Here is a 144179-nt window from a genome sequence, read left to right as displayed (position 1 = left end):
CACAAGTGGTTTCTGACTTTTTTAAAGATCAATTCTCTCTCAGTTTATTTTCACCTTTACAAACATATACTGCTTTCCTTTCTTGAGGCATCACACATCATGGTCCGGGAAGCCTCAGGTTAAAAACATCAGAGAAAAGTCCTCATCTCCAAGTGAACTCTGGAAGTCTCTTGGTTGTCCGTGTACAGCAATAATTGAGTGCTGTATCCAGGGCCTGGTACATCTGCCAACCTCTTGGAGAGGAGCAGCTGCATCTTGACAGAGATGCTGGGGAGGGCTCATTGTGCATACCGAAACAACTAGCAAGCGAGCTGGCGAGCAAAGCCCTGGCAATACACTGTCCATACAGAATGAGAGGTGAGAAAGGGCATCTCTCGTACTCAGGAGGGGACTGGGCTCAGGCTGGACCTTGGTGTTCTCCTGGTCATCGTTAAGAATTCTGCAGAGCATTGGCGTGAAACAAGACCATTCTGTGAACATGAGGACAGAGGGAGAAGTCAATTCTTTCATGCAGATGGTGGTTGACTTTGAGCAGAGGTGTGACTTAATTGGGGCTCTTCCCGAGTGATCAATACACAGTGGCAGGCAGTATGGCTTGTGGTGGGAGACGTTGTTAGGAAATACGTTGAAAGCCAAGGTCTGCAAAAGCTCAGACGAAAATCTGTGAGCGACGGAGCTAAGGGGTTGGTGTGGAAATTGAAAAAAAAAAAAAAAAAAGATAAGTGCAGAAGGCAATTCAGAGATAAATTGGGTACATAGCGTTTTCAATACTGCATGTAATATTGGGCTAGCTACTTATTCTTTGCTTTGACGAATGCCTGTGTATAAAACTTCTGGCCAGTACAATTAGCTCTTTTATTGAAAGAATTTGTGGAGTGGAAAATTATTTGAACTGGAAAGGAATCAAGAACATTCTGACCGATCCTTAAATTTCAGAAAGAAAAACTTCATATCAACACAGAGCAGAGAATGCATTAGATTACCCAATGCAGAAAGTAAACTGATTTAGTAATTGATCAGAGTCGAGGGCTTGTACTAGGACAGAATGTAACATTCATCACGAGGCCAGAGCCAGTGGCAATGGCCAATCATCTAGCTCTTCTCATAGATGCATGGGATGTCCTTAAGTTTAATCTAAGGTCTTTGCAGTCTCATTGTGCAGTACTTAAATGGAACAACTACTGAAATATTACCAGTCTTCCTGCATGTTACTGTTACATTATTCAACAATTGTCTTTATTAATTAACTATTGATGAGATGATGGTAACTCACATTTGAAGGTAGTATTAACTCATAAATTTACCTTTCACTTACTAAAGAAATTACTTTTGTAGAAGGGATGTTAAAGTATTGTGGTAGAGTAAATATCTCTCTTATATGTTTAAAAATAATTGAACCTTATACCTATAATGAGAAAAAAAGCAATGCCAAGTATGTAAAAACGCTAATACGGTTATTCTTCATTCCTTTTAATCTTTGGTTTGGCTTTTATCTTAACATTGTGGGCTGGTTATTATTTGCTACTCTCAACCAGTATTTAATTTAAGTGACTTTATCATCTCTGCCTACATTTTAATCAGCTCCCATTCCGTGTTGGTATACATTTCAATTCTATTAAATAATTCACTCTGCTATTAAATTCACCTTTCAGTGGTGTTGTTTGTTAAATACAATGTTTTGGAGAAAAATCCAAATCACTGAACATTCACTGGTGGTGTGAATTATCTCCCAGAGAAGGTGTGATTCAATGCTATAAGTTATTTGCAGCTCTTCTGGTAACTTTGTTCTTCTCTGAGACATCACATAGCTCATAGCTGTCAGCCAAGAGGGCAAGTGAACATCTCTAGTTCCTCTATGCCTTCTTGCCTTGGTCCCCTTTTCTTTCCTTCCTAGGAGACAAAAACGATGACAGAGTGGTCCCTACTGAAGTGTCCCCTTCAAGCCCATGCCTTACATTTAGAAGTGTCAAGTGTCATGGTTCTAAGGATTATGTTGCCAGAAAGAAGCAGAAAGATTCTCATCCCCAATACATGCATCTCCAGGCTTTCTACAGCAAATGTTTATGTGAGGCTATCATTCTTCCCTTGGAACAAAAGGCTTATTTGCAACTTGAGAGGGTTAGTTAAAAGCAGTCCAAACATGTGTCATGGTATTAAACCCTCCCAGATAGAAATAGCAGGTGGAAAGATGGGAGAAGAGGCATGTCTGGGACAGAACCATTGAAGTTCTGTTTCATTTAAAGAAATGCCAGAAGATGCCAGTCTTATTCATCCAGGACTTTATGAATTTTGTACTACCCCATGAGTCCTCTTTGCTTTCAACATGATCATAGCTCATGAAGAAATCCAGAAATTAGATTTCGTTGCTATAGAAACTGAGCAGCTGATTTTCATTTTTCTTTCTTTTTAAAGAAACCGTTTCAAAATTCAGAGAAAAATAACAATGATTTATAGAGTAATACTTGGTAAGGCAAACAAAAAGTAATATCTTTTTCCTTATGGTATCATCATGAAATTTGGGAGTTTTTAATAAATGATTTTGGTCAGTTTTCTACATGCTTTGCTCCTTCTCTCCCCTGCCTGTCCCTTCCTCTCTCTTTGTAGCCCTGGCTAGAGAAGCTTTGGTTTGACTCCTATTTCTACCTTACTGTGACTACAGGTGTGTACCACCACTCCTGAAAATGAAACTAAGACCTAGTGATGTGAGAACAATACATTATCCAGAAATTTAAGTAATTGTTTTCCTTACAAGAAATCGATGAGGATTTAGAATAAAGTGCGTTATTTTGTTCTCTTCAAAAAACTCACACAGTTTCCTTAAAAAGAAAGAAAGTGAATTTAGTTGCTATCAATATACAAAATATAATAATTAATTTGTTTATTCGAGTTACACTCTGATGGCAGCTCACCACTCCTCCCAGCCCAGCCCTTCCTCACCCCCTACCTCCTCCCCTCTTCCCTTTCTGCTCTGATAACCCACCCTGGCACATGGTGCATCAAATTCTTTCCCAGTGAGGGCAGACAAGGCAACCCAGTTAGGAGAACAGGACCCACAGGCAGGCAAGAGACTCAGGAACAGCTCTTGCTCTAGTTGTTTGGGATGCTGCATGGACCAGGTCTCAGTGTGTATCTCAGGCCGACCTAACATTTATTATGTCGTGGAGTCTAATCAGTATCCAGTGTTCAGAGATTCTAACACTAAATGGTCTCCATTTTTGACCAGACCAATTAATAGCTTCTTAGAGCTGAGCTGACATTGTAGCTCAGTTGGTAAAGTGTTTGCCAAGCTTAGAACAAGTTGTAGGTTTGAACCCTAAAACTAATAAACAGGGGCTGGTGGCATATGTCTGTCATACGCCCTTGTTATACCTGGGAGGCACAAGAAAGAAGATCAGAAGTTTAGGACCATAAGTTTAAGGCCACCCTCAACTACACAGCAAGTAGGAGGCCAGCCTAGGGCACATAAATATTAGAAATAAGGCCAAATTAAAACAAACAAACAAAACAAAACAAAAAAAATGACTCTCATTTTAAATAGCAGGTCATTCAAGCTTTTCCTTTGTGATCAGAAGTTTAAGGAGCTCTTTTTGATTTTAGGAGAGTGACTTTCTTCTCTACCTGGAGGTAAATATTGTTTGGCTAGGAAAAGGGACAATTCATGAGTAAGAAATGCTCTGCAGGGTAATAAGGAGGGACTGGTTGGAATCCAGCTGTAGAATTAGCAGACTCTGCTTGGTTCCCACCCTACCCCCACATAACCATCTACTTATTATACATCTTCTCTCCATGCATGGCTTAGACACCTGCTGAAACTCCTGTGTTCTTCTAGGGCTGCCCCTCTATATTTCCTCCCTCCAGAACTTAGGTACACATTTAAGACAGGGTCTTTCATTCCTATTCATTCTTGGCTGGCCTGAAACTGGTTGTGTAGACCAGGCTGCCCATGAACTTACAGAGAACTGCTGCTTGTCTCTGCCTCCTGAGCAACAGGCTTAAGGGGACAATACTCATGTCCCTACTGCATGTCACATCTACTGCTCATCTAGACGGTGACCAGCTATCACAGAACACAAGTGTTAGGCTTCTCTGAAACTTATATAGTTATTCCTTGAACTTGAGGTGTTTAAAGTCATGTCTGCCACACCTGGGTGGCCAGACTTTGCATTTTGGTTTGAAAGACTATATGCTGCTGCTTTAGTGCACATATCTTCCTTCTTTGGACACATCACATTGATGGAGGAGGTAAATTATTAAGGACTACTTTCAGGATTCCCTACAACCTGCCCCTCTTCCTACATAAAAACGTTGTTAAACGCTCAACAGAGCCCCGTTTCCTCTCAGTTGTTGCATGCCTACGTCGTTCTTCTCACGAATGAGGTTCTTTTGCCCCGGTTACTTGAGAGGAATCACGCACTTCCAGCAGCTCTTGTCCGCCCTTTGCTTTCTCTGCTGCTATGGCATACACCAGTGTGACAGTTCTTTGTGTGCGTGTATGTGTGTGTGTGTGCAGATTTATGTTAAGGCAATACATGATAGACAGGGAGAGGAGGTGGGAAAAAGGAGAGGAAACGGAAGAGGAGGAGCCAGGGAGGAAAGCGGAAGATTAGGGGTCAGAGGAGAAGGAGAGAGGACGGATCGGAAAGAAGAGCAAGTGAGAGGAATTTCTTAGGAGGGGAATAGGGAGTATAGTGGTAAATCTGCCCAAAATAGACCACAGTTTGTTTTCCTAATTTGTTTTCATTGAATGGGTTTATTTGGGTTGAAGAGGAAAATGCAACAAATTGGCGATTGGGATGAAAAGGATGTTGCCACAAAAGGCAACCAACGTTTGGTTTATAATCCAACTAGCCTGAGTCTAAAGTTCACTGCTCCCCGACCCCAGCCCCTAAAATAGGGATCTGGGCTGGAGCAGTGTTGGATTGAAAGCTGACTGGGTCTGAGGGGCTGACAGAGAACTGCAGAGAGGCTCCCTCCCCCAAATCCTAGACAGAGAGCTACAGCCAGGGGAGTATCAGGAAACACAGAGAGGAACAGAAGTCTCTGGGGGCACAACTGCCTGTGAGGTAGCCTGAGACCAGCATACAAGCAAGCGCTGCCAGCTACAACCCAACCGCAGTGTTCTGAATTGAACAGCAGAAAAAAGCTACTAAGGGCTCCAGATCAGGTATTTTGATACTTAAAGATGAGAAACACAATAAATATATTTCGGGCTTTATGGGATGATATTTTGGATGGTCTGACAGGGTTGGATTTTAAGGAAATAGACACGTTATCATTTACCATTATTGTGATAATTATTCTCTTGATTTATTATGCCCTCTCAAAAGACAGGGCCTTAGATAAAAAATTCCTTGCCTTAGAAAATAAATTACAGGTAACATTAGAACTAAAGGTTCAGGATTTCATAGGTCAAAATAAGCAACAGAAAGAGGAGGATGAAGGCTGGAGACAAAAGCTAGAGGAGACTCTAGACAAAAGAATTCAACAATTCACAGATCAGATGGAATGGCAAGGAGAAAGATAAAATTTGGAAGCAAAGTCTAGAGGATAATCTACTGAAGCTAGCAAATCAAAATAAGGCAGATGCTGCAATATCAGAATTGCAACATAAAGAGAAGCTAAGATTATGGAAGCAGGGCTTAGAACAGAAAATACAGGAGATTATAGAGCAGCATGAACAACAGAAAGAGAAATTTGAGACTTGGCAGCACAGCTTAGAAGAAACATTAGAAATGAAGACACAGGAAATTATAGATCAGAATAAGAGACAGAAGATGAAAATGAAGGTGGGAGACAGGAGCTGGAAAAAAGGTTAGAACAAAATATACAGCAGTTCACAGATCAGACTGAGCAGCAAAGAGAAAATAAAGAGGTTTGGAAGCAAGATTGGAGAATAACTTTTTCAAATTAATCAATCAAAAATTAATGGACAATATACTATCAAAGTTGTGATACAAAGAAAACCTCAAAATGTGGAGTCAGAACCTTGAACAGAAAGGCCAACATTTGACTAGGGAATGTAAATCAATAGCAGACAAATGGGGCAACACCCTGCCAAAAAACTCCCAGGGGGGCTCTCACAGGCCCCAATGCCAGGCAGGGAGAATTCTCTTCCTCAGAAAAATTAGATGCCACTGCTTCAAAAACAGATGTTCTGAGACCAGACAAGGCTGAGGCAAGTTCTGTAGACAATTCCAAAAGCCTTAAAGTGAGCCAAAAATGAATATTTTGGCAAACTTCTATAGAGGATCAAAGGCCAAAACTAAAAATACTAGTAAACAATATTGAAATTGAAGGAATGGTTGACACTAGAGCAGATGTCACCATCATCTCTCCAAAATCTTGGCCTGCTAGTTGGCAACTTCAAGATCTCAATTTGGGCCTGTCACTGAACCTCCTTTTCCTCAGGCTCTTCTTCATTTTTGCCCCTGCAGTTCTTTCAGACAGGAACACTTATGGGTCAGTTTTTGACTATGGGATGGCAATCCTGTCCCTCCCTTGGTGCCCTGTCTTTCTGCTGGAGGTGGACTCTACAAGTTCCATTTCCCCATTGTTAGGGCATTTTATCTAAAGTTCCTCCCTTTGATTCCTAAGAGTCTCTCACCTCCAAGGTCTCTGGGACATTCTGGACGGTCATCCCCCTCCTACCTCAAGAGGTTACCTGGTTCCATTGTTTCTGCTGGCCCTCAGGGCTTCTTGACATCCTTTGTAGAATAACCTCTTAAATCCATGATGACATAGTCCAATTGAGCTGTTTGCCTGGAGTCTTTCCCCTGGGGACTGATCGTCAGAGGTCATTTGGAATACAGGGTCCCAAACTGTGCTTGATTGAAACAGCCATAGCAGTTTTAAAGAATTTGCTTGTCCTGCTGAAAAATTGGGGGTGAGTCCTGAGTTTTAGCAAATGGTTTTTGGTGAATCCAATAATCGTATATGTGAGAAGCACTGACTAAAGTCAGAGTCCATAATCCTTGAACGTTTAAGGATTGTCAGAAAGTCTGCTTTTGTTTTTTTTTCTTGTCCCTTATATTTTTCAAATTTGAACTTGTTGCTTGTGAAAGACAAAAATGCTTTCTTTTCTCTATTCTGGCCATTTTGTTAATAGTATTGACATAAAGTTAAGTATGCAGTGAAAGAATGTATGTAACCAAACAAGGTTTGGTTATTCACATAACCAAAGTTTTATGTGAAACTGTAAATATGAGGAGTAATATTAATAATTGACTTGATAGGATATAGAATCACCTAGAAGACAAACTCAGCACATGCTTGTGATGGCTTTTGATATTTGGGTTATTGAGATTGGGGGATATCTCCAAGTGGGCAGTACTATTCCCTGGGCTTGAATTTTACATTGATTAAGAAGGAGAAAAATCTCTGAGCTCCAAAAACCCTTGTTTTCTGGTCCCTGACTGTAGACATAGTTGCCTTCCTTTAGGAACATTTCCATAGTGGAAAATTTAATGTATGTAAGCTTTTCCATACTTTCTAATTGTATAATTATATATTCTGCTAAATGGCATTTCAATTTGAAGTATTTTTAAAAATCAGTTTCAAAATGCCTGACTATAACAAATGCTGATCATTTCTTGAAGAAAATTAAATCATCGTTAACATTTCTCACAGTTTAAAGCAACTTTAACGCATTAATAGATGCAGGTTTGAGATAAAAGGAACCACAGCCAATTCCGAGGTGAAAATATCATCAAATCCATGGAATGTAGCTAACACAGTATGACTTTATTCTGTTTTTTTCCTTTGGTATTTTAGAATGAGATCCTGAACACTTGCACATCTTGGATAGGTTTTTGAGAAAAGCCTATACCCTCTTGAAAAATGAAGGTCCTTGATTAGGAGAATACACAAAATCAAGAGAGCAAAAATTGAAAGGAAGAAAATTTTTTTTCATCATTTACAATCCCCAGTGATTTACAGAAATGATGTTTTGATTAACAGTATTGTGATTGAATTAGACTGACCTTCCCTCTTCCTTGGTTATGAAAGCTTACAGCTCTAGCTTTGCTGTACCTCTTCTACCAACCAGACACCTGGATGATTCTGTGGGATTCTCCATCCTGGATCTGGGGTGCTCCCTGTGTTCTTAAGTTAAAGTGGGTGATACAAAGAGTAGCTGCACAAAATCAGACGGATTATTATTTTACCAACTTTTCTGAAACGTAGCAGATTCTCTTCTATCTTTGTTGCTTCGCCAGAGGCACAGAAAAAAATAAAGCTCTTTTCTCCCCTGCTCGTTTATAGTACGGATTATACAAATGAATCCAGGCAATACGTTTATAACAGCCTTTGACACATCGTGTTTGATATTATTTGTATTCAGATCAGTGACATTTATTAAATTGCCTCCCCAGGTATTTAGTGGATTGTACTGCCAGGGCTTTCTGTATGCCTGTGGTATAGAAGGGCATTTTTGAAATGGCACACACCCAGGGGAAGCAATGTTGTCACATTAACTCTGGTGTGAATTCTCAGGTGTGGATTAGAGTAGAAATTAAATTAATGGTTCCAGAAACCCATGAACATTTAGAATTGACTTGAGCCAATGCTATGGCATGTCAAAGAGGTAGAGATTCTTGACATACAGCATCGTACTTAACTATATGGGTTAAGAGTTATTGTCTTGCAGTGATGAATGTGAGGCTTAGAGGATGTGGTGATTTGTTTCAGATTGATCATGTAGAAAACAGAACTTCTGATGTCATGGCTGTGGTTGTCCCAGGGTTGTTGTCTTGCCCCAGGAGGATGCCATTATGAAAGCTACTTCATATCTCAGATTGGTTGTATGTCTGTCGTTCTAGAATAGTGATTTCTATAATAGCCTTACAACCATTGAATATTAGAACATGGGCTTAGGATGGCACTTATAGAAATATGTCACTGGAGGTAAGTGGCTATTATACACACTTAGTGTCACTAATTCAAGTCTGAAGTTGGAAATGCTCCAAAGTCTGACGGATGCTTTGTCTTAGGGTTTTACTGCTGTGAGCAGACACCATGACCAAGTCTTATAAGGACAACATTTACTTGTGGCTGACTTACAGGTTCAGAGGTTCAGTCCATTATCATTAAGGCAGGATCAGGGCAGCATCCAGACAGGCATGGTGCAGGAGGAGCTGAAAGTTCTCTGTCTTTATCTGAAGGCTGCTAGCAGAATACTGGCTTCCAGGCAGCTAGGACAAGTGTTTTATAGCCCACACTGACAGTGATACACCTACTCCAACATGGCCACATCTCCCAACAGTGCCATTCCCTAGCCCAAGCATGTATAAACCATCACATGCTACAAACAGAAAGTTCTGGACCCTGATCTCTTAGGGAGTTAGGTGTATAAGGAACAAAGTCAATGATGTACTTAGATTCTATTCCCTCAATATAACTATTATGTGTATCCAAATATTCCAAAATTAAAAAATACAAAAATTTATATGTGTTTGGGCCTAAGGGATATGAACACTTAACCTATAGGTATAAACAACAAGGCCAAAGCAACTTCAGAGAGGAATATTTTACTTATATAAATCATCTTCAGGAATTAAAAGGTCATTCTTTTGTGTTTTAACTAGTACTTAGATGCTTGACAATGCTTATTTTTCTTTTTTTTTTTCCCTTGAAAAACATCTTTATTCTTCTGGTGTAGAGGCACACACATTTAATCCTTGCTGGGTGGCAAGGCAGATAGATCTTTATGTTTGGGGCCAGGCTGGTCTCCAGATCAAGTTGTAGGTCAACTAGGGCTACATAGAAACACCCCCTCCCCCCTCTCTCTCAACTTTATTTTTTAAAAAAGGGGGATACATATACAGATTTTAAAAGGCATTTTGGCATAACACTATATGAATATTTTTTGTCAGTACTTAATTCTTTTAGAGGTTTGATAGCATGCATTGAAATCCCACTAGTTACCATAAGCATAAAGTACATGTAGGACAGAACGTAACATGGAAACAGTTTTTATGGTGAGTATAGATTAAGCCTAATGATCTTTGAATACCAAAAAATTGCCACAAGGCTATTTTCTTAGTTCTAGGGTTATTAATGATTTGTGGTCCAGGTGTACCACATTGAGAGGGTGCTATACATTTAATTTTTCCTAAGAAGGACCGAGGCTTTCATTTTTTGGCCTTTGTTTTTCTTGAGCTTCATATGGCCGGTGAGTTGTTTCTGGACTGATACAGTGGACAATTTGAAGTCTAGGGAATTTACAATAAGCCACTCAAGGTTTTTAGAGCCACCATGTGGTGGAGCTGTGCTTTTGAACCTCTGGAAGACTGGGCTTAAAGCCCAAATTCTTGTTTATTTATCTCTAAGTATTTTTCCTTTTATTTAGAACAGATGATCTTTATTTCATGTAATATATCCGGATTATGTTCCCCCTTCCTGTTCCATTGAGATCCATTCCCTTTCTGTTTTTCATTAAAAAACAAATAAGCTCCTATGGAGGAATAATAATAAATAATATAAAATAAAGGAATTGACAGCAAACAAACAAAAACTAAGAGAAGACAAAAAGCCCGAGAGAAGGCACAAGAAACGGAGGTCATTCATTTGCATACTCAGGAATCCCATAATAACCACTAAACCGTAAGTCATAGTAAATACACAAAAGACCTGGTGTAGACACTAGCAGGTTCTGTGCATGCTACCTCAGTCTCTGTGAATCCATATGTGATGTGATCATTTTAACTTAGCCTTGTCTTCTTGACTTCTTCCATCCCTCTTGTCTTTTAGACTCTTTCTACATCCTCTTCTCCAGGATTCCTTCAGCCTGAAGGGAAGAATTTGATGGACCATCCCAATGGATGTGTTGCTTGTGTGTAGGTGACAGTGAGGAGGAGAATGTGTGTGATCCACTGGAGATGGCAGTGGTGGGGTGGATTCAGGAGGTGGTCTTCTATAAAGCTGGACTTATGGCTGGGCATGGAGGAGCTAAGGGAGAGGTGTAGTTAGCCTGTGTGCTTACCTGTGGGGAGTACAGAGGCAGCATTATTATCTCTGCAGAAGACTGCAAGAAATATAAACCCATCTTTTGTTTAAGAAAACTACGGTTGGAAATATTTTGAAAAGCAAGGGTACTATGTATGATGAATTCCACGAGACTGTCAAACTCTACTTGAAACTAGAGTAATTAAATGTGGAACTTGGAATCTTTAATTGTAAAAAAGGAGTGCTGGTCTGCCAGCTGTGAGAGCGATGGAGGGAGAGCTACGTTCTCCATGTTGGTGTCTTGATGAGTTCCTTCATTTTTTAAGGACTTCACCTTAGAGAACAATAGATCCTTGACTTTGACACAGAAAACCATTTCAGAATATCCAGCATAAATTGGAGTTTCTAAAAGACATTTCTCACCATGAAGATTTTATGGAAGAGGATTAGGAAAAGGAGGCTTCTAGGGGAGGAGGTATGGTGTAGCTGAGAGCGTGGGCATTCTCTTCTCACAAATGACTCTCATCTTTACAATAGCCAAATGGGATTTTGGTGGAGTTGTAGCCGTTATCTTCCAAACATAGTTATTGATCTTAAATAAAATCACAGGGTGGTTCAGGATGGGTTACAAATAATTCCAGATCATAGGTATGCAGGACATTAGGTATCTTCATAGCCAGAATTCATTCCCCTTAAAACAAAATTCCTAAATTTCTGATGTCATCATTCACTTTGCCTGGTTATCTATTGATGAGACGGCCACTCTTGCCTGGCACTGGTGGCAATTTTGGGATGAAGGGACTTCCAGGGGGAATATGAACTATGTGATGCAGCCATTTCTGTCCCTGTACAGTGTGACTGTTGTTAAAAGATGATGTCCCGGGTTTTTGCACCGGTGTTAGGAAAAATAAAGATGAAGAGAGTGGGTGGGTGGATATGGCCCATGGAGGTGCAGTGAGGCCTGGGGGCAAGGGGGATGCCTGTGGGGGGGTCCATGTTGGGAATCCCTTCCCCCTGAGGGACCAGCCACATGATGTTATAGTACAGAATAGAGTTTATTCAGGTCATGGTGGGGGGGGGGGAGTTAAGAAGGTAGTAAAGGCATAGAGAAAGGGGAGGGATAGAGGGGAGCACATGGAGAGAGTGGGGGGAAGGGAATGGGGAGAGGAGTAGCAAGGGGTTGAGAGCAAGAGAGCAAGAGCAAGAGGAGGAGGCAAGCAGCCCCTTTTAAAGGGGCAAAGCATACCTGGCTGTTGCCAGGTACCTGAGGTGTGGGGTTTATAGAATCCCAACAGTCATAGCCACTCTTTCCCCCCTTCTGGTAGTCTCTTCAACCACTGGCATGGAAGAGAAGCTGTCTGTTACTGTGTGGGCCAATAAATACAGCCTCGTTTGATGAAAGATGAGACTCCTTTTCTTTTTTTTTTTCTTTATTTTTTCTTTTTCTGCTACCTGTCCCTTTAAACCATTTCAGAAACTTTAAATTCACTACAAACAATATTTATGGTCTTACCAGAGCGCTCTTGAGAAAATACCTGGGAGGAGAGTTCAGCTCTGCTCAAGGTCACACACATTCCTGCGTAAGGTCTGGTTACTGTTGGATTTTCGTGTTTCCCCATTGTGCTTCAGACCAATGTAATAGATAATTATAATAGGATGAGACATTATGATACATGCTAGCTGGATTGTGATCATTCCATGTATAATATCTCAGAATACTGGTGAGATAGCTTTAAAAATCCACTACATTAAATCATAGAACGTTGATATAAGGACACATAGAAAGTGGAAAAAAATTAGCAAAAAATGTAAGTGATTATTAATCAACTTTGTGAATGAAGACAAAGTATATAAATGTAAAAATAACCCAATCTACTAAAAAGAGCCCTTGGCATCAGCAATATTGTCTGGGTTTGGTGGCTGTATATGGGCTGGATCTCCAGGTGGGCCACTCTCTGGATGGTTTTTGCTTCAGTCTCTGCTTCAAACTTTGTCTCCGTATTTCCTCCTGTGAATATTTATGTTCCTCCTTCTAAGAAGGACTGAAACATCTGCACTTTGGTCTTCCTTCTTTTTGAGCTTCATGTCATCTGTGAATTGTATCTTGGGTAATCCAAGCTTTGGGCTAATATCCACTTGTCAGTACATACCATGTGTGTTCTTTTGTGACTGGGTTACCTCACTCAGGATATTTTCTAGTTCCATCCATTTGCCTAAGAATTTCATGAAGTCATTGTTTTTAATAGCTGTGTAAATGTACCACATTTTCTGTATCCATTCCTCTGTTGAAGGACTTCTTGGTATAAACTTCTAATAAGTCAATAAAGCAAACAAAACAAAAAAGCAATAGCAGTAGTAGCAACAGCAGCATCAGAAGCAGCAGTAACAATGAAAACAACACACATGAAAAATATGCAAATTAGAAGTGAAAATGTAATTCAAACACAATGTAATAGGCTGTTGAAATTCTTAATTTGTGAAAGCATAAAACTTCTTTCCAGAGAAGAAAAAGTTAACCTCAGATAATTAGACAATACAGACAGACTATTCATAGAACACAAAAGGCAAATGGTTAATTTACATTTGAGTTTATTCTTAGCTAATCAGTAGGTAAATTAAATATACCATTTCCACTAATTACCAGAGATACCATATATGAAGCTAATGTATTGTCAGGGAAAATACACACTGAAGGACAGGATTTATTTTCTTTCAAAAGTTGTTACTATGATCTAGAGCCCAACACACACATATTGGCCCAGAGATTCTATTTCTAGATATATTTCCTAAGGGATACTCCTAGGACCAAACAAACTTTTGGTAGAGAATATTTTTACTGTTCATGCAATAAAAATCACATATTTGCTAAATGTGTTAAAAATTAGTTGGCTGTAGAGGGGATCCTCTTAAAAAATACCAGAGACCTGGGAAATGAGAGACTCTTAGGACTCAAAGTGAGGGACCTTAGATGAAATGCCCAACAGTGGGGAGAGGAAGCGTGTAGAATCCGCCTGCACTAGAAAGACGGCATCGAGTAGAAGGGTGGGGTTGCCATCCCACAGTCAAAATCTCTGATCCAGAATTGTTCCTATCCTAAAAGAACTGCAGGGACAAATGTGGAGAAGAGGCCGAGGGAAAGATGGTCCAGTGACTGGCCCAACTTGGGATCCAGCTCAAGGGGAAGCTCCAAAGGTCTGAGACTATGATTGATGATATGGTGTGCTCACAGACAGGAGCCTAGTATGACTGTCCTCTGAGAGGCCCAGCAAGCATCTGCCTGAGACCGAAGCAAATACTTATGCCCAACCAGTGGACTGAAGTCAGGGATCACTGTGGTTGAATTAGGGAAATGCTGGAAGAAGCTACAGAGGAGGACGACCCTGTAGGAAGACCAGAAACCTCCCTGAAATCTCTCAGACACTGAGCCACCAACCAGGCAGCTGACACGTGGCCCCTGACACATATGCAGCAGAGGACTGCCTGGTCTTGCCATGGTGAGAGGAGACACACCTAGCCCTTCAGAGACTTGAGACTCCCGCTAGTAGGGAGGTCTGGTGGTTGGGTGTGAGTGAATGGGTACATCCTCTCGGAGACAGGAAAAAAGAAGTGGATGAGGAGCAGTTGGAAGGCAGATAGGGAGAGCGATAAAGGCTGGAATGTAAAAAAAAAAAAATTAAAAACATGTACCCCACTATGCCTATCTTCAAAAATAAATAAAAAAATGAATAAATAAATAAATAAATAAATTGATAAAGTAATAAAATATTTAGCTGTCTATAGGTGTATGGGATTTTATTTGTTTTTTGAAAAATTTCTCCTTGAACACTACGCCCATTTGTGTCCTTACATGATGCACTTTTACTCCTCCAGCCTTGTAGGGTAAGTTGAAAACAGATGATGACGAACAGCAATGTGTTTGTTCATTGATAATGATTTTTTTTTTCCTATATGAGGTCTTCTAGGTTTGCACATAATTTTTAAGATTTTATTTCAGTTTCTGTGAGGAATTTCACAGGGATTTTGATGGAAACTCCATTAAATCTCTCCTTTCCTTTTAACAGAATAATGATTTTCATATTAGTCCTACTGATCCACTGGCTTCATAAGTCTTTCCATCTTCTTGTGTTTCTTTCTTTAGTGTCTTAAAACTTTCATGCAGGTCTTTCAGCTGCTTGGTTAAAGTTATTGCACAGTTTCTTTGAGGCTGTTGTTTACCTGTTGTCTTTCTCTGTATGTTTGTCATTTGATACAGAAAGATTAATGATTGATTTTGTGTGTTAATTTTGTATCAATATATTGATGAATGTACTTATCAGTCGTAGACACTTTGTGATGGAGGATTTAGTGTCTTTTATGTGCATAATTATATCATCTGCGTTAAGAATATTTTGCCTTTTTTTCTATTTGTATTTCCTGTATGTCTTTCCCCTGTCTCATTACTTTAGCTAAGGCATTCAGCACTGTATTGAACAATAGTGGGGAATCTGGACATCCTTGTTTTGTTCCCAATTTTTTCGAAAATGCTTTGAAGATTTCTCTCCACTTAGCATGATATTGTCTATGAGATTGTTGCATATTGCCTTCACTACGTTAAGGTATGTTCCCTGTCTTCCTAGATGGTCCAGGACTTCTATTGTGAAGAGACGCTAGAGTTTGTTAAAGTTCTTTTCCGCCCTCTGAGATGATCATGCAGTTTCTGTCCTATAATCTGTTCTCACTGTGCATTCCAGTAACTGATATGCATATGTTGAACTATCCTGGTACCACTGGGTTGAAGCAGACCTGATCATGGTGAATGATCCTCCTTATAAGTTCTTAAATTCTATTTGCCAACACCTAAGGGTTCACTGGAATGAATAAACAATTATAGAATTTAATTAAAAAGATATCTAAAAATATACCACAAGATAACAAAATGGCAGAAAAATAGTATACAGTGTTCAAGAATGACTCTTAATATTATTGTTCTCAAATTCCTAATAAGTCGACAATACTATAAGATTGGATTATAAAACGGGATCTGTTTTATGCCTACAAGAAACAAACCTCAGCATCAACAATAGGATCTGTTGGATAAAAGGATGAAACTAAGAACAAATGATTGTAACTATTCTAATATCTAACAAAATAAACTTTGAACCAAAACAAATCAGAAGAGAAAAAAGGCTCACTTTATCCTTATTGAAACAATAATCCAATCAAATTCCAGATATAATATGTCCAGAAAACACAGATCACTCAATTTTCTAAAAGGAAACACTAAACCTAAAATTACAGACTAACTTCAACACAGTGAAACAGGGGTAACTTTGATAACCACTCACAGTAATATACAGGCCATCTGAAAAAAATTAAATAGAAATTTCAGAGTTAAATGATATCATAAATCAAAATAAAAGTAACAGGCATCTACAGAATATTTATACTATGTAAGCCATGATGATTGTACATTCTTCTTATCAACCCATGAAACTTCCTCCAAAATCAGCAGTGTATTTGGAGAAATAGCAAACATGGGAAATATAAAAAAATATAGCAAAATTGAAACCCTGTGTTGCATTTCCTATAACCACAATGAAATAGAACTGGATATGGACAGCAATAGAAAGTACAAAGTCTAAAATGTCAGGTGAACAAAATAACACATCACTGAATGACAACTGGGTGAGAAAGAAATCCAAAGGGAAACTTGAAATGTCGTACAACTGAATGAAAATAAAAAAATACAACATACTTAAATCTACAGGTCTTGATGAAGACAATCCTAAGAGAAAACTTTACAACTCTGCTGACTACATGAAAATGTGTGGCGAGTTCTCAAATTAATAACTAATGATTCACCCAAAAGCCTTGGCAAAATAAAGTCAAATTATACTGGAAGTATACACCTCAGATTGGCTAGGTGTTGCTCTAGGACATTGGGGAGCACATAGGCTTAAAGTCTGCAAGCTCACTCTGAAGTTTGCCTGGCATTGTGCATATTAAGGACACAGAAAACGGTCACAAGTTCATAGATCTTCTTTTGGAGCCTGTTCTCTCATGTTGGACTTTGACACGAACGTTTTCCGCTCTGTCTGGTCTCTCTTTTTTCCTGTGTGAAGGTTTACAAGCAAAAGGACACAGTAATGATACAAATGGGAAGATCCATTAGTGACGAGAAATGCTGTGTTTTTGACAACACTGTATGTGCTGTCATAGTCGGACTTAGAAGTGTTGTATGTTATGACTTTGAAGGTTTATTTTCATCTCTTCTGTAGTTACAGAAATCAGAACTGGCCTTTAAAAAAAATCAATTCAGCTTCCTTGCGTTGATGACATTCATGGTTTGTAATAATGAAAACATTTCTAAATTGTCTGAGGAAAAGATAAAAGACACGTATTTGCAGATAATCTTGATTTTGCCTTTAATAAAATAATTTTTTTAATTAAGGCAATATGATTTTTTCCTAACATTTTAAAAAGTGCTGCAGATTTTCATTTTGATGCTACCTAAATATAGCCAAGATCCAAGGCTTTAATGAGCTGTAAAAATGTCTTTTTTTTATGTCTTGAGTCACAAACATATTTACTTTTCTTTTTCTTTTCAGAAGGCAATTTAAAAAGCAGAATCAACACAGTATAAATATTTTGTCTTCATATCAATTTCAAAAACAAAGGGAGTAGTTTAATAGTCTATGAGAATCAGCACACGCTTTTAAAATTATTATCAGTGTGGAAGCTTTGAGTACCTTCCCTTACAATAAATAAACACATAAATAAGTAAAAAAAAATAAGCAATACAAGAAAAAAGACTCAATTTTCCCCTTTAATAAAAACACATTTTTGCACATTAACTCACCCCCCCCCCAGGGGCTATAAAAGTGAATGGGAAGACTCACATCTCTTCAGAACTAAACAAAAGCATCAGGAAGTAATAATTTATTAAACTTGGTGGTTGTGCCTGTAAAACTAGTTTTCCGCATCGAGACACAGATCTAAAAACTTCCATACAGAGTTTCTTTTGCACTCTTTATTCGTCTCAGTTTGATAAGTTTATGACTTGCCACCCAGGTTGCTATTAATCAGAGAGGGAGAGAGAGAGAGAGATTATGACCTGTCTCATGAGCAAAACACCTCTTACAAACAGGAGTGCTATGGCTGAGAGTTATCATGAAATGAGTTACATGGAACCCAGATTATTCTTAAGATCAATTGAAATAACCAAATACTTATGTGATCCTGTTTTATTCATGGCCTACACATGTCTCTGGCTGCAGAATTCGTTACGTCAAAACAGCCATCAGAGGTAGGCAGTGAGTAATATTGTCTGACCAGAAGTGATAAGGAAACTTGTAAAAATTCTCTTTCTCAACAGCACACCTAAATCATCTTATAGATCACAAGGTGAATTGTTTTTGAAATCTTAATTGAAAAAAATCTTGAAGGTGAGATTTTAATTGAGAAGAATACTTTAAAATTACTTCACACGTAGAAAAATCTTAGTGGGCTCCTAAGCAGCGTTTAAAATGTAAAGAAAGACCATCCTCTAGAGTGAAATTTTTAATGCTCTAAACTTCATGAAGTCTTGTCATTTTTTTTTTCTTTTCATAAAGATTACATGTTGAGTCAAGAGGATTGTCATGAGCCAGCAGTTCTAGGTGACAGTGAAGAATAAACTTTGTCTCAAAAACAAAAGCAATCAAATAATTTTCTCCCTTTAATGATAGATAAGTAAGAGCATCTTCCCCTCTTGTCCTAGGCTCCCTATTTCTTCCTCCCTCCTGCCTCCCTCCCTCCCTTACTTCCACTCTCTCTGTTTCTGTCTTTCTTTTCTTTTCTCTCTATATCTCTTTCTTTTCTCTCTCTTTCTCTTTTCTCTCTTTGTCTCTTTCTGTTTCTTATAATTCAGATTTAAGCTTGAATCATTGTGAGTTAATTTTTAGTAAGACAAGAGGTGAGACCTTTTCTCTTTTTCCTAGAGGCATCTAATTGTTCTTGCTCTATTCTTCAATGGGTTTTCCTTTCATTACTCAATTGCTTTTGCATCTTTGCCAAACACCAGTTGAAGGGTCTTTTATAAGCTACTTTCTGTGTCTGCTATTCTGTTGAATTAATCCATGTGTCCATACGTCTAATAGTTTCACAAACTCTTGATTGTATGGCAATATATCAAGTAGGCCAGTAATTACCTAAGAGTTACTCCACCAGAGGAAGGTCTTGTGCTGTGTATTCAGATGCTAATTTCTGTGCCCTGAGATCTACTTACAGTCTGGGGGTCTTAGGCATTGTCATGAATATGGAAAAATTCCCTGTATCATTGTGGTGTGAAAAATGCTCCCCAGTTATCTCTGATTGGTTGGTTAATAAGAGGCTGAAGAGCTAAGGACTTGGCAGAGAAGATAGGATGGCTGGACTTCGATCTCAGCCAGGGGTCCTAAGGAGAAGATCCAAGGGAAGAAGTTGGTCCATAAGAAGAAGAGCCAAAGGCTGGTGGAGGAAGAAGGTCCACATGAGGTCAGGCAGGAAGAGGAATCAGCAACGGAAGTCTCCATGAAGACAGACAGCCACAGCAGAGTGAGCTAAGGAGAGACAGAGTATAAACAGTACTGGGAGGATGGCCGAAAGTAGCTCCATAGCGTAGAGGGAAAGAAATACCTGGTGAGTCACTGTGCTCAAAGCTTGCTGGGTGAATCAGTAGGTCTCTGACTCAGTTATTTGGAAGCCGGGCAGGTTAGAACATAACTGCCACTTTAAATTTTTTCCCACATTACTGTTCTTTATCACTACTGGTTTTAACTGCCTGAAGGCCTGAGAATTTTAGTGTACATTTCAAAACACGCTCACACAATGGGCTAAGGTCATGCAAATAAATATTTCTAGCGTAATCTTTGGTAGCCTGGATGTCTGGCTGGTTTGTGTCAACCTGACAGAAGCTGGGGTTATCACAGAGAAAGGAGCCTCAGTTGAAGAAATGCCTTCATGAGATCCAGCTGTAAGGCATTTTCTCAACTAGTGATCAAGGGGGGAGGGCCCAGCCCATTGTGGGTAGAGCCATCCCTGGCCCAGCCCATGTGGGTGGAGACATCCCCGACCCAGCCCATTGTGGGTGGAGCCATCCCTGGCCCAGCCCATGTGGGTGGAGACATCCCTGACCCAGCCCATTGTGGGTGGAGCCATCCCTGGCCCAGCCCATGTGGGTGGAGACATCCCTGACCCAGCCCATTGTGGGTGGAGCCATCCCTGGCCCAGCCCGTGTGGGTGGTGCCATCCCTGGGCTGGTAGACCTGGGTTCCATAAGAAAGCAGGCTGAGCAAGCCAGGGGGAGCAAGCCAGTAAGTAACATCCCTCCATGGCCTCTGCATCAGCTCCTGCTTCCTGACCTGCTTGGATTCCAGTCCTGACTTCCTTTGGTGATGAACAGCAATATGGAAGTGTAATCTGAATAAACCCTTTCCTCCCCAACTTGCTGCTTGTTCATGGTGTTTGTGCAGGAACAGAAACACTGACTCAGACACTGGATTAATATTAGAAGCTGTTTTCAATCATAGTATCTTCAAAAGACAACTTCTAAACATAGGAAAATTACCACGTTTTTTTAAAAATGCAAATCACAAATTAAAGAGGATATTTAGAAGTGAGGTGATTTCACACACACACACACACACACACACACACACACACACACACACACATTTATGTGGCATTTCCTTATTCAAATCAATTCCATCAGTACTGTAACACAGTCTGGAGATCGCTGCTGGATATTCTCAGTGTTGTAGAAATCTCTCCAAACATGTATTATGTATCGGTTCAGTGCTTGTGTCAGATTCACACCCATATCCTTTCCCTGTCCACTCTGATCTCACTATGTGGAGACCACATCCCTGACCCTCTGTTTATTAGAGTGAGACAGCCTCTCTCCGTTGCCTACCATGGCCGGCTTATCTCCTATCCCACAAGCCGGAAGTATTTGGCTTGTTTTTCACTGCTGTCCTTTTAAAGCTCATCATACCTCCATCGTGTTGTGACATTTCCCAAGCACTCCTCCCTTTCCAGAACACCTCGTGAAAAAAAAATCATCATACTGGTCTCATGAAGTTACCGCGCCCACATTTCCATCTAGTTCAGATATTAGTCATCTCTCAAATTATGTTCGACTTTTCCGTGATAGCATGATGGTGTTGCGTTTAATAATTCTACTGTGCCTATCCCTCAGTCGTTGTTGGCCTGTCGTAGGTTCTGCGGCCATCTAAGGAAGTGTGTAACAGTATCTGGGCCCTTCAGAAACCACCATAATTTTATGTATATTATATGTGCATATATACTATTTGGCAGAGAGAAATGAAATCATGTTTAAGGATGGTGTCAGAACAAGATATGCATTGCCTGCTGTGCTTGGTACAGCTGTTCCTGGCTAAGGGGATCCTGGAAGCCCACAGCTAACTTGCTGTCCACTTGCCAAACCATCTGCTCTGGCTGCATCTGCTGCGGAAGGAAGAATTGTTTTCTAGTCCTCACCGAGTTGTAATGAGAGTAGGTGGCTTTCCAGGTGGTAGCTAAGACGTGACCTAGTATCTAATTTTCATCCACTTCTTACATTCTTCAGTTCTGATGAGGCAGACGGCTCTGACGACTCTGGGTTAAAAACACTTTTATGTGGAACTCGGTGGAACATAAACTGAGACTTAAAAGAATTGATAGGTTATTTCAGATGATTGACTAGAAAAAATGTGAAGAAAGTCATTACAGAAATTAATTCTTTGGTTTTTTTCTACTCAGTGCTCTCAGTAGCTGAGATAATTCTCCATATATACATATACTTGTATACATACATGTATATGTTTATGTAGATGTATGTGTGTATGTAGATGTATATACGTATGCATGTGTGTATGTGTATATAATGTTTATATATGTATATGTTTTATGAATATATTTGATCATGTTTTCTCTTTTCCCAACTCCTCTCATTCCCTCCCACTTCTCAACTTCTACTACTATGCTCCTTCTCTGTCTCAAAAAAAAAAAATCTCTACCAAACTTAAAACAAACAAGCAAAAGACCAACAAAACAAAAGAAAAAGCAAACCAAAAAATACATATTTACACACAGAGATAGAGCTCAGGTTACATATAGAGATAGGGACAGATGGATAAGTAGAAAGGTAGATGGACTTAGGAATTAGTTTTGTGCTGTCCATCTACACTTAGACATGTGTCCTGGCCTGGAGCCTAGTAAACACATGAGGAATTAGCAGCTGTGAGCATCCATATACTCATGCGGCGACTTTCATTATTTTCTCAATAACTAAGTCCCCATATACCCACAACAATGTATTCCATTTTGAGCATCATGAGTATCATCAAGATGCCACAACAGAAGATTTTAGATGCTCCAACCGTCCACAAACTGTCTCATCAGCAAGCCTCCATAGATAAAACCACCTGGTGAATTCTCCAAGCAGCCAACACGGTCAGCCTAACAGAATATAAGTTTCATAAGGACTACGCTAAGGGAGAAGGGAACTGTACCCCTCTGTGTGCTTTCCTCTTCAGGTTGGCACAGTCCTCCACAGAAAGGTCCCAGGGGATCAGAGTTTTTATGGACTGAGACCTCGGGTCAATCAGCTACTTACCTCACACTCTAGATGCTTCCCAGGAAGCGCACTCCTGTCTAACCTCAAGGGAAAAACAGGGTTGTAGCTCACCCTGGGGTCAGAGAGAAACAAAGAAAACATATCAAAGCCCTCAGCAAAAAGCAGAGTTCTTGGGATAGCTCAGTCTACATTATGGTAGTAGCTGAAAAGAGGTGGAAACAAACACCCTAGCCTATCCATGAAGCACTCATAAGAGGTTTTCTATAATCTGGAGCTCTAGGTAACTGCTTTGCAAGAGCAACCTCCAATGACACTCCTCCATCTCACCCAAAGAGGAATGTGGTCACTATTGCAAATTTGACACAGAGCACAGGCTTATTCAGCCATCCATGCCTGGGACTTTATCAATGCTCAGACTCAATCCCTATCCACAGGCCCCACATAAACAGATGCAAATGCATTGTGTATTTCCACAGAACAGAGAAGCTGTACTAATCTACTAAGCTATACTCCATCTAGCCTCAGGCTCCCTTCTCCAACGCTGTTCAATTGTTAAAGTCACTAGTGATGCCAACTGGTCAGAGAGTACATCCTGGGGCTCCATTGATGCTAATCAGAGTTCACTGTTGTGCTGCCTAGAAGCTCAGCTTGATTGCATAGCTAGTTCATCATGAGGTCTCTCCTTGTAACAGCACCTAGCCAGCCATCTCACCCAAACTCAGCAAAATGATTTACATTCATTTGGAAACATTAATAAGAGGTCAGGATTATGATAATTCTTAAAATATAAATACTCAGACAACCCATTGTTATCTTTCTAATTACCCCCTTTTTTGTGTTCACGTGTTTGTTTAGTAGAAGTCATATTCATTATACTATTTATTATTTTGTTGCTAGTGTTAATTGGTAAATAAGAAATAATATGAAGAAGAGTGGTTTGGGAGGATGATGAATTTCCTTTGTTGGCATTAAATTGGGGGAGGAGTTGAGGTTGGTCTGTAGATCATGAATTTTCTCAAGAGGTCTCAATAACAGAAAAAAAGTAATAATAAAATCAATTGAATTCTGTGTTCTTTCATGCATGGAATACAGAGAGGAAATATTAAAAATATTTTAACAACTGTGCATCTCTGGATGCTATACTCAGGAAGAAACAGTAAGACCAGGTTACTTAATAATGATGAAGGAAATAAATATAGTAACTCGACATCTTTCTGGAAAGATGATGATGGAAAATAACTATGATAGAAATCTATTTAAAGTAGACAGAAATTGAACGATTGGCCATTAGGGAACAGCCAGCAAACTGGAAATAAAACACGGAGACTGAAAAAGGAGTTTAGGTTAACAGATCAAACAGAAAGCACTGTGATTTACCATGTCCCCCACAGAGAACACACCAGGAAGGCAAAGCTCCTGCTCTCAACAGAGCCCAGGAGCCAGCAAAGGCATAAGCCAAGTAAATCATCAACTGTAGCTCAGAGCTAAAATCTAGGGCTCTGGCTGAGGCACACAATTATAAGATCCTTGAGCAAGGCAGAAAATGAGACATCAGAGCCAGTGGGGAAATCAGAATGGATTTGATAGAGGGAGGGTAAAGTAAGCTTTGAAGGATGAATCATACTTGACTATGTGTAGAGCAAAAGAAAGAAAACTCAACCAAATCTCAACCGGGAAATCTGAGAAATGGCTGGGGATAACACACTGCAGGATGCTCAGGAGGCAGGATGCTCAGGAGGGAACAAGCAAAGAGGGTAAGATGAACTAATAGGAAAAAGACAAGAGTGGATAGTTAAAAAAGGAAAGTCATTTAGCTAGCCTTGTGGTACAGCAGTGTAAACTCATCTACTCAGAGGGCCAGGGCATCATGAGTTCAGGACCCAGCCAGGCTGCACAATAAATTTAAAATGGGCCTGAGCACCTAATTATGGCCTCAACCAAAATAGGTAGATAGATAGATGATTGATGATAGATAAGTAGACAGACAGACAGAAAAAAGAAAAGACAGATGGTGCTCATATTTTAGCTTAGTGATTGAACTTTTGAAATTTATGGAGTATGAAGCCTTATGTTTGAAATTCAATAGAGAACCGGTGAGGAAAAGCTAATGAAAATTTTGAATCAGTGTATAGATCTTTTTAAATGTTTTTCTTTTTCTTCTGTGTTCAATAAATAAATATATGTCAGTACTATAACAATAATAAATATGGCAGTATAGCATTTTCTATTCAAGCATAGTGGACTAATTACAAATGATTATGAGCATATTACTTGTCTATTTTAGCAACACTTCTAAAGACTAATAGCATTTTATTCTACAGTGTTTTTACAAATATAAATTCTTTCCCAGGACAGGAATAGTTTGAGAAGCCGCAGTGTTCCTTAGCTCTTCACTGGAAATGGTAATTAACACATCAGTAAATTACCTGTAGAATTTTATTTTTCTGGATTGGAAAATAAGATCATCCACTCAGGGTAGGAGGCCAAGGTTAATGATTTTCAGGGGAAAAAAGGAAGCCTCATGCTGTTCCCAACAAGGTGCAAATGTAAGCCAAAGGCATCCAGCCTTGGTCCAGCAACTCTTTGTTATGAGGCAGAAAGCCACACCCCCAGAGTATTCTAAAGACATTCTCAGTACAGCATGAGATCCTGACTAGATCCCACCCATTCCTGATCTCTGGGATAAGCAGATACCACCAAAAGTTTTGAAAAGGCACAAGGAAGTGATGGAGATTTGGTCACATGTATGAATGGCACTGGCTACTGAGCTGGGCCCTGTACCCTTGAACCTTCCCATTTCTTCTCTGTGCTGAATTCAGTGTCTTCAAATACTTTCAGTGCAAGCCTTTTCAAATGCATCCATGGTAAATCACTAGGGTGTCATAAGCTAGCTTTGCTAATTAAATTACATATAGAAAACCAATCAAAAGAATGATAAAATTATTTGTTGTTACATACTTTTAAAATGCACAGTATTGTTGCATTATTTTAAATGTCAGTCGTTTGATTGACTTTTACTTTTATTATTCATTTACTTAATATTTACTCTGTGAGTGTGTGTGTGTGTGTGTGTGTGTGAGTGTGTGTGTGTGTGTGTGTGTGAGAGAGAGAGAGAGAGAGAGAGAGAGAGAGAGAGAGAGAGAGAGAGAGAGAGAGAGAGGAGAGGGAGGGAGGTAGGGAGAGAGAATGTGTGTGTGGGTGTGAGTGAGTGAGAGAGAGAGAGAGAGAGGGGGGGGGAGGGAGGGAGGTAGGGAGAGAGAATGTGTGTGTGGGTGTGAGTGAGTGAGAGAGAGAGAGAGAGAGAGAGAGAGAGAGAGAGAGAGAGAGAGAGGAGAGGGAGGGAGAGAGTGTGTGTGTATGTTCTTGCACATGCGTATGCTATGAGCACAAGTTGGGAGTCAGAAGATAATTTGAAGGTGTCTGTTTTCTCCTCCTAACATGTGGAGCTGTGGAACTGAACCCAGGTAGTTAAGCTTAGGAGAAATAGATTTTTTATCTCTTGAACCATTATGATGGCCCTTAAAAATAAAATATTTTTACTGGCAAAAAGATAACTAAAATGAAAAAATTAGATATGCCATATGGAAACCTACTACTCTCTCCCTCTCTCCCCATCCCTATTCCTCTCCCTCCCTTCTCCCCCCCCCACACACACATACACACACAAACACCATGAGAATATGACTCTGTGCCAAAGACAAAAACATAAATAAATAAATTCAGATGCCATATCTGTACCTCTTTAATTAGATTATCACTAATGTCTTTGAAATACAAAATTATCACCCCAGTTTCTGAGTAATCACTCTTTGAAATAATCTGGTTCTAATAGTTGTTTGTCTTCAAATAATATCTATCAATCAGAAAAAAGAGAAAGGAGGGAGGAAATTCTACACATGAACTAACAACTTTAAAAGCGATTAAAAGAAATATATGTACTGGCTGGTTTTGTGTCAACTTGACACAACTGGAGTTATCACAGAGAAAGGAGCCTCAGTTGAGGAAATGCCTCCATGAGATTCAGCTGTAAGGCATTTTCTCAACTAGTGATCAAGGAGGGAGGGCCCAGCCCATTGTGGGTGGAGCCATCTCTGAGCTGGTAGACCTGGGTTCTATAAGAAAGCAGGCTGAGCAATCCAGGGGAAGCAAGCCAGTAAGTAACATCCCTCCATGGCCTCTGCATCAGCTCCTGCTTCCTGACCTGCTTGAGTTCCAGTCCTGACTTCCTTTGGTGATGAACAGCAATGTGGAAGTGTAAGCTGAATAAACCCTTTCCTCCCCAACTTGCTTCTTGAACATGATGTTTTGTGCAGGAATAGAAATCTCTACTAAGTCAGTATATAACATATGATGATAAATATCTATACATATAAAGTTCTACAAAAACTTAATACCCTTTTCTTTCTAGTTTTAGGAAGTTTACTCAAGAAATCACCACTCTTAACAAGACAAATCAGAAGTAACTGCCATCATAAGTCGGAATGAATGTCTTGAAGAAAACCAATTCTTCTTATCCTTAATGTGTTTTCAATATTACACCAAGAACCATGAATGAAGACAGAGACAAACGGACATCAATTCTGTCCATGTAAAGTTTACAGTCTGCTGAGGTAGGTCTACTACTTTATATTTGAATAAAAAAATGATGCTTAGCATTTTTGTCAATTTACACAATTTAGAGAAGAAACAGCATAATTATAACAAGAAAAAGGAAACTAAAGTCACTTGTATCTTGGCTGTGACAAGGTGTCTAAACAGATATGTTGATGTGGGTTTGCAGATGGTTCAGTTACAGACTACCGTTTTTCCAATTATTATCACTTTCTTTATGTATGTGACAAGTACTTGAAAAGTCTAATTAAGATATCTACAGTGTCATTTGTAAACAAAAAACTGTGTTTTATGATATCAATTCATTTCAGTAATTAATATCTGGCACTCATAAATGTCTTGGAGAATTTCATGTTATTTAAAAAATATTATAAAATGTAATATTACTGTTTATTATAAACTGAAACTAGCAAATTATACTCAGCACTTAAAGTTCACCAATTACAACAATCATCTCTTTAAAATAGTTGCTATGTGCCTACTATACTTTTCTAATTAGTTACTGTATAGTTTATTCCAGGTATATGCATCTAAAGATTCTCTATGAGTGAATGCTCAATGCTAGAGCTCTCTACAGGGTATGATAACCTGAGAAGAGATCTCTGTCACTGGAAATAAGAGGGGACTTTCTTGCAATTAAACCAGGAAGGTGTACATAGTGGCTAGCTAATAAAGGAAGAGGTAAGAGACTACAAAGGTTATTAATGATCTTCCAAGCGGAAGCAGTGTGCACACCCAGGAAGCTAAGGCTGTCGGGACACCTTCCCAAGTCAGACAGACTTTCTTGACACTGTTCTAAATAGTTCCTGATGTCTCAAAGAAAACAAAATAACCTCTTATTAGAACAAAGATGTTAATTGCAAAGATGCTTGAGAAGAATACTTCATGGGGTGGGGGGAGTCTAGCATGGAATCCAGAGAATTGGGTCCACATGTAGGGGGTAGACTGGACTTGCCATGTGAAAGATTTTTCTCGTAAATGGGGTGAATGGGGGTGCCTTTTACACTGAGCAATGTAGTCTACATTCAGATACAACTGTCCTGCTATGACAGCTACCCTGCCAGGGAGCCTGTCCTTACTTCATTGTCAACCAACAGGGAACTTATTGTTACCAACATGTGGATCTGTCAAGATAGCCATGTTGATGCTCTACAAAGCTATTTCAACTGAACTGGTCAACCTGAGCCAAAAAACAATGTTGAGTATTCGCTAGAAAAATATTGCCCATATATTTGAAAAGTATATTGTAACTAATTGGCAATACATGATAAACTACTTTTCCATAGAATTCAATAGCTCAGTACAGAAATACAAACCTTTGGAAACAATGTGTAAGTGCCTAAGATATGACTTTGTTTGTTTGATTGGCTTTTTAAGCCATCCTATGTTGTTTGAGAAGAAATCCCATCATTGAAATTGAACCACAAAGTACAAAAATGCCAAGCCGAGCACACTTGTCAGCCAAATGTGTCACAGGGGTTTCTTTGCACACGTTCTGTTGCTTTGTGCTGTTTGGTTTGAGCTGAGAGTAATATGCTTAGGCATGTCAACGTTAGATTGTCTTTGCAGCTGATACAGCTTCTCCTTTCCAGTGAGCAGTGCCGACATTCTGTGTAGCTATAAGCACAGCTTCTGTATCCTAATCATAGACCTTGGCATCGACATTCTGTCACTGTTGTTTTCTAGTCCTAATCTCTCATTGATAGTCACGTGTTTCTATGCATTTGCTCTACAAAGCACCTTGCAGTTTCTCCATTAAAATGTCATCAATAGCATTTCCTTATCTCCAGAGAACATTCTGTGCTAAGTGAATCATTTGGTACTTTTAAATTTGTCTTACTTTATGTATGTATGTATGAATGCATGCATGAATGTGTGTATGTACATATGTATTTGTGTGTGTACATACATGTGTGCATGTGCATATGTGTGTTTGTGTGGTTTGACTTGTCTGTCAAAAAATTCATCAGGATCATGCCCATCATGTTTTTCTCATTAAACCATTAACATATCCTTTATAGACTCAAAAGCATAGGGCTAATATTGCTTATGATTTTTCTTCTTGTATTAACTAGCCCAAGTTCTGTTGCAACATGAAACACATTAAGTTGAATGCACTATACACTGGATTATTTAACTAAGGCTCTGAAGGTTAAATAATGAGGCACTGGCAGTGGCTCATCTCCTATGAGGATCTCACAGCAGTGCATCATGGTAGGAACACACGCAAGAGGGAGCTATTAAGTGGCAGAACAGAATGTCAGAGACAGGCAGGGGCTAAGCTCTCTCTATTGAAGAGCCCTGTGGAATCTCCTAGTAACTATTTAATTCCTACACCTCTCTACATATCTGCTTTCCAGCAGACCTTACCTCCCAAATTTTACACACCGCTGCCCTCTCTGGTACTTTCACGTTGAGAGACCAATTTCTAATACATGACCTCTGGAGGGACACTTTCAAAGCACATTCAAAATACAACAATCGTTGTCTGAACTTTAAGTTACGAAAGGGTAATGAAGCACTGCATTTTTAAAATCTCTGTGCCCCAAGGTCTGGGAAATAGGAAATGCTCAGTGAGTGTTTATGATTCTCGGTGGCACAAGGGGGCTAAAGCTATATTCCTTTCAATGTTCAGGGAAATGTTTTGTTTACTGTGAAGACTGTACTTTAAAGCCAAGATCTAGGGAAAAAAACAACTCAACTGACATCAGGATGAAAACATATGGGTAAGTAAAGTGGTACTTAAGAGGTGACTGTGTCAGTCATACCGGAGAAGACAATGGTCTGAACAGGTAGAACACACAGACTCATCAAAGACTTAAAGACACACACCCTCTGGTTCATGCACTCCATTTAAATTGTTCAACAAATGAGAACTTTGGTGTGGGGATTTTGTAGGTGGAATTGACACCTCTTTCAGATCATTTTTAGCTATCTTAGTAAGTCTGACTTAATCATATTTGCCCATAAAGGGAAATAAGCTCTTCCTATAAAATGAGATTTAGTATTTGAAAGGCTTTAAATGTTAAGATTTATTTTTTTACTTTAAAAAGTTTTGAGATTATAATTACAATATTTATTCCTTTCTCTTTGTCCTTTCGAACCTTCTTATTTACTTCTCCTTGTTCTCTCTCAAGTATTTGGCCTCTTTTTCATGAATTGTTATTGCATTATATACTCATATGCATATACACATGCATCACTAAGTATAATCTCTAAGTATAATAGTCTATATAATGCTAGCTGTATGTATGTTTTCATGGTTGATCATTTGGTATTGATTAACCAGTGGGTGTGTGCTTTCCTGGGGAAAACTATTTCTCCTACACCCAGCCTTCACTAGTTGTCTATAGTTCTTTGTGTTGGGTTGAAGCTTCTTGCGCTTTTTCATATCCACTTTGTGATGTCTATTGGTGTTATCTGTTTATCTCAGTTCATGCAGTCACATGGATGAGAATTTATGGGTGTATCTTCTGACATTACTATGAGATGCAATCTCCCAGCAAATACTTGATCTTCTGGCTCTTACACTTTTTTCTGCCCTCTCTTCTGCAATGTTCCCTTAGGTGTAGAAGTGTTTTGTAGATGTAGCTTGTGGGACTGGGGTATTTTGTATTAGTGTAAACACATCCTACGTGAACCTAGATGTCAGCCATGTGAAGAGGAAAGTCTAGAAGCACTATATCTATACTTAATACTTTAGGAATATAAGCTTGCAATTAGGTATTGTTTTAAGCACTCAAATTAAAATTAAGGTATAGCAGACTTAAGTTATTGTGTATTAAATTTATGACAATACCCTATTCAACTACAGAGAATTATACAACAAATTATGTACTCTAATACATGCTAGGTACATTTAGACAGAATTTTTGCAATAGCCAAGGGTGGAGACTAGCTTCTAGCTTTCAGATCTTTACCATTTCTGTCTGGACCACATATAGAAGGAGGACTGGACTGACTTTAGAAAATCTCCCAAAGACTAAATCCTTTCTTTGGAACCCAGTATTAAATTCCACAATCTTACAGTCTTTTAGCATTTACTTTTTATTTTGAATTTTATGAATGTGGATGTTTTGACGAGGGTTTTCGTGCGGGTGGAGAGTACCCACAAGTGAATGCAGATGCTCAAGGAACCCAGAAGGGGGCAGTGGGTCCCCTTGAGCTGGAGTTACAGCCAGTCATAAGCTTCCCAGTGTGGGTGTTGGGAAATGAATTTAGGGTTTTCTTCAAGACAAGTTTGTATGCTTAAATTCTGAGTCATCTCTCCAGCCCCCAGAATCTGGCCTTCTACTGTAGGAGATAATACCATAGCTCCTGCCATCTGTAAGTAAGTTGGAAAGCACCTAATTTGCTTCGGTCTACCTTTCTGTTGCTGAAGGATATTTAGACTCACTAAGCTCCGATATTTTTGACTATAAACTGGGGATGCAGGCAACTCTTTCATGAGTTGTTTTGAGGATGAAATGAGATGAAGCATTAAGCGTTCAGTGCTCTTTCTAGAATGTGACCAACACTCGTAAGTATTAGCTAGTATTAATCCATTTTCCCAGAGAATTTCCTTTCCTTTCAAGATATTCTTCCTTGGCTTAAAAACCCAGAAACCTGCCGTATAAGAGCCAAGAATAAATCTTTCTGTGTTTAGCACATAATATACCAAGCTTCAGAAATAATGTCAATCTATAAATGTTAGCATATAAATGAAAATAGGCAGTCATCTGACCACATCAGGTGATTTGCATAAGCAGAGCTAAATGCCTGGGATGGCGTCCATCTCACCAATACGATTTATCACATGCCATTGACATTTTAATTGAAGCACCTGCTCATGAGTTTAGAACAGAAAGACTTTGCTTCTTTGTGCTTTCATTAGGTGAGCGAAGGAACATTTCCACATTGCTGCCCTCATGTATCCTACAGTTTTGCGATGTTCCTACAACATTGTTTTCATTTTAAGTCTAATGCTGCACCCCAACCCCACCCCACCCCAAGTCAGCTGAAAACTTCAGTCGAGCACCCTACTAGCATGGTGAACTAGCATGGTTGGTAAATGTGAACTATTGAAATGAAAGTAATTGTGCTGCCCTGAAATTCAGAACAGTGATGGAGAGAGAGACTAATTTTAAAGTTATCGTAATAATTACTAGAATAATGATTACTGAAGACGAGAACTAAGTAAAGTAAAAGGAAACACTGATAGAAACTTCAGATCAATCAAGACCCTTGAACACTGAGCAGAGATGCAGAGTGAGGAAGAGAGGGGACTAAAAACCCCTCCCTTCTCTCTCTTATTCATGACCCATGACACAGGAAATCCAATCTTCTAGCCTCAGGATTTTGAGATCAGGTGTGAAATAAAAGGAGCAAAAATATTTTTTAACTTTTTTTCAAATTTATTGGAAATTCTCTGTATTTACACTTTAAATGTTATACCCTTTCCCACCCACTCCCCCTTCCCCCCCTCAACTTGCTTCCTTGAAGGTGCTCCCTCTCGAAATCACCTTCTCCACCTCAGTGCCTTGGCTGTTGATGATGCTGTTCTTCCCATGAGGATGCAAACCCTTCAGCTTCTTCAGCCCTTTCTCTAGCTCCTTCATTAATATGAGTCTCGGTTCTGTTATGTGTGACATGAGCGTGAGGAAGCCCTAATTCCTTGTGGATGGCAGAGTGGTAGTTGTTTGTTTATGAGCGATGTCCACTCATTTGATGCTGAGGTGGAAGTGTGTAAAGTCCCTTTTGCTTACTTATGAAGACCCTGTGACTGAATGTAGGCATTATTAAAGACAAAAAAAAAAAAAAAAAGAAAAAAAAAGCAGACCCCCAAGAGGCCTCAGTTAGGTAGTTCAGGGGACAGCACGGACACATGGGTGGAAACTTAAAAACAAAAGCTATTTAGAAATGTCCAAAAGGGCATCCAGCTCAAGGGGAGGCCCCCAAGGACTGACGCCATTACTGAGGCTGTGGAGCGCTCACAGAAAGGGATCTACCACGATTGACCCAAAAGACCCAACAAGCAGCTGAAAGAGTCACGTGCAGATATCTATACCCAATCAATTAATAGAAGCTTCTGCCACCTGTGGTTGAATTAGGGAAAAGCTGGAGGAAGCTGAGGAGGAGGGTGACCCTGTAAGAGGACCAGCAGTCTCAATTAACCTGAACCTGAGATCTCTCAGACAGGGCGTTCAGAGGTCTGGTGGGGTGGGTGGGGTGAGGGTATCTTCCTGTTGACAGTGGACGAAGGGAGGAGGTATGGAATGTGGAACAATGGGAGGCTAGTCCTGGAAGGAAATAAAATCTTGTGTGTAAGAATGAAATAAAAAAAATTAAAAAGATAAAAATCAATGGAAGCAAACAAAGGTCAAAGACAACTTTGTCTACAGGCAAACATGTGTTGAAAAGTCCGTGGCAACCAGTGCGCACAGGGAGGGTATAGATTTGTTAATAGGCAATACTTGGAAAATCAGTTCCCATTCTGAGAATGAGTCTCTACATAACACCGAATGCTAGAATTTCAGGGAGTGATAGCACCGTCTGTGACACACAGGAGAGAAAACATAAAGTCTGTTTATGACCAAGGGGAGAGAGGGGCTTTAGACTAAACCAAGAGCATGAAAGCAACTGATGCAAAATCACTGGTCAACAACTCGTGGGCCATAGGACCTAAGTGAGATTCTTAGCATCAGGGATATAAGAAACCTTTGAATATGCAGAGCTTCAGGTACAGTACTCTGGAAAGTGGAAAAAATTAATGACACAATAAAGGCTTTTCTGTTCTGTCCTTCCAACCAGAAAACTGCTAATAAAGATGGAAACTTGGCTCAATAAAATTAAAGCAATAACAATACGGGTGATATAATAGTAGATGGGTAATGAGAATGAATGAATGCTGTCTCATTTGGTCAGAAAGGAAAACGCATTCTGGGATCCACAAAGAAAACAAAAAAGACATATGATGATGATTGTACAGAAAAATGTCTGTTATAAAAAATAAACTTTATACAACTAGCAGCAGAGAAAACATTGCTAGGGAAGACATATAGTATCTCTCTAGATGGGAATATATGCTACTTGAAGAAATAATATACAGACAGAAGACTTAATTTTAATTTAGCTTTTAAGCTAAATTTAATAAATAAAATTTAAGACATATAACTTACCACAGAATATCTAACCAGCCTGATATTGCTTTAATGAAGTGCCAGAAAGTGGATGAAAATGAAACAGGAAACAATATTATTGAAGAAACACTACCCCCAGTTTAGTGTATTTGTGGAAAGCTAAAAGAGTCCAGACACAACAAATGCAGGCATATTTATACAAGTTTGAACTCTGTAGCTTTCTCACTGAGATCGGTCACACAGGACAGTGTCCCTCCTTCTACTCCTCCTGTGAACACTGTCTGAGATGTCCTGGACAGTGCAATAAAGCAAGAAAGGGAAATAACCTGGATGGAGGAAATCAAACAGCTCTTGCTCATCCATGAATATGAGTCAGGTTAGAAAATCTTGGATAATGAAAGAAGCCAGCAAGCAAAATGCTTCTTGTAAATAATAACGGATCGCAGCATAATTTCAAGACTTAAAATTAGTGCCCAGGTATCAATTCTTTTCACATGCACTGTCACCAATAAGTGTGTTTTAAATTCCCAACAGGAGGACATGTGCACTGAGTCCCTCAAGTGAAACACATAGATGCACATCTATGAAAGCATATACGGTATCTAGTTGTAGAAAGTGGTAAACATCTAGTTAGTGAAATCATAAAATTAAATAAGTGGAAACAACTTTCCATATTTGTCGATAGGAAGAAAGACTTGATGTACACATAATACAGCAGAGGACTCTTGGTTCTGGGTTCAGTCAGAGAAGATGCAGCTGACCCTGAAGAGACTGGAGGCTCCAGGGAATGTAGAGGTCTGGTGGGAAAGAGACATCTGGTGCAGATATAGTCAGTAGGGAGGAGGCATGGGAAGTGGAACAGTGGATAAATGTTCTGTAAGTCTTGACTGTAAAGTTGAAAAAAATAAATAAAAAGAAATAAAAGAAGTGCCTCAAGGCTATAATCAAGGCTAAAGAAACTTTCCAAAGAGCAAGATGAAATGAAACAAACTGATTTAAAATTGGTGCACTGTGGACAGGGAGAGAGGTGAGAATAGATAAGATGATTAAAGAAGTTTAACGACATTTGCCTTAGGTGGAAATTAGAATAAGATAAACAGATTATTCTATTACTCTTCTTATTTTTTGTTCCATTCATTCGCTTCTTCGGTAAGCTACTGTAAAATGTAGAATTAAACTTTTTCTAGACAAACAGAACCAGGCCACAACTTTATCTTTTAAGAAGCCTGAATCTTAAAGGCAGGTTTAACACTTGAAATTTTTAAATTCAATAATAGCCATGTATAGAGAAATTTCTTCAGGGTAAGTCTAGTCATCAGGAAGGTTTGATAGTTTAGTTGATGGCTAGAAAACAGGATATAAAGGCATGTTCCTTGGTTTCTGAAATACATGTACACACACACAAGGCACACACAGCACACACACACACACACACACACACACACACACACACACTCACACACACCAACACATACAGTGTGGGGGAGGAGGAGGGAAGTAGAGGAGAAAGAGGAGAGAGAGAGAGAGAGAGAGAGAGAGAGAGAGAGAGAGAGAGAGAGAGAGAGAGAGAGAGAGAGAGACTAGAGACTCAGAGTATAGTGAAGGAAAGAAAACTAGAGAGAGCAGGTGGGAAAGGAGTTGGTTCTCAAGGAATTTTACTTCATGTTTTTTAGAGATGATGATCAATCATTAATAAACAGAGGACAGAGCAATGGTCAGGACATAATCCATTCCACCCAAATGGACTGTGGTAGGTACTTCCTAGCATGAAAGAGACATACCAGATGATCAAAATTATTTTGACAAGTAATGTAATATTTTGGGACAGAGAAGATTCTCATATGAGGCAGCTGAAGAAAAAAAAAAAAAAGGCAACATAGTTCCTCCCATCAAGGAGGATAGTGGGTTTTCTAGCCCTTGAGTCTGGAATTGCCTTGTGTCCTTTTCCTTGGTCAACAGAAGGAGGAGACAATTTCCACTGTAAGCCAGGCCTGATATCCAATTGTCTGCATACTTCCACTGTGTACTGCACTGCCATTTCTTGCTGAGCAGGTGTGAGCCAGTGCTAAGGGAAGAGACAGGTGGGACAGACATGTACTAAACCTGGTTGTAGCAACAGTTTCCTGCTGACCTGGCAGCTGTCCATAGCCAAGCGAATGAACCCAAACAAAACCAGCCTGTCCTACTTTACTCAGGGCGAATAGCTAATCTGGGACCATGGACAAAATAGACATTTAAAATTTTCCAATACATTTTGGAATGTTTTGTATCCTGGTTTTGTCTTTTAACCTGCCTCTGGATAGTCAGAGGCTGGCGTCATCTTTCTTAATATGACAATGTCAGCGGTGTGTAGGGTCTTTGAGAGGACTAGGTGTAGTAGAAAGTGATTTTCTCATGACATTCCTCATGAAGGCATTAATGTTGTTCTCTATGTGTGTGTGGGTGGGGGGGGGTAGGTTTCACAGAGCAAATTAGCTTACGTGAGAAAATATTATTATTCATAACAGAAAAATGATGACTGCTCTCTATACTTTCTAACTTCCTCCTTCACTGTGTAACCACGCTAAATTTGCCTCTGTTCTTATGAAAGGAAGTGTCTACATGCTGTGACATAGTCAAGGAGTCCCTTACCAGATGCTTAAGAGATGGGGTTATCCAAGATTGACGTCTGAAAATCTGAAGATGTGCTGTCTAAAACCCCTTCTCTATAAAACATCTGCCATCATATATTCTGTTGTCACAAACCAAACCGATCAAAACATACTACCGATAATTGTGACAGCCTCTGTTTTACATGTCAACAAAATATTCTACAAGAATACACTCATTGATTTGTCTTTCCACTTAGTGATTAAATTAGTCATGTTCCATTAGCTATCCATATATACCATTGCATAAAGTAATCATTAGATTCCAGTCATTCGAAATCTGTGGCTTCTTTATATAGGTCACTCAATAAATATTTTGATGTTGTCAATAAAAAATATAAATAGGACTCAGGTAGATGACTCTATGCTACTTATTAAATTGAATGATATTTACGTACATAGAAATGTTACCAACATGCAAATAACAGAACAGTCATGACTAAGGCAAGTCATTCTTACCCCTTCCCCAGCTCCCCAACTTAGAATTTTACAGTTAATGCTAATTAATGGTTGGCCACAACTATGGTTTTGCTTCTATAGATTAAAGTATTTGTCACCCTTTTTATTGGATATTTTATGGATTTACATTTCAAATCTTGTCCCCTTTCCCAGTTCCCCCCACTCCCATCCCTCCTCCCCCTGCTTCTGTGTTGATTTTTCCCCTCCCACCCACTCCCTCTTACCACACTACCCTGGCATTTCCCTACACTGGGGAAAAGGAGGCTTCACAAGACCAAGGGCTTCTCCTCCTATTGATGCCAGACACTGCCATCCTCTGCTACATATGCAGCTGGAGCCATGGGTTCCTCCATGTGTGTTCTTTGTTTGGTGGTTTAGTCCCTGGGAGGTCAGGTTGGTTAATATTGTTGTTCTTCCTATGGGGTTGCAAACCCCTTCAACTCCTTCGGTCCTTTCTCTAAGTCCTCCATTAGGGTCCCTGTGCTCAGTCTGATGGTTAGCTGGAAGCATCTTAATCTGTATCAGCGAGACAGCTCAATCAGGCTCCTGTCAGCAATCACTTCTTGGCATTAGCAATAGTGATTGGGTTTGGTGGCTCCATATGGGATAGATCCGCAGATGTGGCAGTCTTTGGATGACCTTTCCTTTAGTCTCTGCTCCTATTTTTGTCCCTGTATTTCCTGTAGTGAATATTTTGTTCCCCCTTCTAAGAAGGACTGAGGCATCTACATTTTGGTTTTTCTTCTTTTTGAGCTTCATATGGTCTGTGAATTGTATATGGGTATTATGAGCTTTGGGTTAATATTCACTTATCAGTGAGTGCATACCATATATGTTCTTTTGTGATTGGATTACCTCAGTCAGGATAATATTCTCTAATTCCATCCATTTGCCTAAGAATTTCTGAAGTCATTGTTTTTAATAGCTGAGTAGTAATCCATTGTGTAAATGTACCACGATTTCTGTATCTATTCCTCTGTTGAAGAACAGCTGGGTTCTTTCCAGCTTCTGGCTGTTATAAATAAGGCTGCTGTGAACATAGTGGAGCATGTGTCCTTGTTGTATGTTGGAGAATCTTTTGGGTACATGCCCAGAAGTGGAATAACTGGGTCTTTAGATAGTACTATGTCCATTTTTCTGAGTAACCACCAGACTGATTTCCAGAGTGGTTGTACCTGCTTGTAATCCCACCAACAATGGAGGAGTGTTGCTCTTTCTCCACATTCTCACAAACATCAGCTGTCACCTGAGTCTTTGATCTTAGCCATTCTGAATTTTATCTAGAAACAATTTACACATTCTAAATGCTTATATCTACTTGAAATTGCATATTACCTAACTCCATCCCACCCAAGGTGTGAAATATCCAAAATGCATGTGCTATCCAATCATTATAAATTGGTGACCACCATTGTTATTACTTTGTCGGTTACAGTATGGTTATGACTGTCAAGCTACCTTTATCTCATAAAAAACATCCCAAATGAGAGGTAGTGATGTAATCTGTGCAGGCATGCCCAAATTATCTGAACCTCGTTTCTTTTAAGCAAATCAGGAAAATTGCCAAGCATCATAAAAATAAGTAAACAAAGAAGTAAAAACATACCAAGGAAGTTCATACACCGAAGCTACAACTTTTGTTGATGCCAAGCAACAAAACAAGCAAGAACTTAGGTTCTTCCACCATTGTCTCATGAAGTTGGTTTCATTCTCAGTAGGAGTCCTTAGCATCTTTGTTACCATTTGCTTTTACATTTGGGCTTTTTATCATTAGTATGCTGCAGGTGGCAACACATTTCTTCTCTTTATTGCTAAATATTACAAATGAATTAACATCTAGCAGGTTGTTTGTGCATTTTATTGATCAGAGCATGGCTCTTTCCAGTTCTGTGCAATGCAGAAAAAAAAAAAGGCTGAGGGGATGTGATTGTAAAAGTCTTTCTGTTCTCATACCAATAGCTGTAAAATTTCGAGTTACAGGATGAATGTGCTTATTTTTTCTCAGAATCTATCAATATTTTCTCAGAGCACGGCTGAATTTTACATTTCTACATGAAAGTTTGGTTACTTTGCCTCCTCACCAAGATTTTACATTATTATATTTTTAATTTTAGTTACTTCAATGGCTGTTTAATGGTTATGCATTAAAATTTAATTAGTCATTTCTGATTGCTAATGATACCAAAGCATGTTATACATGCTGGGAGAGTACTCATATAGTGTTTTTACTTGTGCATTATTTAGCATACTTTCCCATATTTAATAAGAGCATGTAGCATTTTATTATCAAGTTGCAGAACTTTATTGTGTACCCTGGGCCCTATCTTCTTGCTATCAACTTTTGAAAATACAGTCTTTTAGGTGGAACTTGCCTATTTATTTCTCTTAGTAACAGTATATTTTAATTCCCATTTTATGGTGCACAGAGCTGGATACTGGCATATGAGGATGTGGCTGTGTATCAAAATATGCTACAAGAACATGTATTATGAAGAGGTTAGATCAATATTTGTCACTTGTGAGCTGACTTGAAAATTAAATAAAGAACAATTAATTAATTTACTTAACAGAAACATAAAACATGGTTAAGTCTTGTTTTAAAGCATGATTTTAGTATGGTTTGCTTTCCAATAATAAATAATGATACTTGGGCTATCTCTAAAGATTAAAAGTTCAACAACAACAACAACAAGAACACCATAGTACTCAAGGGAGTAGTGTCACCTCTACATAGAAGGTTAATATCCAAAATATATGAAGAGCCCAAGGTAAAGATTTAAAAAAATTAAAATTGTGGTACATATCTGAATAAACAGAAAATTCTCAATAGAGGAATCTCAACTAGCTGAGAAGCACTTGAAATGTTCAGCATGCATAGCCATCAAGGAAATGCAAATTTTGTGATTCCTTCTTACACCTGTCAGATTGGCTAAGATTAATAATATTCAATGTGACAACTCATGCTGGTGAGTATTTGGAGCAAACAGAATACTCTTTTATTGCTGATTGGAATTCAAATTGTACAGCTACTACAGAAATCAATATGGTGTTTCCTCAGAAAATTGGGCATCAATCTACCTGAAGACCCAACTATATCATTCTTGGACTTATTATACCCAATAGACATTCTATACTGCTACCCAGACAATTATTCATTTATGTCCATAGCAGCTTATTAATAGTATCCAGAAACTGGAAACAACTTAAATTTCTTTAACCAAATAATGGACAAAATAATTGTGGTATATTTAGACAATGGATGCAGCTGTTAGAAATGACATCATGAAATTTGCAGGTGAATGGATGGAACTAGATAAAATCATATAGAGTGAGGCAATCCAGACATAGAAAGACAAATATGAATATGTTCTCATTTATAGGTTGATATTAGCTAGTATCTAAAAGATAATCACACTACAATCTGCAGACCCAGAAATGTTAGATACTAAGGACAGGACTAGCAGGGGATGGATGGATCTCTATGGGGAGGATAAATAGAATAGATTTTGTGGGTTGACTGGGGCTGAGGGTACATGGGAACTGGAGTGATCAAGTCAGAGAGGGAAGAATTGAATGGAGGGAGAGATTACCAGAAAAAACATCTGGAATTATCAGGGGGTAATATAAAAACCTAGTGCAGTGGAAACTTCCTATCAGGAGCCTATGAGGATGACTCTACCAAGAACTCCTAGTGATAGAGAATAAAAAAACTTGAATTGTCCATCTTCTGTAACCAGGCCAGGCTCCCAGTTGTGGGTCTGGGACACCAACCTAGTCACAAAGCCTTCAAGCCACAACCTGTCCTACATGCAAGATGTCCTGCGGAAATGGTGTCTCAGAGTTTGCGGGAGTGACCAAGTAATGACTTGCCTAATTTGAGTCACAAACCACTACCTGATATTACATGGATGGCTAGGAAATGGAAAATGATTGTCTCAGAGACCTAGGGTAGAACCAAACACAACTGACAAACAAATGCAACAGAAAATGTTTATTACATGAGTCCTAATGATACTCTGCTGTTCTCATAAATCAGTGCCTGCCCAAGTCATCAAAATAGAGGGTTCCTCCTGCAGCTAAAAGGAGGAAATGTAGACACCCACAAGCAGACAGACAGAACTCCTGAAGGCCTGTAGAGTAGTGGGAGAAAGGACCTTAGACGCCAGAGGGATTGAGATCATGCCCCAGCTAATCAACTATATGAGGCTTAAAATGGCTCACAGTCATGTAAGCAACAACTACAGAGCCTGTGTGTGTTTGTGCCACGCCCTCTGTAAGTATGTTGTGGTCATCTAGGTTGAAGTTTTTCTTGGACTCTAAACAGTGGGAGTGGATGTGTCTCTGTCTCCTGTGGATGGGACCCTGTTTTTTTCTGCTGGAGAATGGCTCGTCTGGATTGATATGAGGCTTATGCCTAGTCCTGTTGCATCTTATGTCATACTCAGTGGTGATCTCTGGGGGAAGACTGCTTTTTCTGAAGAGAAAAGGAGGAACAATTACTCTTACTCGGGAAGATGGAGAAGCTGCAGGAGGAGACAGAGGGGAGACAGCAGATGAGATGTTTGAGAGAAGAATAAGAAGAAAAACAAAGAAAAAATTTGCATCCGTTCTGAAGGAATAGTGAAATGGTATCAAAATAAAATTCATTACTAGAGTGCATGCAAAACATGGCTTCCTAGTAGTCTCACATACATGCATGCATAAAAAAATGTCTAAGTCTTCAATGCATTGCATGACACAGAAATTCTTAAAACTCAGCAAGAACGAAAATCCACAGGATAATTTTGATTAATACTACATTTGAATGCTATCCCTTCACAATTTGCTTGACATAACAAATGGCACCTCTTCAATGTTAAAAGATTAGTTGACTAAAATCATGTGAGCCACAAAAAAAATTGAAACTAGTTATATAATTATGGTTGTCCTGGTTATAATATAAAACAATCAAAAACCTGCAAGACTATTTTCTCATTCACACCAGGGGATAATTTAATGATATGATATGCTCTTACTAAGGGCATTAACTAATGTCAGTGAAGACTGTGGGTTTGTCCTCTGAGAAGACAATTACAACGTTTAAAGCTGTGAATAGTTCACTCATGTTTTAATACAAAGGGTTTAACATAACAAAATCATTTTGTAAAGAAACTGTATTATTTTGCATTTCAAAGCTTCATGCATTTTAGAAAGTGAAGTTAAAATAATCATTAGGAATGGCAACTGGAATTCAATGGGGGGGGGGGGTGAAAGACGTATGCTCTAGAATAATTTTCTCTCTTGAATTTATCATAGAAATAAAAAGTCAAAATAATAAAATTACTATATTGCATTTAAATGAATTAAAAAATACTACTCTATTTAGGCTAGCTTAGAATATGTTTAAGAATTGTATTAATTTTGATATCTATGCCAGGATTTCTGTCCATTTTTTTTCACTAATCTTCATTAGATACAGACACTATGCTGGATACTGTTGATGTCTCTGCAAATACAAAGTGAGAAAAACCAAACAGTTTACTACCCTCATGCAGCTTAATTTATAATGGGTGTCAATTAATAAGTAAATAATGAATCTATTGGTGATAAAAGTATCATTGAGGTATAAAATGGACTATGAGAGATAGAAAAGTGGTTGTTTCTTAGAAAAGACCCAATTGTGAAAGGTTTTCTTTAGGGTACTTGAAAGACCTGGGAAAGAAGCCATTTAGTTTTTAAAAACAGGAGAAGATAAAACAAAACAAAACAACAATGTCCCAGAAACGAAAGGCTGTAACAGTGATATCAGGGGATGAAGCTGTGGATACATAACACACTGTGCTGTGTTTCTTGAAATGATGGTAGAGCCACTGTAGTTGAATGCTTAGCCCTTAGGAGGTAGCACTATTTGGGAAGGATTAAGAGGTATAGCCTTAGGGTGGAAGGATATAAGAGGGGGTTCCACCCTCTCAGAAGAGGAGGGAAGGAGGAAGGGACTCTGTGAGCAGAATGGATGGTCATTGATAATTAATTAATGATTAATCAATGCAGAAAAGAAGTGGGGTCTTTTAGGAGGAGCTGTGCCACAAGGTTGGACTTTGAGGTTTCAGAAGCCCACACCACTCTAGACTAGTTTCCTCTACTTCATACCAGTGAATTGATGATATATGAGCTCTCAGCTTCCGTTTCAGTGTTATACCTGTGACTGCATGCTGCCTTGTATTTTGCCCTGGTGATCATGGACTCTAACCCTCAGGGACAGTAAGCCCCAAATTGACCCTTGTAACCTACTGTACCCACCAGAGAAGATATTCCCTCAGAAGTTATTTTATTGTTGAGAATAGTTTTTGCTATGCTGGGCTTATTTATTTACTTTTTTGTTATTCCAAATCAATTCTCAAATTTCTCTTTCTAATTCTATGAGGAATTGAGTTGGAATTTTTATGGGGGTTGCATTGAATCTCTAGATTGCTTTGGGCAAGATGGCAATTTTTTATTATATTAATCCTGTCAATTTATGAGCATGGGGATATCTCCATCTTCTGAGATCTTTGATTTCTTTCTTGAGAGACTTGAAATCATTGTCATACAGAACTATTATTTGTTTAGCTAGCATTACCCCAAGATATTTTAAATTATTTGTGGATATTATGAAGGTATTTGTTTCCCTAATTTCTTTCTCAGCCTGTTTATTATTTGTATAAAGGAAGGCTACTGATTTGAGTTAATTTCATATCCAGCCACTTTGTTGGCGTTGTTTATCAGGTGTAGTTTTCTGGTAATATTTCTGGGGTTGCTCATGTATTCTATCATATCATCTGCAAATAATGATGCCTTTACTTCTTCTTTGCTAATTTATATCTCCTTGATCTCCATTTTAATCTTATTTCTCTAGCTAGAACTTCGAATACTATAATGAATAGATACGGGGAGAGTGAGCATCTTTTTCTTCTTTCTGATTTTAGTGGGATTAATTAAAGTACCTCTCCATTTAATTTCATATTGGCTTTGCAGTAAATTGCTTTTATTATGTCTTGGTATGGGCCTTGAATTACTGATATGTCTAATGCTTTTAACATGAAGTGGTGTTGTATTTTGTCAAGTGTTTTTTCAACATCCAATGAGATGATCATGTGATTTTTTTTTTCCTTGAGTTTGTTTTTATAGGGAATAACATTAACAGATTTTCATATATTGAACCAACCTTGCATCCCTGGGATGAAGTCTACTTGATTGTGGTTGATGATGGTTTTGATGTATGTTCTTAGATTTGGTTTGCAAGAATTTTATTGAGTATTTTTGCAACAACATTCATAAGTAAATTTGGTCTGAATTTCCCTTGTTGCATTCTTGTGTGGTTTTGGTATTAGAGTAATTGTGGCTTCATAGAATGAATTAGGCAGTGTTCCTTCTGCTTTTAATTTATGGAATAGTTTGAGGAATATTGGTATTATATTAGGTCTTCTTTGTAGATCTGGTAGAATTCTGGCCTTGTTTTTTTTTTGGGGGTGGTGTTGGGAGGCTTTTAATAATTTCTTCAATTTCCTCCAGGGATATGGGCCCGTTTAGATAGTTTACCCACTGTTGATTTAGCTTTGTTATGTGGTATCTGTCTAGAAAATAATTCATTCCATTTAGATACCCAGTTTTGTTGAGTATAGGGGTTTGTAGTAGGATCTGATAATTTTAAAAATTTCTTCCATTAATGTTATGTTTCTCTTTTCATTTCGGATTTTGTTAATTTGGATAATGCCTCTGGGCCCTTTAGTTAGTTTGGCTGAAGTTTATCTATCTTGTTAATTCTCCCAAAGAACCAACTTTTGTTTTTGTTGATTTGTATCATTCTCTTTGTTGCTAGTTGGTTGATTTTGGCCCTGAATTTGATTATTTCATGTTCTCTATTCCTCTTGGGTATGTTTGCTTCTTTTTGTTCTAGAGCTTTCAGGTGTTCTGTTAAATTGCTAGTATTGGATCTCTTTAATTTCATTACCAGGGCACTTAGTGCTATGAATTTTCCTCATTTTCGTTGAATTCCAGGAAGTCTTATTTTCTTTCTTTATTTCTTTTCTGGCCAAGTTATCATTGAGAAGAGCTTTGTTAATTTTCCACAGTGAATTTCTCTTGTTTTGTTATTATTGAAGACCAGCCTCAGGTCATGGTGATCTGATAGGATGTATAAAATTATTTCAATCTTCTTGTATCTTTTACGACTTGCTTTGTGACCAATTATATGCTCAATTTTGAAGAATGTACCACGAGATGCTGATAAAAAGGTGTGTTCTTTTGTTTTAGGGTGGTATATTCTGTAGATATCTGGTAAATTCATTTGGTTCATAACCTCTCTTAGTTTCTCTGTGTCTCTCTTTAGTTTTTGTTTCTATGCCTTGTCCATTGGTGAGAATGGGATGTTGAACTCTTCCAGTATTATTGTGTGGGGTTCAATATGTGTTTTGAACTTTAGTAAAGTTTCTTTTATAAATGTGTGTGCCCTTGTATTTGTGGCATAAATGTTCATTGTTGGTGGGATTTTAAGCAGGTACAACCACTTTGGAAACCAGTCTGGTAGTTTTTCAGAAAATTGGATATAGTACTACTAACTGAGTACCCAGCTATACCACTCCTGGGCTTATATCCAAAAGATGCTTCATCATATAACAAGGACACATGCTCCATTATGTTCATAGCAGCCATATTTGTAATAGCCAGAAACTGGAAAGAACCCAGATGTCCTTCAACCGAGCGATGGATACAGAAAATGTGGTACATTTACACTCAGCTATTAAAAACAATGACTCCATAAAATTCTTAGGCAAATGAATGGAACTAAAATATATCATCTTGAGTGATGTAACCCAGTCACAAAAGACCACACATGATATATATTCAATGATCAGTGGATACTATCACAAAAGCTTGGAATACCCATGATAAAATTCACAGACCATATGAATCTCAAGAAGAAGGAAGACCAAAATGTGGATGCTTCAGTCTTTCTTAGAAGGGGAAAAATACTCATGGATATAGCAGGTGGAGGTACTTGGGATGAAGAGAGAAGAAGGAGGAGAAGAGAGGTTCAAAATCAGGTATGAGAGTAGAAAGGGGCTGATATACAGTGTCAGGAGTTTGAACAGAGGTTTGTAGCAATGGGAATTGGGTACTGGGGGTAGCCACCGGCAAGTTCCAGGCTCCAGGAAAGCAAGGGACTCCAAGGATCCAACATGGATGAGATTATCTGAAATGCCCAACAAAGTGGACAGAGAATTTCTAGAGATTACATCCAGAGGTTAGGGAAGGCCTCCGGATGATTGGTAGGGCCTCCCACCCTTCTCAGAATTTTAACCCAGATTTACTCCTGTCAAAAGGCAATACAAGGACAAAGAGTGGAGCTTGGACTGAAGGAGGGGACATCCCAAGACCGTCACACTTGGGGTTCCGTCCCTCATGCAGCTCTCAAAGCCAGTTACTATTGTTGATGCCAAGAAGTGCTTGGTCACGGGAACCTGATATGGATGTCCCCTGAGAGGCTCTGGCAGAGTCTTACTGATACAGATGAGGATGCTTGCAGCTAACCATCGGACTAAGCTGGGGATCCCAATGGAGAAGTTAGAGAAAGGACTTAAGGAGGTGAAGGGGTTTGCAGCACCATAGAAAGGACAACAATATCAACCAACCAGACCCCCCAGAGCTCCCAGGGACTAAACCACCAACCAAAGAGTGGAGGGGCTCATGTCTCCAGTCACATATGTAGCAGAGGATGGCATTGTCTGTCATCAGTAGGAGGAGAAGACCTTGGTCATGGGAAGGCTCATTTCCCCAGTGTAGGGTAATTCCAGGGCTGTAAGGTGGCAGTTGGTCGATGGGAGGGGGAGTATCCTCATAGAAGTAGGATGAAGGGTTATGGAAGAGGGAGGTTCTGGAGGGGAAACAGGAAAAGGGGATAACATTTGAAATGTAAACACATAAAATATCTAATAACAAATAAAATAATAATAAAGGAAGTAGAAAGTAAAGAACATCTTTTTTTTCTGTTGATATTGATATATGTTGATTTTTCTCTCTCTCTCTTTCTCTCTCTCTCTCTCTGTCTCTGTTTCATCTTCTCTTCTTTTCTGAGAGTTGGAGGCTTCCTACATGAATTGTTTGGAAAACAAATTTTGCTTAATGTTGAAATAATTTCATTGTTTTTATTTAATACCTTTATTTTTAAATTAAAACAGTTATATTATTTTTCTGCTTCTCTTGCTTTTCTCAAAGTCCTCCAGTGTACATTACTCTGTCCACTCTCAAAACTGTGGGTTCTTTTTGATTGCTACTTTATATATATAGTACACATAATATCCTAATATATAAAAATACAAGCTTCTTAGTCACCCTAACTTTAATTTATATAATTTCAGGGCTGACCTTTTGGCATGAAAAATGGGGTTTTTGCTTTTTGATTTTTCTTAAATATTGTTACTTCCAATGATTTTTCCTTGGGTCATATGGCTGTTATTTAATGAAAAATAGTGGGAGACCCAGACACACAAATAGTAACTAAAGAGATGTATCTATTCTTGAATTAAAATAAAATACTTCCATGCTTATTTTAAATCTGAAATTTCTCAATGTGGAACACAGTAGATAACCTTGAACTTGTGTTTACTGTGCTCCATAATTAGAGAAGTTTGATCAAAAACTAGGGCTAATCCTGACATTATTTAGCCATGATATACACAAACACCACTGCTACCTCCAACAATGACAACACCTAACTCACCATAAAACAGACAATTCAGGAAATGTGAAGTAAATGCAGGTGGTGGGAGATTAGCGAGAGTCTGGTGAGACTGCCTACCCTGCCCCATGAACCTGTGTGGATTTGCCTACGAATAAGTTTAATCAATAAATAATCACACCCTGGAAGCTCACTAGGTGGCAGGAATTTTCCATCTTCATCCTAAATCTCTGGGACCAAGTCCTGCCTGGAATGTTAAGTGTGGTTCCAGAAAGTTCTTTGTAGACCATAAGAAATGTCATTCAAACATCTGAAGCTTTGTTCCCGCCCCCTTTTTCTTTTCTTATTTTTATAAAGTGTTCTTTGGAAAGATCAAGTAATACCACATTCAAATAAAGACAAATGGCTCGGCGTCTTCAGGATGCTCTGAAAGGGAATTTGATGAGAAAGTACAGCTTGATCAGTGTCTCAGAAGGTTTAGAAAGCCATTACAGGGTCGTTCGCTGGAAGTACCTTGACATTATTGATCAAACTCCATTGTTGTTGCCGTGTTAACTGAGATTCTAAAATATCTCACTCTCTTTTTGTTTAGGGAAAAGAGAACTTAGATATTATTCTTAAAAGCTTTATATTCTTTTATACACACACATCCTTTTAGGTTTAAGGTCTATAATTAAAATCTCTTTAGTCATGGTGCTGATGTGTCCCAGACTTTTGAAATTTGTCTTTTTCCTCATTCTCCAGGGAGAAAACAGTTATTTTCAAGTAAGCTAGAGAATATACCTCTCTGTTCCCCAAACTTCTAGATATATAGAAGTAGTTAATTTTTGTATTTTGTTAATTTTTATATTCATCCTTCCCATCTTGACGGCAATGATATATAGCTCTCTGAGTAAAATTGCCTGCTGCCAAACTTGAAGATTTAGTTTTGATACTTGAAGGCACACATGATGGAAGTAAACAATCATTTTCACAAGTTGTCCTGTGATATCTACTTGCAGACACAATCACACACGCAAGTACACTGGCCATCCACACACGATCATACATGCAAGTATGGTGGACATCCATACAAGACCACACACGAAAGTATGGTGGATATCCACACATGATCACACACTCAAGTGCACTGGACATCCACACACAATCACACACGCAAGTGTGCTGGCCATCCCTACTCGATGATGTAAACAAATCAATCAAATGTAAAGATCAGGATAGTGACTAGGCAGCATTATTTTGGAAATGCTGGAAATGTTTCTCTGAGAACAATAGGGTGTGGAATCATAAGCTTAGCCAAACTTGCCTGTGCCTGCAAGGCCAGCAAGCTGAGATCATCAGAATCACATTCCAGGTATTCGGAGGAACACTTGAGCCCTTTGAGCAGCAGTCATCCAAATTTCAGTGTTGCCATGACAACCTCTGTATTCTTCTTCAGGTATACAATGGTATCATGTCTTGCCAACTGAGGAGCCCATGTGATCTCCCTGGGTAACTACTTAAATTATCACCCTTTAAAATAGTGACAATTAAAAAATTTTCACTTCATGGTGTATTAAGGTATCAGGCAGCTTTCTGAAGAAGCTAAGTGATAATTTCTGTAATTATCTACCTACAAAGTAACATATGATGCCTTACAAAGAGGAATGATTAAATTCTCACTGCTCCTAACTATAAAAAAGAACATGATTCTTAGAATTTTATACTTTAAATGCGTGTGTGGGTCATAATTTAGTTGTAGAAGGGAGTAATTAAGAGGTGTGGAATAGCTCACCTATGTAACTTTAGCAGAAAAAGATTTTTTTTTTTTTTTGTTATTCTGGAATCTAGGAATTCCAGATAAATCATTACAAAAGGAAGGCAAAACAATATGATATATTTTATTTATACTTTTAATTGATGAGAATTCTATTGCTTTTATTATTTCCTCTGATTTCTCCTTAGAGAAATAGGAGATACTAATTTGCAAAAACAAAATATAATTTTGTTTTAGGATATAATGCTACAAGTTTTGTAGTTCATCAAGCTAATATATATTTTGTGAGATTAATTAGATATAAAGATCTACCTAATTAGGGAAAATATTTCAACATTAGATATATATTCCACTACAAATCCTTCTTAGTATGTTTTATATATTTTTATCTTTTATTTTATATCTTCCCTCTTCTAAAGTGTACACATTTTATTAACAGATAAATTCATGGCACAGAGATATAGCTCAGTTGTATAAAACATGAATAAAAGTAGAGGTCACAAAAACTTGTATCAATTCCTTGCACAATTAAAGCAGAAAGAATTGATAGTTTTTCATTTTCCTAGAATAAATTAAGTCTAAATATTATATGAATATGTACAACATAATTATTATTGAATAAATTGCCTGTAAATAAAATGATGTGAAAGCAGATGAAAGGTTTGCATATTTTAGTTTTTACAAATTGTATACTAAGTATTAATAAGAACACCCAAAGATCTGATAACACTTAATATTTAAAACAGACAAGTAATTTTGTATAATACAATACTACTTTCAGCATTTAGTGCTTTTAAAACCAGTATCTCAGACAGCAAATATTCTTACTCTAACAAAGTTTCCGTTGATTTGTTTTAATACAGTTAATCATTCATACTGCTCTCATAGAGAGAGTTATTTCTTGAAGTAAGAAACTGGGAATGAGATGGAGTGAAATTACTCTATGCTTCTCATTGTTTTGGGGCAGGAGTGGTAGCAATGCCCAGTAGATTGTGATTGAATTGTTTGACTAAAGCAGGAGAGAAGGTTTGAAAAGGACTTAGGGAGTCATATTATCTTACAGTAACCCAAAAATACACATAATACATATCTGTATATAGACATGTATTAAATAAAGTTATGCATTTGGAGTGTAATGTTTCCGGAAGGAACCATTCCCAATTTCTATTCCTATCCCATTCTCTCTTACTGGCTACCTGGATTTTTTTTGTCAGAAGATTTTTATATTTCCATTTTCTTTTTCTTAGATATACATTTGTTCATCTTCACATCTTCAGTGCCTTAGATTCTTTCTTTCGTCTTTTATACTTTGATGGTGAAGTTTGCTCTCTTGAAGGTTTTGTTTTTTATTGGGGGTGGGGAGATGGTTCCTAAAATTTTTACTTCCAGATTTCTCCCAGTTTTGGTTTTATTTAATAATTATACATTTTCTTTTAGGTCTTGAACTGATTTATTAATTTTATTCCATTTGCTGTTTGGGTTTCCACAGAGTTCTTTAAGTGTTTCAAGCACCTGAGTCATATTCATAAAAGCTATTTTAAGGTCTTTTGTTTGTGTTTCAACTATGTGTCAATACTCATGGCCTAATGAGTTAGGGTTGCTAAACTGTAGAGGAGATGTATATCCTGGAAGTTATGAATTGAATATTAAGCTGAAGTTTAGTTACCTGAGTTTGGGAAATTATAATTTTAGATGCTGATTCTGATCTTGTCTTTGTTTGTTGGATTTTTTTTTTTTTTTGTTCCTTGGTTTCTGCTTCATTATCTTCCTTTGTTGTTTCTGAGGAATTCATCTAGGATCCTGCTAGGCACTGGGTCTTCCATGTAAAATGTGTTTCTGTGTGTTGTGGGCTGGCACTTTGGAATGAAGAGGGGCTAACAGGGGAGTTGAGAGAGTCCATAAAAAAGAGGAAACCAGGTGTTCCACCAGGATCTGTTTAGTCTTCTGGGAATGGAGCCAGAGAATGAGGGGAGAGCAGAAGAGATAGTCTGTTACAGAGCCAGGTTGGGACTAGGTGATTAGATGTGGATGAATTACGAGAGAAGGGAAGATTTTCAGTTAGCCTACATTCTTGTCTGGCTGAGGAATCCTGTGGCTTTCCAGAAAAGGCTTGGTTTGAAGGGCTGGGATAAAACAGTGTGTGTGTGTGTGTGTGTGTGTGTGTGTGTGTGTGTGTGTTTTCAGCAGGGTATTTCTGTGTGATCTACTGGAAATTGAGCAAGACAACAGCAAATGGTCTGTTACAGAATTTGGGGTGAAACTAGGAGACTTTACTCAGAGGAGATAAAAGATCTGTGAAGTTCTACAGGTAACCTTCCTGCTTCTGGGTCTGAGTACACTGAATTCATATTATTAAATAGTATGCATTCTAGATTTTCTAGTCTATTCTACTTTTGTCTCTTATGAAGGTTTAGGAGTTTCTGGCTAATAGCAGTATGCTACCATAGGGCAGACCCTGTCCATCAGTAAAGTCTTATTTATTTCCTTGTTTGTGGGACAGTCACAGAATAACCATTCTTCTCTTGAATTGCTTCAAATATCTGATGATATTTTGGTCCATGGTCATTGTTCTCTCACTTGAATAAGGGTCTATAGCCAAATACCCTGGAAATTCAAGCACTAGACATGTTCTCATTAGGAGGCACATGTTCTATAGTAGCATCCCAGCAAGTGGATTGTTAACCTATGGAAAACAAATCATGAACTTCAAGGTTTTAGTTGGCTAGTGGACATAATTTAATGAGGTGGTGGCTGGCCAAAGCAGTACAGGAAATAAGTGGGAAGTTTCAATTTCATTTCTTGCTGGGGAAATAAAGAGTCTGGTGGTAATGGGCGAGAGAAAAAGCTCGCTCTCAGGGACCTGCCACTGATTTACCATGCTGCTGAAGATACTTGAGATCATTCAAAGGGATGCACGATCCAGTTAGGGAAATTAGAAAATATGCCAATGCACGATGCCATTGTTGACGACAAGGTGCAAATGGCTGAGAGTATAACGTAAATTAGAGAAGGTCAGTAAATGGCCGATAAGGGATTCCTGAATAGAGGTTCTTATTCCAATTTTTTTTGTATTCTGTTGGTGATGCTTACATCTGTAATTCCTGACCCCTTTTCTAGGTTTTTCATTTCAAGGGTTGCCTCCATTTGTGTTAGAACTGAGCAGGTAAATATCATCTGTGGGTGAGTTCATGCATCTCACAGCTCCACTAACCTCCTCTGTGGTTAAATAATGACAGCAATCTATTCCTCTTGCTTGATTATGACCTCATTTATGTCCCAATAATCTCCCCGTGATGAAGTGGGAAGTTTCAATTTTGTTTCGTATACCCATTTCTTAGTGCCTCTGCTAACTCTCTCCTTGATATTGGCCATAGAGTCAAGGCGATGCAGATCTATGCAAACCCAGTTTGCTACGTTACTTCTGTGGGGACTGAGGGAGATGATGATATGGACTCTTACCTACAGTGTGGTTCAAAATGGAAAATAAGACCCGTTCAATTTTAGGAGGCCATATAAACATTTGAGTCACAAGAAGTGAAATGACTTATGAACGATGGCTATTGATGTTCAGGATTCTCAGCCCCACATTGGATGGGTTTTATTTACATGAATACATCTCATGGGAAAAAGTGTAACTGACTAGACAGATCCCAGGTACCAAAGTTAAATCAGGATCAGATAAATCATCAAAACAGTCCCATAACCGCTAAAGAAATGGAAGTGGTCATTAAATGTCTGCCAACCTTGTCTAGTTCCTGATTTTAGTGGGATTGCTTCAAGCTTCTCTCCATTTAGTTTGATGTTGGTTACTGGGTTGTTATATACTGCTTTTACTATGTTTATTATGAGCCTTGAATTCCTGATTTTTCCAAGACTTTTGACAGGAAGGGGTGTTGAATTTTGTCAATGCTTTCTCAGCATCTAATGAGATGATCATGTACTTTTTATCTTTGAGTTTGCTTATACAATGGATTATGTTGACAGATTTTCATATATTGAACCATCCCTGCATCCCTGGAATGAAGCATACTTGATTATGATGGATGATCATTTTAATGTGTTCTTGGATTCATTTTTGCGAGAATTTTATTGTGTATTTTTGCATCAAAGTCTTGAAAAGATTAGGAATTCAAGGCTAAAACCTAAACATAGAAAAAACAGTATACAGCAACCTAATATCCAACATTAAACTAAATGAAGAGAAACTTGAACCAATCCTACTAAAATCAAGGACTAGATAAGGCGGCCCACTTTCCCCCTACCTATTCAATATAGTACTGGAAGTTCTAGACAGAGCAATTAGACAACAAAAGGATGTCAAAGGAATACACACTGGAAAGGAAGAAGTCAAAATATCATTATTTGCAGATGATATAATAGTATACTTATGTGACCCCAAAAGTTTCCACCAGAGAACTCTTATACCTTATAAACAACTTCAACAAAATGGCTGAATATAAAAAAAAATCAGTAGCCTTCCTCTATCCAAAGAATAGATAGGCTTAGAAAATAATTAGGGGAAAGACACCCTTTGCATTAGTCACAAATAATATAAAATAACTTGGTGTGATCCTAGCCAAAGGAGTGAAAGATTTGTAAGACAAGTAATTTAAGTCTCTGAAGAAAGAAATCAAAGAAGATCTCAGAATATGAAACGATCTCCCATTCTCATGGATTGGAAGCATTAATATAGTAAAAATGGCCATCTTGCCTAAAGCAAACTACAGATTCAATGCAATCCTCACCAAAATTCATTCTTCATAGAGTTATAAAGAGCAATTTGTGAATTCATGTGGAAAAAACCAAAACTTAGGCTAATAAAAACTATTTTCAACAATAAAAGAACTTCTGGGAGATTCACTTTCCCTGACCTCAAGCTGTATTACAGTTCAATTGTGATAAAAATTGCATGATATTTATACAGAGACAGGCAGATAGATCAGTGAAATAGAACTGAAGACCCAGAAATGAATCCACCCACATACCTATGATCACTTGATCTTTGACAAAGGAGCTAAAATCATGCAGTGGACAAAAGACAGCATTGGCAGTCAGCATGTAGAAATTGCAAATTGACCCATTCTTATCTCATTATTCAAAGTTCAAGTCCAAGTAGATCAAACACCTTCACATAAAACCAGATATTATGAGACTAAAAGAAGAAAAAGTGGGGAATAGCCTGAAACACACAGGCACAAGGGAAAATTTCCTGAACAGAATCCTAATGTCTTATGCTCTAAGATCAAGAATAGACATGTGGGATGTTAAAAAATTGCTTCTGTAAAGCAAAGGACACTGTCAATAGGACAAAACAGCAACCAACATATTTGAGAAAGATTTTTACCAATTTTACATCCAATAGAGGGCTAATATCCAATATATACAAATAACTCGAGATGTTATACTCTAGAGAACCAAATAATTCTATTAAAATATGGGGTACAGACTTAAAGAATTCTCAACTGAGGTATCCCAAATTGATGAGAAACAACTAAAGAAATATTAAACATCCTTAGGCATAAGGGAAATGCAAACCAAAAGAATCAGAATGGCTAAGATAAAAAACTTAGGTTGCCACCTGGAACAGTGGATATCCAGGGATGCAGGTCTGCAGACTGTGCTGTGAGTAGCCAGGGTGCAGAGAGGTCTGGGCCAAGCATGCGGAAAGCAACCCCCCCCCATTGGTTCAGGGGAGCAGGAACTCTGCCTTAGGGACTCAGTTTCCACCTGGAGGGCCCATGTGTGCTATCAGGCCATCTGTTACCAGGAAGAGCTGAGATCCAGGGACACAGTCAAGGTACACAGGAGAGAGAAGGGAACCAATCACTGACAACAAGATGGCAAGAGAAAAGTGAAAGAACTTACCCAATGGAAACCAAGACAACCTGGCAACACCAGAACCCAGCTATCCCATCAGAGCAAATAGCGGAATGCCAAACACTCCAGAAATAGAAGACTCAGACCTGAAATCATACCTCAAGATGATGATAGAGATCCTTAAACAAGAACAGGAGAAAAAGCATAAAGAAATAGAAGCTTTTAAAGAGGAAACAAGAAAAACAGTCAACGAAATCAAAGAACTTGAGAAAAACAGAACCAAAGAGATGAAGGAATTTAAGAAGGAATTTAAAATGGAAATGGAAACAATAAAGAAAACACTAAAAGAGACAACCCTAGAGGTAGAAAACCTAAAATAGAAATTAGGAGTCACAGATGCAAGCATCACCAACAGATTACAAGAGATGAAAGAGAAAATCTCTGGGGCCAAAGACAACATTGAAAACAGAAAAAATAGTCAGAGAAGATGCAAAAACCAAAAAGTTCCTAACCCAAAATGTCCAGGAGATCCAGGACACAATGAAGTCAAAACCTAAGGATAATAGAATAGAATAGAAGAGGGTGAAGAATATCACCTAAGAGGCACAGTGAATATCTTCAACAAAATCGTAGAAGAAAACTTCCCTACCCTCAAGAATGAGATGACCACGAGCATAAAAGAAGCCTTCAGAACTTCAAATAGGTTGGACCAGAAAAGAAATACCTCCCAACACATAATAGTCAAAACACCAAGTGCCCAAAGCAAAGAAAGAATACTAAAAGCAGTAAGGGAAAAAGGTCAGGTAACATATAAAGGCAGGCCAATCAGAATCACACCAGATTTCTCAACAGAGACTATGAAAGTTAGAAGAGCCTGGACAGACATCATGCAGACCATAAGAGAGCACAAGTGCCAGCCCAAGCTGCTATACCCAGCAAAACTCTCAATCACCATAGATGGAGAGAGAGACCAAGATATTCCAAGACAAAACTAAAATTACACAATATCTGACCACGAACCCAGCACTACAATAAATTATAGATGGAAAACCCAACACAAGAAGGGAAACTACATCCTAGTAAAAACAAGTAAATACCTCAGCAAGAAATCCAAAATAAGAAAGACACACAGGCACAATTCTACCTCTAAAAGCAAAAATAGCAGGAATGAGCAACCACTATTCCTTAATATCTGTTAACATAAATGGACTCAATTCCCCAATAAAAAGATATAGGCTATCAGACTGGATACATAAACAAATTCTAGCATTTTGCTGCATACAGGAAACTCATTTCAGAGACAAAGACTGACACTATCTCAGAGCAAAAGGTTGGGAAAAAACCATCCAAGCAAACGGCCACAAGAAACAAGCTGGAGTGGCCATTCTAATATCGAATAAAGTAGATTTTTAACCAAAAGTTATCAAAAAAAAAGACAAGACAGGACACTTTTTACACATTACAGGAAAAATTTGCCAGGAGGATTTCTCAAGCTTTAACATATATGCTCCAAATACAAAAGCATCCATATTCATAAGAGAAACCCTACTAAAGCTCAAAAATACATTGCACCCCACACAATAATAGTGGGAGACTTTAATACCCCACTCTCACCAATGGACAGATCATGGAAGCAGAAACTGAACAAGTATACAGTGAAACTAGCAGAGGTTATGAACCAAGTGGAATTAATAGACATGTACAGTACATATCATTCTAAAAAAAAGAATACACCTTCTTCTCAGCACCTTATGGCACCTTCTCCAAAATTGAACATATAATCGGTCACAAAACAAGCCTCAATAGATATAAGAAGATTGAAATACTCCCATGCATCTTATCAGATCACCATGGTCTAAGGTTGGTCTTCAATAGCAACAAAGACAACAAGAAGCCCATATACACATGGAAACTAAACAATGCTGTATTAAACAATAACAGGGTCAAAGAAGAAATAAAGAAAGAAATTAAGGATTTTTAGAATATAATGAAAACGAAAACACAACATACCCAAACCTATGGGATGCAATGAAAGCAGCACTGAGAGGAAAACTCATAGCATTGAGTGCTTCCAAAAAGAAACTGGAGAGAACATACACTAGCAACTTTACAGCACAGTTGAAAGCTCTAGAACAAAATGAAGCAGATACACCCAAGAGGAGTAGAGGGCAAGAAATAATTAAACTTAGAGCAGAAATTGACCAAATAGAAACAAAAAGAACCATTGAAAGAATCAACAAACCAAGAGCTGGTTCTTTGAGAAAATTAACAAGGTTGATAAACCCTTAGCCAGACTAACTAGAGGTCAAAGAGAGAGTATCCAAATTAACAAAATCAGAAAGGAAAGTGGAGAAGTAACAACTGAAACTGAGGAAATTCAAGAAATCATCAGATCCTACTACAAAAGTCTATACTCAACAAAGCTGGAAAATGTGGAGGAAATGGATGAATTCCTAGACAGATACCAGATACTAAAGTTAAACCAGGACCAGGTAAACCATCTAAATAATCCCATAACACCTAAAGAAATAGAAGCAGTCATCAAAAGCCTTCTAACCAAAAAAAGCCAAGGTCCAGATGGGTTCAGTGAAAAATTTTATCAGATATTTATTGATGACTTAATACCTATACTCTCCAAACTATTCCACAAAATAGAATAAGATGGAACACTACCTAACTCATTTTTCCAGACCACAATAACCCTCATTCTTAAACAACACAAAGACCCAACAAGGAAAGAGAACTTCAGACAAATCTCATTTATGATCATTGATATAAAAATACTCAACACAATTCTTGCAAACTGAATCCAAGAACACATCAAAACAATCATTAACCATCATCAGATAGGCTTCATCCCTGGGATGTAGGGATGGTTCTATATATGAAAATCCATCAACGTAGTTCACCATATAAACAAACTCAAAGATAAAAAACATATGGTCATCTCACTAGATGCTGAGAAAGCATTTGACAAAATCCAATACCCAATCATGTAAAAAGTCTTGGAAAGAACAGATATCTAAGGCCCATACCTAAACCTAATAAAAGCAATATACAGCAAATCAATAGCCAAACATCAAACTTAATGGTGAGAAAGTTGAAGCAATCCCATTAAATTCAGGGACTAGAAAAGGCTGCCCACTCTCCCTCTACCTATTCAATATGGTACTGGAAGTCCTGGCCGTAGCAATTAGACAGCAAAAGGATATCAATGGTTTACAAATTGGAAAGGAAAAAGTAAAAACATCACTGTTTGCAGATGATATGATAGTGTACGTAAGTGACCCCAAAAATTCCACCAGAGAACTTCTACAGCTGAAAAACAAGTTCAGCAAAGTGGCTGGATATAAAATTAACTCAAACAAATCAGTAGCCTTCATCTACTCAAAGCATAAACATGTGGATAATGAAATTAGGGGAAAGATACCCTTCACAATAGTCACAAACAATGTGAAATACCTTGGTGTGACTCTAACTAAGCAAGTGAAGGACCTATATAATAAGAACTTCAAATCTCTAAGGAAGAAAATTGAGGAAGATCTCAGAAAATGGAAAGATCTCCCATGCTCATGGATTGGAAGGATCAATATTTTAAAAATGGCCATCTTATGCAAACCAATCTACAGATTCAATGCAATCCCCATCAAAATTCCAACCCAGTTCTTCATTGAGTTGGAAAGAGCAATGTGCAATTTCATCTGGAATAACAAAAGACCTAGAATAGCAAAATCCATCCTCAACAACAAGAAAACATCTGCGGGAATCACTATCCCTGACCTCAAGCTATATTACAAGGCAATTGTGCTAAAATCTGAATGGTACTGGTATGATAGGCATGTGAATCAATGGAATAAAATAGAAGATCCAGAAATGAGCCCTCACATATATGGTCACTTGATTTTTCACAAAGGAGCTCTAAATATTCAATGAAAAAGGACAGACTCTTCAACAAATAGTCTTGGTCCAACTGGCACCCAGCATGCAGAAGAATGAAAATAGACCCTTTCTTATCTCCTTGTACAAAGCTCAAGTATAAGTGGATCAAAGATCTCCACATTAAACCAGGTACACTGTAAGTATTAGAAGAGAAAGTAGGAAAAATCTTAGAACACAGGCACAGGAGAAAATTTCCTGAACAGAACACCAATGGCTCGTGCTCTAAGATCAAATATGAACAAATTGGACTTAATGAGATTGCAAAGTTTCTTTAAGGCTACGGACACTGTCAAGAAAACCAAATGGCAGCCAACATGTTGGGAAAAGATCTTACCAACCCCACATCAGATAGAGGCCTAGTATCCAAAGTATAAAAAGAACTCAAGAAGTTACACATCAAACAACCCTATTAAAAATGTGTTACTGAGCTAAAGAAAAAGTTCTCAATCGAGGAATATTGAATGGCAGAGAAGCATCTAAAAAGTACTCGACATCATTAGCCATCAGGGAAATGCAAATCAAAACAACCCTGAGATTCTACCTCACACCAGTCAGAATGGCTAAGATCAAAAATTCAGATGACATCAGATGCTGGCGATGATGCAGAGAAAGAGGAACACTTCTCCATTGTTGGTGGGGTTGTAAACTGGTACAACCACTCTGTTAATCAATCTGGAGTTTTCTCAGAATATTGGACATAGTACTGCCTGAAGACCCAGTTATTTCACTTCTGGGTATATATCCCAGAGAAGTTTTAACATACAACAAAGACACATGCACCACAATGTTCATAGCAGCCCTATTTATAATAGCCAGAAGCTGGACTTCAGTAGATGAATGGATACAAAAATTGTGGTATATTTATACATTGGAGTAATACTCAGTTACCAGAAACAATGTTCTTATGAAATTCGTAAGAAAATGGGTGCATCTAGAGAATATCATCCTGAGTGAGGTAACCTAGTCACAAAAGAACAGACATAATATGCAGTCATTGATAATTGGATACTAACCCCAGAAAGCTCTGAACACCCCAGAAACAACTCACAGACTATATGAAGTTCAAGAAAAACAAAGGCCAAAAAAAAAAAAAAAAAAAAGAAAAAGAATAAAGTAAAAACATGCTTAATCTTTACACACCAAGAAAGCTTTGACTATTTCCAGGTTACTTCTTGTTTTACATGTACTTTACATTCTTTGTAACTAGTAAGATTTTAATGCATACTATCAAACCTTTGAAAAAATCAAGTACTGACAAAAATGTATTCATATACTTCTATGCAAAAATGCTTTTAAAATCTGTACATTTATCTTTGTTTTTTAAAAGAAAGTTGTTCAATTAAAAAAAAAGAAAGGTAGAAGGAAAAGAAAAGGATAAGCAGAAAAATAAGAAAACAAACCATCAAACAAACAAACAAACAAACAAAAAAAAACTCAGTAAACATCAAATGCTTTAGAGGATGTGGAGAAAGAAGAACACTCCTTCATTGTTGGTTGGATTTTAAGCAGATATAACCACTCTGGAATTCAATCTGATGGTTCCTCAGTCAATTGGACATAGTACTACCTGAGGACCCAGCTATACCACTTCTGGTCCTATACCCAAAAGATGCTCCAACATATAACAAGAATACACGCTCAACTATTTTATAGCAGTCTTATTTATAATAGCCAGAATCTGGAAAAAACCCAGGTGTCCTTCAACAGAGAAATAGATACAGAAAATGTGGTACATTTACACCATGGATTACTACTCAGGTATTTAAAACAATAACTTCATGAAATTCTTAGGTAGATGGGTAGAACTAGAAAATATCATCTGAGTTATGTAACTCAGTCACAAAGAACATAAACAGTATGCACTCACTGATAAGTGGATACTCGGCCAAAACCTTGGAATAACCAAGTAATGATGCATAGACCATATGAAGCCCAAGAAGAAGGAAGACGAAAATGTGGGTGCTTCAGTCTTTCTCAGAAGGGAGAACAAAATACTCACAGAAGGAAGTACATGGATAAAGAGTGGAACAGGGTCTGAAGGACAAGTCATCCAGAGACTGTCTTCCGTGGGATCCATCGTATATGCAGCCACCAAACCCAGGCACAAATACAGTCAGCAGAAAGCCTGAAGGGCAAACTGTTTTAGATTTCAAGTAGCATGTGTCGGATTCAAATTGAAACAAAGAATCAGTGAGCATTGTCGTCTCATTATTTACATTTTCCTAACAGGAAAAATATTTTACTTGAATAATCAACAGACCATTAATGAGCTTATATAAGTCACAGTGTTATTGTTTATTAGGAAGAAAATTTGTTACCGGTAATATTTATTTTCTGAGGTATGAGGGAATTTGTGAAGTTGCATTATTTGACTCTAGTTTCAGTAGTTTTTCTTTTGTTTCCTAAAGAAGATAAAATGTAAGGCAGTAGTTCACCTTCACTTCTTTTATAAGAAATATGTTGAAATTATCTTATTTTTTAGTAAGTCACAGAGCCTTAAATGAAAGAAGGCAATTTACTGATGAGTGATTTATAATAGCAAAGTTTGTTTTTGTTCACCAAGAACAGATAGGGGACCAGAGCAGTGAACAAGTCCAGAAAATGCCTACCTGTCTTGCCTCTCAACTACATACAAGTTTGTACCTGCCCGAGAGCTGATTACTCTTTTCCATGAGTAAAGTCAAGATGCAAAAAGAGGAAGAAAAGGACTCATGATTTTGGTGTATTCCAACCTGTGTCTAGAATTTAGCACAAGAGCTGGGTGAGTAGAGCTCAGAACCATAGTTACGGAGGGAAAAGCATAGACCCAAGTTCCATGAGAATAATAGTTTCTTATTCCAAGCCTAGGTAAAATGTCTGATAACAGGATACATGCCTGTCACTATATCACAAGTCCTGCATTTTAGCAAGAGTGCCATTTTCATCCTGTTCTGTTTCATACTGTGTCCACTTTCATACTGTCCCCTTGAGTCCCCTATGCTTAGCCTCTTATTTGAGGTTTTTAAGGCTTGTTCTTCGAGGCAGTTTGTCATTGTTTGGATTTCCCACTTTCTCTCGCACACAGAGTCATCAAATAAATAACTTTTCCTTTTTCCTTCTTACTCTCCTTTCCTCACCCACGGTGAGGTGTGCCAAGTTTCCTTGATATCAGGTAATCTCAAAATCTCCTTCACAATTATACTGATAATAGGTGGTGACTAGGTAAGTAGTGGTTTGTAGCTACATTTGCTGAAATTGGCTTGGAGCGTCTAGTAAGTGTGCCGTCACAATGGAGCCCAATTTAACATACTGATTCCATGTCACTCCTCCCAGATTCAGATATGCCTTGTAATTGCATAGACTCGTAGGACACTCACTTAAGGAGACTGTGCCTAGTGTTTGCTACTTGCCTGAAAACTCAATTGAGACATGACTTGAAAGGAGAAAAATAAGGGACTGGAGTTCATTTGAATCACTGGTATTAAACGGTTAAGAACTTGCTGTAAAATTACGAGGATCAGAGTTTAAGTCCCAGCGCTAACCAACAAGAGAGTCCTACAAGTATCTCCAGATCTCAAGGATCCAATGTTTTCTTTTGTCGTCTGTGGGCACAGGCACATGCCACCCCCATCCCAGACGTGTGCACACTAAATAAATACATAACAAAAAGAGATGAGGTTTCAGTACCCTACCTGTGAGAGCCCCGCTTGTGTGGGTTGCAGCCTCTTAGTTACATAATTCAGTGAGCTTTCTGTGGGTCTACTGCGTTCTTTCCTTGTTCAGTATATGTTTTGTTAGGGACAGAGGGAAAAGATTCCTGATTTAGTATATTTATTAAGGAAAACCTTTGGAAATGTAGTTTTCCAGCTATGATAATGTTTGTTTCCTTTTTCTTGCAATGTGTGTGTATATACTATATTGTATATAAATGATACACAAATATATGTCTTTACACACACGTGTACATTTAATCGTACATGTGATTGAATTCTCTTAGCTGACATCTTCCCTTGGTTCCTTACTATGATTTGCCAACAGTGACAAGATGAAGAAGCTTGTGCCAGACGGCTCAGTGTCCCGTATGAATGATAAAATGTTCAACAGTGGGTGCCGCTATTTAATCCCTTTGTCTTTTCATTCGGATTGTCACACCGGATGTTTTTCTTCTAACATACCAACCCTAGTGTCTCAGCAGAGTGAGTCTGTCATCCTGTCATCCAGCTGCAGCCTGCTCCTGGGCCTCTATGTGTGAGGTCTTCACTTCACTGTCGTGTCCTCAGGCCAAGACCCGAGTCACTTGGCATTGTTGATGCTCCTACAGCGGTGCTCACGCGTGTGTGCATGGGCCCCTCGAATAAATCACTCTGCTCACTACCGGTGCTACTATTGCTACTTCAGATAGGGGCGACCTCATTCACGGAGCAGACGGAAGGACTTCAGCTTTGCTTCCTCCTTCTGAATCATGGCCTCTCGCCCGCGGTTCCGACACGAGTGGTACACGGACAGAAGGTTTCCTTTTGTAAGTGAATCATCACAGAGGCTTGCACTCCCCCAGAAACAACTCACAGACTGTATGAAGTCCAAGAAATAAAGAAGACAAAACAAAACAAAAAAAATATTTACAAAACAAGAAAACTTTAACTATTTCCGTGTTACATTTTGTTTTACATGTACTTTAGCTCATTGTAACTATTAAGTTTTCGAGGCATACTATCAAACCTTGAAAAAAATCAAGTACTGACTTAAAATATATTCATATAGTTTTATGTAAAAATTATGTTAAAATCTGGAAAAAAAGTACTGACAAAAAATGTATAATTTTAAGCAAAAAATGTTTAAAATCTGTACATTTATCTTTGTTTTGTAAAATAAAGTTGTTTAAAAAAAAAAGCAATCCCGATACTCTGAAGAAGATGGAAATGATGTAAAGAATAGTTTCTAACCATTATGAGTTGTATTAGAGTTCAATTTAAATAAGACGTATACAGCTGGAACTCCTCCAACATTTGAAGTTAAACTGTATGAATCAGTGGGAAACAAGGCAATTTGAATTAATGAAATACATTTAAGAATCATAATGGAGATATATGCATCATATTTAAGAACAATACTAAAACAGTGTAGAGGAGATATTTGTAATTTTAATACAATTTACTATTAGGAAATGCAGTGAAAACATGTTACTTGTTCTTTGAGCATCTAGGTCTGAAGAATACCAGATACTTTACAAGGCAAATAGAGCCAGTTCTCTTACTATATTACTGTTTCTTGCTGGCTTTTTATAATGTTTATTCATTCTCCCCAACTCGCATCCATTAATCTTCAGTAAAAATGCATAATAATTAGAAACTAGTCACCTCTTTCAAGAAACTGATATATTCAGAATGGTGAAAGTAGAGATTTTAAGTTGAATTCAATTTTCATTTACTTTTGTTTATATTGTATATTGTAATTACTTGTACTCATGCCTGCTTATTTGGGTTTTTATGGTATGTAGGCATAGTGTTATGAGATAGCTGTTTTGGACACAGGCAGTGAATTGAGGGAATAGTAAAACTTCTACTGGTTTTGCAGTGATAGAGTTATTCTTGGGGAGGTAAGCATGTACCAACAGCAGCCATGTTTCTCTTCAAACTTCGAACTACAGCACTTATCCAATTATGATGTCACTTCTTCCAAGTGATGATATCTTGATTTTTGGCATTGATTGACTGTAATTAGTAACTGCCATTGTGGTTACATAGTTCTGTCAGTGGCTTTCTTTATATTTTCAGAGATGAAGTTATGTGCACACAGTGATTTCAGTGAATGCTAATTCGTCAATACTTAATTGGCCAGATTTCAATGTTCTCACTTTTTGCTCAAGACCCACTCACCATCCCCACGTTGAAGATCCTGAGTCCTTTTTTAAGTATTAGAATGGCATCTTCATGTCCAGTTAATGACTATTAATTTTTTGGTGTTGTTTTCAGTATTGTGGATTGAACTAAAAGGCAAATGCATGCTAAGTATGTACTCTTCCTTTATTTTGACTCCTGTATGAAGTTGTACAGAATTGATCACCCGTGTGATTCTAAGCTATTATTTTCTTAATGAAAAGACACAAGTGGGTTGCAAAGAGAATCAGGCTGAGAGCTGTGGTTCTTCCTGATTGGAGTGTATTGCCTGTTAATGTTGAGAAACACAGTGTCTACAGCTCAGGACAACCCCAAAGGGTTAAAGACTCTTTGACATTTTGATAAATTGATACGAGTGCTAATTTTTTAGAGCAGGCACAGATGACTGATTATTTCATCAAGCGCTTGATCTGGTTCCAAGCCAAAATTAATCAGCAATTTAAGTGACTGACAGGTTGTTCAGGATCTAAGGCTGTGCCTTGAAACTTTATGGGCTCAGTTATTAGCCTTCAAAGACAAAGATGACAGAGAAAGGAAGGAAGATACCTTTGGAGTATCTTTTATTATATTGACACAAATGCAGAGTTTATAAAGTACTTAAAAAAAACCAACAAAACACACACAATGCTTACTGGTCTCTCTCCCCCAAAAGACACAATATCTATTGTTTGCCTCACGTGGAAGCTTGCATGGTGCTTGTTGGTACCATGGGAGTTGGTACAAAGGAAAGAGGCCTTTGGCTTGTTAACCTTCTTGAGTTTTGTGGATTGTGTTCTGGGTGTTCTGTACTTTGGGGGCTAATATCCACTTATTAGTGAGTGCAGACCAGGCATCTGAGTTACTTCACTCAGGATGATATTTTCTAGTTCCAACCATTTGCCTGCCAAACTCATGATGCGCTTGTTCTTAATGGCTGAGTATTATTCCATTGCGTAAATGAACCACATTTCCTGTATCCATTCTTCCTTGTGGGAAGTCTGTGTTGTTTACAGTTTCAGGCTATCACAGATAAGGCTGCTGTAAACATAGTGGAACACATGCCCCTGTGGCATGGTGGGACATCTGTTGGGTATATGCCCAAGATTAGTATAGTTAGGTTTTCAGGTAGATCTTTTTCTAATTTTCTGAGGAACTTCCAGATTGATTTCCAGAGTGGTTGTACCAGTTTGCAATCCCACTGGCAGTGGAGGAGTGTTTCTATTTCTCCACATCCTCACCAGCATCTTCTGTTACCTGAGTTTTTTATCTTAGCATTCTGGTATAAGGTAGATTATCAGGGTTGTTTGTATTTGCCTTTCCCTGATAACTAAGGACTATGAATATTTCTTTAAGTGCTTCTTGGCCATTCAAGATTCTTCTGTTATGAATTCTCTCTTTAGCTCTATGTCCCATTTTTTGTTAGGGTTGCTTGGGACTCTATTATCTTCATTAGATAGGTTTTTAGGTCAGCTTCCTGATTTTCAGGTATGTTGGTATATTCGGGGCTTGCTGTGGTAGGAGAACTGAGTTCTGATGATGCCAAAGTTTATTGGCTTCTGTTGCTTATGGTCTTGTGCTTGCCTCTCACCATCTGGTTATCTCTGGTGTTAGCTGGTCTGGTGTCTCTGTCTGGAGCCTACCTTCTGTGTTCCTGGGTTGCTGCAGATCTCCTGGGGGGCCTGTAGCCCTGGCTGTGGCAGATCTCCTGGGAGGCCTTCAGATTGTGGGACTTCAGAGGGGTATACACGCTGATGATCTGCTCTATTGTCCTGGGTACATAGGATCTTCTGGCAAACCTTCAGCCTGGGGTCTTGCAAAGGGCAGACAAGCTGTGTCATTAATTTTTTTGATGTGTATTGTTTCCCACACTGACCCAGAATCAGTATACAGCTTCTGGGTAAGAGATATAGTATTAGTTTCTCACATAAGTGATGACTGCTAAAACTTCTACATGCCAACGTTCATTCCCACGGAAACTCAGATGTCATCTGACTAAACTAGGGTCAGCACTTTGAAAAGAAGTATAAAGTGAAGAATGTGGCTTTTCTAGAAAGGACTAGCAGTTTCTTCTTGCCTCCTGAGATGTAGAGAGTAACTCTACCTCCATGGTGTAAGTTTTTTTCTCTCTACTTCCAAGTCATCACCACATTGAATCATTTCACTTCTCTGTACTGTTTTCTAACCACAGTTCAAGAAATACTGATATCTTTTAATACATGAACAGATAATCTCTTTTGCAGCTTTAATGGATTTTTTCCCTATGATGAAAATGAAGGCTTTCAAGGCACAGGAAAATATTTGAAGGGCATATCTCTTTGTGAAAAAACAAAGCCAATTTGAAAGAGTTATGCCATATAAAATCTCACCTATCCTGCAGAAAGACCCACATGGGAATGAAATGATGAAGGGTATTGTTAGTGAGGATAAAGGCAGAGCACAGAACTTTAGGGAAGCAAAGCTATTTTTTCTTCTAGATACTTCACTGATGCTCCACGAAGTGATGACTTTGTTGTAGTCCACGGGGCTGTGCAGATCATAGTGAAGTCTACTCTGATGTTGGACCTTTAGTAATCAGTGTTGGGCCATTGTTTGTGACAAATCCATTATAACCATGCAAATATTAGCAAAAGGAGAAAATGTGTCTGAAAGGAGAAAGGATCCATGCGGAAATTGTACTTGGTGTTCAAAGTTTCTTTAAACTTGAATCCGTTCTGAGGTGAGCCCATAAATTTAAGAAGCTCATCTTGATTTTCCTAATGAATAAGCTTTAATTTCACAGAGGTAATTAATTCCAGAAATAGCTGTTGCTATTGGATGTTTTAGAAAAGTGTCTGGCTGTATAGGCAGGACAAATTAACTGTAAAGCAATAAAAATGATTGCCCCTCTCTCAAGACGCCGATTTGAAAAAAAGTAGGTGATTTTATTGGTTGGTTGTCTACCAGAAGATTTGATTCAGAGAGAACTGTGATTGCTCCTGTCTCTTTGTATGGTTGATATCTATCGCATAAACCATATTCAAAACCATATTTGGTTCCTGCTTTTATTGTACAGTGTCGAAGTGATTACAGGAGAGATATCGACATGCCACTCCTGATAATTAGCTCCAGGGATAGGAATGCTTGCTTTGCTCACTTTAGTGTCTAGATGAAAAATGATCAAGAACACATCATCTAATTAAATTAACTAGAATCTTACTGACTGACTACATCACATGACTATTTTAGTGTGTTATGTATTTGAATTTACCAGACATTAGATAGTTGACAAGAATTTTAAGTATACTTGGGCCAGCCGTGTCTTACACTTGGAGAAATATGAACATCCTGTCTTGCATCAAATTATATCAGTTTTTATAGAAATCATTTGGGCTGTAATATAATTCTAATTGTTGTACCTGTGCATTTGAGGGCTCTTATTTCTAGCATTTATTGATGAGCACTTTCAGATGAGTTTCACTTCCTCCATCACCTCTCTCTTAATATTGTGGAACTTGGTCATAACATATTCATTAGAATTTTATGAACCCAGTAAGTGTTCTTTCTTCATTTCTAGAAAAATGTAGTTCGCAGCCTCAGGAGGTTATCCTTTTGAGCTTTTCATAAAACCTAGTAAACTCAGTTTAGCAGTTCTGACCTCTTTTGGTTTTACCCATCTTTCCTTTTCACTGTCGCAAATAAAAGCACATCTCCAGTCTTTCCTGGCTACCAGCAGGATGAACTACTAAAGATAAGAGTGAGAAACTATAAAATCCCATGGAGAATATCACATTATTATTGTAGTTGTATTATACCTGCTTTGGTATAGAACAGTGACAGGAGTTTTGTATTGTGACCACCCAGAGGCCCGTTTTATTGCACTCCCAGCTTCCAGATGGGTCCATGTATTTTACGTATTTGTCATAGCCAACATCATTTACATCTTCATAAGATATGAACAGACTAAGGCAGCAGTTTTCCACCTGTGGGTCACGGGCCCTTTTGAAAACCTGTCTCCAAAAATATTTACATTACAATTCCTAACAGTAGCAAAATGACAGTTGGGAAATGGCAACAAAATGACTTTATGGTTAGGGGTCACCATCATAAGGAGAGGAACTGTATTAAAATGTCACAGCGTTAGGATGATTGACAGCTACTAGCTAAAGGAGGGCTGACTGGGTTTCTGCCCATAAGACCATAACCATGCACCAACCATGTGCTTAATAAATAATAGCTATTTTATTTATTTATTTTATTTTTATGCTGTTTTATATTTTCCAAGTTGAGATGTAATTTATGATTATTCTAGATGCAGACTTTAACTGGTGAATGTGAATATCTCCCATGTCCAGTCGAAGCTAATGTCTCTTGACTTTCTAAGCAAAGGCACTCTCACGGAAGGAAAGGCCATCCAGAGACTGCCCCACCTAGGGATCCTTCCCATCTGCAGACACCAACCCCCCACACCATTGCTGACACCAAAAAGTGCTTGTTGACAGGAGCCTGGTATGGCTGTTTCCTGAGATGTTCTGCCAGCACCTGACCAATCCAGATGCAGACACTCACAGCCAACCATTGACATGAGCCCTGCTAGGGAAGGATTGAAGGAGCTGAAGGGGACGGCAGCCCCAAAGGAAGAACAATATCAACTAATCAGACCACTCAAAGCTCCAAGGGACTAAACCACCAACCAAAGGGTACACATGGAGGGAGCCAAGGCTCCAGGTATACATGTAGCAGAGGATGGCCTTATCTGACATCAGTAGGGGAGGCCCTTGGTCTTGTGGAGGCTTGATGCCCCAGTATAAGGGTATGCTAGAGTAGTGAGGGGGAGTCGGGGAGTGAGTGGTGTAGCAGGCTAATAGAGGCAAAAGGGAGGGGGAGAGAGGGGTTGGGATGGGTATTTGTGAAGGGGTAACTGGGAAGGGGGATGTTATTTGAATTGTAAATTAATAAAATGGTTAACAAGAATGAAAAGAAAAGGCAATGTTCTTTGCTGATTATGCACTAATTACAGATATCTTCTTTGCATTTCTCTCCCATAGGGAAAATGGTGGTGAGCCTTAAAATGATCACAGTTGAGTATTCTCTTGCTTTCAACTTAAGACAAGCATTGTGAGATCACACACGTTGTATAACAGCAGTTTGTTTTCAGACTATATTGCATTGATTGAGTTTACCGTAATCTCTATTCATTCATATATTTAGGAATTTTAGATGTTTTTTTATTTTTAAACATGAATTAAATGAATGCAGTAGGCGTTTGGTGAAATGCAAGGAGACCCACAGAGCAGGATTTTATATCCTCAGGAAAAAAAAAAGGGTGGAAAGTAATGCTTGTCTTTTAAAAAGGGGGTGAGGTTGACAATGGAAACTGGTAAATGTTTTGTTTCAGAGGTTTGGTATTGTTGAAAGAATATTGAGAAACCATCATAATAGTGGTTCTGATTACCATTCTTGAAATACTCTGGTAACCATTATACTCTGAAAGAAAATGAAACTTTCCACAAGCTCTGTTCAGTGATGAAAAATACTGCTTATAATTAAAATACTGAAAATATTTCTGCCACCTGAAGTGTAAGTATGATTAGCAGATATGTAATTGAGGAAGCTCAATGACAGGCACTGTTAGTCACCAGGAATGTCACCTAATCCTCTCTGAGCTTTGGAAAGGTTAATTTGGTATTAGTTCATGATTATAATAATTGCTCATTGTAATAATCAAAAAACTTTCTACATGAGGACAATCACAGCAGAATCATGAATGATTTTGAAAGACCAATGATGTTTACTATCTGATGTAAGTGGAATGGAAGAAACCACACAGAAACCAAAATGAGGCTTAAAATTTAAAGCAAAAAATGCATTTATTGGCTATATGAAGGAATCAGAACAAGAAGAAGGTGAGGCAGAGGTCAAAGTCACAGAGACATGGAAGAAAGTAAAGCTTATGATTTGTCAAAATGTCAAAAGTGATCTTAGCTACAGCACTTTGGTGGCATGGATGTACAAAAGCCTTATAGCATGAGCACAAGGAGAAAAAGACAATGCAAGGAAACTTACTAAAAATGTAGCAAGATTAGACAAGCTCACAGGTTTTTCTTCTTATAGTCAAAAGATGCTTAGCTATGATGGCTATGAGGAAAAATGACTTTGATATGGGAGGTTTTTCCCTAACTTAGTAATAACAATATCTAGTACTACCAGGGTTTTCTATGCTAAAGCTCGAGTCATGGATGCCTTAGATTCCTGTCTTTGAACTTTTAATTTTACATATTCTTTATTTGTAAATTGAATTTTGTACCTATAGCCAAACTATTCATCTACATTTTAATGTTATTTATTTGTACAATTTATCAAACCCATGTGTTTAAATAAAATAATCAAAAGAAGGGAGAGCTTTGAACGTGTTTACAGTTGCTTCAGAATGTGCCACGAGAGAGTCTCATGGGAAAGACATCATACCGACAGGACAGGCTCTCTGGAGAGACAGAGTAGGCTTAAAAGCTCTTTTCTAAAATATTTTTTTTGAAATGCGAAGGTAATTATGTTTATCCTTCATTTTTATCCATTCAACTTTTTGCATGTACACCGCCTTGCTGTCTCATTTAATCAATGATTGACACACACACATACACACAAACACATACATAAACACACAAACATACACATGTGCGCACACTAATTGTTAAAGCTTGCATGTCACTAATGTGTAAATAATTTTATGGCTGGACCTCTGGTACTGGATAATTTGTGGAGGGAATCTTAAGGGGAAACCAGAACCTTACATGCTTTCTGTCTTACTGAGTGCACTTTAAGTCCAATTAGAGAGCGGTTGACATCACCAAGAATGTGTGCAACCACTGTTGTTTGAGAAATATTGGGCTGTGCTTGTTTTTGTAGCTCCTCATAGGTGTTAAAGCTCTGTATGACTACTGACTGGTTTCCTTCTATGGAAGATCACTTACTGCTGGAAAGATCGATCACCCAGGGCTATGAAAGTCATTGATCACGAAGGAGAACTGAGAACTGCCACTTTAGTAAATCAGCAGAATTCCTAACTACATTCTAAATATCCTTACAGAAGGGCTCTTCTCGATGCATCATTTGTGAACAATGGAGCTAACTTTCCCTTGAGACCACGGTGGACATAAGCACACACTTAAGAACATGTACACATGGTGTCTTTGTAGGCGTGGGACTAAAAGTCATCGATCCTCCATCAAGTCCCAATTTTCACTGTGAATTAATGAGTTTTAGGCCTCTTTGTTATCACCTAGCTAGTATTAAGGTACAATACAGTATGTAGGGACAGGGGATCCTGGCAGTGGGATTTGAGGCAGCTGATCAAATGCTATTCACACTCACAACACAGGCTGTGCTTAGCTCTCTTCCTCCATGTTTATATCGTCTAGGATCCCAGAGAGGGCAGGGAGCCACTACCCTAACTAATCATCACAGAAGGTGAGAACAGAAACACAGCAAGCATATGTGCACATGCCAACATTTGTACATATTATGTTTTAGCAATAAAAACCACTTATTTCAACTGACATTGTAAATTTGTAGTGATATTGATTGGTCCAAACTAACAATTAACGAACTTCTATGCCCTGTGCTCTCAATATAGAAGAAGATTTCTTGAGTCTCAAGTCCCAGAAAATTTTGTGCAAATCAGAAAAGCACATGAACAAAAGCATGATGGTGAAAGTGTGTGCTTGAAATCATAAAGCGTCTGTCAGCAGAACGGGAAAAGAATAGTCATAAAGAAAGCAGACACAACATTGGCTTTGAAGCAATCTTTTGGAGACTGATATTTATGATGAGTTTGTACTAGGACAAATGATTGTGTCCATAATTGGCTTTGTTATTTTAAATGTGACACTGCAGGTAGCTGGAGTCTGGAAGTGCAGGTCATTAGACTCCAAAATGTGAACTAGTTTCCAGCAGACAGCTTTTGATGGATACTTTTATAAAAATAAACCCAGGCATTTCATCATCAAAGAATAAATCTAGGCTAAGTCTTGTGATAGTTCAGAGATGTAAAGTGTTACATGGTCACTCTCATGAACCACACAGCAGCAGCCCCCTTACAACAGAGCTAGTAACAGTTGTTCGTTTTTATGCAAATTGTGAAGGTTATTTTGAGTTATAGTAATGTACGAAGATTAAAATCACAGATTTGTGGTTTAAAAATATGTTCAGTTTATTCAAATACTCCTTCTTCTTGACCCCTTTCCATGGCTGTCTATTTCGGATGTTTGAAATGATTACAAACACATCATTTATTTTTAATCCTCACTTGCTTATAGGTGACTCTTAACTTTTTTATCCTGACGATTCTGAAATTTCTTGGGTAGTCGGCCAAACTTATCAGTAGATTCCTAATCTTCCTTCAAGCATTGCATCCTACTTTAATTTTCAGAGCTTTCCAGTTTATCACTGGGAATCCCACCACTTAGCATATGATGTCCTTGTTTCAGTAAGTATCCCATGTGAACTGTTCTGCTGAGCTGACATTTAATTCTCCATTCCAAAGTCTGCAGTGAGGTTTTGCCTGTCTTGTTCTCTTCCTGTCTTTCCATCATGACGGAGGCCCAAAGCCAATGAATGGATAGTTGGCCATGAACTCAGAACAGGAGCCAAAAGAAACTTTTCTTCTTCAGAGGTTTATTTTCTCAGTTATTTTGCAACGGATAACGAAGTGTAACACGTGCTGTCTTAAATCTTTGTTTGTGAAATGGACATCATCTGCCTCTTTTCTAGTCAGTTTCACCTGGGTTGCCTTCTTGATTTTTTTTTTTAGTGAAAATTCAGAGGAGCTTTTAAAACCTGACCCTAACTTGTTTTACCTTAAAATTTAAAAAGTTATCCTATTTTTACTTATTATTTTATCTAATAATCAGATATTTTTATCACGCCAACAGAATTGATGATGAGAAAGCTGTACAAGGTTCTATAAATCCATTAACTTCTGTTCCAGGACATGAGACATTTGTACAACTCTGAAGACTTATCAAAGAAAGACAATATTCCATTGTGTTGTGTGAATGGATCCAACTATAGAAACCCAATGTACTGAATTTTGTACCATCCGTCTTACAATTTCTTGGTTCTGCCTATGGTAATCCTCAACAAAAATTTATTTGTGTTTTTTTTTTTTACTTCATTCATGATATTGTTTTTTGCTGCCTTCTATAAGACTGAAATCTCTAAAGTATAAGAGACTTAATACTGACTTGATAGTTTGTAGGGATTTGATTATTGACTCACTGAATATATATGTACCAATACAGATAGAAATAGAGATATGATGTCTTTTTTGATATGAAGTCTCATACTGAAAAAGCTGAGATATCAGGGATTTGAAGAGTCTTTAGGAAGAGAGTCCAGAAAGTGCATGACTTATGGGAAAGGGGATAACATTTGAAATGTAAGTAAATAAAATATCCAATAAAAATTAAATAAAAATTTAAAAGATGTGAAGATGAATAAAAGTCATTTAAAATCAGTTTATAAATAGGAAGACTGTTTGTCCCTTACTATTTCCTGGATTCAGGGTCTCTATATGTCACTTGGGCTGTCCTCAATCTCTGTCTTGATGGTTTAGCTCCCTGCTTTTTTAATTAGTAAAGCTCTATTTGCATTTATTGATTACAAAATACAATTATCAATAAATCTCTACGCTGAGAACACACAAGGAAGTTGTTCGGAGAAATACAACTCTTGTCTTTAGCCATTGATGTTAACAAATGTTCACACTTGCCAAATTCCACACTTTTCATTATATCCATCTGAGATTCACAATGACTCATCTGAAAAAATATATGCGTTGGAGTTTTTTTTTTATATAATTCTGATTTTAGATAATTTTTTTCTTACAACTTTATTTTAAAAAGAGAGATACATGTATAGATTTTTAAAAGTCATTTTAGCATAAAACTATATGAATATATTTTGTCAGCACTTGATTTTTTGAAAGGTTTGATAGTATGCATTGAAATCTTACTAGATACAATAAGCTAAAATCTGTCATTACAGTTGTGAGCCATCACCTCTAACTGCCTTTGCTCTTTCTATGTATATAATGTGCTGAGGCCTTAAACTCATCGTTTGAGTCAGGTTGCTCTTTCCAGACTGTAATCTCAGACTTCATGTACTCTTTGTAGGCTCTTCTATAGACATTAACTAGACTCTGTGTTTTGGACTGTAGCCTTTGTCTCTGGTTTCATAATGTGTAGACTTTGGCAAATTACTTTTTGAAGCTACAAGACCATTTTTTTTTCCTAGCACTGTATAAGAAATAGATTCCTAAACTTACATTTTTAAAAAATATATTTATTTCTATATTTATGTGAACATTGTTTCTGAACATCTGAGGAAAGCAAAAATAACATTTCTTGAATATAATAGTAACATCTCTTATTCACTCTCTTGATGCTATGTTGTGCAGAATATTGATACTGCATTCGCCTACTGACATACTGCCCTCAAAAGAAGTGAGGGAGCTACACAGAGAGAGGGTTGCTACATTCTCACACTGTGACTGATGTGCACAGATGTCCCAGGGTTTGTCCTAGGAGCATATAACTGGGAAGGACTGAGATTATAACAATTTTCTTGATATTTTACCCTTTACATTTTCTCTGTCCATCGTCATACTTAATAGATAATATTTTACCTTGGATGACACGCTTCCAAATGCATTTCCATATTTTCGATTCTGTTTGATAGGTGTAGTCAGGAATGAAATCACAATTGTAAGCCTTGCCGGGATCATCAGTGGTAGGTGTTTGCTCCTGAGTTAACACTCTAAATAAATCTAAGATAAGGCTTTGAAAAATTAGGTAATATTTTGATACACATTGATGAATAAATATTTTGAATGTGACTGGATACTTACAACGGCTCATTCACCCTGAAAGTAACAAAAGCAGGCAGTACCTCAAACATGATGGTGCCTGTCTTTTCCTTACATGTCTTAAATAAATGTGGAGAAGGTGCACTAGAGCCAATGAGGAAATGAAAATGCACAGCACACAAGCATCTTGAGAACAGAATTTAATCTAATCTACAAGTATGTTACTAAAACAAGTTCATCAGAAATGCCCATGAGCCTTTTTGGATTGAAAAAATATTACTTTGTGAAAAAATGAATAACATTTATTTCATTTAATTTTTCAAATCTGGATCTAACTGTCTAATGGCATTTTGGAGTATACTGAGTATTTTAATAAGTAATGGACTAAAATTTTATAAATTCATGTGAATTACGTGAAGAATGAATTTGCTGACAAATGCATTGCACACAGAAGTTAGTCATACTTATAGTTAAATCTACAAAGTGATATTTAAAATACCTCTCAGCCTTAAACATAGAAATGTTATATTGCAGCAGACATCTTATTCTAAAGTTTACATAATTAGCTGGCATTTAATAAAGAGAATGTTGTTCCGTGTGTCATTCTTTGGAGATACTTTATCACCTATTTGTTATCTTAGAGGGATTTGTGCAGTCCTCATATGTTGTATTATTACTCTAGTTATTAATAGCACTTTTCATGTCTTCTTCTTTCTGAGAATAGACTGGGGACATTCTTTCCTTTTTCATATTGGGTATGAGACAAAGTAAAGAGGTCCTGCTAGACCTAAGTTATTAACTAATTGTATTCATTAGCTTTCTATTATACTCATTAGCTTCCCCCTTTTTATTGGATATTCTGTGTATTTGCATTTTAAATGTTATCCCTTTCCACCCACTCCTATTCCCCCCCATTGCCTCCATGAAGGTGCTCCCTCTCCCAACCACCCTCTCCCACATCAGCGCCTTGGCATTCCCCTATACTGGGAGAACAAGCCTTTGCTGGACCAAAAGCCTCTCCTCCCACTGATGTCAGAGGATGCCATCCTCTGCTGCATATTCACCTGGGGCCATAGGTATCTCCATGTAAACTCATTGGCTGATAGATGTTTTAGTCTCCAGGAGCTGTGGTGGGTTTGGTTAGCTGATAATTTTGTTCTCCCCATGTGGTTGCAGCTCCTTTTGGCTCCTTCAGTCTTTTCTCTAGCTCCTTCATTGGGGTCCCCATGTTCAGTTTGTTGGTTAGCTGCAAGCATCCTCATCTGTACCAGTATGGCTCTGGAGGAGCCCCTGAGGAGGCATCCATATCAGGCTCCTGCCAGTAAGCACTGCTTGGCATCAGCAATAGTGCATGGGTTTAGTGGCTGCATATGGGGTGTATCCCCAGGTGAGGCAGTCTCTGGATGATCATTTCTCCAATCCCTGCTCCTCTATTTGTCCCTTTATTTCTTCCCATGTGTGTTTTGTTCTCCCTTCTAAGAAGGACTGAGGCACCCACCTTTTGGTCTTCTTTCTCTTTGAGCTTCATGAGGTCTGTGAATTGTTTCTTGCTACCCAATCTCCTTAAGGTTGAATCAAAAGTGTCTGAAAATGGTTTTTCTTAATTTCTATAGTACGGATTTTATTTCTAATTTGGATTTGGTTTCATTTCTTTTATTGATTTCAAATTTGTTTCAATCATTATTAAAGCTATCTTGAGGTGGGTGGTAAGTTGGCAAATTGATGAGGAATCCAGGGAGGGCTTTCTAATTTCTAAGAAGGTCATAGAATCAAAAGTAATTCTGATGAAGAAATTGTGACCGGGCATTACAAGTAATGTTTCATAGATTTGCCATTTCTTTTAGATTCTAATTGTGCTTTCTTTGTGTATAGAGAGGATTTTTTTTAGGTCTAAAACATGTGGAAAATAGCAAAGCATCTATTATTAATGTATTATGTTCTACCAGCTGATGCTGAAGGAATGAGTTTTTTGGTTTTTTTTTTTTTTTTTTTTTTTTTTAGTGATTTTTATTGCGACTTGATCAAAATAAGTGGTATTATTTGTAAGGTAGGAAGAGAAAAAGAAAGCCTTTCTCTTAGATCTATGAGAAAGTTACGGTTAAAGAATCAAACACATTCACTTCACAGTTGCCTTTCAGGCTGGATGTGGGTAAGGACCACCGTGTCATGTATTATTTATTAGCTAAGCTCTCTTAGTATTTATTCTCACTACCTGAGAAAAGAGCACATCTAATAATGACACCAAGGTGCCCTCTCTTCTCCAGGGAGCAGCATTAACCATAGCACATTCCGTTCACAGTCACAGCGAGTGGCAAGGCAAGGACAGCCTTCACACTGATGCCGTCTCAAAAACCTCTCCCACAAGCTCTCCAGGCCCAGGTCAGTCCAGAACCTCTGCTCTCATGTTGTGTGGCTGTTAAAATTACCTCTGCCACATGAATGGGAAGAGATAATATCAGCAATGAATATGCATTCTAAACACAGAGGCAGAGGAATGGGACATTGACTTTTCATTAAAGCAGAATCTATGGAACCAAATTTACAATTGTCAAAGGATTCTAAATGGTCTTTAGAAAACCATATTGAAAGGGCTTTGCAACTATAACTGAAGGCTTTTAGTAGCTGGAAAGGTCAAAATATCAGCCAAGACTAAAAGAAGTGGGAGAATTACATTTTATCTCTTGGTTTTTTTTCTTTGTTCTTCTGGGAACAATAGTATATCCAGCAGATCCAAAGAAGGATGCTGTTATTTGTGTGACTCTTAGGTTAGCTGATACTATCTGAAACTTGATATTAATTTTAGTGTTTGTTGAAATTCATTGGACAAAACGATTTTTTTTCTGTTTAAAGCTACAAATGTTATCTAAGGTCTTTGTGTACATATGAATTTATATCCTCGTTTAGGTCAATGAATAGAGAATTATAAATTTGTATTTGTGCTTAATTTTATTTTTAAAGAGAAAATCCTAAGAGCCATAAAACTTTCAAAAGCTTCTTATATCAATCAGTGTCACAGCAAGAAACAGATGGCATCTACAAATTGGGATTATTTAAGTAGATTTAAATAGAGGACTATTTATGAGGTGTTGGGAGCGTATGAGAGAATCTTGCTGAACTGCACATTGTCCTTGGGCTTGTTACCAAGGAGGGTGCTAATTCCTCCCAAACCTGAAATGTCAAGGAGAGGTGGGGCAACTGTAGGAAGTGGTACAGAGTCTAATATAGACAAGACTTGGTGATGGGGGCTTTGATTTTCTCATGGAGATCGACATCATCTCAGCAGAAGCACATCCCTTCACCACAAGGACAGAGTTGGTAATACATATTCTGATCTAGTCTATTTTACTGATCCCTTGGCTCCTAACATAATTCTGTGATACAAGAACAATAAAGAGGAGGGAGAAATAATGAAAAGCCACAAACATATACACACAATATACGTAATAGTTGCATATATGCAATGTATTTGCCATTAGTTCAAAGTAAGACAATTATTTCTCTTGTTAGCTTTCCTTCTCTCCTGTACCACACAATTTCTGAAATTCTAAGACCTAAATCTTTGGAGTGGATTTTATATCTCTTATGCGGCTTAATATATTTCTGTTTCTCTCTATTATTTTCCAGTTCTCCAATATTTATCCTTTCAGATTTCTGAAGAGTTTATCATGTACTTGGTGACTTACATTATAAAATTAATGCGGTGTTGGTAAAACAGCTGTTAAAACAAATTGTTGAATTCACCACTAAGGCATCAACAATGGTGAATGGAAAAAAAGGGCTCTGGAGACAGCACAGTCTGTGGTAAGCTTCTTCTGCAAAGATGAGGATCAGAGTTTTCTTCCCAGAAACCTTTTTTTTTAATTGGATATTTTATGTATTTAAATTTCAAATGTTATCCCCTTTTCTGGTTTGCCCCTCTCTAATTTCCCCTTCCCCACTTCTATAAGGATGCTCCCCCTCCCACCCACCTACTACCATCATACTGCCTTGGCATTCCCCTTCACTGAGGGAAATGAGTCTTCACAGGACCAAGGCCTTCTCCTCCTGTTGGTGCCAGACAATGCCATCCTCTGCTACATATGCGGCTGGAGCCATAGGTCCCTTAGTGTGTACTCTGGTTGGTGGTTTAGTCCTTGGGAACTCTGGGGGGGGGGTCTGGTTGGTTGATATTGTTGTTCTTCTTATGGGGTTGCAAACACCATAAGCTCCTTCAGTTCTAATTTCTTCACTTAGATCCCCATGCTTAGTCTGACAGTTAGCTACAGTCATCCTCCTCTGTATCAATAAAGCTCTGGAAGAGCCTCTCAGGAGACATCCATATCGGGCTTATGTCAGCAAGCACTTCTTGACATCAGCAGTGGTGTCTGGGTTTGGTGGCTGCATATGGGATGGATCACCCAGTAGAACAGTTTCTGGATGGCTTTTCCTTCAGTCTCTGCTCCACTGTTTCTCCCTGTATTTCATTTAGACAGGAGCAATTCTGGGTTAGAATTTTGAGAAGGGTGGGTGGCCTCATCCCTCAACGGGGGCCTTGCCTAACCTCTGGATATTGTCTCTAGAGGTTCTCCATTTCCTTTGTTGGTTATTTCAGCTAATCTCATTCCTGTTGGGTCCTGGGAGCCGCTTGCTTTCCTGGCATCTGAAACTTGGTAGCTAGTCTCAGTACCCCATCTCCCATTGCTATTCACCACTGGATCTCATGTAGGCATTTCCTCAACTGAGACTCCTTTCTCAGTGATAACTTCAGCTTGTGTCAAGTTGACATAAAACCAGCCAGTATACTTTACTACACACATGACTAAGTAAACACACACACACACACACACACACACACACACACATGAATCTTAGAAAAAATAAGTACAAAAAGTAATCTATGACATTAGATATCAATGGTTGATCCAGTAAGATGAAGTCACTAAAAATTAACTAATATTACTCATGAACTGCCACTTGTGACTTTGTGAATGAGGGGTCAGGAGCACAGTTGTGATCTATGATCTTAGGACACAGCATTCTAGTGTGAGTTGGGAGAGGGAGTGCAGTCATAATTGAAGACAGCTCTGTCTGGGCATTTTCCTTTATACTGAAGAGTCATCAGACAAGAGACATTGTTACTGTGCATGAGAAAGGGGAGCCAGGAAGGGAGGTGTCACACACAAGGAGGACATACCCCTGAAGTTTCTTTCACATGGCAGAGCCAAAGCTAATGACTGAGTACATTAAGAGAACATTATTGCTCTGGAAAAGGGTTTGCCATCAGCATATTCACAAAAGTCTAAAGATGGTGGTTGACAGTGGTGGGAGTTAGAAGGCAGCTTGGGTTTTCTGAGCTGTAAAAGGTAAGAGTATATCCATCACTTAACTTCTGCACCACTAAGATCTTGTCACACTACAATGTAAACTAAATCCACATGTCACTGATTATTTAAGATGACAGCGGGTTGTGATTTTATAACAAAAACCACCAGCAACAATCAGAAGTTAGTGGGATCTGTAGTTAGCTACAGATTCATTCTTAGAGAGCACATCTTCTGGTCTAGGTAGCTTGATTATTTATAATTTTTTTCTTCAAATCTGAGGACTTTGAGCCCAGGAGGCTCAAGCATTGTGTTTAGCATCTGAAAATTTCCCAACACATTCTTGATTTTGATCACGTGCACTTGGCACTGCTAAGGGAACTTATGAAACCTTTGAGGCTTAGCTGGCAGAAGTAGGTCTCTAGAGGGTGGGCCTGTGAGGGCCATGGCAAGATTTTAGTTCTAGCCTCTGCTCTCAGCCTCCCCTTGGGACATGATAATGTGACCGGTAGCTCCTGCTTCTGCTGTTGAGCTTTCTCAGACTGGATGGACCGAAAGTACTTGAAACTGCGGTAAAATAAAATATTTTCTTCACGACGTTGCTTTGTTCAATAGTCAAGGTATTTTGTCATAGCCATGGGAGAATATAGCCTGCCATCCCACAGGCTGGATTTGCTGCACTAACCCCTGACTGTCAATCACTATGTGTAAACACAAGAGAGGCTCCACTGAAACCTCTGAGTAGCACAAGGCAGGGAAGATTCTATATCTCTATCTCTATCTCTATCTCTATCTCTATCTCTATCTCTATCTCTCTCTATCTCTCTCTCATCTCTATCTCTATATCTATATCTAATCTATATCTATCTGTATCTGTATCTATCTATATATCTATATCTATACCTATACCTATCTATATATATCTAATCTATATCTATATCTATGTCTATGTCTATGTCTATGTCTATATCTATATCTATACCTATATCTATCTATATTATCAATATCTTTCTTTCTTTCTTTCTTCCTCTTGTTCTCATTACATAGTAGATAGCACAACATCACAGCCACCAACACAGTCAGCCAGTGTTGTTGATGGTATCACAGTTCCTTTCTCTATGTGCTGGTAGGTAGTCAGCTATGAGAATCTCAAAGTGCTCAGTTTGGGTTTAGTAGAAACCTCATCAAGAACACAGTGTAAAATCCTCTCAATCATGGAAACCAAGGCTTATGAAAATGAAATAGTTATTTCCTCAGCTGACTGGGAAGGGAAATGAACAGAACCAGGTCTAATGCTATCATTTTTTATTCTGGACTCAAGTTTCCTTAACATTAGTCATGGTTCAAATTCAGTGACTCTCCTTGGAGGACAAAGTCACAACTTAGGCATCATCTCTAAGCCAGTGCCTTCCTTTCACACCTAGAAGACCACTGATTAACAAAGTTAGCATATGCCTTGGTTGTTTACTACTGATAGCTTTTCTTCTTGAGGTGAGACCACTAGTCAAGAAGCTATTTTTCAATATTTTTAAATTGTAAATGAGTCTGAGTATTTTTGACTGGCAGTATTGTCCAAGGGATATGGGGAAAGAAAGACAGTTTTATGAACAATCCAAGACTGGAGCAATATCTTCTGTCTTTAGCACAACCTGCTCAACACTTTCTCTGGTTGTTTGAAACGTTTGTTTTCCACTTTCTGATCAAATGGAGCTTGCTATAACGTGGATGGACAGATGCTTCTGCCTATGCTGCTTATTAACATGGTGTTTTATTTCCTAGGACCACTGTGAAATAGTGCAGTATGTCTTAGAATCCAAAACAAGAAGCCCCATGTGATCTATGGAAGGATGGGTTATTAGACAAAACCACATCAAACCTTATTTATGTTTTCTTCAGTTACAATGAACATTTCTGAGGTGGTCCCTGGTGTGGGGAAATGGGGAAGCAAGCTATGGAAAGACCGGTCTGCCTATGAAGCTCATTTCACAAGCTATGCAAAGACCGGTCTGCCTATGAAGCTCATTTCACACGTCTCATGACCTACCATTCTTTTATTGTTATCCAGAGTTAGTTTTGTGGACATTACTGGAATTGTTTTGTTGGCCCTTGGATTAATAGAAAGCCCCATGGTAAACAAATGGAGAGATTTTGAAATAAAACCACACACAGGACAATATGCTCTATGGATCATTTAAAATACGTTAGAATTAGAGCAAAAAGGTATGAAGATGATGACTCCCAGGATGCAGAGCTGGATATGTAAATATTTAGCTTTCTCTTTTAATATTATATTCAATGTCATCTTACTAGCGTTCTCCTTATCTGAAATGTGAGACCAAGACTTTAAAACAATGCTGCTGTACTTCTAAAAAAAGCCCTTTGATTTTTTTGTAGACTATTTTACTTTATAATAAATAGTAATACAGAGCTGAGTGAATTCTGGACGGTTCAGAATGAGAATAGGAAAGCAATACACTTTATCAGCACAGTCATGGGCTTTCTCATTTCCTATTGTATCCACATTTAGATTTAAAATATTAAGTTCACTCTGTATTCAAGTTCCTAGCCATTGCTGATGAAATCCTCATTTTCATGTTATCTTTTTTCCATATTGAAAGTCAGTTTTAAAACCACACATTAGGATGAAAGAAATGGAAATTAGTAGCTTAAAAGAGAAATCAAAAGCAAAGATCCAGAAACTTGTAGAAGAGAGTTTCTTTCACTAGTCACTTAAAAGCATTCATTCACTGGTGACTCCATCCATTGCTTTAATAAACCTAGTTGGGTGCCTAAGAAACCACAGAGCATTCATCAGTAAACAGAAAATCCCTTGCTTCCAAAAAGAACAAACGATTATACTAAAAAGCTGTCAAAGAAATTATCTCAGTAGAAGTGTGATTTGTATTATGGTAAATGTAAGGAGGGTAACTGCTCTTTAAATATTACCCCTTATGTTATCCAAAGCTTAAAAAAAAAAAAAATAACACAGTACACATGCTTGCCTCTGCTCAGAATACTCTAGTGGCTTCCTGATGCAGGTAGAGAAGGCTTTATTTTGATTTCTTTCTGCAGAGTAAACGAATGCTCTATAACTTAGTGGCTTAAAGTGACAACCTATCACCTCTAATGGTTGGTTCTGAGATTAACTGGGTCTGGAATACAGTTTTTATTTCAGGTCTTCCAAGTGGCTGAAGTCATATGAGTATAGATTCATGTCAGTCTTGTGGGGCTGAAGAAATCGGGCTACACAGTGGTATATGGCCTTCACACAACCAGTTCTGTAGCTGTGACCAGCTGGAGCATCTCTGAGCTGGTTGCTTCCCAAAGGAAGTTTGTGATGGTCTCAGGTAGATTTCTTAGTCTTGATTAAATTCCCTAAATGTGTAAGTATTTAGAGACATACATTTAATACTTATAACCGAGCAATGAATTGTCCTGGGTAGAAATATGGGACTACTCTAGCATAGCTGTAGAAGGGTTTATGAAAAAGTGCTGTGATTTGCATTTTCCTGATGACTAAGGATGTTGAATATTTCTTTAAGTGATTCTCAGTCATGAGATATACCTCTGTTGAGAATTATCTCTTTAGCTCTATACCTTATTTTTTGATTGAGTTATTTGGTGTGTTGAGGTCTAATTTTTTTTGAAATTTTTCTATATTTTGAATCTCAGCCTTCTGTTGTATGTGGGGAAGACCTCTTCCCTGTGAGCTGCTCTTTTCTCCTATTGATGATGTTCTTTTCCTTACAGAAGCTTTTCAGTGCCATGAGGTACTATTAGTGGGTTGTTGATCTTAGTGCCTGAGCTGCTGATGTTCTGTTGAGGAAGCTGGATCCTGTGCCAGTTCATCTGAGGCTGTTCCCCACTTTCTCTTTTATTACATTTAGCTGTGTCTGGTTCTATGTGGAGGTCTTTGATCCACTTAGCCTTGGGTCTGGTACAGGGTTTTACATATGGACCTATTTGCGTTCTTTTATGTGCAGTTTTTTGAAGTTGCTCTCATTTTTCCCATGCTACAATTTTGACTTATTTGTCAAAAATCAGGTAATTGTAGGTGTGTGGGTTTATTTCTGGGTCTTCAATTTAATTCCATTGATCAACCTGTCTGTTTCCATACCAATACCATGCAGGTTTTATTACAATTGCTCTGTAGTACAGCTTGAAATCGTGTGCGGTGATACCTCCCTAAGTTCTTTTATTGTTCAGGATTATACCTATCCTGGGTTTTTGGTTTTTCCAGAGAAATTTAAGCATTGTTCCTTCAAGGTGTGTAAAGAATTGTGCTGGATTTTTTTTTTTTAAGATTTATTTATTTTATGTATGTGAGTACACTGTCTCTGCCCTCAGACACACCTGAAGAGGGCATCAGACCCCATTACAGATCGTTGTGAGCCACCGTGTGGTTGCTGGGAATTGAACTCAGGACCTCTGGAAGAGCAGTCAGTGAGTGCTCTTACCCACTGAGCCATTTCTCTAGCCCTGTGCTGGAATTTTGATGCGGATTTTGCTGAATAAGTAAATCCTATCTAACATCAGTGAGAGAGAGAGAGAGAGAGAGAGAGAGAGAGAGAGAGAGAGAGAGAGAGAGAGACAGACAGACAGAGACACAGAGAGAGAGACAGACAGAGACAGAGAGAGAGATAGAGAGAGAGACAGAGAGAGATAGAGAGAATAAAACAATGATTTGATTATTCTATACAATTAAATATTGCAGTATCTTTTCTGAGATTTCCCAAACCATCTGCAGGGAGTTAGCTGATTGCGCCTAACATCTTAATGTTAAAGAGTATTCCATTTATCTCATGTCTCTCTTATGTATCCGGTGTATGCATTATATCTAAATGTCTAAATGTGTGTGTGTATATGTATGTATGTATGTGTACTCACACATCTTTTGGTTGTAAAACTAATTGAATACATATTTTGAATACACTGACTTCACAAACCTTTACTGATTTCTTTCAAGGTCACATGCATTTTCTGCTGCTGACAGCCCTCTAAGAGTCAATGGATTTAGAGGCACTGGCATAGTTTTCGTTATTGCTTTAATTTTCACTCTGGGATACCTTCTCTTTTATTATACTCTCTCACAAATGCACCCAGAGCCTCTGGGGCATTGCTGACAGTGAGTGGAGGTGGTCAGTCTTTCCTCTCTCACAACAGGCCTGTCCATTGAAGGGTTCTGTGACTTGCTGCTTTGATTCTGGTGAGTGGGTACACAGATAAAACGAAACTTCTATGCTTATATGTCCTTGAGACATACCAGAAGAAGTGCAGATGGAATTCCTGTGTTTAAAACTTCTCTTCTTCGAATTAAACATATATCATACACTATGCTTAACTGTCTTAAGCATAAAAGAGGCCATATAAAAATCTATGAAAAATTTATGGTGTACTATCTTATATATTATATGGGCTGGCACTGCATTTTCCTATTATCTCTTACAACGAATTTTTAATATTCTGAAAGTACTTCCTTGATACTGTGTATGTGTGCCTCTGGGCACATGCAGAGGTCAGGGGACATAGTGCAGGAGTTGATATTCTCCTTTTTCCACATGGGTTCTGGGGACCAAATTTAGGTTTGGAACAGGAACTTGAGTGTGAAATGAACTGAGAGTAAGGAGTGGCTAGCTACTGAAGGATATTTAAGCCATACAAAATATTGATGGTGTCACTGAAATATCTTGAGGTTGTGAATGCTTCCTTTACATCATCTTTGTGATAACAGAGACAGGTTTGATAGGTGGGTAAGTGAGCAAGAATGGAGAGGAAATGTCCTGATATATCTCGATTCTCTTCCCCCCCCCCCGTAAATACAATGTTCAAAGTTTTCTTGCTTATAAACCCAATTTAATGAAATCGTGTTTTCAAGCATGAGAGGAAATTTTAAACAGTTCTTCTCATCTTCACCCAAATCAGATGTCTTGAGAGATCTTTTAGTTGATTTGAAAAAATGAGAAAAGTTTGAGTTGAGCCACAGAGTTGATAGGCACAATGGGAAGCATTCAGGTTGTACTTCATTGATATACTATAGAACTAAAATGGCTCAGGCTCCAAGACCAGGAATTGATAAATGGGACCTTGTGAAACTGGAAAGATTCTGTAAGGCAAAGGACATAGCCAATAGGAAAAATCAGCAAGCTACAGATCAGGAAAAACATCTTCACGAATCCCACATCCCATAGAGGGCAAATATACAAAGCATACAATGAACTACAGAAGCTAACCACCAGAAGAGACTGAACAACTCAATCAAAAATGGAGTGTAGAACTAAACAGAGAATTCACAACAGAGGCATCTCAAATGGCTGAGGAGCATTTAAAGAAATGTTCAAAGTACTTGGTGATCAGGGAAATGCAAATTAAAACGAACCTGAGATTCTATCAGAAAGGCTGAGATCAAAATTTCAGGTGACACATGTGGACAAGAAAGAGTAACACTCCTTAGTTGCTTGTCGGATTGCAAACTGGCACCACCACTATAGAAATCCATCTGGAGGCTCCTCAGAAAACTGAAAATAGATCTACCCGAAGACCAGCTATACCACTCTTGGGCACATAACCAAAAGATGCCCCACCATGCCACAAGGGCAGCTGTTCCATTATGTACATAGTGGCCTTTTTTTTTGTGATAGCCAGAAAAAGCAAGCAAGCAAGCAAACAAAACAAAACCAACAATCCAGAGGACTCACAACAGAAGAATGGATACAGAAAATGTGGTTCATTTACATAATGGAGTACTACTCACCTATTAAGAACAAGCACATTATGAGTTTTGCAAACAAATGGATAGAACTAGAAAATATCGTCCTGAGTGAGGCAACTCAGACCCAAAGGACATGCATGGTATGTACTTACTAATCAGTGGATATTAGCCAAAAATATACAGAATATCCAGGACACAATCTACAGAACTCAAAAAGGTTAACAAGCTAAGGATCTCAAGTGAGGATACCTCAGTCCTACTTGGGGGAGGGGAGAAAGCAAGAGAGAGAAAGGGACCTGGGTGGGAAAGGGGACAAGAGGAAAACATGATCAGGTTTTTGGTGGGGGAATAGGATTGAAGCCCTGCAGACCAGCAGAAAGAATGGAAACAGGCAGCCTTGGGAGTTAGGACTTGAGGGGACCCTTAGAATGTACCAGAGACCTGGGAGGTAAGAGACTCTCAAGACTCAAAGGGAGGGACCTTAGATGAAATTTCCTACAGTAGGGAGAGGGAACTTGTAGACTCCACCTCCAGTAGAAAGACAGGGCATCAAGTGGAGAGATAAGGTAGCCATTCCACAGTCAAAGACTCAGACCCAGATTTTTTCCTGTCTAAAAGAACTGCAGGAACAAAAATGGGGACGAGCCCAGGAAAAGGAGGTCCAGTGACAGGCTCAAACTGGGATCCAGCTTCAGGGAGGCCCCAAGGCCTGAGACTATCACTGATGTGGTTTGCTTACAAATAGGGCCCTATCGTGACTGCCCTCTGAAAGGCCCAACAAGGAGCTGAAAGAGTCAGATGCAGATATTTACACCCAACCAGTGGACAGAAGCTGGTGACCCCTATGGCTGAATTAGGGAAAAGCTGGAAGAAGCTGAGGAGGAGGGCGACCCTATAGGAAAACCAGCTGTCTCAACTAATCTAGACCCCCAAGATCTCTCAGACACCACTAACTAGGCAGCATACATCAGCTGATAAGAGGCCCCCAACACATATACAGCAAAAAACTTCTGGTTCTTGACTTAGAGAAGATGCACCTCACCCTCAAGAGAATTAAGTCTCCAGAGAGTTGGGAGGTTTGGTGGAGTTTGATTTGGAGGTGGTGACATCCTCTCTGAGACTGGAGAGGAGGTATGGGATGTGGAATCATCAGAGGGTGGACCAGGAGGGGGACTGTAAAAAAGGGATGAATTTAAAAAAAATAAAAAAGAACGTATTCACATGTTTTAGCTATGGCGTGTGGCATCTGTTGTATTATTGCAGAGCATCATAAAAATAAATAGCATTTTGGAGAATCTAAATTCAGTGTGCATTAAAATGACAACTCAGGTTTTTATTCTACCAACTTCAAACCCCGAGTTAACCTGGGAAGAGCATTGCTTTGAGTGGAAGGTCCTGTGGTTCTGAAAAAACAAACAGGTACTTGAAATAAATGGCAGAGCTAGGCAGGATTCACTCACTACAAACTGACCTACGCCCATGGAACAAAGAAGTAAAGGGAATTACTCAGTGCTAATTGAGTTGTGGAATGGTAGTGGTGATTGCAAACATGTGAAAGAGATAAGATGAGAAAAGCATACTTTTTTTTTTAAAGATAATGATGACAATCCAAACCTGTTCATTAGGTATCAATAGCAAAGCATTCCTAGTTTAAAATCTCTTGAACTGGATCAGCAAGTTGAGTCATAAAAGGTGCTTAAGGGAGGTAAAGAGGAATTAGTTATAAAAAATGAAAGAGACAACATGAATGAAACACACTGAGTGAATGTTGACACCTGACCCAGGATCACACAGTCTCTCACTTAGCACATTTTTTGGGGGGGCTCTCTTCCCATTCCATCAAGCTAAGGTTTGGGAATTTTAATCGCTGATGAAGATAATATTAGAATGGCTTCCTGGGTTTCCCGAACCTGTTTCTAACAAAGTGTAAAATTCCAATTTGGTGTATTCTGTTAGAATCTGTGAAAACTAAAAATAGCTAATATGACAGGAGAGATAACCACATTTTTCTTTCACATTTGCACATAGTTGCAAGAGTCAAAATAATTTTCACATATCTCCTTGCTAAGCAAATATGTTTTAAAACATTATCACTGAGTTATATACCAATAATATACAACCAATTATGCTTAGAAAAGAAGGCTCGGTCTGGCAGAAAATTCCGTCTGTAAGAAGTTTCCAAGTTATTCTGAGCTATAGTCCTATGACATTATAACACATCTAATTATCAAAGTATCCTAGATATAGGGAAAGAGATATCCAGAAGACATGAAGAATAAGACATTGTGGGAAGTTTTAACAAAATGGCAGAAAAAACAAATGTCAAATGTCAATCTTATTCACATTTATTTCTCCTTTGGTGGCCATAAAGGATGGGAGATTCACTAATAGATTATTGCAGATACAGGGACTCACGTGAACATTAAGTTATAAACACAGACCTTCATGTTTATAACATATTTCTGTTAATTAAAACTGAAATTTTCACTAGATAATGTGCTTGTTCTTCTACAAGGGCAGACTAACCTAAAATATTCTAAAAATTTAGCCAGATCAAAACAGTAAGGAATCTCCTTTAGCTCAAATTTAGTCACATCCTTTTAATCATTAGATCAAGCAGTACTGGTAATAGAGAATTATATTTATGTAGCATGTAATTCTATATTGCTTACTTTTATAATTTTTAATGGTATCATCAGTCATAGTTGAGAAAAATATCTAATTTGGGGCTCAAAATGTGGCTAAATTAGAAATGGTTGCCTAGGCAGTCTTAATCCTTAGTTTCCAGTCACAGGGGCATGCAGTCCGGTAGTGGTAGTGCGTACTTTGTCTTGTGGCAAAAGCCTCGACCTGCTGTAAGCACTTAGGAGGTAGAGGCAGGCAGTCAAAAGCTAAAGACTAACCTTGGCAGTTACTTGACACCCTATGTTAAAAATAAAACAAGACAAAAACACCAACAATAACAACCAACTAATCAAAATCAGCAACAAAAATGCATTAATGTTTTTATAATAGAAAGAGAAGAGACCAAAGAAACACCCTGTGGCAGCAGAATACAGAGTTAGGGGTTTGTCTTTCCTGTTTTCCACATAAAAATTAAAAGTCATCTAAATAGCATTGTAGCGCCTCAGGACAAAGCTCCCAAGTATTTATACAGACACAAAGATATACATACATAACAAAGTATATAGGATTGCCAGTCATACCAATGTCATGGAAAGACATTCTAGAAACAAATCGTATTGAGATGACCTGTGATCTGTCTGAGATGACAGTGGTAACAGCTCTAGCATTAATATGTTCTTTTAACCAATATATTAAGACAGCTACGTTAGAACTTTAAGCTACTATAAAGAAGGGATGACTTGAGTCTTTAATAATAAGAATAATCGTCTGCAGTACAAAGTGTAAAATTTTAAAAGCATTAATGCAAGTTATAGAAGTAAAACAAAGTCAGTGATGAGATCCAACATCAATTGTCCATTAAAAATGGAGCAAATGAGGGAGTTGTTGGATTAGTGTTTGGACCTCAAGTTTATGTAACTAGCATGATTGAAGGAGAGAGAGAGAAACCATAAAATTGGATAAGGAATGACAGGGAAAAATCAAAGATGCTGAAATTTCAAAGTTTGAAGAGGCCAAGGAAATCTCAACCACAGAAATTATAAAGAGACCCACGTTAGTGTGTAACTATCAAAGTCTTAAGGCCAGAGGTAAAGGGGAAATGTTCAAGACAAGAAGAGAAAAGAACACATCTTAATTCTATTCATAAAAGACAAGGAGTACAGGAGGAGACAGGATAGAAGTCAATGGACTTCAAATAAGAACATGACAAAGCTGATACTGAAAAGCTGTGAGTACAGCAAAACGCTTTTCAAAGAGGGGGTAAAATGCTGCTCTTTTAGACACAGAACATCTGTAGGAATTCATTATCAATAAACCTATTTGTAAGAAATATTTAATGAGGACATCAGCAAGGAGGTTAAATGCCACAAAAGGCGAACACAGCATACTAGATAATGAAAGAAAGAATTGGGGCCAATAAAATAAAATAAAGCCACCGCGAACTTAAATATATGTTTTTATTGTCTACATCTCTGCAAGCTCCATTTCTTATTAAACAACAGTGAAATGATATGGGTTTTGATATTGATTGAAGTCAGGTGTGTGGAAACGTAGGATAGAGGACAGAACACAGACGTGGAGATGATGCTACAGGAAACACTATGTAATGACTCACATGATGTCCTGTGATGTGGCTAGAAGGTAAGGGTGGCCATTTAAACACACAAGCTAGTACCTGAAGGAAAGAAGGGAACTGACCAGAAGAGAAACGGAGGTTAGAGCCGTCTGCTTTCAGCAGTGACCTGACTAACCACATTGAAGATCCGGTAACCTAGCTACCTATAACGATATTCAGATTAATAAATTCAGCAAAGTTTGTCACAGATCAGAAAACTCAATCCTGTTAAAAAATGTCAAAGTTTGCCATAAATTCCCTATTTAATATGATTCCAATAAGCACCCTATCAGATGTTTTCATAGAAGTGATTAGATTATCAAACTTGCATGGAGGTTAAAACCAAAGAACTTTGAAAAGAGCAAACAAGTATGACTTGTTCCTGAATAAGAAAATATAGATAATACATAAAAACAAGCTTAGCGTGCTCAGCCTAGTACAAGCCTCTGTTTTGTTTTTGTCACTTAGATTGTTTTATTCCCATCTGCTATTCATTTCCTATTGTCTTTTCAATGCTCTTAGGTAGAGGCTGTTTGAACTCTGTCCAGAAAATAAAGACACAGTGAGTGGGAGACAGTTTATGGCATCTTGGCTGCTATTATTAGTGGCTAATAAATGAGGGACAGTTATTGAAGTTGTTAATGTTCTCTTAGTAAGTCTGCCTTACATTTTACCAATATCTGTCATTCTTATTATATGCTTCCTTCTTTGTGAGATTTAACTTACATGCTACTGAAAATTCCGACTGTCAAGTGGGATAGTTAGGGCCTTCCCGTGAGCAAAAACACACATTTAGTATTTATTCTCTGAGATCCAATCATATCTTTGACATCTTAGCTTATATTGTGAGTTTTTAAGAAGGGTATTGAAAATTGGCTATAGCCTAGTGATTTAAAAGATATTGCATGCAAATACATTTTAAAATGAATTCCCACAGAAGAACAGAGACTTCTGGGATAAGAGCTGGCGCCATGTTTAGTATGGGCCATTTACCAGCTATAGGACCTTAAAAGAAAACCCTTTAGCCTCTTTTCCTCAAGCTCTTTATTGACAAAATTAGGTCATGATCTATACTTGAAATGAGTGTCAATATTAAAGAAAATTTGCAATAAGAGGTAAGGACAAGCTTAGCGAACAATTGTGAGTTAGCTAATGACATTATGTATTAATTTTAGGAGAGTGATTATTTATACTGAGAGTATATTTACATATTCTGCATTGTGTTCTTAGGTAGTTCTTTTTAATTGTGTAAAGTGGTTTTAATTTGTTTGGGCATCAGATTAAAAAATAATAGATCAAGAATCTGCACTTATCCTGTGATGTAGAATTCAGCAATCTACTGTGTTCTGAAATGATACATGCTTTACCAGCAGTAAAAGCCTCAGTTAAAGAATAGTTGGGATTTGCCAACTTTGATGAAAGCGATCATGTAGCAAGAGAGTGTTATTAAGTATCTCAGTTCTTTCTGAGTTGAGAAGCTGAGTATGCCTCTTCTGTGATTATTCATTGAGCTTGAGTCTCTGGATGCTTCTCAGCATGATGGAAATTAATTTCCAAAGCTGATAAACATTGCATACAGAGTGTATTTATTTTGATGTGAAGCAGAGCTAACTATGTGAAGTGAACTGATTACAAATGTAGTCATTCACATTAGAGTTTGCTTCACCAAAACACAGTTACACTGAGATCATTAAAGCGAATAAAAAAAATTGATCTTAATTCTCAATGTTGGAAGAGAGTCTAACAGATAAATTCAGGCTTAATCTGTTTGTGCATTTTCCCAGAGAAAACTTAATTTATTGTAAAGAATTATAATAAAACAAAATCTAATATTTACCAATTAAATGCATTAATGTGTTGTTATTTTGCTGATCCAAGCCTTGCAGCTTGAGCATAGAAATGAAATAAAATATAACTTGTAGGCTTAAAGAAGCTTATATACCATGATATTTTAAAGTTTTACTGTGGTATATGAGCTTGCTGAAGGTACCACCATGGCATTAAACTAAATGTCATATGATATATGCTTACAGTAATGTATGCCTTTGAATTTCTCTTCTTTATAAATTCTGTCACAAATTTAATATTACTTCCACAAACCATGTCAGTTATGAAATTCACATTTCGGTGATTTTCTTCCATGCATTTTTTTTCATCAAAAGAGTAAAAATTAGAATCTTAGTGACAACTTATTATACTTTGAAAGATGAATTACATTTGGCTGCTTTGCTATTGCCCCACGTCTTCTGAACAGTAGTGGAAGCAAATATTAAGGCATTCTGCTTTGCAGGAAGAATTGTTCTGCTTTTGAATTGACGACTCATTGGCATTAATAAACTGGTTTTATCAGGAGAGCGTCCTTGTGCATTTATTCTTTGGCTACTCTCCACGCACGCTACTCTTTTCCATTGATACATTGCTCTGCTGAACTTGAATTTCCCTTCAGCAGCAGGTTGTGTCAAATGGGGCTCCTGACTTCGCCTGAGAGCCAGGCTCAGCAAAGTGCGCTCTGAGGCCACCTTTCAGGTTTCCAGGGAGACAAGAATGGTCTCTCACATTCTTAAGTGGTTAAAAGAAGTGAAAGGGTATAATACTTTATGAAAAATAAATGTAATTCATAACAGAAAAATACACATCATTCATGTATTTGTGCTCATGAATACAATCTGAATTAAAAACCATGTTTAAATTTTGCTTTCTCTGTGCTATGTAAATTCACACATAATTAGAAGAAATATTTGCAACCAGATTAATAGACTTCATTTTTTCTCTCCGAGTGAGGAAAGTTCAATACTTAAGTTACGGTTCTTATAGAAAAGTTTTTGATGACATCTGCGTCATAGAAATGAACTTCGGTGTTTATATATAACTATATTTTATGTCACAGATATTTTAAATCATATGAATATCAGAAGAGAATAAGCATCCTAAAATGAGATTACTTTCTTATTGATTATTTCTTTGATGATTCTATATATACATAAATGGAATATTGATTGCTGCAAACCTCCAGTTACTCTAATCTCCAGTCTTTCTGTCAGCCCTATTGCTGGGTTCTCGTGTTTAAACAGAATAATCTTCATGACTGTGGATGTAGGACTATACTGGGGGGTGGGAATGTAAACCAAAAACAGTGACTGCCCCTTCCCCGAATCCATCAGGAACCAATAGTTCTGTATGGAGTGTTAGGGCCTTGGAACCCTTCCTCACCTTGTGATTCTGGGATTGGTGGGCACAATCTTGTGTAGGATATTTGTAGCCATCAGAGTCCCTGTGAGGTCAAGATTACAGAATCTCTACGGTGCCCAGACATTGTCATTTTACAGCCCCTTGACATTGTCTTCTAACTCCTGATTCTTTCTGCCCTCTCTCCTTCAATGATCCTGAGTCTTAAAGGTGATATTATAAATTTTCTGTCTAGGACTAAACACTCAGCTGCCATTCATTATCACCTTGAACAGCCCAGAGTTTGTACTAACAGACATTGGATGTAAAGAGGAGCTTTTCTGATGAAGACTGAGAGTAGCATTTATCTGTGAGTGCAAGTGTAAATATTTAGAAGGTATCATGATGCAGTGGAAGTGTAACTGAACAAAAATAGTAATTTTTATTCAGAGCCCACGACATCATCATGAATTTTCCACCAAGTTGACAGTAATAGACTTTATTTGTATGTGTGTGTGCATTTTAGTATGTGTGTGTGTTTGTGTATGTGTGTGTGTGTGAGAGGGGGGGGGAGAAGAATGTTGTGTTAAATGCTCCTAGAGAGAAGACAAAACCCCATAAAAGTTTTACTACTACTGGTCAGTTTGTACGTGTCTTGCCTGGTAGTGTTGTAGATCATATGGCTCCCAGCAGAGTAAGATCATTGATATTTTTCTTCCTTGAGAGCCTTATAACACCTTGCAGCTCTCAGAAGCCTACCATCATATAGAAATTTACAATGATTTCTCAATACAAGATGTATTACATTTTCAGCAAGGGAATCTTGACAGTTAGTTCTGGTCGGCAACCAAGAAGTTTGCCCAGAGCATGTGTTCTTTGGAAACTCTGGGGCCTCTCTAAGAAACAGTTTCTACAGAGATATCTCATATTTTTTTCCTATGGATCTTGCTTAGTGAAGTTTTGCTTTAAACAGCAACATGATCCAGACATGGGGGATATCTGCCTTTTAAGTCTTTCTTGTTCAACTTTACTTTTATTTTTTCTTGCAAAGAACTAAGTTTCCATAGGGCTTTTTCATGAAGCCTTTGGGTTAACCCTTATCCAACCTCATTCTTGCTTCAAATTCTTTAACTTCTAGTTGCCCCTCATAGTGTTTACGTCACCCATTTTTCTCCCTTTAAGACAACCCCCATCCTATTGACCTAAGACAACCCCCAACCTACTGACCTAAGACAACCCCCATCCTACTGACCTAAGACAACCACCATCCTACTGACCTAAGACAACCCCCATCCTACTGACCTAAGACAACCCCCATTCTACTGACCTATTTGCAGTTCCCTTGCTTCCACAAGCTCTTAACACTGAAAACATAACTCTGAAGATTTGAAGATAGGATCCACATATAAAAACCAATATATGATCTGTTTTTCTCAGTTTGGATTATCTCACTCAGATTTTATTTTATTCTTATAATTATGCATTGATCAGAAAACTTCACTTCCATTTACAACAGAATTAAATTCCATTTTGCATATGCAGCACATTTTTATTATTAATTCATCAATCAATTCCAATTGAGGCTGAATTTATTTCCTATATATTGTGAATAGTGACATCACTACAGTGGGTATAGCATCCTTTGTATATGTACCCAGTGCTGAGCAGAATGGAAACCTTCACACTAATTTGTGCAGTGGTCACACTAGTTTATATGCCAAATATAAATATGAATAAAATAATAGAAATATAAATAAAATAAATAAGGGTTCTTCTTTATCTGCACCAGCATCTGTTGACATTTTATTTCTTGATGGTAGCAATTCCAACTTGAGTAAGAAAGAGTCTCAATGCAGGTTTAATTTGCATTTGTCTGATAGCTACGATGCTGAACAGTTTTTATACTGTTTATTAACCATTTGTTTTTCGTCTTCCAAGAACCCTCTGTTCAGATTTTGTTATTCATGTCCTCTTTGATTTTTTTTTACTGCATTTATATTTATTTAATTTTATTATCTTATGTGTTTTCATTTGTTTCGAGGAGGGACCATTACTATAGGACTAAATTTTGGGAGACCTATTGTCTTATTTTACTTGTAATCTTTTGGTGGTCTCTGAACCCTAGAGTTAGATCATTGATGGTGACTTTGATATGGATACCTGGCTAACCTTCATTTAACAGTAATTGCATCTGTATTTGCTTTACTCATGTATGGCAGATTTTGGGGCAGCTGGGTGATACTTGATGTTTAGTCTTGGGACAATTCAGTGATGATGCATAATTTGGCTATCTGAACTGGTCCAGCATAGCTAAGGCATGGTGCATCTTCTTACATCACCAAAAGAGTTCTCTGAAGCCTGATCTTACTATGGTTCGTCAGAAGTTAAGGTTAGTGTGACAGAGAGGTACTGAGGTGAGTGCTGTAAGTGTTGACACATAGGTGCTCAGCACATGTCTTTAAGCAGTGCTGTTAAGAGCCTGAAGGTACAAGAGATGGAGCAAACTTGAACACATGAGGTACTTGAACTCATGATCCTCTAATGGTATGATCAGGGTCATAGGGAAAAGAGCAGATCAGGTCAGTGTTGCAAGTCCTCAGATGATGAAGTCAAATCTTCAACAAGCCCTTGGAATCTTGATATGTAAAATACTCTTTTTAAGTGATCTTCATGTTTGATAAGCATTCTTAATATAAAGTTACTTGACTAAACATCAATAAATTGTATTTATTAATATATACTCATAGTTTTCTTCTAAGAATTCTACCTTTTACTTCTTTTCATCTTGTTGTTCAGTCCTTCTACCTATGGCCATTTCTTCATCAGTTTTCCGTCTATCCGAATAGCCTACATTTATACTTCTGTTCATCTGCTTCACACACAAGCAGAGTGAGATTTTCAAGATGTGAACGTAGCACTTGGTGTCCTTGTTCTGTGCCTCATTAAGCAAGTAGGCCAAATTTCTATCTCCGTTTTAATTGAGCAGTGAACCAGTTACACTGAGCTGTCTACACCTCTGGCTTCTGCACCAGGCTCTGTCTGCCCAATCACATAGAAAGGCAATCTAGCTCCTTTTATCCCATCCCTGCCTTGGGATCCAGACAGCTAAACACTAAGAGGGGAAAGTCTATCAAAAGGACTAGTGCCTAATGTCACATCAAAAGCTAGGTAGGTCTGTTTTCCTTCCAGATGCTCCTTATATGGACTCATCCTTCAGAATTTTAAAGAACCTGTGTCTTAGTTCTCTTTCGGCATGTCACCTAACCTTTCACTCATTTCTGTATCACACAGGAGTTCCCCCTTCTTACTCGTTGTGATGGACCTTAAACATCAGGCCAGGCTTTGCTTGCTCTAGGCTGGGTTAAGGGCTCCATTGCTAGCATTGCTAGCACGTCACACATGCTGCCCGTTGGTCTTTTATTCAGCTGTCTTTTGATGGATGTTTGACTCACTTTCTTCTTCTGGGACAGGTTCTCTATTACCTTCTTTCATAAAAATCTAATGACTGCTTTTAGGTTCAGCGCTTTGAAGACACGTTCTCCTGAGTCTGTGATGTGCAGATTTTCCTAAAGAGATGTTCTCAACTTTCTGTTCTGGACAAGTGAGTGTGCTCTGCCGTGAGTTGTCTTTACACTTTGCTAAGTCTGAATTTGAGAATAATACTGGGAGGGTCTTGAGATGTCTGTATAAAACTGGCACCATCATACATTCACAGTTATGAAACACAGGGATTCAACTGCACCGTTGTTTTTTTTCTATTGTAGTAGAATTTCCTAAGACATACTGGAGATGTGCCTCTCTCCATAGCTTTATCTTCAAGCACATTTTTACTGTTCCTAAGAATCAAATGGCAAAGGTTTTTTTTTTGTTTGTTTGTTTTTATTTTAATCTACAATTTTGTTATGTTGAGAGATTTTCTCTTTTTTGACTTTATTTTAAAAAACAAAGATTAAAAAAATTTTAAACATTTTTGTATAAATGTATACAAATACAACTGTGTCAGTGCTTGGCTTTTTTTTTTTTTCTTTTTTTTTAAATGAACAAAAAGTACATGTAATACTGGGTGTAACCAGAATTTGCCAATGTGTTCTTGGTGGGTAAGAATTGAGCATGACTGTTTTTGTTTTGCTTTGTTTTCTTTTTTTCTTGGACTTCACACAGTCTGTGAGTTGTTTCTGGAGCAGTGCGAGCCTCTAGGGTTAGCATCCCACTATCAGTGACTGCATATTATGTCTGTTCTTTTGTGAATGGGTTATCTCACTCAGGATGATATTCTCTAGATGCAGCCATTTTCTTAAGAATTTGGTTAAGTCATTGTTTCTGGTGGCTGAGTAGTATTCCATTGTGTAAATGTACCACAATTTTGTATCCATTCATCTACTGAAGGACATCTGGGTTCTTTCCAGCTTCTGGCTATTATAAATAGAGCTGCTATGAACATTGTGGTGCATGAATCTTAGTTGTATATTAAAGTGTCTCTGGGGTATATGCCCAGAAGTGGAATAGCTGGGTCTTCAGGTAGTACTATGTCCAATTTTCTGAGGTATCGCCAGATTGATTTCCAGAGTGGTTGTATCAGTTTACAACCCCACCAACAGTGGAGAAGTGTTCCTCTTTCTCCACATCCTCGCCAGCATCTGCTGTCATCTGAATTTTGGATCTTGGCCAATCTGACTGTTGTGAGGTGGAATCTCAGGGTTGTTTTGATTTGCATTTCCCTGATGGCTAAGGATGTGGAGCACTTCCTCAGATGTTTCTCAGCCATTCGATATTCCTCAATTGAGAACATTTTGTTTGGCTCTGTAGCAGATTTTTTAATAGGGTTGTTTGATTCTCTGGTGTCTAGCTTTTTGAGTTCTTTGTATACCTTGGATATTAGGCCTCTATCTGATGTGGAGTTGGTAAAGATCTTTTCCCATTATGTTGGCTGCTGTTTTGTTTTCTTGACAATGTCCTTAGCCTTACAGAAACTTTGCAATCTCATTAAGTCCCATTTGTTAATCTTTGACCTTAGAGCTTAAGCCATTGGTGTTTTGTTCAGAAAATTTTCTCCTGTGCCTATGTGTTCTAAGGTTTTCCTTACTTTCTCATCTAATAGTTTCAGTGTATTTGGTTTAATTTGGAGATCTTTGATCCACTTACACTTGAGCTTTGTACAAGGAGATAAAAAAGGGTCTATTTTCATTCTTTTGCATGCTGAGTGCCAGTTGGACCAGCACCATTTGTTGAATAGGCTGTCCTTTTTCCATTGAATGTTTACTGCTCCTTTGTCAAAAATCAGGTGACCATATACATGAGGGCTCATTTCTGGATCTTCTATTCTATTCCATTGATCCATATGCCTATTTCTGTACCAGTACCATGCAGTTTTCAGCACAATTGCCTTGTAATATAGCTTGAGGTCAGGGATAGTGATTCCCGCAGATGTTTTTTTGTTGTTGAGGATGGATTTCGCTATTCTAGGTCTTTTGTTATTCCATATGAAATTGCACATTGATCTTTCCAACTCAATGAAGAACTGGGTTGGAATTTTGATGGGGATTGCATTGAATCTGTAGATTGGTTTTGGTAGGATGGCCATTTTTAAAATGTTGATCCTTCCAATCCATGAGCATGGGAGATCTTTCCATTTTCTGAGATCTTCCTCAATTTCCTTCTTTAGAGGTTTGAAGTTCTTGTCATATAGGTCCTTCACTTGGTTAGTTAGAGTCATATAAAGGTATTTCATAGTTTTTGTGACTATTGCGAAGGGTATCTTTTCCCTAATTTCTTTCTCCACATATTTGTCCTTTGAGTATAGGAAGGCTACTGATTTGTTTGAGTAAATTTTGTATCCAGCCACTTTGCTGAACTTGTTTATCAGCTGTAGAAGTTCTCTGGTGGAATTTTTGGGGTCACCAAAGTACACTATCATGTCATCTGCAAAGAGTGATGTTTTTACCTCTTCCTTTCCGATTTGTATCCCCTTGTTCTTCTATTGCTGTCTAATTGCTCCAGCCAGGACTTCCAGTACTATGTTGAATAGGTAGGGAAAAAGTGGGCAGCCTTGTCGAGTCCCTGATTTTAGTGGGATTGCTTCAAGTTTCCCACCATTAAGTTTGATGTTGGCTGTTGGTTTGCTGTATATTGCTTTTATTATGTTTAGGTATGGACCTTGGATTCCTGTTCTTTCCAGGATTTTTAACATGAAGGGGTGTTGAATTTTGTCAAATGCTTTCTCTGCATCTAGTGAGATGACCATGTGATTTTGTTCTTTGAGTTTGTTTATGTGGTAGATTACATTGATGGATTTCATATATTTCATATTCATATATTAAACCATCCCTGCATCCCAGGGATGAAGCGTACTTGTTCATGGTGAATGATCATTTTGATGTGTTCTTGGATTCGGTTTGCAAGGATTTTTGTTGAGTATTTTTGCATCAATGTTCATAAGTGAGATTGGTCTGAAATTCTCTTTCCTTGTAGGGTCTTTGTGTGGTTTAGGAACGAGGGTTATTGTAGCCTTAAAAATTGAGTTCAGTAGTGTTCCATCTGATTCTATTTTGTGGAACATTTTGGAGAATATTGGTGTTAAGTCCGCAATAAATGTCTGATAAAATTCTCCACTGAACCCATCTGGACCTGGGTTTTTTTTGGTTGGAAGGATTTTGATGACTGCTTCTATTTCTTTAGGTGTTATGGGATTATTTAGATGGTTTACTTGGTCCTGGTTTAACTTTAGTATCTGGTATCTGTCTAGGAATTCATCCATAGCCTCCAGATTTTCCAGCTTTGTTGAATATAGGCTTTTATAGTAGGATCTGATGATTTCTTGAATTTTCTCAGTTTCAGTTTGTTAATTTGTATACTCTCTCTTTGGCCTCTAGTTAGTCTGGCTAGGGGTTTATCAATCTTGTTGATTTTCTCAAAGAACCAGCTCTTGGTTTTGTTGATTTTTTTCAATGGTTCTTTTTGTTTCTATTTTGTCTATTTCTGCCCTAATTTTGATTATTTCTTGCCGTCTACTCTTCTTGGGTGTATCTGCTTCCTTTTGTTCTAGGGCTTTCAGCTGTGCTGTCAAGTTGCTGATGTATGCTCTCTCCAGTTTCTTTTTGGAAGCACTTAGGGCTATGAGTTTTCCTCCAAGTACTGCTTTCATTGCATCCCATAGGTTTGGGTATCTTGTGTTTTCATTTTCATTGAATTCTAGAAAATCCTTAATTTATTTTTTTATTTCTTCTTTGACCTTGCTATCATTTAACGGAGTGTTGTCTAGTTTCCATGTGTATGTGGGCTTTTTGTTGTCTTTGTTGTTGTTAAAGACCAGCCGTAGACCATGGTGATCTGAGAGGATGCATGGGAGTATTTCAATCTTCTTATATCGATGAAGGCTCGTTCTGTGTCCAATTATGTGGTCAATTTTCGAGAAGGTGCCATGGGGTGGTGAGAAGAAGGTGTATTCTTTTACTTTAGGATAATATGTTCTGTATATATCTATTAATTCTAGTTGGTTCAAAGTCTCTGCTAGTTTTGCAGTGTCCTTGTTCAGTTTCTGTTTCCATGATCTGTCCATTTGAGAGAGTGGGGTATTAAAGTCTCCCACTATTATTGTGTGGGGTGAAATGTATTTTTTGAGCTTTAGTAGAGTTTCTTTTATGAATGTGGGTGATTTTTTATTTGGAGCATATATGTTAAGGATTGAGAGTTCCTCCTGACAGATTTCCCCTGTAATGAGTAAAAAGTGTCCTTCCTTATCTTTTTTGATAACTTTTGGTTGGAAATTTACTTTATTCGATATTAGAATAGCCACTCCAGCTTGCTTCTTGGGGCTGTTTGCTTGGAAGTTTTTTTCCCACCCTTTTACTCTGAGATAGTGTCTGTCTTTGTCTCTGAGATGAGTTTCCTGTATGCAGCAAAATGCTGGATTTTATTTATGTATCCAGTCTGATAGCCTATGTCTCTTTATTGGGGAGTTGAGTCCATTTATGTTAATAGATATCAAGGAATAGTTTTTTCTGTTTCCTGCTATTATTGCTTTTGTAGGTTGAGTTGTGTCTGTGTCTTTTTCTTCTTTTGGTTTTCTTGCTTAGGAGTTTTCTTGTTTTTACTAGGATTTTGTTTTCCTCATTGTATTGGCTTTTCCACCTATAATTCGTTGTAGTGCTGGGTTTGTGGTCAGATATTGTGTAAATTTTGATTTGTCTTGAAATATCTTCGTCTCTCCATCTATGTTGATTGATAGTTTTGCCGGGTATAGCAGCTTGGGTTGGCACTTGTGCTCTCTTAGGGTGTGCATGATGTCTGTTCAGGCTCTTCTAGCTTTCATAGTTTCTGTTGATAAATTGGGTGTGATTCTGATTGGTCTGCCTTTATATGTTACCTGACCTTTTTCCTTTACTGCTTTTAGTATTCTTTCTTTGCTTTGGGCACTTGGTGTTTTGACTATTATGTGTTGGGAGGTATTTCTTTTCTGTTCCAATCTATTTGGAGTTCTGAAGGCTTCTTTTATGCTCGTGGTCATCTCACTCTTATGGGTAGGGAAGTTTTCTTCCACGATTTTGTTGAAGATATTTACTGTGCCTCTTAGTTGATACTCTTCTCCCTCTTCTATTCCTATTATCCTTAGGTTCAGTCTTCTCATTGTGTCCTGGATCTCCTTGACATTTTGGGTTAGGAGCTTTTTGTTATTTTGCATCTTCTCTGGCTGTTTTGTCTATGTTTACAATGTTGTCTTCTGACCCCAAGATTCTCTCTTCCATCTCTTGTAGTATATTGGAAATGCTGGCTTCTGTGACTCTTGATTTCTTTTTTAGGTGTTCTACCTCTAGGGTTATCTCTTTTAGTGTTTTCTTTATTGTGTCAATTTCTGTTTTAAATTCCCTCTTTCATTCCTTCATCTCTTTGGTTCTGTTTTCCTCTAGTTCTTTGAGTTCTTTCAGTCTTTTTCTTGTTTCCTCTTTAAAAGCTTCTGATTCTTTTGGCTTTTCCTCCTGTTCTTGTTTAAGTATCTTTATCAGCATCTTGAGGTATGATTTCAGGTCTGCGTCTTCTTTTTCTGGAGTGTTTGGCATTCCCATGTTTGCTGTTATGGGAGAGCTGTGTTCTGGAGTTGCCACGTTGTCTTGGTTTCCTTGGGATATACTCTTTTGCTTTCCTCTTGCCATCTTGTTGTCAGTGATATGTTCTTGCCTTTCCCTTGTATCTGGTCTGTGTCCCTGGATCTTCAGTGGTCCAGGTTGCAGATGGGCCAAGCCCTGTTCTGCGCCCCAAATTCGTCGGGTAGAAACAGAGGTTCCAATGCTGTGTTCCTGGTCCCTGGATCAGGCAGGGCTGGGGCGCACTTTCCGTGCACACTCCACAGAGATCTCTCTGCTCCCTGGCTTCCCAGATCCCCTCCTCACCAGTCTTTAAATCTTTGGTAGCTGCTGGGGAGCCCTGTTCTGTGCCCCAAAGTCGCCGAGTGGAAATAGAGGTTCTAATGCTGTGTTCCTGGTCCCTGGATCAGGCTGGGCAGGGGCGTGCTTTCCGTGCACACTCCACAGAGATCTCTCTGTTCCCTGGCTGCCCAGATCTCCTCGAGAGATTTTCAATAGCCTTAGAGAAAGTGATAATTGGAGAACTTATAGATGGATACTTTGTAGAAAAAGACATTGTTTTTTTATGTTTATGGTTGCATTTGTAAGTGTGACTATATACATGTATGTGTTCATATATATATGAACATAATGTGTGCTTATGTACATATGCCTTAAGACAAAGTCTATGCTTTATAACTTCATCTATCCTTTTCCATCCTATTTTTAAAAGATAGGAGTTTTCATTGAACTTAGATGTTTGGCTCAATGCTCTGTTCCTGGGATCCTCCTACTTCCTCTCCCCAGCCCTTGTGTTGCAGGTTCCTGCCACCACACCTAGCATTTTATGGGGTGGCTAATGAACAAAAGTGAGGTTCTCACACTGGTGCAGCAAACACTTTACCTGCTGAGCATCTCGCTACCTACTAGATGCATCGTATAGAAGAAAAGCTCTGATTTTATGCAGTGCTTGTCAAAGGCATTCCAAAATAATAGCACAAAGCCATGTAAGTCTCCCTGTGAATATTATGAATGAAAATTGTAATAAGTGGCTAATAAATATAGTCATCTTCAAAACCAACAAGTATCTATATGTGTAATTTGTGGCAAGGATGCTACCTTTGTGAAGTGAATGGCCCTTTAGTATTTCTTACTCATGACCATACGTGTTCAGGTGCATGCATGTAAACTTATCAAGCACTACATTTTATTTTGATGTGTCTAAACATTTTCTTCTGCCTAAATGGTACATTTTTTGTTAGGCACTGTAAACAAAGCACTTAAGTGTCCAATCATAATTCAAAGCCAAGGTCTCTAAAGATAGACATGAATAAAAATCACATTTGCTTACATTCACTCAATTGATCTTTTTCAAATTGCATGAATTAATAGTGGACATCATTTGTCTCAGCAATAGCTCTGTTCAGTGCTGGCAGGAAGTATTTGACAGTATTAGAAAGTCATTTTTTATAAACTACTGTACTAAATGGTATTGGTTGGATAATTTTTATCAACTGTTTTTAGGCAAAGCAGTCACTTTGTACAGAATCTTGGGACTATAATTATTGATTTTGACATATTAAACTATTTTGATGGCTATTTTATTCCCTAGGATACTCACGGTTAAATATCTGCGTTGTTATTGAACACAAAACAACTCCAATTATTTTTAATATTGCTATAATAATTACAACAGAAGAATGTTTCTTCAATATAATTTAGTTTTTAATTTTGTTGTCTCATTCACAGTAAATTGACAGGAACAGTTCACTAAGAGTGAAGAATGACATTTAAATACAAAGAAGTTGACCAAATCTAATACAAATAAAAAGTATTTTATCATAGCATATATGGCCATGTGCTTTCCCAACCATTAAACAAAACTATGATGCATGGGTGACTCCTATTTCTAGGTCTTCTTCAGGACTTTATGTAGCACATTAATTTCTAGTTAGGTGTAGTTTCTACTAGAGAAGCGGTGGTTTCTTTGGTTAAGAGTCCCAAATCAAATCCTGGATGGGTTTTAATAACCTGATTAACTAAACTATGTAGCTAAATCAATTTAAACTCATCCCATATAGCTATCGAATGAATGAGATGCAGACAATGGTTATTTTATTCGGCTTTGGCAATTACTGGGAGGAAAGCAACCCTTAATCTACTCTTCTGACTGCTGTCCTGACTACTTCCCCGGTGGTATGCCCCAAATAGGTGTTTCTCTTGGCCATGTGCTGGTGGTCCATCTCCTCTTATGGTAGCTTTCTCCTTTCTCCTGCTTCTTTACCTCTCTCTCTGCAAACCTCAACCAAATAACAAAGCCCACCCTACCTCTAATCACTCAAGTAATTAGCTGTACTGTTTTTATTTAACCAATAGTTTTAAATTAAGAAATAATATTTGTACAACAAAAGTTGGCAAAAGTGAGAATTCATCGGTAAACCTTCAGGTACAGAATATAACATTGCAGTGCACAGCCACAAACTGAAGCTCAACAAAACTCATATTAGAGTGTTTTTTTTTTTTTTTAATGCATTGGGCAGATAGTATGATATTTGAGTGCATTCATAGATATTATAATTGGAGTTATTATTATTAAAAATAATAAAGAATTATGCAGAATACTGCATAATCAGAATAAAAATTTAAAGGCCATAAAATGGAATGGAAAGTTCTCAAATGAAGAAATCCAGAGGACTACTAAAAAGTTTAAAAGGAGTTCAGGCATCAGGGAAATAAGGATTGAAATCACTATAAGATTCCATCTCACCCCAGTCAGAATGGCCGTCACCAGGAATACGGATGACACGCGATGTCACAGGTATGGGGAAAGGAAACCATTATGTTGAGAATGTAATTAAGTGCAGCTACCATGGGACTCAGACTGAAGTTTCAAAACCAAAACAAGACAGGACAGAACATAAGACAAAAACAAACCATGAAATAGGTCTGTCCTCATGGTCCAGCTAAGCCACTCATAGGTCAAAGAACTTCTAGTGTACTACAGAGATAATAGCATGATGGCTGTTCTCTACATGGTATCCAGGAAGTGGGATCAATCAAAGATGCCCATTGACTACGAATGGCTAATGAGAATGTGCTCATCCTGTCAAAACCATGAAAAATAGATCCCTGTGTCAATTTTACGTCTCCCTTATAAAGGAAAGAGGTTGGATCACCCTGAAGTTAACAGCTGCTTTCTCAGGCTGATTTTAACACCACTGATGACACCACTGATGACAGCCTAATCCTTCTGAAATGTAGATGACAAAGCATATTTTGCTGAGTAGAATGCCTAACAGCTCTCAGCTTTGAGCAGTTCCTCTAGAAAACTTGCAATTTCAAATTCTTTCTCCAGCGTTTTGAGATGGTTATCTTTGGTTTTCTGACCAGTGCTGCAAACAGGGGAACTTGTTTCTCAGGGGACCACAGAGGTATAACCATCCCCCCCCCCCCACACACACACAGAGAGAGAGAGAGAGAGAGAGAGAGAGAGACAAACAGACAGACAGACAGACACAGAGGCAGAGACAGAGACAGAGAGAAGCACAGACAGAGGCAGAGAGATACAGAGAGAGAGAGAGAGAGAGAGAGAGAGAGAGAGAGAGAGAGAGAGAGAGAGAGAGAGAGAGAGAAAACATCTCCTTATTTGTGGAAATGTACAAGCCTAACTTCAACAAGGGCCAATTAACAAACACAAGTGGCCTAATTGCATTGACGACAACCAGCTCCTCTAACATATCTATCAATTTCTTTAAGTGATGAACAGATGTTCCACCTTTCATTTCCCAAGGATATGGGTTCAGCTTCTGTGCTGTTGCCATCATCCTGAAAACAAGCCTTCCTTAGCCATGCATCTCTCTGATTACTTCTCATTTACTATCAACACCAGAAGAGATAGAAGTTAGATCCCCAGAAAGGAAGAAGAAAAATTTGGCAAAAGCTCCCACTAGTTGCTCTATAATGGAAAGTTTGTAAGATTAAATCTGTCATGGAACCCGCAAACGAAAGACATCCCTCAGAGGAGCTTTGCATCTCCTTAGATGTTCCTTAAAGCTCTTTTGGGGTTATGTTATAATTTATAACCAGTCACCAGTGAGTATTAGACTGCCAGAGCTGGATTGTGAATTTCAGAGTTTCGTGACCCTTATTAACCTCATCACTTAAAGGCCTATTACAGGTATATTCAAGACAGATATTATATCCATATTACTAAGACTATGGGATTAATGTTATTGAGTCTGCCAATGGCTGCTATCCTAAAAATTCGCTCTAACTAGCTTTGATTATTGAGAAGTTGATTATTTGTTCTCAAAGGGAAAGACAGCATATTTTACAAAACGAACTGCATATGATTGGAGGAGCAGGCAAGTGTAGATGAGATATGTAAGAAGAAAATTAATACAAGTTTTCTTTGGTGGGCTTCATTAGGTTCTACAGACCTATTTATTCTTTCAGAGAACTCTGTCTGACTCTGTGTACAGTTGAGAAAATTTGGGAGCCCTCACGGCTCTCCTAGCAGGACTGTTTCAAAATGAAGTGACTACTTACGTATCCCTCAAATTCTAACCAGTCAGATCTATTTGTGATGACTGGTCCTGAGATATATCTGGGCTTTTCTAAGATGACTCACTGTAGACCAGATGTCTGGCTTTTCAGTTAATCATGTAAAATGGATTAAACAGCCTACAAATACGCTGTCGTGGTAGATGGTTCAGCCTTCTAATGGTAGGATTGTAGTGAGACGTTTGAGTTCATAAGTGGTTCATTGTATGGCCTGCATAGAGGTTTATTTTCAAACTTTACTAAGATAATACTTGTAACCTGGGGAACACCTGTTCACATAAGCAATTATTGATCCTCTAAGGAGGAGCAATTTATTTTGTAATCCAATACACTACATCTATGTCTTCTTACCTCATTGGTAATTTAGTTTTAGTTCCCATAAAAAGTGCCATAATTTTTTTTCTTGTGTCATATTCTGTGCGCTATACAAAGATAACTAACACTAAGAATATTTAATATGTTGAAAGATCTAAAAACACATAGAATTTAATTTCTATTTATAGGTATAGAAAAACATTTCACAGTTGTATAGGAGAAATGATTTTAACCAACTTTCCATTGTGACAGACACAATGATGCACACATGTATACTTCCATGCCACACACTTGCATGGTTTTACACACACACACACACACACACACACACACACACACACACACACACACACTCTTCCACATGTTAAAACAATTATCAAGTATTGAACAAGTCTACCCCAAAGAATGGACACAATTTTAGGTCAGGTGTACTATATATTACTATGTATTAGTATATTATATTATTATTATATTATGTGTTAGTATTAGGCATCTAATACTGATGTATTGGACACACATGAAAAGAATTCATCTCTTACTGTGTCCCTGGGCAGATATTAAGTAGTTTTGACAATCTCTGTTAGTGTTAGTGATAGGTCTTTATATTTATGCTGTGAGCACTCCTTCTGTTGTTCAACTTTCTGTAATACACTGGAGACTGGTCAATCTGACTTCCTATACAGCATGTGCTGAACTCTGGCTAGTTGCTAGGCACAAAACGACCCACAATCTTAACAGCCAACCACTCTACTCTTATGCCAGTTGTTACCATCCTGAACACCCTGCAGACACTTTACCACTCCACAAAGATTGCCACTGTTTGTTCTGGTCCATGAGAGCACACTCCCAGCTACATTTATTGGAAATAATTTGGAACTGATTGTTCTTCACTATGAAAAAAAATTTTTAATGAACTGTGAAGGACCCTGAAGCCATTTTTACCATAGCCAGAGGGTCCTCAGTTCCAGAGGGGCCAGAGGAACTTCTGTGTCTGATGCTAATGGAAAGGCTGTGATTTTCCCAAATGTCTTGGAATTGGATTGACTCTAACAGGCAAAGTCATAGTGGACCAAACAGGAGGCTGTGATTAGTTCAAATTCCCAATCTGTTGCTATAAAAAGCCAGCTGCTTAGGCTTCTTCAGTGTGTTTTCTGGAAGACACTCGTTCTTCCTCTCCTACTATTGCAGCATCAGGCCAAATGAAAGGTTTTTCCCCATTGGTCTTTTCTTGTCTACTTTATCATTAGTGAGACCTAAGCTGGTAAGACAAGGAGAGAAACAGCCAAAAGAAGCAGCCATTTCAGTTCACAAATCTGAACACAGTGGTGGACAACCCTGTGATTCCACTGGGGAGATGGTCTTGCTGGCTTGGCAATCCTGCCTACCTGCTCATGTTTACCCATGGCAGGTTGATCTCACTCACATCCAGCATTCTTGAATAGCAGGCCCAATTCTGAGCTCTGGTGCATGGCCCAGCTGCCTTCCAAGACCCCAAATTCGGTGTTACAAATAGGATGCCTCAAGCTGTTTCAGCAGTGACCACTAAACTGTGTTGAGAGTTACTTGAGAGCTGGAAAAGCAGAGAAGCCTGGGCCTGAAGAAGCTGCAGAATAGAAGTACTGGTGTGGGGAGCTCATTAAAAAAGATAAAAGGTTATTAGGACCAGGTGGAGAGCTCCTTGACTCTAGTCAACAGAAGAGTTCCAGAGAACAACCATGTCTTCTGAGTTTTCTTGGTTGTTGCCTAGGACCAAGTGTCTAGACATGCAAGACTGCATGGAGACTTTAACACTAGAGGGCTCCACTGAGCACTGCTATCCCTCACTGGTACTAAACACTAAGAGAAATGAAAGCTACAACAAACCCACCATTTGAAAAGATATGTAGGCTTAGGTTTTTTTTTTTTTTTAAACCTACTTTAATAATAGTTCTTAAATGCTTCCACCTCCCTTATCACCCAATGACCAAAGTAGGTGGCTAATAGGTAGTTAATAGGACATATGGGATGTGGACCTGTGTAAAAGTAGTTCTTTAGTGCAATTCCAATCTTTGTTGTCCTCAGTCTGGGCCATAGTGAAGTGCTGAACACGAATCAGCAGCAGCTCATTCCGGAAGGAACAAGGCTCAGTTGATCAGTAAGGGTCTAGAGAAGTGGCTCGAAGCAGCCAGAATACCAGTACAAATTCTTTAGTGTGTTTTTCCCTATGAAGTCATGACAAGAAGAAATCAAGGAGAACCAATGCAAGAGTGTCATCAGTGAAAACCAGGGTCAGCAAGCCCAGTGAGGGCCAGGAGACTTTCAAGGAGAACCAATGTGAGAGCATTGTCCAGTGTCCGTTGGTTATATTTTACTCTTTCCAAATGTCACAAGTCCTCTCAAACATGTGCTCCAACAAAACATAACACCCTCTCATAAGACACCTTCCAGAAAAAGCATCACACGGCAGGCATGACTAAATCTTCAATGAAACAAACAAACAAAAATTCCATTTCAAAGTGCCTCCTTGTCTATCTACCTGGCTTCTTTCTTTGCAGGTTGAAAAAGAGAACTTCCTGCCAACTACTTGGCAGCATAACAGACCATAGCCAAGCATTATTAAACAGGCATCTGGGCTCAGCACTGTTGATCCTCTATCCAGCCTTTTCCAGCATCTGCTTTTCCTTCTGAAGCCATTTTGTTTTCCTCTTAGGACTCATCTGAGTTGATTCAAAGAGAGGCACAGAACGTTTTTCTCAAGAATTTGTGGTTCTTATAGAAGAAAGACGAAAACTATGCTTTATTATGATTTCTAAAACTGAACTAGAGTTTACATTATGAGCTATAAAGAAGAGGCTGTGGATAAGAAGTAGAAGATTAAAGTTTGATAGTCACGTGTTTGTGAGGTTGAACAGTAGTAGAACTTCGAAGTTTATTGTGGCCAATTTGATGCAGAATAGAATGATGTGTTAATCTCAGTGGTGGGTTGTTTGCTTTCAGTTGACCTATGGGTATGTCTGTGGTGATTGTGTTCAAGGGTTAATTGAGGTAGAAAGACTCACCCTGAATGTGGACAACACTTTTTAAAGTCCGGATGGGCCATAAACTATATAAGGGTGTAAAAAGTGAACCAGACAAGTGCATGTGCATGTATTTATCTCCTGACTGTTGCAGGTACGGTGGTGACTGACTGCTTCAAGTTCCTGTTAAGAGTTCTTAGAGCAAGTTCCTCCCTGCTCTAAGAGACTCTAAGCACATGTTGTAGTGTGAGATGGAATGAACTCTTCCCATTTTAGGTTGCCTTGTCGGTGAATTTAATCACAGCACTAAGAGTGAAGAGAGAACATTTATTCACTTCCATTTCACGAGTCTACAGAGAGTCAGTGGTTACTTACTGGTACCAAAGAGTGACATATGCCTTCATTGGAGGAAAAAAAAACATCCAAAAGTTTCTTCCTCCCTCTTTATTTCTGTTGAGAGTAAAGCGTTATCATGGTGCTGGTTGTGAAGCCATTACATAATATTGGGCTGTAGGCTGGGGATTTGTCAAGAGCTTGTGAGAGCCTCCAATTTAAACCAGACACAGATATTTTATATTCCTTTGATATTTCAGATATCATAAAATCAATGCAATCTCTACATTCTGTGAGCAGTATCCTGCAGCTTTGTTTCGGGGCCACGGCTATGAATGATAGAACACCATTCTTTGTAAGAAATGAACACATCACAACTAATTCTGTGAAGCGCTATTGTTGTTTCTGCTAAACCTATAAAAATTGATGGTCAAAAAGGCTAAGCTTCCTGGGATGAGAGTCAGACTCTCATCCTTCATCTTCCCAAGTACAAGCAGTGCGCATACAAACAGTAGTGAGACTAGCTACTTCTAGATAGAACATCTCAGATGTAAACATTTATTAATTCACAATAAGCAGGGTACTTGAAAAACTTGAATGCTCTGGAGGTTCTGTATTATATTTCATTAAATTTTAGTGTGTCCTGGGTTCATTACCCTTTCTGATCTCTAGTCCTGATGAACTGTGATGGAGGTCACTTGAGAGGTGTCTGGTATGAGGAAAGAACTGCTTTACCCTTCATGGTCCTCTTGTTAATGGCCTTACCTTCTCCTGGGGACTGAGGACTTAACTTAGGCAACGTTCTGTTGTGAAGAGACACCAGGGCCTTGGCAATTCTAATAAAGGGAACCTTTTGATTGAGTCTGGCTGGCTTAGAGTTTAGAGATTTGGTCCTTTGTTATCATGTCAGGAAGTTTGTCAGCATGCAGGCAGACATGCATGCCGATCCCCACAGAGAGAGAGAGAGAGAGAGAGAGAGAGAGAGAGAGAGAGAGAGAGAGAGAGAGGGAGAGGGAAGGAGGGAGGGAGGGAGGGAGGGGAGAGAGAGGAGAGAGAGGAGAGAGAGAGAGAAAGAGAGAGGAGAGAGAGAAAGAGAGACGAGAGAGAGAGAGAGTGAGAGAGAGAGAGAGAGAGAGAGAGAGAGAGAGAGAGAGAGAGAGAGAGAGAGAGAGGAGAGAGGAGAGAGAGAGAGAAAGAGAGAGAGAGGAAAGAGAAAATTCTTTCAGTGCATCAATATTTTTTATATTCAGTAAGCACCCAGGAACCCATGTGTAACTGAGCTAGTTGTCAACCACAGGATTCTGTCAGTACACACGGCCTCATTCACACTTGACACCTGCCTTAACATCCTGCCTAAGCGGTTTCCTTAGACATTAGCAATGGGTTAGTGACAAGAGAGTGCTAGAAATAGTGTTTTATGGATCTCCTATCCTGCTACCAAGTACTGTAGCTGAGGAAAAAAGTAATGAAGCCTTGTCATTGAATGCTTGGTGCTGATTAGACTTTCTATTGTCTAAGTACTCATTGGTTTCTTGTCCAATCTATTCACTTAAAGGAAATACTAACTCTATGTTTTCCCTTCATGATATTCTTGAAGACAATAACACAGTTAATAAGGGAAAGTGGGTCTGGAGATTTTATTGCATGCATACCGCATAATTAAATATATACAAAGCATATGTTATAATTGCATGTAAAGTTTACATACATACACATATACATGTATCTAGTGATCTTATGAATTTAGAATATAAATAGGAGCTTGGCTTGCATAGACTCATTATTATTAAAAATCTCTAATGTTTAGCCTGGTAACAGACTAAATATGTTTTAATGGGGAAGAATTATTCCAGCCATGTTTGGAATGAGGCTTCTCGTCCATCTTCCCCCTTTTCTGCAGGCTGCTGTTCTCTTTCTCACTACATTAGAGCACTTGGAAACACAGCAGGGTTGAGTCCATTCCTGCTGTGAGTGTGTATGAGTTCAAGTTCCTTCTGGAAGTGAAATCACAGCGCTAGTAATTTTCTGTTAGTGGCAATTCAGGAAAGCTTTCTGTTGCTAAAGACTGCTTCATGATGGCAGTAAGTAGTATTTATTGAAATTGATAGTGTTTAAGTGTGGCTCTGGAAAAGATCCTTAGACTTCTTTTAAAGGAAGACAAATGTTTTCTGAATCCTTGGTTAGGCTTTTTATAGGTGATGAAACTAGTCAGCAACAGGGTGTCCAAGTTTGTTTTTCTCTTTATTTTGAAATAAAGACTGGTGTGCAGATGAATTGGGGGAATTGTTCTCGGTAGTGAGGATAGTCACAGCAAGGCAGAAATCTTTGCAAAGGGCTCTGGACATTTTGAAGACATACGGGAATATGCACTTCTTTACCTGGAGGAGATGGAGGCTGGGTTATAGCCACCCTTTGACGTTGATCTATTTCCAGGGCTATCTGGTTCAAAACCCTCCAACAGCTTCCTGTATTACCCAGAAGGGGTCCCAGAAGTGCTGTCAGCCACAAGTCCCCACAGGATCCACACAGTGATTCACTTAGCAATGCCAGCTCCCCATCCTCTCTCTATTCCAGCCCCTTTTGTTTGAAAAGTGTTTCTCTCACTCCCCTTAGGATTTCCTGGTTCCTGTCCCCTTTTAAATAATATTTCCCAAACCTCCTTTCTAAAGTTGAATTTCTAAGTTTACTGGCCCCACTTAAATCTTTCCTTTATAATAAAATATTGGATGTTCTCTGTATTTACATTTCAGATGTTATCCCCTTTTCCCCACTCCCATCTCCCCTCCCCCCCATTGCCTCCATGAAGGTGCTCTCTCTCTCTCAACCACCCTCTCCCACCTCAGTGCCTTGGCATTCCCCTACACTGGGAAAATGAGCCTTCACTGAACCAAAGGCCTCTCCTCCCACTGATGCCAGACAGTGCGATCCTCTAGAGCCATGGGTCACTCCATGTGTGCTCAATGGTTAGTGTTTTAGTCCCTGGGAACTCTGGAGGATTTGGTTGATTGATTATGTTGTTCTTCCCATGGGATTACAGATCCTTTCTGCTCCTTCAGTCCTTTCTCTAGCTCCTTCATTGGGGTCCCCATGTTCAGTCTGATGGTTAGCTACAAGCCTCCTTCTCTGTATCAGGATGGCCCTGGGGGAGCCTCTAAGGAGGCATCCATATCAGGTTTCTTCCAGTAAGCACTTCTTGGCATCAGCAAGAGTGCTTGGGTTTAGTGTCTGTATATGGAGTGGATCCTTTGACCCTGGATTTCTTTCTATGATACACATATAACCATATAGAAACTTAAGTCACAAAATAAAATGCTCAATCATAGAATGTACTCATATCTGTTTCCTTCAAATGTAGGAATTGAAAGAATGCAGACAATATGTTATTTTAGCCTTATGAGAATACCCAAGCCGTTTCTGTGGTTTTACTCTTGAAAACATCCACAATTAAAAGAAGGAGGAGGAGGAGGGGAAGGAGGAGGAGGAGGAGAAATAAAGACTCACAAGTTACAATAATACGAGGTTAAGCAATACACTCTTTACTCAGCTTTCTGTTTTATTAGAGCCTGAAACCTGATACAAGATAATTAAGGAAACAGGTCTTATCCAGACTTTCCCAGATTTCACAGATACTTTTCTTTGTTTTTATTATTTGCCATTAAGGCATTATATCAACAGATCTATAAAACCACACCATTATCTGGACACAAAATCATTCCCTCAACACCAACAAAACTCAACTTGTAAAACTAGACAATTATGAGCTTTTCATTATTCTTCAATGTTTTATAGATGCAACCTTGTAATTTATGTTTCTTTTTAGACCATAGTTTGCTCTTTTTAAAATTCAGTATTGTATTTATGGGGTTTATGTATTGTTAAATGTTACCAGCTCATTTACTTCCTCTTCTAGGCATAATTCCATTCCATGAATGTTGTAGGCCCGATTGCTGCTTTGATAGATATTTAAGTCACTTGGAATTTGCAACACGAATTTACCATAATATTTATGTATTATTACACATATTTATACCTTCTTATGTGTTAGTACAATGTTTTTTGTTTTGTTTTGTTTTTTTACAGTGCCCACTAAGAATACATCTTGGAGCCTTAAAGTTTACATGTGCTATCTCTGTGTGATCCTCTGGTTTGATTTTGTATACTTACATCTTCAGTGTATCATATCTTTACAGCAGCTAATATGTATGTTTCAGTTTTTCCAGTGGCAACAAAATTTACCCTTGGATGTCCCAGTGATGAGAACTGATACCTTCTTAAATCCATTAGTCCCTAGCTTGCTGACATTTACAGATAGCCATTTTGTATCTTTGCCTATATTCCTCAGTGGACACTTTGGTATTTCTCAGTGTGTATGTGGTATTCTAATACTTTATTGCTTATAGATTTCCCCGGATGTCTTAGATTGTGACCTGCCTTTTTGGCCCCTCAAAATATAGTCTAACAAAATCATTTGAAAATGAATTCTCAGGCAGACTAGATAAACCAAGGGTAAAATTTAAAAAAAAAAAAAAAAAAAAAAAAAAACCCTACTGATCTAAAAAACAAAAGAATGAATAAAGCGACCCCTGGTGATACTTTGCTATACTCATTGATTAGCGCCCACTCAGTCATCGTCAGAGAAGATTCCCACTGCAGCAAATGGGAATTGATGCCGAGACACACAGTCGACCACTATGTGGAGAAAGAGTCCCTGGGACACACAGCTCTAACTGTGATGTCTCCACCAAATCCCTCCCTGTAACATTCAGGGAACTCCATGGAAGAGAAAGCAGAAAGGGTGTGAGAGCTGGGGCAGACAGGGCCACCAGGAGTAAAAGGACTTCTGAATCAACTAAGCAGGGTGCATAGGAGTTCAGAGAGACTGAAGAGGCCAGCACAGGGCCTACACGGGTCTGTATCAAGTCCTCTGTGAATAAATTAGAGTTTTCAGTTTACTATTTTTATGAGACTCCCGAGTATTTAAACAAGTGGGTCTCTGATTCTCCTGTCTGCTCTTCATTTCTCATGTTTTTCTCTCATGTTTTCTTTTTGATGTGCAGTGTGGGTAGTGGTGGTCGTAGTGTTGTGTGTGGGGGAGCAGGAGGGGAGAGAGAGAGAGAGAGAGAGAGAGAGAGAGAGAGAGAGAGAGAGAGAGAGAGAGAGAGAGAGAAAGAGAGAGAGAGAGAGATCCTAAACTGACTGGCATTAGAAAACAGTCAAAAGCAAGGTCCTGGGTACCAGCAAGCTGAAGTATAAGTACAGGTTGGACCAGCTTATGTATTCTATCAGAGGCTTTGAGAATTTTTGTTGTTGATCAAAAACCCATGCCTTGCTATTGATGTGCTTTAAGAGGCTAACACTTTTACTTTAACAAAGGGAAAACAAAAGTCTCTGGCCATCAAATCCATTGATGAGACTCAGGAGAGCACAAATGGTACGTACAACTTACAGACTTTATGTGAGACACAGAGATGGGGAGTGGGCAAATGGACAAGAAGAAACACACTGGAAACCTTATCTTTTATCACTCAGGCACACTGACGTCTTTCTTATCAGACTTGGTGTTTAACCATGTTCTGCTCTGTAGGTTCAGATTCTTCTATAGAAGCCATATTACTTTAATTGTGGGATCATTAGTTTGTTTTAGTATATGTATAAACATTCCCCCTATTTTTTGGTTGAAATAAAATGTAATATTTTTTATTCATCTCCAAGAACAATGAAACTAAAACATTTCCAGGATATTTGATTTCCCTTAATATTTTAAAATCAGGATTTTTTTTTTATAGGAATTGGAATTTTTAGTTACAGAGTTTCAGAGATTTGATGATGCTGTGACTCTCCCTTGGTGTCAATAGTTGACCGGCGTCAGAGGCTGATCGTCTGAGATATTGTGAATGTCATACATTGTCTGGGATGTTCTGGACTATAACTACTGCCTAGAACAATAATTAATGGACATACCTTTTAATCCTATGTATATATCTTTGAGTTAGGAAGGTGAGTTCCATGTTTTCTGTCTTTAACATGAGAAAAATGAAACATTTGCTTTAGAGCAAGGGCCACAGTCCCTAATAAATCAGATCCTGCCGTTCATCCCAGTAGTTTAGTTCCACAAATTAATAGTATAAAGAAGGGGAAAAAGCAATGTCATCAGTGTGGCCAATTGGAAAGAAGGAAACAAATAAGTCCCACAACTCTCCTCTCTTCCTGACACTGGTCTATCATCAAGGTCTTAACAGGAGCTGTGTGTTGGAGAGAGGCAAGAGATCTGTACAGTGAAGCAGTTAGTCTTTGACAAGATGCAGATACAAATGCCAACCATCATTGTCCAAGCTCCAGGCTCTCCTGCCTGGTGTCCTAACAAGTTATCAGAACACTGGGATTACCTAGGGTATGGCTCCTCTGTGGGTAGCGCTCATCAGTGTGCTAGGGTGGGATTCCTGGGACAATTCTTGGGAGTACGTCGTCTCTGAAGTCTCAGAGCCAAAGGAAAGGGCCAAAGTGACTCTTTAGAAAGTCTTTCTGCTTTTTTCATGACAGGATGGTAACATGTTTACTATTTATTTGTGTCTTATAAACATTCCATATGATGTAGTTTTATTATTTAACCCTTTGGCCCTCCTAAGCCTTTTGGATGAGCTATCTTTTCATAGGTGAACATTAAATACATTTTTCTATTTTTAATTTCTGAGATTATTAGTTTACACAATTTCTCCCTTTCTTTCCTCCATAAAGCCTTCTGATACACTCCTCCCCACTTTCCTTCAAATTCATTGTTTCTTTTGTCATTAATAGCTATTGTATTCATACAGATATATATGATTTGTATGTGTGCATATATGTAAAATATACATGTACATAGATGTTCCTAAATATAACCTGTTCTGTCTGTATAAAGCTACCTGCATGCGTATTTTCAGGGATGACCATTTGGCACTGGACAGTCTATCGGTTTGCATTTTCTTCAGTTTTTTTTTTTTTTACTCCTGATAACTTTTCTAAGAAAGTATAATAAACTATTTCTAATTTGAAATATAAGAACTCTTTTTAATATTAACATCAAAACATGTTTATGAACATCACTTTTATCAGGTTTGATTTAGATTCATTATTATTAATCAGTTTAAGTTTATTAGCATCTAATTAGAATATTCTTATACTGACTAAGAGTTGAACACATATTTTAAGTTTAACCAATGAGAAGGCATAAGAACTTTTTATAGATGTTGTACAAAAAAATGCACTTTTACGTTTTCTTTGGAACCCCCTCATCTCTGAGTGTGAAAAATCACTGCTTTATTTAGTTGGGAATTTCTGGCAACTGTGTCAATCAGGAAAAAGTAGACACATAAACTAACAAAAGTGGCCAAAGGGAACAAAAATTGGATAATAAATAGATTTGGGGCATTATTAAGCCAGAAAAGTAAACCAATCTTGAACTTCCCTCTTCTGGTTTAAGATGAAGAGGAGGAAGAAGAAGGAGAAGAGGAAGAGGAGGAAGAGGAAGGAGAGGAAGGAGAGGAGGAAGAGGAAGGAGAGGAGGAAGAGGAAGGACAGGAGGAAGAGGAAGGAGAGGAGGAAGAGGAAGGAGAGGAGGAAGAGGAGGAAAAGGAGGAAGAGGAAGGAGAGGAAGGAGAGGAGGAAGAGGAAGGAGAGGAGGAAGAGGAAGGAGAGGAGGAAGAGGAAGGAGAGGAGGAAGAGGAAGGAGAGGAGGAAGAGGAAGGAGAGGAGGAAGAGGAGGAAGAGGAAGGAGAGGAGGAAGAGGAAGGACAGGAGGAAGAGGAAGGAGAGGAGGAAGAGGAAGGACAGGAGGAAGAGGAGGAAGAGGAGGAAGAGGAAGGAATGCCAGGCAGTGTGTGACTGAGATGGAGCAGGTAGTTATGTCCACTGCCTAAACAAGGCCTCCAGCCTATAAAAGACACCTGGTGATGTCACATGTGTTTGTAACTCAACACACACACACACACACACACACACACACACACACACACATACACACATACACATACATACACACACATATACACAGACATACATACACACACATATACACAGACATACACACATACACACATACACATACACACATATACACAGACATACACACATACACACATATACATACACACACATATACACAGACATACACACATACACATACACACATATACACAGACATACACACACACATACACACATACACATACATACACACACATACACACATACATTAGTCGTACATAAATATGGTGAAAAGAGGCTTTGTTTACAAATTCTTTAAGCATGTAAATGTATAAGGTAATGTATAAGAAATCTAGACAATAGTAAAAATTTTATTTCTAAATGATGCTTCTAGAAAAGCAAAATTAATTTACTTGAAAAATAAAAATATAGGATAAATTTTGGGTCAACAATTTTGTGTGTGTGGGTAGGTTGATGTCCCTGTTGTTCTCCTGGGATTCCTGCCTGGCTACGGGAGATGGCCTCTTCAGGTTCTATATCTGCTCTGCTATGAATCTTAGCTAAGGTCACCCCCATTGATTCTGGGGTGCCTCCCCTATCCCAGGTCTCTAACATTTTCTAGATAACCCCCACCTTCCTACTCCATCAAATGAAGACTTCCATTTATTCTTGTGACCATCTGGCCATCTCTCCTGTCCCTCCCAACACCTGATCCTGAATTCCCAACCCTACCTCTATCACCTTTCTTACCCAGATCCCGCCCTCCCCTCCATCTGCTTTCTAAAACTGATTATTTCCCCCTCTAAGTGAGATTCATACATCCTTACTCGGGACTTCCTTCTTGTTTAGATTCCTTGGGCCTGTAGAGTGAACTATGGGTGTGCTGTATTTTATGGTTAACATCCACTTATAAGTGAGCACACACCATGCAAAATTTATCTTGTCTACAAAAAATGCAAGGGGGGGTAGAGCAGAGACAGAGGGAATGACCAACCAATAATCTGCCCAATTTAAGACTCATCCCATGGGCAAGCATCAATCCCTCACTTATTAATGATACTTGGTTATGCTTGCAAACATATGTGATCTAGTATGGTTGTTCTCTGAGAGGCTCCACCCAGCAGCTGACTCAGGGATGCAGAGACCTTCAGCCAAGCAGTGGGTGGAGCTTGGGGACTCTTATGGAAGAGTTGGGGGAAATATTTCAGCTCCGAAGGAGATAGGAACTCCACAGGAGGACCAACAAAATCGGAGGACCAACAAAATCAACTAATCTCCTGGACGCTTGGGGCTTTCAGAGAACCATCAACCAAGAGACTGGACTTACCCCCCTACCCCCACCCAACAGATACATATGTAGCAGATGTATTGGTCTTGTGTGAGTGTCCTGAACCATTGAAGAAGGGGCTATCCCAAAAGCTGTCGCCTGTTTGTGGGATATGTTCTAGATGGGCTATCTTATCCGGCCTCAGTGGGGATGTGCCCAGTCCCACGGAGACTTGATGTGCCTGAGTGGGAGAGATAACCAGGGAGGGCCTCCACTCTTCCAGAGAAGGGGATGGGAGATTAGGGGAAGTATTAGGAAGGGGTGGCTGGGAGGAGAAAAAATGAGCAGCACATAAACTGAATTAAAATGAAAGGAAAGATAGAAAAGACATCTTTAAGATGACACGTAATCACAACACAGCAGATTGTATTGCAAAGGTTTCAAAATTATTTGCACAAATGGAAAACTGCAAAGTGATATTAAAATTTGGTGTACAGGTGGAAAAAAAAACCAGATTTCTGAGTATCAAGTGCATCGAAAGAAGATTTAAACTTCACTGTTGTCCCTTGTTTAACAAATAGAACATCTTAAATTCCCGGCCAAAGGAAATCAAAACTGATGTAGAAACCTTCAAAAGCTATTACTTTTTATGACTCAAATAAAATCTATAAAACTCATAAAACATTGCTTTAATAAAGTAAATAAAATCCAGTGAACAAATCCTGTTGAACTAGTTATTTGTTGTAATAATCATTTGATAAAAAATTGTTTGTGGAAATGGTCTATTTCTGCTGATAACAGCATGCTCTTCTTCCAGAGGTCACCACTAAAGTTATTAATTTTTATGTCAATGGCTGTAAATTGCTTTTCGGTAACTCTGTGCTTGACATAGTTAGATAAAAGTACAGTCCAAAGAAGCCTATATTTGGAAACACACTATTGAACACTATAGTCTTTAAGCCATGTGTAGTATATAAAAGACGTATAAACATCCCTGGGGCTAGCTATGACAGCCCACCTCTGCCAATGGGCTGTTTTTCCCATGTATCCTGGGCTCCTCTGCATTCACAGGGAATAAACAGATCTGCCTTACTTTTAGGGCTGAGGTCCACAGCTCCAAGCACAGCATTTCGGTGTAATTATAATTGGCTTCTGAATTATACAAAGCTCTAAACTACAATTTGGCCCAATTCTTAGCAGACAGATTAATTATACCCAAGAGACTAATTACTTTTCTCATTTTGAGGTTTTAAAATTGTAGTGTGGATTCTGTGCCTTGGGATAATTAGGCGTTTGTTTAGCTTTGAGGCTAAATCCAACATGACTTACAGTAGAGGACTGTATCCTTGGAAAAATGGTTTAAGGGCAAAAAAAAAAAAAATAAATAAATAAAAGGTAAAACATTAAAAATTTTAGTTCTTTTAAATTTTAAGCATGATATTAAATTAGTTAAAAACATGGGGTTTTAATAATATAGCTTACTTTTACTTTATAATAAATGTAGTCATGTTGAGTTTAAATACTGATACTGATCTAAATGTAAATGAGCCAATTATACAGTTTCGTTTCAATTAAAGCCATTAAGAATGATCAAAATACCCTTCTGCATGTGGTAATGGGCAACTAAGTTAAAATTGTAGACTTATTTAATTATATTTCTTCTGTAATTTCCATCCACGAGGGATACATGGTTGGTAAAACTCACTGTCTTTTGTTTGGTTTAATCTTTTAGAATTTTGCCTGCTTCCTTTAAAACTGCACATGTGACTTTCCCACTCTGTTCTCTTTGGAAAGTTGTACTATCCTGACAAGATGGGAAGCCTGTACTTATATTCTAAGTGTAATAATAATGTAGTGACATTATTTAACAGCTTATCCTCAGAGAGCTCAAAGGCTGAAGATAACACGTTACCTCATGCATCATAGCAATTTTTGGGACCCTGATACTTTCATTTCTTTCCCCTTTGTCTGAACCGAACAACTCCAGAGGAGAGCTGAAAATGAAAACGTTTCATAATAGAAGCCTTATGAAGACCAAAGTCAGTCTCTTAAAAGAAATATACCGTATTATATAAAATAAGATAAATCTATTTAATTTATGTTTCTCTCCAGCACTGAGCTGTAATCTGGCTGGCTTTACACGTTGGATCAGCTCATTAACCATAGAATAACACATAAGAACCAAGCAGTAGCTCTACTCTCTGACAAACACATGCAGAATTAGGAATTGTCATTGGATGTGGAAAATGGCAGGAGGAGCATACAAACTCTGGCTTTTAGAAAGACAGCTGAAAATTATTCTGAAAATGGAGAGTTTTTTGGGTTTTTTTTTTGTTTTTAATAAAGTGGAAATGTTGAATTAAAAGGGTAAATTGTTTAGCGAAAAGCTTGAAGGTGAAGGAAGATTCACACATCTACTCAGGAAAAAAAGACATAAGGATAAAATCAGTATAATAAGAAGAAAAAAAGGAAAGGCTTTGGAGTGCTCCGAATTAGCTTGGAAGACTGGGAAACTCACTAGCCACACAGTGGACTCAGATTGGAGGTGACGAGTGGTTTGAGCCTCACTGACATTATTATACCGTCAGAAGAACACCTTATTTAGTCAACATTTATATGTTGCCGTACCCAATTCAACACTCAAATCCATCCCTGTGGCAGCAGCACATCCCCGATACTACCTGCCCCTGTGTTCTGGCTTCCCAAATGGAATGACACAGGTGTGCGCGCGCGCACACACACACACACACACACACACACACTTTATTTTCATATGCCTAAAACAGCCCAATGGCTGGGCTACTTCCTAACCCTAATGTGGATGATCCACCATCTGATATTCCCATGTTTTTACTTACTAAAAATCTATATTCCATTTTTGCTGTCTTAGACCCAGCTGGGGGTGCTCTTGAGGCTACTTCCCCCCTCCTACATAGCATGCATGCTCTGTGCCCCATACATTCTCAGTGTCTTCTTTCTCCTCTCCCTTCTCCCAGATCCATGATGAATCTCTCTTCCTCCTCCTTAGTCCCTTGCCCGGGTATCCTAACAGTGCAGCCTCAGTCTTTCTGCCCAACCATGAGCTGCTGGCTGCTTTATTTACCAATCAAATCCACCTGGGGGCAGGGTCCCTCAGTCTTTCACTTCAAACAGGTTTTTGGTGAACCTAATTAGTGTAAGAATGTTAGCAGCTACACTTATTAAAAATACGACATATACAAACCAAAGTTATTCCTTCCTGTTCAAATACTCAAAGTTGGTTCATTTCAACAAGGATGCAAGTGAAAAGTGGCTGTTCTTTAACTGTCTGTGATTTAGCTTCCCATCCTGTGGTTTCAGTGTCATCTCTGGACACTGAAGCCTCTGTTTACTGTCACTCATGTCTTCCTGTGTACCTGGTGGAAAACTTGTACCTGTATTGTTATTTGGACCCAGTCTGAAATTCTTATTCTGACCTTTCAGTGCCCCACTTATGCCAGATGTCAAGTAACACAGCAAGGGATGCGTTTTCCAGTCACCCCCAACTTTAGCAAGCTTTGAACTTGAGCCATGGTTTTGGAGCTTTGTTTATTCTTTCATGTTTGCCTTTCCTTCCACTTGGAGGACACATCTTTATCATTAAAATTCATCTTTAACGATTCCTCCCATCTATTATCAGACCAAGTGTATTTTGTTGTAAGAGGCTTAAATGCATGTCTATTCAGAGAATGGGGGGTCAACAACAAGCCAAAAATGTTACATCCAAATTCAACTTGGGGCACCAAGTTCAGTTTTAGTCGGGTTACCTACAAACACATGAATGAGGCCCAAGATAGGGACAAGAGTGAACCAAAGCCAACTGCATCACTGTAAAGCTCACACTTAGCGGGGGTGACAACTCAGGAAAGCTGAAGTCTTGAAGCTCACTGTTAGACACAATTTGGCAGGCTAGACAGACCCCTCTCTTCAGCCATTGATTACTGCTTTTATGAGCTAGGGAGGGAGCCTACTGAATCTTATCACTTTTTGAAATTGCTAAATTCTATAAATTCCACTGGCTTCCAAATCCTGTGAGCCTCTCCTTCAGAACAGAATTCCAGTAGAGGACACTTCTTTTCCCACTTCTCTCGCTCTTGTATTCTTCCTAGTTCCTCTTCTGTAATGTCCCCTGGTCCCTGGAGAGGGTAATATAGATGTCTGATTTTTCTCTTTCATTTATAGACAAGCAGTCGGACACTATGGCCCAAGAATAGCTACCTAGGGTCTTGAGCAGTTATGATTCTCTGGAGTGACCACTACTCACTTGTGCAGCGCCTGGAACTTTCTTTCCATGGCACCTGGAGACAGACAGCAGCCGTGATGTACAGAGGCAAACAAATATTTAGAAAATAAATTAGTAAGTGATTCTCATATTCGGGGATATGACTTTCCAGTCACACGTGTTCAGAACCGGATTGAATACACTTTTGTGGAACTGTCTTAAGTCTATTCGGAAGATAGTTCGTTGTACCCACAACAGCTGTGCAACTATTGCATGAATGGATAAATCTTTCCTGACATGGTGATATTGCCAATCGCCTGAATACTGCCTCATGGAATTATGACAGCCGGCAAACAAGAATAGTTTCCTGGCTCAGACCCAGACAGAGTTCTCTGTGCCCTGTAGCTAAAACATCAGGTGTCTTCAGTATTTTACCATTTAACTCCGGCAAGGAACCATCCGTAGTGGCTACAGCTTTATTGTTTGCAGACCCCAGAAACATTTCTTGCAAACAACTCTTAGAGAGGCAGCCCACCCTTGACTAAGGAAGTTTTGTTCAAACATTTCATGGTCCTTAAAAGTGTCCTTTAATTATCCATGTGTGGTGCCTTTGTTCAAACTCCTTAAATTCTATCTTCTTGTCCTTCCAGATTTTCAGAATGTGGAAGACACTCGAAGATTAGCATTATGTAATGGGATATTCATTACATGACTTGAGCAATATCCCTGGAGGTACACTTTTTCTCTGCTCTAAGCAAGTGCCAGTTGATCTTGTAGAGGTAAAGGCACAGTTAAAAAGAAACAGCTATTTTTTTTTAATCTCAAAGAATTCCTTTCTTCTGTAGCATGGTTTTTGCTACAATGTCAGATTCAGGTATTTTTTTGTTGGACAACATATCAATACATTCTATCCCTGTAGAGACAATCTTTTGTGCTCTGTGTAAAAGCATTACCTGTCAATAAAAAGCTGATGATCTATAGCAAAGTCAGAAAGTAGAAGGTGGGACTTGAGAAAGAAAGAGACAGACAGAAAGAGAGAGAGGGAGGGAGGGAGGGAGGGAGGGAGAGAGAGAGAGATAGAGATAGAGAGAGAGAGATAGAGAGAGAGAGAGAGACAGAGACAGAGACAGAGACAGAGACAGACATAGAGACACAGAGAGAAAACACTGAGAGATTTAGACAACAGAGGATTTGCTTGGGCAATGCAGAGGAGGAAGCAAGCCAGCACTAAAAACAGGTTCACAGCAAAACTTAGGATAGAATAAACAGGCTAATACGTTATAAGCTAGTCGGCAACAATCCTAGCTATAAGGCCAGGGAATTCATAATAAACATGTCTTAGTGTTGTTGTGTTATAATTCAGGGGCTGGTATTCCAAAGACAGTCTTATCACATATCCCACCCTCCACCTGCTTATATTTTACTACTTACATTCAATATTTAAAATGAAACAAACAAATAAGACATAATGTTAAGACCTTGTATGTAACACTATATCTGTAATTACTTCTTATCTTTCTCACCTCTTTGAGAATAAAACTGAACCTGTGTAAATATATGTAGACTGCAGATAAATAGTTCAGTGAGTTATGCTGTGTTGTCAAGGCTTTGGACATTGGCGCATTTCATAATATTCTTCTGTGACTCTTTCCCGTTAACACTCATAGCCACATTTCAGTTTTTATACTTGAAGTGCTCTTGTACTTTATGTCACTAGAAACATACAGTAAGTGCCTTTTGTATTCACAAAATTATTCGTTAATGTCATCGGATATGTCACTGTCAAGTCTTAAATTTATGGGATATCTGTGGCATAAATATATAGGTTTCATTCAATTTATATGATCACCTTTTAGTAGGTATTTATATGTCCTCTCTGAAATTTTTAGTATAATAAGTAAATGTTTTTGTAAACATTTATTTTATATCATTTTATATGCTTGATTGAAGTGCCTTAAATTGTGTGAGTAGTTGCAAAAGAGGGGAGTGGTGAACCAATCATATTATTGTAAATTTTTACCAACAAGGAACGAGTGCCCCAGTTGGCTTATGCTGATTCCAATCTGTCCCTTCTTTTTAACTGCAGTCTATCAAGTTGGCAGGATACCATTTCCTGTTACACATAACTGGCATTATTTCATCTAGCAAGTTCTGTATTAGGCCTTCCAGGTCTTCAGGTTCTAAAGTATTATTTCCTTATCCTTGAGAAGTGCCACCAGTGATAATTATTATTTGTCAATCAGCTTTAGAGCATCTACTGGTGATCAGGGGAAGATACAGAACAGGGGCAAGGTTGTTTGCAACACCACAATGTAAACCTCTGAAAAATATCCCCATCCCTTGGCGAAGACAGTGTAATGAAAGCCCAGTGAAACTTGGTAGAGTACGACAGACAACACTGATTGAAAGTTCTAGCAGGAAATCATCCTATCAGGAATATTGCTAATTACCAATTCAGTGTGAGCATGGCTGGAAGAAATGTCTCTAGATTCCCTTGTCATTATAATGGCTGAAGCAATCTTCTACAGTTTACAGTGTATTTCCAAAAGACGCAAGCCTTTTATTACCATGGAGAGAATAAAATATGTTTGGTTCTCAGTTGGTTTACCTCATTATATCCATGCAAACTGAACATTTCCCATAGTTGTATTTTGCCTCTCCTTAGCTGGGTAGCTCTGAGGGACAGAAGTGAGAATAAATCCTCCCAATCGTTAAGCTACTGCTGGCAAATTGGATTATCCATTTTAGGTAGAAAAGGATTGAGGGCACATTCATAGGTAAAAATGACTGCTCTGACTTTCTGGTCAAGGGCATGGAAAGGTAGTTATTGAAAAATCAGACACAAGTTAGCATGGAGCAGTGGTATATCAACTCAGTACCTCAACTCATTGGCAAGACAGCGAGAATGCACTGTAACAATGTTTATCATGAAGTGTCTGTCCTAGAAAATGTATCAGGCAACAAAGTGCACACAACTGGCATAGCACGGCTCCGTCAACAGCTTCCAGAAAGAAAAAAAAAGCAGACAGGCAGTACTGGGGGCATAATGAGGGTCAAGATGAAGTTGTACATAGGTCCTAAAAGCAGTCGGTATTGGTGATAGAAGTTGTACATAGGTCCTAAAAGCAAGTTCTCCCACTCAACATAGCTGACATGTATACCAACATAGTTCAAAGTATATCTCTGAGTAAATTAGATCAAATCTAAGCAACTGCTTCAGCTCTATAACAGTACAAATGAAACCAGCTCTGTACAGAAGACTTAACTCCTACGTGTATGTAACATTGCCCCAAAAGGTACAGAAATCATTTTAGATTTTGATTATAATTTGTGAGTGGTTTTTTTTTTTTTTTGCCCACAATATAATGATATCCTCAAAAGTAACTACCTACTCTAAAGACACAACTATGTCTTCTTGTGAGGGGTGGCATCAGTGCAACAGAGCAGTATCCAATTAAAAGTAGACATCAGGAAGTAATCACTCCCTGGCCATGACCTCTCTTGGTCCCTGGCTTCTGGTTATCCTCAACTGAGAAATTTATATCTGGTTACACAAAAGACCCAGTGAAGTTTCATTCATGTTTAGTGCTGAATTTTGAGCACTTCATGGGTAGGACTTAGTAGGTATAAAGAAAAGTCAGTATCTTAGCAAAGGTGATTGAATTTGATCTTCCAGTAGAGGAAAAGATGCTCCTCCACATTGATAGAAGAAAAACGACATGTTAAGTCCTTATCTGATTCAGTGATTTGTGCAAGTGATAAAGAAAGGACAAATGCCTTGTATATTTTGGATATCAGTCCTCTATTATCAGATGTCGAATTGGCAAAAATAGTTTCCCATTATGTTGGTTTTCATTTTGTCCTAATGACAGTGTACTTTGCCTTACAGAAGTTTTGCAATTTTATGAGGTCCCATTTGTCAATTCTTGATTATAGAGCATAAGCCTTTCATGTTCTGTTAAGGAAATTTTCCCTAGTGCCCATGTGTTCGAGGGTTTTCACCACTTTCTCTTCTATTAGTTTGAGTGTATCTGATTTTATGTGGAGGTCCTTGATCCACTTGGACTTGAGCTTTGTACAGGGCAATAAGAATGGATCAGTTTTGATTCTTCTTCATGCTGACCTCCAGTTGGACTACTACCGTTTGTTGAAAATGCTATCTTTTTTCCAGTGGATGGTTTTAGCTCCTTTGTCAATGATCAAGTGAGCATAGGTGTGTGGGTTCATTTCTGTGTCTTAAATTCTATTCCACTGATCTACCTTCATGTCTCTGTACTAATACCATACATTTTAAAAATCACCATTGCTCTGTAATTCAGCTTGATGTCAGGGATGGTGATTTCCCCCAGAAGTTCTTTTATTGTTGAGAATAGTTTTTGCTATCCTGGGTTTTTTGTTATTCCAAATGAATTTACAAATTGCTCTTTCTAACTTTATGAAGAATTGAGTTGGAATTTTGATGGGGATTGCATTGAACCTGTAGATTGCTTTGGGCAAGATGGCCATTTTTACAATGTTGATCCTTCTAATCCATGAGCATGGGAGATCTTTCCATCTTCTGAGATCTTCTTCAATTTCCTTCTTCAGAGACATGTAGTTCTTGTCAAACAGATCTTTCACTTGCTTGGCTAGAATTACACCAAATTATTTTATATTATTTGTAACTCTTATGAAGTGCATTGGTTTTCCAATTTCTTTCTCAGCCTGTTTATCCGTTGAAGTAGAGGAAGGCTACTGATTTGTTTGAGATAATTTTATACTCAGTCACGTTGCTGAAGCTGTTTATCACCTGTAGGCATTCTCCAGTTGAATTTTTGAGGTCACTTAAGTATACTATCACATCATCTACAAATAGTGATATTTTAACTTTTTCCTTTCCAATTTGTATCCATTTTACTTCTTTTTGTAATCTAATTGCTCTGCCTAGGACTTTGGTTACTATTGCTGATCACAAGAAGTACATGGGGAGAGGAGCCTTTTATAGCTGTCTCCTAAGAGGCTTTGCCAGATCATGACAAATACAGAGGCAGATGCTCACAGCCAATCATTAAACTGAGAATAGGGCTCCCAATGGAGAAGTTAGAGAAAAGATTGGAGGATCTGAAGGGGTTTGCAACCTTATAAGGACAACAGTACTAACCAATCAGAGTTCCCAGGGACTAAACTACTATCCAGAGAATACAAATGGACGGACCCATGGCTTTAGTTGCATATGTAGCAGAGGATGGCCTTGATGGGCATCAGTGGGAAGAGGAGCCCTTGGTCCTCCCAAGGCACGATGCCCCAGTGTAGGAGAATATCAGCAAAGAGATGCGGAAGAATGTGGGGGGTATACCCTCATAGAAGCTGGGGGAGGAGGGATGGGATAGGGGGATTATGGAGGGGAAACTGGGGAAGAGGATGACATTTGAAATGTAAATGAAATATAGACAATAAAAAATAAGAATGTGTGGTACTCCCCCCAAAAAGTAGAAAGGACAAATTGTACAGACACAGTCTAAGCAAAACACCATCAGTGGCAGCTCAGATTGTTTAAGGATACGGCAAAGCCACTTAGATCAGATTAATATCTAACTACATGGAGACCAATTTACCATGTAGCACACAGGGAAAAGATAATAGATATGTCTCTTAAAACAGCTGCTTTGGGTGCAGTGCTGTGTGTCTCTTTATATTTTAGGTACATTTCCCCAGGATAAGTAGCCATTAAGAATTCTGTTGGGGTTATTTCTGGAGTTTACATAAGGAGGCATACCCAAAAACACCATATCTTGTTAGCAATTGATGCTGAGTTTTGCACATCCAACTCTGAAGGCCAATGGTCTCCTAATTACACCTTCTGCAGCAATGTCCTGAGATTAAGGGGAATACTGGCTGTGACTTAATGCCTTCTTTCTGGAAGCAAACTTTGTGATTCATACAAAGGACCGATCCCTTAAGACACCAAATCTCACTTCTCTCCCTCCACAGTTTCAGATTTGGGGATGTATATGGGATTGCTCCTTTCTGCCTGATGTAACTAATTCTCTCTTTCCCATATGTGTTTATCCACAGAGCCCTCATTATATGAAATGGAGACTTTATTATAAAGAATGTGCAAATTAAAAAAAGCATCATATAGAAAAATTAGCAATATCCAAAGTCTGTGCATCTCAGTGAAGTTTTATCAAGTTAAAACAGCTTCGTGGAGCTTCACAGTGAGGCATAGCTGGTCAAGCATATGCAAATCAATAAATGTAAAACACAATGTAAGTGACTTAAAAACTTAAAGCACATAATTATTTCAGTTAAAAAGGCAGCTGTAAACTTTAAAATGGCATCATGATGAAAGTTCTAGACTGAGGGGTGGTTGGAACAGAATGGTCAGGACTATTTACAAACATAGTCCTCCTTGCAATAAGTTGTAAGGTGCATGCCTAAAGTGCAGAGATCCGGGGTTTCATTATCGGTACTTTGACTAAAAAATAAATCAACACATTAAATATTTTGCAATTCAGTCTTCACCTCAATTTGAGATGGTTTAAGAATTTGAGCAGAACATCTGAGAATAACCATGCTGAACATATTTCTGTATTTGACAATACATTATATTAAGTACTACAATGTCTTAGTCAAGGTTTTTATCTCTGCAAGGAAACACCATGGCCATGGCAACACTTATATGGGGAAGCATTTAACTGGGGCTGGCCATATTTGTCACTACCCAAATCATGGCAGCATGGAAGCAGAAAAGATGCTGGAGAAAATGTTGTGAATTCTACATCAGGATCAGCAGGTAGTGGGGAAAAAAGTCACTGAGCCTGACTTGAACATTTAAAACCCCAAAGCCCACCCCCAGTGACATGCTTCCCCTCATTGAGGTTATACATGTTGCCACTCTCTCTGAGCCTGTGGGGGGCATTTGTACTTAAACCATAACATGCAGTGTTTGTGTTTTTACCTTTTCATTCTAGCAGGATGTCTGCTTTAAACTAGGGTGAGGTCACTTGTGTTCAACAGTTTGTCAGCTTTCAATGTGTTAGTAGCTTCTTCACTGGGAGTGATTATACTGGTCAGTTTTAATATTGGACCTTCTTACCTCCTCAGGACCAAGGGCCTCTCCTCCCATTGATGTCAGATAAGGACATCCTCTGCTACATATGTATCTGGAGCCATGGGTCTCTGCATGTACACTCTTTGGTTGATGGTTTAGTCCCTGGGAGTGCTGAATGATCCAGTTGGGTTATATTGTTCTTCTTATGGGGTTGCAATCCCCATCAGCTCTTTCAGACCTTCCCCTAGCTCTTCCATTGGTGTTCTCAGGCTCAGTCCCTTGGTTGGCTGTGTGTATCTGCATCTGTGTTGTTTAGGTGCTGGTAGAAACTCTCAGGAAAGAGCAACACCAGGCTCCTGTTTACAAGACATTAGATTCTTGGCAGCAATAGGTTGGATGTCTTTAGACAAGAAAAATCCCCAGGTGGGTGGTCTCTGGAATGACTTTCCTTCAGTATGTGTCTTATTTTATTTTATTTTTTGTGTGTTTTTTTAAATAAGTGGCCAATATAAAGATTTCACCTTTTTAAAAACTGAGCAAGTTTATTTTAAAAAACAAAGATAAATGTACAGATTTTAAGCATTTTTTCATAAAAGTATACAAATAAATTTTTTCAGTACTTGTTTTTTTTTAAAAGGTTTGATAATGTGCATTAAGATCTTACTAGTTACAATGAGCATAAAGTACATGTAAAACAAGATGTAACCTGGAATTAGTCAAAGTTTTCTTGGTGTGTAAAGATTAAGCATAATGGTTTTTAATTTTTTTTTCTTTTTTCTTGAACTTTATATAGTCTGTGATTTGATTCTGGGGTGTTCAGAGCTTTCTGGAGTTAGTATCAATTATCAGTGATCGTATATTATGTCTGTTCTTTTGTGACTGGGTTATCTCACTCAGGATGATATTCTCTAGATGCATCCATTTTTTTAAAGAATTTCATGAAGTCATTGTTTCTGATAGTTGAGTAGTACTCCATTGTATAAATATACCACAATTTTCTATCCATTTATCTACTGAAGAACATCTGGGTTCTTTTCAGCTTCTGGCTATTATAAATAGGGCTGCTATGAACATTGTGGTGCATGTGTCTTTATTGTATGTTGGAGCTTCTCTGGGGTATATGCCCAGAAGTGGAATAACTGTCTTCAGGTAATACTATGTCTAATTTTCTGAGGAACCGCCAGACTGATTTCCAGAGTGGTTGTACCAGTTTACAACCCCACCAACAGTGGAGGAGTGTTCCTCTTTCTTAGCATCCTCGCCAGCATCTGCTGTCATCTGAATTTTTGATCTTAGCCATTGTGACTGGTGTGAGGTGGAATCTCAGGGTTGTTTTGATTTGCATTTTCCTGATGGCTAATGATGTAAGACACTTCTTTAGATGCTTCTGAGCCGTTCGATATTCCTCAATTGAGAACTTTTTTTTAGCTCTGTACCCCATTTTTTATAGGGTTGTTTTATTCTCTGGTGTCTAGCTTCTTGAGTTCTTTGTATACTTTGGATATTAGGCCTCTATATGATGTGGGGTTGGTAAAGATCTTTTCCCACTCTTGGCTGCTCTCTTGTTTTCTTGACAGTGTCCTTAGCCTTACAGAAACTATGCAATCTCATTAAGTCCAATTTGTCAATATTTGACCTTAGATCATGAGCCATTGGAAAATTTCTCCTGTGCTATGTGTTCTAAGGTTTTCCCTAGTTTCTCTTTTAATAGTTTCAGTGTACCTGGTTTAATGTGGAGATCTTTGATCTACTTGCACTTGAGCTTTGTACAAGGAGATAAGAAAGGTTATATTTTCATTCTTCTGTATGCTGAGTGCCAGTTGGACCAACACCATTTGTTGAAGAGGCTCTCCTTTTTCCATTAAATGTTTACAGCTCCTTTGTCAAAAATCAAGTGACCATACATGTGAGGGCTCATTTCTGGATCTTCTATTCCATTGATCAACATGCCTATCTTCGTACCAGTACCATGCAGTTTTTATCACAAATGCCGTTTAATGTAGCTTGAGGTCAGGAATAGTGATTCCCGCAGATGTTTTCTTGTTGAGGATGGATTTTACTATTCTAGGTCTTTTGTTATTCCAGATGAAATTGCACATTGCTCTTTCCAACTCAATGAAGAACTGGGTTGGCATTTTGATGGGATTGCATTGAATCTGTAGATTGCTTTTGGTAAGATGGCCATTTTTACAATGTTGTTCCTTACAATCCATGATCATGGGCAATCTTTCCATTTTCTGAGATCTTCCTTGATTTCCATCTTTAAAGGGTTGAAGTTCTTGTCATACAGCTAGAATCAAACCAAGGTATTTCATATTGTTTGTGACTATTGTGAAGGGTATTTTTTCCGTAATTTCTTTCTCCACATGTTTGTCATTTATGTAGAGGAAGGCTACTGATTTGTTTGAGTTAATTTTATATCCAGCCACCTTGCTGAACTTGTTTATCAGCTTTTGAAGTCCTCTGGTAGAATTTTTGGGGTCACTTAAGTACACTATAATGTCATCTGCAGATACTCATGTTTTTACTTCTTTCTTTCCAATTTGTATCCCTTTGATTTCCTTTTGAGGTCTAATTACTCCAGCCAGGACTTCCAGTACTATGTTGAATAGGTAGGGGTAGAGTGGGCAGCTTTGTTGAGTCCCTGATTTTAGTGGGATTGCTTCAAGTTTCCCACCGTTAAGTTTGATGTTGGCTGTTGGTTTGCTGTATATTGCTATCATTATGTTTAGGTATGGGCCTTGGATTCCTGTTCTTTCCAAGACTTTTAACGTAAAGGGGTGTTGAATTTTGTCAAATGCTTTCTCAGCATCTAGAGAAATGACCATGTGGTTTTTTTCTTTGAGTTTGTTTATATGGTGGATTACATTGATGGATTTCCTTACATTAAACCATCGCTGCATCCCAGGGATGAAGCCTAATTGATCATGGAGAATGATCATTTTGATGTGTTCTTGGATTGGGTTTGCAAGGATTTTTGTTGAGTATTTTTGCATCAATGTTCATAAGTGAGATTGGTCTGAAATTCTCTTTCCTCGTAGGGTCTTTGTGTGGTTTAGGAATGAGGGTTATTGTAGCCTTTAAAATTGAGTTCAGTAGTGTTCCATATGATTCTATTTTGTGGAACATTTTGGAGAGTATTGGTATTATGTCGTCAATAAATGTCTGATAAAATTCTCCACTGAACCCATCTGGACCTGGTTTTTTTTTTGGTTGGAAGGCTTTTGATGACTTCTTCTATTTCTTTAGGTGTTATGAGATTAATTAGATGGTTTACTTGGTCCTGGTTTAACTTTAGTATCTGGTATCTGTCTAGGAGTTCATCCATAGCCTCCAGATTTTCCAGCTTTGTTGAGTACAGGCTTTTATAGTAGGATCTGATGATTTCTTGAATTTCCTCAGTTTCAGTTGTTATGTCTCCACTTTCATTTCTGATTTTGTCAATTTGGATACTCTCTCTTTGCCCTCTAGTTACTCTGGCTAAGGGTTTATCAATCTTGTTAATATTCTCAAAAAAACGGCCCTTGGTTTTGTTGATTCTTTGAATGGTTCTTTTTATCTCTATTTGGTCTATTTCTGCTCTAAGTTTGATTATTTCTTGCCATCTACTCCTCTTGGTGTATCTGCTTCCTTTTGTTCTAGAGCTTTCAACTGTTCTGTCCAGTTGCTAAAGTATGCTCTCTCCAGTTATTTTGGAATCATTCAGAGCTATGAGTTTTCCTCTCAGTACGGCTTTATTGTATCCCATAGGTTTGGTTATGTTGTGTTTTTATTTTTATTAAATTCTAGAAAATCCTTAAATTCTTTATTTCTTCTTTGACCCTGCTATTGTTCAATAGAGCATTGTTTAGTTTTCATGTGTATATGGGCTTTTTGTTGTCTCTGTTGTTATTAAAAACCAACCTTAGACCATGGTGATCTGATAGTGTGTACGGGAATATTTCAATCCTCATATATCTATTGAGGCTTGTTTTGTAACCGATTATATGGTCAGTTTTGGAGAAGGTGCTGTGAGGTGCTGAGAAGTAGTTGTATTCTTCTGTTTTAGGATGAAATGTTCTATAAATGTCTGTTAATTCCAGTTGGTTCAAAATCTCTGCTAGTTTTACTGTGTCCTTGTTCAGTTTCTGTTTACATGATCTGTCCATTGGTGAGAATGGGGTGATGAGGTCTCCCACTATTATTGTGTGGGGTGCAATGTATTTTTTGAGCTTTAGTAGGGTTTCTCTTATGAATATTGGTGCTCTTGTATTTGGAGCATATATGTTAAGGATTGAGAGTTCCTCTTGACAAATTTTCCCCGTAATGAGTAAAAAGTGTCTTTCCTTTTCTTTCTTTCTTTTTTTTTTTTTTTTTTTTTTTTTTGATAGCTTTTGGTTGAAAATCTACTTTATTCGATATTAGAATGGCCACTCCAGCTTGCTTCTTGGGGCCATTTGCTTGGTAGTTTATTTTTCCCCACACTTTTATCTGACATAGTGTCTATCTTTGTCTCTGAGATGAGTTTCCTGTATGCAGCAAAATGCTGGGTTTTGTTTATGTAACTAGTCTGATAGCCTATATTTTTTATTGGAGAATTGAGTCCATTTATGTTAAAAGATTTCAAAGAATAGTGGTTGATGTTTCCTGCTATATTTGCTTATGGAGGTAGAATTGTGCCTGTGTGTCTTTCTTCTTTTGGTTTTCTTGCTTAGGAATTTTCTTGTTTTTACTAGGATGTAGTTTCCCTCGTTGTATTGGGTTTTACACCTATAATTCGTTGTAGTGCTGGGTTTGTGTTCAGATTTTTTTTGTAAATTTAGTTTGTCTTGGAATATCTTGGTCTCTCCATTATGGGAACCCACTTCAATAGGATGGCTTGTGGATTTTTTTTTTTAGTTTGCAATAAAACCTGTATCTATATCTAATAATATTTTCATGCTATTTCATGCTAGCTAAATCAATAGTTTTAATACACTGCAATTCTAGAAATAGAAAACTATTTTTTTCTTTTTTTTAATGTAAAATAGATTAAAGATTCAAGAATAGTTTGGAGATAACTATATTTACTTTGTATCTGGGAGATCTGACATAACTAAAATTATACAACACATTATCTTTTTCATATTTTATAATAGCACCTTAAATAAAATGATCTACTAGAAGTCATTTGGGATTTGAAGGAGTAATTAATTTGAGTGTCTCTGAAGGGGATTTAAAATATAGTGAAAATAAGATTGCTAGATATTATGAGGCAGAGACATACTAAGTAATAAAATAGACATCTCCTTCTTGTGCCTTCCAGTGTGATACAGGGAAGATGGAGCTCTTGAGGCAAGAACATTGGTCACCAATCAATAAAACCAATTATTCCTTGCTGTTAACTCCAGCAATATTGAGACTTTCAAATCACATAATTGAGTTTATCAGCTAAAACATGATTAAATTAGAGGTGATATTTTGAGATACTTTAAGATAATAAGTATTTTTGTATTGTAACGAGATATTTATATTTATGATAAAATCCTATTAAAAAGAAAGTCATCTGAAAGATGACTATTTTTGTATATTGGATGACTTCTGTTCTTACATTTTTTAGTTTGAGACAATTAGTTGCCTATTACTTTAAATACAAGTCTATACATATTCATAATATTGCTGTATCCTAATATAATTTGTATTAATACAGAAATATCCCACTACAAAGTGTGAAACTCCACGGTACTCTTCTCTTTTGTGCAGCCTCTGGCCATACTTCCAAAAATCACAGAATTGCTGCTATAGTCACAGAATGATGGGTGGGACAGAGGTGTATTGCTGTCCTTCCCACCTAAATTAATAACATATTGACTTAACTGATATTCCAGCAACCTAGGGGATTCAAAGCAATTTCCTCAGGAACCCTACAGGGATCACTCTGTTTGCTAACTCAAATTATCAAGTGTTTCAAAGGTCAAATCCAGGGACCTCTCTGCTCTCCCACCAGTATTATTGTGAAATAGTTCCATAAAACATTCACTTTGCTTTCATTCATTAATCTTCAATGACAGTGCGACTTTATGTAAACCTAGTCCTTTTGTGAACACCCCTAACCAGAAGTTGTTCAAGGAGATCATTGACAACTGAATCCCTGTAATTAGGGATGTATCTGTGGTGGAATGTGAAGCAGTTCCCTGTGGGGAAAATCAATTATCATCTGTCTGTAGCCTGAGTTCAGATAGGGTTGATTTGTTTAGGATAGCAGGTTGAGAGAGATGGGCTCATTAGGACAATTACTAAATGAATGAAGCCACCAGCTTCTATTAGAAAAGAGATGACTGCAAATCTCACTCTGTATTAATGAAAATATTTTCTCTTTGACAGCTCAGTTCAAGCAGAAAATGATTATCTTTCAGACAAAGAAGAAATAAATGTTTGTGTACATACACATCTGTTTTGAATAATCCCCTCTAGTACGCCTGTGGCTTTAATAATAACAGGCTTTGTTGTCTAGGACAACACCTCTTTTCTCAGCTCTGTCACTGTTAGGAGACAAATAAATACAACTTTGGCCAGTATTACTGAAGATTAACATGATCTAAGAGCTTCAAATGTGTACAATTTTCTTTCTCCCCACAACCATCTTTCCCTCAGAAACCATGACTGCGTAGTTTTGACTACGGATTCTACAAAACTCAAATGTCAACACTATGTAATGCTGATGTTATGTTTATAGTCAGCTGTTGTGGGGGGGGTCTGTTGCCACTAACTGCCATGATAATCCGAGAGACACTTGGAAAGAGAGCAGCAGATTGAGGTCTATGTTGCTGCAAAACCCTGTGGAGGCTTTAGTCAAATCGTGTATTAGAAAATCTTTTTGCTTTGGGATCATGTTTTCTTTGGAGGTAAGGAAACAAAGCAACTTCCTTCCAAATGAAGAAACAGAACATTTTACTCTCATATGTTGCCTTATCTAAAACTCCTTCAAACTCCCATTGAGAAGTAATGAATTACATACTTAAGCTGGTCATGGACTCTCACTGAGCAGCAGACTTCCTCTGTGCTGGGAGAACTCCAGCTGACTGTTGTTCAAGGAAGTCCTAACAGCAGAAACAATTGGACTCTGGAGACTCTATCAAGGAAGAAAAACAAAGACAACATCCTCAAGCAGAGAACATGTTTAATCGTGTAGAGCATGGGTAGTGGTTGGAGGTCCTTGTTTTGCTTGTTGCGTGACTGCTCAGTGGTTATAGGAGAAAGTTCTGCTTCCTTTATCCAGGCATTGAAACTTTGTTTCACAATTTAACCCATCATGAAACTTTGAAACTGTGTAATATAGTCTGATTATGATTCCTCCCACTCTTACTCCTTTACTCCTCTCAGTTCCTCCTCCTCCTCCTCCTCCTCCTCCTCCTCCTCCTCCTCCCTCCTCCTCCTCGTCCTCCTTCTTCTTCTTCTTCTTCTTCTCTCTCTCTCTCTCTCTCTCTCTCTCTCTCTCTCTCTCTCTCTCTCTCTCTCTCTCTCTCTCTCTCTCATCTGGGCCTATTTCCTTTCTCACTCATTAGAAGGAAACTTGCATTTAAGAGATAACAGTACATAACAAAATAAAATAAAAATCGAAACAAAAAGTATTGCATCAAAACTGGACAAGGCGAAGAAGCAGAAGGAAAAGAGCCCAAGGAAATGTACAAGAATATGGGGTCCCCTTCTCAGTGGAGAAGGGGAGGGGTGGATGGGCAAAGGGGCTGGGAGGAGCTTTGAACAGGATGTAAAGTGAATAAATAAATGAATTAATAAAAAAATTAGAGATGTGCTTGTTCTCACACTTAGGAATCCCATAATCATACTAAGATGGAAGTCATGGAATATACACACAGAGGACCTGGTGCGGACTGGTGCAAAGCCTGTGCACTGCTTTAATCCCTATGAGTTTCCATGAACTTTGCATATGTTGATGTAGATTGTCTTGTTCCCTTGATGTCCCGCATCCCCTTTGCCTCTTACACTACTTCCACCTTCTCTTCCATGGGGTTTGCTGTCTGGGGGTCTCTGTATTTATTTCTATCTTCTCTAAGAGGAAACCTGTCTGATGATGGCTACGCAAAGCACTGCTCAGGATCCTATCACCTATATACCTTTTGGGTACATGTCCATGAGTGTATTCACAGTACTGAGGTAGATCGGTTCTTAACTTTCTGAGAAACTGCCATAGTGTTTTCCATAGTGATTTCCATAACATAGCTGTACAAGTTAACATTCCAATCAGCAATAGATGACTGTTGCTCTTGCTCTACATTCTCCCGAGTTCTGTCTGTCACTTATTTTATTGATTTTACCCATTCTGGTGAATATCTTAAGGTGTAAAATGCTAATATTAACTTGATAGGGTTTCATGAGTAAAGTTAATAGTATTAACACTGGTGGAAGACAGGGGTTGTCATATGAACATGACTTCATTGACAACAAATCTCAATGCTCCTGAGCCTCTGTTAGCTTCTTGCAAATTAGGAGAGAATGGGAGAGAAAAGGTCTTGTAGATTTTTATCAAAATTGAGCAAACAAAACATACCCCTCCTGGTAGAGAGAGTAAAATATTATACTGATGAATTAATGGGGACATATTTAATATTGACTTAATATCTTAACATTCTAAAATATAAATAATGAGTATCTCTCATAAAACTTATTAGGCCGAGGAAGTCTACTATATGTTTATAGCAGACTTACTATTAGAATCACAAAGGTTTTGCTTACAGACAGTGAGGTATGCCATATGTGTATGATATAAAATATCTTGAGTATGAATTACAGCCCTGATTACCTAAAGTTATAGTGTTGTTTCAATGGCCATATGGTATTGGTCAAGTTGTATGTGTGTAAAGCATTTCAACTAAGATAGATGTCAAGTGCACAGTAATAATAAATATGGTACTAAGTAATTGAAGCATGCTAATTTATGTGCTTTTATTTTCATTTCCTTTTGCTTTTATCAAAAAATTTGTTTCTTCCATTTAAATTATTGTTAATATGGAAATTTATTTGGTGGCTTAAGAAAGCATAACATCAGCATTTTGTGACTGTAGAAAATTCTCGGGAGAGACTGATAGTGAAGAGACGTTTATATAACACAGTGTTTGGGGTGGGGGAATTGTAAGTGCACATGTCATCGTTTAGCATCATGATAACCTATTGTGATGGCTAGCATTACCTGTCAACTGAGTATAATATAGATTCACCTTGGGAAGAGAATCCCAATGATAAATGTCTATATTGGGTTGTTCTATGGGCATGTCTTTGGTTGATTATGTTTAAGTTAATCGATATGGAAAAATCTAGTTCAATTTGGGAAAAGCATTCCTTAGGGAGAGAGTACTCACCTAAAAGACAATGAGGAAATTGAGCTAATGACATGTGAGTAGCTGTTTCAATCTGTTATGTGTATGATATCTTCACAATGTTAGCCTATAACCTAGAATTGTAAACTAAAGCAGCCTTTTTCTCATCTAAGTTGCTTTTAATCATAATATTTTATCTCAACAGAAATGAAATAAGAATGCCCAGACTTCATTACCTCAAGGAATAATAACACTGGTGACAGTTTGTGCATACATCTTGAGCCAGACTCAATGACACTTGTGATGTTCCTTTTTAAAAATCATTTATTCACTGAAGACATGAAAGATAGCTACTTGCTGGATGTTGGTCCCCAGTCATCTTGAGATGGCTACTCTTGGTTGTATCTGGACTTAAATAAAAAATGGAGGGCACATCTGCGAGGAATTTTTATTTAATTTGAAGTAGGAAGAGTTATTTCTCTCATTTTAAAGGAAAGTTAATTTTATGTGGATTGTTATTTTGCCTACATGGATGAAGATGTCAGATCTTATAGTTGCAGACAGTTTTGAGCTACAGTGTGGGTGCTGGGAATTGAACACTGGTCCTGTGAGAGATCATTCAGTGCTCTTTTTTTTTTTTTAAACGACTTTATTTTGCAAAACAAAGATAAATGTAAAGATTTTAAACATTTTTTGCTTAAAATTATACATTTTTGTCAGTACTGTTTTTTCAGACATTAAAATAAATTTTACATAAAACCATGTGAATATGTTTTTTAGTCAGTACTTGATTTTTTTCAAGGGCTTGACAGTATGCATTGAAAACGTACTAGTTGCAATAAGCGTAAAGTACATGCAAAACAAAACACAACATGGGAATAGTCAAGGTCTTCTTGTTTTGTGAATATATGTATATTTTTTGTTTTCTTTATTTCTTGGACTTCATACAGTCTGTGAGTTGTTTCTGGGGGAGTGCAAGCCTCTGGGGTTAGCATCCCACTATCAGTGACTGCATATTATGTCTGTTCTTTTGTGACTGGGTTATCTCACTCAGGATGATCTTCTCTAGATGCAGCCATTTTCTTAAGAATTTGGTTAAGTCATTGTTTCTGGTGGCTGAGTAGTATTCCATTGTGTATATGTACCACAATTTTTTTATCCATTCGTCTTCTGAAGGACATCTGGGTTTCTTCCAGCTTTTGGCTATTATAAATAGAGCCGCTATGAACATTGTGGTGCATATATCTTTGTTGTGTATTAAAGTGTCTCTGGGGTATATGCCCAGAAGTGGAATAGCTGGGTCTTCAGGTAGTACTATATCCAATTTTCTGAGGTATCGCCAGACAGATTTCCAGAGTGGTTGTATTAGCTTGCAACCCCACCAACAGAGAAGTGTTCCTATTTCTCCGCAGCCTCGCCAGCATCTGCTGTCATCTGAGTTTTGGATCTTGG

This window comes from Micromys minutus (assembly GCF_963924665.1).
Source record: "Micromys minutus genome assembly, chromosome: 30".
NCBI lineage: Eukaryota > Metazoa > Chordata > Mammalia > Rodentia > Muridae > Micromys > Micromys minutus.
This window is presented reverse-complemented; position numbering follows the sequence as displayed.